At 39.7% G+C, this 144,179-nt stretch overlaps 2 protein-coding genes and 1 pseudogene across 2 annotated transcripts; 2 read left to right on the top strand and 1 right to left on the bottom strand.

Moving 5' to 3' along the window:
• The first annotated feature begins 16,500 nt into the window (after positions 1-16,500).
• Positions 16,501-19,674, top strand: LOC150040338 (heat shock transcription factor, Y-linked-like). The gene is made up of 2 exons (XM_090327299.1): positions 16,501-17,094; positions 18,923-19,674. The coding sequence occupies exons 1-2, from the start codon at positions 16,585-16,587 to the stop codon at positions 19,589-19,591; spliced, it is 1,179 nt and encodes a 392-aa protein (XP_090183425.1). The 5' UTR covers positions 16,501-16,584; the 3' UTR covers positions 19,592-19,674.
• A 60,616-nt stretch (positions 19,675-80,290) lies between these two features.
• Positions 80,291-81,876, top strand: LOC150040337 (mesoderm induction early response protein 2 pseudogene; annotated as a pseudogene).
• Positions 81,877-88,370: 6,494 nt separating this feature from the next.
• LOC150040336 (transcription factor Sox-1b-like) lies at positions 88,371-132,462 on the bottom strand. Its single transcript, XM_090327352.1, is given in 5 exon segments — positions 88,371-88,661; positions 93,276-93,488; positions 94,341-94,461; positions 128,188-128,267; positions 131,443-132,462. Coding segments are annotated over 5 exon segments (1,725 nt in total).
• Between the last annotated feature and the right edge of the window lie 11,717 nt (positions 132,463-144,179).

The raw sequence follows: 144,179 nt of genomic DNA, 5'->3' as shown, positions 1-144,179 counted from the left end.
TTTTTTATATTCTACCCCTTTTCATTTGCATTTTTCTTTTTTTCATGAAAGTGTATTACTATTTTAACAAAAAGCAAAATAAGATAAAAGCTTGCAGATTTATTTAATGCAAGTTTCAAGTGGCATGGGAATTAAGACCTGGAATTAAACCTGAGCAATTTTTATAGTACATTTGCTGGAGGATTAAGAGTTCTGGAGAAAGGTGACAGGATAAAGGTAAAAAAGCAAGGTCTGTTTGTTTGTATGTCTCTTTGTGTTCTCTCATCTTCAGAAATAAAGATACTGCTTTCTAGAAATGAAGGGAAGGCTGGAGTGTCTTTTGGCTCATCTAAAGAAGAGGCCAAGGAATAATTCCTGAGATTTGAACTACTTGAGCCTGGAGGGGTTAAGAAAGGATGGACAGATTTTACTTATGTTATTTTCTCAAGTCCTTTCGGCTCAATATTTTTAGATGCAAGCTGCAGTATTTGGGAATTACATTTTCTACATTCTAGTAGTACAAAGCAAGTCTATCACTAAATAGTATTGTAGCTTTCATTTTTGATAATAATAAGCAACTTGTATTTAGCTTCAACTTTAACCAACCAACATTTCATAGAGTTCACAGTGATAATCTATGAAAGATTTCCCTTTGATGCAGTTTTATTCAACCAATGTACTCCTCCTGATGTTAGTCTTCCCCATCAGGCTGTATTTCTAGGCAAGGCATAACACAAGCATCAGTTCAATGCCCTGTCCTGTATAGTATTCAATATGTCTTCCATTTGTATTAGTTCCCCAAAATTGTTATAACAAGTTATCACTGGTTTGGTGGTTGAAACAGAAACTTACTTTAATTATTATACTATTTATATATTCATTTTGTATAATGATCTTATGTGTTATATTAAAATTCATCCTATTTCATATGCCATGCATATTCCTCATGAACAAAGTATGATTTTTTGCTTGATGTCATATCATGTAATTATGAAATTCTTCTGAATGAAATTTAATTTTCCTCTTTTTTTGTAAAAAATACGTCATGAGAACAGAAAAGTACCATTTTTGTACTGAAACTCTAGTTAATGTAGGTATATACCTAAACCCCAGCACATTCATTTCAAATGGTTTTCTATGTCTGTGCCATTGAACTGGTATTTCAACTTGAAAGAGGAAAATCTCTATCCTGTTGGTCTTCACAGTAGCTCCACTTTTACCTGTAAAATTCTCATTGCTTTTTTTTCTATATTAACGTTGATTTTTACATCACATTTTAAATGACAGGCTTACAAATGAGTGTTCAAGAAGGGAATCTCTATTTACAATCACTGAGACCTAGTATGTAGAACTTAATCAAAATTAGGCTAAGAGTTTGTATGTCATAGATATTAATTTTAGGAAATAAAACATTGTCTATAGAGTCATAGGTTTTTATATCTTTATAGTTATGATTATATTTCCATTACCATGTCCATAGCATTGGGTATGCAGATATTGAGTCCTCACTCTTGTACTCTTTGGGTTTAATAGCCACATATAAAGGATACCATGCACCTTTTGTTCCTTAGGTCTAGACTTGTCTCACTCAACATGATTCACTCTAGATACATTCACTTCCCAGCAAATGCCATTATTTTATCTTGTCTGTTGGCTATGTAGAATTCCATTGTGTGTGTGTGTGTGTGTGTGTGTGTGTGTGTGTGTATATATATATATATATATATATATATATATATCACATTTTCTGTATCCATTCATCTGCAATAGGGCATCTGGATTGTTTCCATTGCCTGGCTATTGTGAATAGTGCAGAGATGAACACTGCTTTCCAGTGTGGCTAAATTGGTTTGCATTCCCACAAGCAGTGTAGTAGGGTTTCTTTTTCTCCACAACCCAACCAGCAACTGTCATTGTCTGAATTCAAAATCTTGGCCATTCTTGTTGGGTTAAGGTGGTATCTTAGGGTTGTTTTTATTTCCATTTCCTTTATGAGCATAGATGATGAACATTTCTTCATATGCTTTTCTGCCATCTTAATCTCTTCTTCTGATAAGTCTCGCTTTAGTTCCCTTACCCATTTAGTGAATGGTTTATTGGGATTGGGGGGAATTAATTTCTTCAGTTCCCTGTAGATATTGCATATTAAGCATTTGTCAGATGTCTTATTGGTGAGTATCTTTTCCCAGTTGGTTGGCTGTCTCTACTTTTGGGACTATGTTTTTATCTGTACAGAAACTTTTTTATTTTTAGGTAGTCCTATTTATCGAGCCTCTCTCCTATCTGTTGTGACCCTGGGATTCTGTTCAGGAATCTTTTGCCTGTGCCTATGAGTTCCAGTGTCTCTCCTACTTTATCATGTAGCAGTTTCATGGTTTCCGGTCTGACGTTGAGGTCTTTCATCCACTTTGAATTAATGCTTGTGCAGGGCGAAAGGCTATGGTCAATTTTTAGTTTATTGCATGTGGCTCCCCAGTTTTGCCAGCACCAATACTTGAATAGACTGTATTTGCTCCACTGTATATCTTTGGCTCCTTTGTCAAATACAAGTTGCCTATTGGTATGGGGTTCTATTTCTGGGTCTTCTATTCTGTTCCACTGATCTTCTGGTCTGTTTTTCTGACAATACCATGTGTTTTTTATTATGGCTCTATAGTAGAGTTTGAAGTCTGGTATTGTAATACCACCAGCATTGCTCTTTTTACCTAGAATTGTTTTGGCTATTCTAGGTCTTTTCTTGTTCCATATGTATCCTTGGATTATATCTTCAATTTCCATAAAGAATGTCTTTGGGATTTTGATGGGGATTGCATTGAATTTGTATATCAATTTTGACAGTATAGCCATTTTTACTATGTTGGTTCTTCCTAGCCATAAGCATGGAATGTCTTCCATTTCCTAGTGTCCTCTTTGATTTCTTTCGTTAGGCTTTTGTGGTTTTCATTGAATAATTCCTTTACATCTTTGGTTAGGTATATTCCTAAGTATTTTATTTTTGGGGGGACTATTGCGAATGGGATCATTTTCTTTATTTGGCCTTCTGTTTGTGTATTGTTGGTGTACAAGAAGGCTACTGACTTCTGAAGTTTAATTTTGTATCCTGCTACTTTGCTAAAGTAGTTAATTAATTCTAGAAGTTTGGAAGTAGAGTTTGTTGAGGCACACAAGTAGAGGATCATGTCATCTGCGAATATGGATAGTTTAATTTCTTCTTTTCCTATGTGGATCCCTTTGATGTCCTTTTCTTGCCTTATTGCTCTGGGTCAGAGTTCCAGCACTATATTAAAGATAAGTGGAGAGAGTGGGCATCCATGTCTAGTTCCTGATTTTAAGGTGAATGGTTCCAGTCTTTCACCCTTTAATAAAATACTGGCTGTAGGTTTTTCATATATGGCTTTAACTCTTTTGAGGAATTTACCTCTTATTCCTATTTTTTCTAGTGCTTTCAGCATGAATGGATGTTGTATTTTGTCAAATGCCTTCTCCGCATCCAGATAAATTATCATATAATTTTTATCCTGAGCTCTATTGATGTGATGTATTACATTGATTGATTTGCAAATGTTAAACCAGCCTTGCATCTGTGGGATGAAACCTATTGATTGTAGTGTATGATTTTTAAAATTTCTTTCTGGATTCTGTTGGCTAATATTTTATTGAGGAGTTTTGCATCTGTGTTCATTAGAGAGATAGGTCTGTAGTTTTCTTTTTTTGTTGGGTCTTTCCCTGGTTTGGGGATGAGAGTAATATTAGCTTCATAAAATGGGTTTGGTATTGCTCCTTCTGTTTCTATTTCTCGGAAGAGTTTCAAGAGTATAGGTGTTACTTCATCTTTAAACGTCTTGTAGAATTCTATAGTGAAACCGTCTGGACCTGGACTCGTTTTGGTTGACATTTCCCTGATTGCTTCCACAATTTCCTTGTAAGAGTTTGGTTCATTCAATTTGTTAACCTCATCGTTGTTCAGCATGGGGAGCCTATATTTATTTAAGAAATCATCCATTTCTACTAGATTTTCTTGTTTCTTTGAATATAGGCCCTAGTAGTACTTACTCATTATGGACTGAATTTCTTGGGAATCAGTTGTGATTGTTCCCGTGTGGGTCTCTAATCTTGTTTATTAGAGTCTCCCCTCTCTTTTTTTGATTAATCTTGCCAGGGGTTGTCTATTTTGTTGACTCTTTCAAAGAACCAACTTCTTGATTTATCAATTTTTTGTATACTAGAACTTATTTCAATCTCTGATATTTCTGATTCTATTTTCCTTATTTCTGTCCTTCTAGTTTTAAAATTCAGTTTTTCTTGCTCCTCTAGATGTTTCCGGTTTTTTAAGGTTATTTACATGCTCTTCTTATGTCTTTTTAATATGCACTCCTAGTGCGATAAATTTGCCTCTTAGAATTTACCTTCGTTGTGTCCCATAAGTTCCTTTGTGATGTTTCTTGATTGTCATTACATTCAAGGAAGTTTTTAATTTCTTTTCTGATTTGATCTGTTACCCAGGAGTTATTCAGAAGTGTGTTGTTCATTTTCCAAGTGATTGAATGTTTTTTGACTTTGACTGCATTGTTCAGAATTAGTCTGACTCCATTGTAGTCTGATAGAATGCATGGGATTATATCAGTCCTTTTGTATCTGGTTAAGTTTTCTGTATGAACTATTATATGATCAATTTTGGAGTGTGTTCCATGTGCTGCTGAGAAAAATGTAAAAAGTTTCACAGTTGGATGAAAGACTCTGTGTATATCTGGTAAGCCCAGATGGGCTATTGTGTCATTTAAGTTGATGGTGTCTTTGCTTAACTTTTGTTGAGTTGACCTGTCATTTGTTGAGAGTGTATTGAGGTCTCCCACTATGATTGCGTTTGAGTCTATCTTGTTCTGTAATTCTAAGAGAGTTTGTTTGATGAATTTGGATGCTCCCATGTTGGGGGAGTAAATGTTTATAACTGTAATATTATGGGCATGGATTGTACCCTTTACTAATATGTAATGGCTGTCTCTATCTTTATGTACTGATTATACTGAGAAATTTTGTCGGAGATTAAGAATGCTACTCCTGGCTTTTTGCATGGTGCATTGGAGTGGAAAATTTGTTTCCATCCTTTCACTTTGAATTTGTTTCTGTCTTTTGTGGTGAGGTGAGTCTCTTGGAGGCAACATATGGATGGATGGTGTTTCTTAATCCAGTATGCTGCTCTGTGTCTTTTGATTGGATTATGGAGAAGTGTCCATTGTCATTAATTATTTTTACTTCTAAGTTTCTTTCTCTTTCTTTTCCCCCCTTCTGTGTTTAGTGAATTATAGATATTTGCTTCTTGGTGGGGGTTCTTGATGTTCTACAATTTGTTCTCGATTAATTAATATGTTTTGTAATGCTTGCTTAGTGTGCATGTGTTCATAAAGCTTCTCTTTGGATTGAAATATTCTTGTTTCTCCCTCAAATGTAAATGCTAGTTTTGCTGGATATATCAGTCTGGTTTGGCAGTTGTTAGTCTTCAGGACATCAATGATATTTTTCCAAGCTTTTCTTACATTTAGGGTTTGCATGGAGAGATCTGCTGTGATTTGAATTTTTTCCCTTTGCAGTATAGCTCTTTCTCTGTTTTTGCAGCATTTAAGATCAATTCCTTGGTATTCGGGTCTAGTGTCTTTACTATGATATGTCTAGATGAGTTCCTTTTAGGATCTTGCCTGTTTGGAGTCCTGAAACCTTCAATAATGTGAGTATTTTCCCTGTTGAGGTTGGGGAAGTTCTCTGCTATGATTTTGGTGAATAAGGGTTGCATTCCTTTGTCCTGAAATCCAGCCCCCTCATCAATCCCTATTATATGAAGATTAGACTTCTTTGCTGCATCTGCCAGGTGCTGGAGTTCTCTCTGGGGGATTCTGACTAATCTTTCCAGGCTAATGATTCTCTGTTCCCGTTCTTGTGTTTTATCTTCCGTTCCAGATGTTCTATTCTCCATCTCAGTCAATCTGTGGCTTAATGTCTCCATTTTTGCTTGAAGTTTGGACACTGAACTGATCAGGTCTGCTGAGAGGGTATTGAACTTTTCTTCCACTTCTCTTTTGAATTCAAAGAGTTCCTTGGAAATATTTTGATTTTTTTTCAGCCTTCATTTCCAAAATCATGTCCTTGATTTGAGTCATATTTCATGTCTCTTCAGGTGTCATTTCTTGGAATGGTGACATCTCTCTCGCTCCTTCACTCTTGTTTCCCATTGGGCTTTGTGTGGGAGTTTGATTATTTATGTACGTTGTAATTCATCTTTGTGCTCCTCTAGGCATCAAGAACTATTGTAGGTTCACTCTGTGGTTGCTTGGTGGCAGTCTTTACTTGGATTGGGACCGGTCATTCTGAGAATCTCTGTATACCTGTGGTTCTCAGCCAAATTGATTTCACTGCTGACTTGATGAGAGTTGGCAGTTTTTGCAGGTGTTTGGCCTGTTCCCAGTGGCTGTGTGCTGCTGCACAACTAGCTCTCAGCCCAACCAGTGGCCTAACAGTAGACCGTGGATGGGTCTGCATGCTTCAGTCTCACCGTGCTGGGAGGTTGCTTGGTTTTCCTGTGCTGTTTCCAAGGGCAGGCACCTGGCCAAGGGTCTGGAGTTTGGGGGGTTCCAGGAGCTCTCAGCTGGATCAGCTATTCCCAGGGGTGGGGCCCAGCCAAGGACATGGGCTCCAAGGGTGGAGCCGCATCTTTCTGATTCTCAGAATGTGAGCTGGGCTACTGGTCTGCCCTTCAGTTTCTTGCTTTGTTTCCACTGCTTTGGCCAGAGTCTGTGACTGTGTGGGGTCCCTTCATGCTGTCTTTCTGGGGATTCCCAGCTGGAGGGTACCCAGCTCAAGATTTGAGTCAGATAGATGCTGGCTCCTCGACTCCCACACACCCCACTCGCTTTTGGAAGGCAGGGCCTCCGCACCCCCACTCCCCAGATCCAGTGGCCTGGGAGAAAAACCTGTTGGGTGGGTGAGCTGGGACACCTCTGCCCCCTTTGGTGGGGTGCTGGGTCTTAGCGTCAGTCTGCCTGTCAGTCTCCGATCAATCCTGGGAGGGGAACCTAATGGGCGGGTGGTAGCGGGGACACCTCTGCCCTCTTTGGTGGGGTGTTGAGTTTTGGTGCCCACCCGCCTGTCAGTCTCCAGTCAGAGGCCTGGGGGAGGAAGTTGTTGGGAGAGTGGGGGCTGGGACACCTCTAACTCCCTTGGTGGGGTGGTCATTCTTAGCGCCCGTCGCCTGTCAGTTTCCAGTCAATGGCCTGGGGGAGGGGGCTGTTGAGGGAAGGGACAGGATTCTAAATTCCTTGCCCCCCTGCACTTGCCAGTCTTTCTCAGGTGGGGTGGAGGGGTCTGAGTTAAGTTCTATAGCTTGCCACCAACTCTGCTTTCCCGATGGGTTTGGGGACCCGCTGGGCTACCCACTGGGTACTGGCTGGGCTACTCACTCCTCTGCCTTTGGCTGTGGCCTGCTCCACACTGTTAGAGAATCAGTCACTCCCCTCGGATCTGCCTGTGTTCCACGTCTGGCTTCTGCCACTTGCTGGCCCAGTCTATTCTGGTTTCTGTGGTGATCGGGGCTGCCCGGCCCAGCAACCTCTGCTGCAGCTTTCCCCACTTGAAACCAGCGGCCAGGAGTGGGGGAGGCGTCCTTGTGTTTTGAATTTTTTGAGAAAGTTGGATGTAAGCTTTATCTGGATTTCTTTTCCAGTTTGAGTCCTTCTCCATTGCTTCTTGAGTTTGTTGTTGTCAATTTCTTAAGGTAGTTGGCTCATGAGATTCCCTGGTTCTCTGTTTTTGTGGGAGAGAGCTAGGTAGTGTCCCTATTGTCTCAGCATCATCTTCCTCTTTTTCTTAATTTTTATGTGTTCTTATTTATTGCCATTTTACCTATACCTTTTTTTTTACTGTTATGATTCTTTCCTTCCTCTCCCATCCCCTCCACTTTCCTTCTGTCATTGTGGTCATTCCTAGAAACACAGTGACATCACTGGGCACAAACTGGATACAAATGGTATTTATATTGATACAAGTTACCTGCTTTTTAATCTGTTGGATCCCAACCTTAGGATTTCTTTTCTAGGAACTCACAATTGTATGGGTTCTCCCTCCACCTTTTTTCATGTTTTTCTTTTTCTGCTTTTTTGTTTATTTTTACTTTTAAAATGTTTATCATTGAACTCTCCTATAAATACCTTCCTCTTTTCTCTATATATTCTTATTACTCTTCTTAGTTTCATAAGTTTTACCTTATTTTTTTCTAAATTTTGTACTCAACTGTTTTACCTTTTTATCACCTTGGGTCAGTTATCCTTACACTATCCCTTTGCTTCATTACTATATTAATTTTACACTCCTATATTACTCTTTTTCTATCTCTGGTCCTCTGTTCATCCTCAACTTTTATAATTCATAGATCTACAGTGGATGGTTGTTGAGAAATACTGTATATCTCGGTGTTCAATTATACTGTAGGTCCAATCTAAATACCAATCTAAAATTGTGAACATCTATTGTCTGGCAAGCAAAAGAGATCTAGGTTGGTTATATCTTAAAAATTGTAATCTAGTGCAGTATAAATCTTGCCCCCATTTTCAAACGGGCAGAACAAGAAACTCAAGAAAAATGTCAAATAAAGTAATAGTATATCCCATCCAATATAAACAGACAATGGAGCAGTCAATGGCAAAACTAGAGGAGAGTCCTCTAAATGCTATACAAATGCAATTGATAAACATGATTAATGAAAAGTTTGAAAACATACAGAAAGAGATATGGGAGGCAGCCAAATCTAAATGAGATGAAACCATAAACAAGGTCTCCTTTAGGATACCATAATAAATGATTTACAAAGAAAATTAGATGATTTCATAGAATCCACAAACAAAAAGCTGCCTGAACTCTAACAAATGTCCAATGAGAGTAAAACTGCTGTGCTAACCAATCAAAGAGAAATCAAGGAATTTAAAAAGTCCATACATGATCTAAAACAAGAGAAGCAAGGCATCCAAAATGAGCAATTAGAAGGGAGGTGGATGAATAATAAAGGAGAAAGTTTTGTAGCAGATTAGACAATGCAGAAAAATTTACAGGGTTGAAGATAATTTAGTTGTTATAGAGAAAGAAGAGAAAATGAGTTGAACTAAATCTATGAAATTTGAAAGAATACTACAGAAGGATACAATTAGGAAGCATAATTTAAGGCTAATTAGTAATGAGGAGGGCCTTGAGAAAGAGGTCAAGAGAATCAAAAATATACTTCAGGGGATTTTCAAAGGAAACATCACAAATATCCAGAAGGGCATCCAATCCAGACACAAGAGGCTTTTAGAACCCCAAAAAGACCTGACCAGAAAAGAACATCCCACCGTCACATTATAATCCATACAAGATCAATAGAGACCAAAGAAAAGATCCTAAAAGCAGCCAGTGAGAAGAGAACAATCACCTACAAAGAAAAAACAATCACAATAATCACAGATTTCTCAGCAGAGACCATGCAAGCAAGAAGAGCTTGGAAGGATATATGTCATACTCTTAAGACAAATAAGTTTCAACCAAGAATATTATACCCAGCTAAGCTCTCACTGATGACTGAGGGAACAATAGAAACTTTCAATCCCAAGGACAAGTTACAACATTATGTAGGAACCAAACCAGCATTACAAAAAAATTCTCAAAGATGTTCTACACATTGAAAATCAACACAAATGTGATGACAAAGAAATGACACCTAAAAAAATCAAGACGGGTGGGGGATGTGGGGGGGAGGGTACTGGATACCAAGACATGTGAAAGGGTATCAATGTATGTGAATTAATGCACCTTCTATCTGGCAAATATCATGTAACCCTTTTACTAATTGCAATAAAAAAATAAATTAAAAAAAAAGAAATGACACCTAAAAATAATACCAGCTAAGTATCTCAAGAACTATCAAGCAACAGGTCTTAATGACAAGACCTAGTAAATAGTTTTCAATCTTAACTCACAATATCATTGGACTTAACTCTCCAATTAAATGGCATGGACAGTCTAGTTGGATCAAAAACCAAGATCCATCATTCTGCTTTCTTCAAGAGATACATCTTGGCCAAAAAAACCCAAACTTTTTTTGGAAACTGAGAGGTTAGAATAAAAGTTTATCAAGCTATGAACCCCATAAAGGCTGGAGTTGCCATCCACATATCAGATGAAATAGACTTCAAACTAAAATTAGTGAGAAAAGACAAAGATAGTTATTACATACTAATACAGGGATCTCTCCTCCAGGAGGACATAACCATCCTAAATATCTACACACCGAATTCCAGTGAATTTCATTAAGCAAACTTTCTTTCACTAAAACCACACATGGATTGAAACACAGTGATTTTTGGTGGCTTTAACACACCCTCTCACCTATAGACAGATCAACCAGGCAAAAACTCAACAAACAAACCTCAGAATTAAACTACTATATAGACCAACTAGATCTAACACACATCTGCAAATTATTTCAACCAGCAACATCACAATATATGGTTTTTTCAGCAGCACATAGAACATTTTTGAAAATAGACCAGATTTTATGGCATAAAACAAACCTGGGAACATTCAGAAACACTGAAATTATTGTGGTCTACATTCCTTCAGACCACAAGGGCATCAAATTGGAACTGAACACCAATCTCCATGGATGAAAACCCTGTAACTCATGGAGATTTAACAACACATTGTTGAATCACCAATGGGTCATTGAGGAGATCAGAACAGATATTTAATAGTTTATGAAATTTAACAAAAAGGAGCACACAAAATACCAGCTCCTTTAGAACACAGCAAAGGCAGTACTCAGAGGAAAATTTATAGCTTCAAGTGCCTACATTAACAAATTGGAAAAATTGCAAACAAACAATTTAAGGTCATACCTTAAGATCCAGGAAAAAGAGCAACAAACCAACCCTAATCCCAGTACAAGGAAGCAAATTATTAAAATCAATCAGAAGTAAATGAATTGGAGTCCAATAAAAACTATAGAAAGAATCAACAAAACAAGGAGTTGATTCTTGGAAAAGAGTAACAAAATTGAAAAAATGAAGCAAATCTTACCAAAAAAAAACAGGGGAGCACACCCAAATAAACAAAATCAGGGATGAGATTGGTAATGTGCTGACAGAAATTACCAAGATCCAGAGCATCATGAGGGAATGCTTTTCAAACCTTTATGCCAACAAATTTGAGAATCTAGAATAAATGGATGAATTTCTAACCATTATTAACATACCCACATTGAACCAAGAAGACCTATTCGAAATAAACATCTATTACAAGCACTGAAATAGAAATGGCAATAAGAGACCTTCCATCCAAGAAAAGCCCAGGGCCAGATGGATTCACAGCTGAATTCTATAAGGTTTTTCAAAGCAAAGCTCACAGAAACACTCCTCAGACTCTTCAACAAATTTGAAAACAAAGGCCCTTTGCCAAACTCATGTTATAAAGCCACTATACCCTTATCCCCAAACCAGACAGATTCATCAAAGAAAGAGAACTATAGACCCATTTTTTGATGAATATTGATGCAAAACTTCTCAACAAATTACTAGTTAACCATCTTCAACAGTTCATCAAAAAATTATACATTATGATCAAACAGGATTCATCACAGGGATGCAAAGCTGGTTCAACATACACAAGCAAATTAATATAATTCAACACATCAACAGGAGCAAGGACAATTGCATGATTGTCTCAATAGATACAGAAAAGGCATTTGACAAGATCAAACACCCCTTTATGCTAAAAGCTCTGGAGAAACTAGGAATCCATGGAACATTCCTCAGTATAATAAAGACTGTGTATCTCAAACCCACAGCTAGCTTTATACTTAATAGCAAAAGGCTAATGTCATTTTCTCTAAAAGCAGGAACAAGACAAGGATGCCCACCCTCTCCACTCCTTTTTAACATAGTATTAGAAGTCCCAGACAGAGCAATAAGGCAAGAAGTAAGCATAAAGGGATTCCAAATAGAGAAAGAGAAAGTGAAACTTTCCCTCTTTGCAGATGATATGATTCTGTATTTAAAGAAGCCCATAGACTTCACTCCTAAGCTCCTTGAGCTGATTCAAAACTTTGGAAAGGTATCTAGGTATAAAATTAGCCCTCAAAAATCAAGTGCCTTCCTCCATGCCAACACTGAGAGGAATGAGGCAACAATCCGGAAAGCAACTCCTTTTGCAATAGCGTCAAAGAAAATAAAGTACCTAGGAATTATCTCAACTAAGAATGAATGTAAAAGACCTTTTTGATGAAAACTTTAAAACTCTGAAAAAGTAAACTGAAGTAGAACTGAGGAAATGGCAAAACCTCCCATGCTCCTGGATTGGAAGAATCAACATCATGAAATGACAATCTTGCCAAGGACTATCTACAAATTCAATGCAATACCCATCAATATCCCAATATCATTATTTAAGGAAATAAAAGAGGCAATCCAAAATTACATATGGAATAATAAAAGACCACACATAGCAAAAATGATTTTTAGCAGAAAGAACAGCTCAGGAAGAATTTGAATACAAAACTTTAGACTCTATTACAGAGCTATAATTATCAAAACAGCTTGGTACTGGCACAAGAACAGGCCTGAAGACCAATGGAATAGAACTGAGGACCCAGATATTAAACCACAGACCTATGACCACCTAATCTTTGATAAGGGAGCCACAAAAATAGAATGGAAGAAAGACAGTCTCTTCAGCAAGTGGTGCTGGCAAGTGGTGCTGGATAAGCACCTGCAGAAAACTAAAGTTGGATCCTTCTTTGTCACCCTGTACCAGAATTAACTCCAAATGGATCAAAGACCTCAAGGTAAAAGCTGACACACTGAAAACTTTACAAAAAGGAATAGGAGATACACTAGGCCTCCTTGGCACAGGTCGAAACTTTCTCAATAAGAACCAAGAAAAACAACAATCAGAGAAAGGCTGGATAAGTGGAACTGCATTCGACTGCAGAGCTTCTGTATGGCAAAGGATATAGCTAGTAAATTAATTAGGAACCTGTAGAATGGGAGATGATTTTCACTAACCGTACAATGTAAAAAGGACTCATATCTAAAATATATCAACAGCTCCAAAAATTGAATCACTCCAAAACTAATCTCCAAAGTAACAACCATCCCATTAAAAGATGGGCCAAAGACTTAAAGAGAGTCTTCTCTGAAGAAGACACATATAGACACATGAAGAAATGCTTGACATCACTGGCCATAAAAGAAATGAAAATCAAAACAACTTTAAGATTCCATGTCACTCCAGTTAGAATGGCCATGATCAAGAAATCTAGTAACAACAGATGCTGGAGGGGATACGGCCAGGAGCAAAACTCATTGAACCACTATGGAAATCAGTATGGCAGTTCCTCAAAAGATTAAACATAGAGCTCCCCTATGACCCAGAAATCCCACTACTTGGCGTTTACCCAACCATCCAGAAACAAGGCCATTCTAAATCCACTAGCACAATGATGTTCATTACAGAACTATTTACTGTAGCAAAGATATGGAACCAACCCAGATGTCCTCAGTTGGTAAATGGATCAAGAAGATGTAGAATTTATACACAATGGAATTCTATGCTGCTGTCAAAAAGAATGACCCCATTCATAAGGAAATGGAAAGACTTAGAAAAAATCATATTAAGTGAAGTAAACCAGACTCAAAGGAACATAGGTTCAATGGTTTCCCTCATTTGTCATAAACAATAGAAACCTTGTGCTTTTCCTAGCCGAGATTTACAAAGGACAAAACCTAGATTCTAAGGCCATAAAGAATGACGCTAAATGAAATGACCAAAAGCCATATAGTGAGTGATTGTTGTCCTTAATGTAATATGTTATCTCTCATTTCTTTTGCTGTCCCTTGGTTATCTCATATTGTTACAGTATTTCACCTGGTTATCTGATATATTTTATATATGCATATTTGTTTATTTGTAGTCAGATAGTAATGGGAGGAAAACAAGATGAGGGGTGGGATGGTGGGGAGGGAAATGGGGATCAAGACATGGGAAAGGGTATCAATGTATGTGAAGTTATGTACCTTCTATCTAGTGAATATAATGTAACCCTTCTATAAATTACAATAAAAACATATGAGAAAAAAAATTTGGCAACCCTACCACACATACATACACACACACTCCCACATACATACAAGTACTCACAAACACACACACAGATATGCTGTCACAGTGGCTCAAACTTGTAACCTAGCTACTCAGGTGGCTGAACTCCCAGGACCAAGGTTCACAGGCAGACCAGGCACTAAAGGACCTGAGACTCGTATTGCCAATCTAGATAACAGGAAGTGGGGCTTAGCTCAAGGGTAGTCTTGAGCTGAAGATCACAGGGACAGTGCACAGGCCCAATTCAAGCCTTATGACCCACCAAAAAAACTGTTACTATGATCCACAGTAGCAAAAATACACATTGGTAAGAATGGCAGTACATCCTGGGTTGTTAGGTTCTTTTTATTACCTCATATCTGCTGGTGGTTTACACAAAGAGGAAACTTTCCACTCTTTGGAAAAGACAAGCTCTATTCAAGGTCTTGTCAGAAAATATTAGTGACAAGAAGGTGGTCAATACCTTAAATATACTGTTCCCAAAATCTATGAAGGAGAATTTTGGAAAATGTGATTCTTCCTATTGAACCACAAATGGAGGTAGGATCTTTTCAATGTAATCCTGAGAAAGAAAACCATGAGACTCCTAACAAATTGTTTGAGGAGCTTCTGAGTCCTCTTCAAAACAAACATTACAGGTGCACCAAAGACATAGGATTAAGAAATCTAAAAATATTTTGTAGTTTGATTTGGCAGTTAGAGGAACCAAAATGGTAAAGTATGTATTTGTGGGTTTTTATATGCTTACGATTTGTGCTGTGTAGGGGTGGGAGAGGGAATGGAACTCTGTTCTTAGGACTGTCATGTTGCAATTTGCTTTCAGCTCAATCGTTTGATACTCAAATCTCAGAATTCTTTCTAGAATTATATTCATTAGCAACAACCACTACTCAGCCCCTACCATATTAGATCAACTTGTCTAATAGAGTAATACATTATTTTTCAGAGCAAGTACCATTTAGGTGAAAATATATTTGCATGGTTGCACTTCATTTGGACACTGGCATGCATTGTATATTGGTCATTATTGCATAGAGTTCATGAATCTTTCTGTTAATAGGTGGAAAAGAAAGGGGAATTAAACACAATTACCCCAATGGTCTCATTTTGAAATGTTTTAATTCTTCATATCTAAGGATTAATACAAAAATGGCTGAAGATGTAATGCCCAGATTAAGGTATCCCCAGGGGCCACTAGGAGACTACCACTGATGCAAAGAGCATCTTTATTACAAGGAAATAAAGGGTCTTTATTGCAGGGCAAGCTCAAGGCTGGACTCACCAACACATCCCAAATTAGTGAAGCCAGCTGAGAGTGTGTCCTGAATGACATGGATAGGATTGTTTTTATTAGCAAGGCTAGAGAGTTCAGTGGAGGACCCATTACAGTATACCTTGGTTGGACAGAACTTGAACAAAGCAATCAGTCATGCCTTGATTGAGTCTGAAGTCTTCTGATACCATTGTTTTATACCCATATTCTCTGTATTCCTGTGGTCATTGCTAGGTGACCTAATATTATGGGATGGCAGAGGATTTTCAGGAAACTGCAATTCATTGGCAGGAAAGCAAAATTTAGGGTTAGGCCTTGTTCTTTGTTTGCAAATTTACAGGCTGTCATGGCAACATGACAACTATGTTGCTTTACAGGAAAGCTAGATGAATTTAAATAGGCCATCCTGGTCTCTCAGAGATAACTTTTACAATAAAATAATGTTTGGAAAGAATCATATTCTTTTTTAATATCTACCTAATTTATACTTACAAATATTGCTTGTAATCACGAGTTTGTTTGTGAAAATACCTGTAGATTTCATCCATGGAGAAAAGTTTTTCACAGATGTCTCGTTTGACTGGAGTTGGTCTTTCTCTGAGGTCATCCAAGAGAGTAAGGATTATATATCATAAATTTAGGCACCTGATTTCATTTTTCAGGTGGTTTTCCATAACCTGATTTCTAGGCTGGATTTAGGCAGTACTCCTCTCATCTACAGCTCCTCAGTAGCAATGATTACAGAGTGCAGAACCTGAGAACAGAACCCCTGAGTAATTGTTTCACATTATGAAAGTCTAATTATCCAATCTTTAGCTCTGGGCATGAATATAGGATTTCTGTAGGTAAAAAAAGAAATACCCTTTCTTATGGATGTTAAAGAGACTAGAAGATTTATTCACTTACTGACTTGAACAATTCTGTGTGAATAAGAATTTCAAATTTTCACCATGGATGAGGCATTCACTCTACATTTTAGTATAACTGGTATGGACATGTTTTGAGTGACTTACATAACAGCTGCTAGGATACGAAAGTCCTCCTGTGATGTCATAGAATGCTTATTATGGTCTAGGTTTGTCTATCTGTGGAGAAGTCTCCTTAAGCTGCGGTGTTTCAAACTCTGCTGTTAGGATGAGTAACTGAGGAAGAAAGATATTGAGATGGAGGAATTATTTTCAAATACACCAGGTACTTCCAACTATGGCTCCTCACATTCAGAGACCTATACCGTACCTTCCTTTTGTGATTGTTCTCTTACTGAGGAAGATGAATTGAGGTCTAAGATTGAGGAAATTGCTTTTCAAGTTTTATCTCAGGAATCCTTTGTTAAAAGACTACTTTCCAGATTTTGTGTCACTGAACAAGATGAACATGATGATTTTATCTCTTTGACTTTTCCCAAAAAACTTTGGAAAATAGTAGAAAGTGACAAATTTAAGTCTGTTTGGTGGAGTGAGGATGGAACTTCTATTTTGATAAATGATGAACTTTTTAAGGAAGAAATATTGGGAAGAAATTATCCTTTCAAAATATTTGAAACTAATAGTATGAAAAGTATAGTTCGACAACTGAATCTTTATGGGTTCAGTAAAATTCAACACCGATTACAACGATCTGCTTCTTTGGTTGACTTTCTTGCTGAAGAAAAAGAAGCATCTACTTTAAACCAGGTAACTAATTACACATTTTCACTTTAGACCTGTTTCCCCTGTCACTACAGTAGAACAAACCAAATTAAAAATAACCCGAAAAATCTAATTGAATAAAATAGTTCAATCTCTTATGAACCAGTCTTAATACTTACAATTAAAAATGCTATTAACTTGTAATCTTGCCTATAAATTCTGAATAATGAAATTTAGATGTTCATTGTTGCTACCAAGACAGAACATGATCTGGCTTGAAGACAATAACATTCTTTTGTTTTCATCTAAATTCACTTTAAGTAATTAAAACTTGTGTATTATCAAACTTTTTTTAATTTAATTTTATTGAAGGGGTGATGGGGGAGGGGTTACAGTTACATACATATGTAAAGTACTGACTACATTTTTTCCTGAATGTTTTCTTTATTTTCCCCTTCCACATTTTCTCCTACTTTCCTTCTCAAACTACTCAGTTTGCAAAGTTTCATTTCCAACACATTATATAGATATCAATGCCGTTTCATTGGTTCATACTTTGTCCTTTTTCTCATCATTTTCGTGTTCCTTTTCTCCTCCCTGATTCAGATATGTGTATATTTATTCATATATAGACACACATACATATGATTTGCAAATCAAAACTAAAGAATTTATCTCACCCCAGTTAGAATAGCCAAGTAAATCTCAAAAAAAGAAAGAAAAAACAAAGATCATTCTAAAAGTGGGAGGACAATGATGTTCATTGAAGTTTAATTTGCCATAGGTAAGATATGGAGCCAAGATATGAATAAGATGCTCCTTAGCAGATCAGTGGAGCAAGAAAATTTGTTATACACAATGAAATTCTATGACATCACCATATTCATAAAGAAATAGAAAAAATAAAAAAAATAAAGTGAACTAAGCCCAACCCATATGACCTTAGAAGATGATGCTAAATGAAATGAACTCCCACATATGGAAACAAGGAGTTTTTCTTTGTAGTTGTTGTTTTTAATGAAGTATGTGAAGTTATTTCTTTTTTCTTTCATATTCTCCCATATGGTTTATCTCATCACTGTATGTGATTTTTGTACCTGGTGTATTATATCTAAGTTTATTGAAATAGGGAAGGAAAGGAGAACAACAAAATGGTGAAACAAAGAACAAAGTGTGAACCAGTGCAACAGTGATACAGAAAATAAGTTGAAAATGAACTTGACAACCTGGATGGGGAAAAAGGAGAGTTGTAGGAAATCATTTCAAGAAGAAATATACTCACTACGTTATAAATGTAACTAACACCTGTACATCAGCTTGACAATAAAATTAATTTAAAAACATGCAAACATTGAAAAGTTTCAAATGTTTATAGACAAATTTATTCTTCATATTTAGAATTTACAGAATATTTGCTTGTAATTGAGAATATTAACAATGATATTAATTATTAATTATTAATAATGTCAATGAAGATGATCATTGTTGCCATCAAGAAGGCATGGGGTTTTTTTTGCCAGTTTTGGGCTTGAGATCAGAGCCTGAGCACTGTCCTTGGGCTTTCACAAGGCCAGTGCTCTACCACTTGAGCCTCAGGAGAACTTCAGGCTTTTTTCTATATATGTAGTACTGAGAAATCAAACCTGGGTCTTCACGCATGCTTGTCAAGCACTCAATCACTAGGCCAAACTCCTGGCCAAGAAGGCATGTTTTGACAAGACACCAATACTGAATTGTTTGTTTTTCAGTAAGTGGATTATATGTAATCAAGGCATTATCTGCCTTCTTTATTAATGAAGTAAACTAGTAATCTCTCATTTCAACTAGGTTTCTTATTTAAATATTTCTAAGTAATTTTTTCTTTTGATTTTAGTTGCTGTGCTACCATAATCCCAATTTTAAACAAGGATGTCCACATCTGTTAGCAAGAATAAAAAGAAGAGTCAGAATGAAAAATGTTACTCCAGCAGCTGCTTTGTTGTTTTCACATCTGGAGAACCAACAGTACCTTGGAGCAGAGGGTAATGTGAATAACCCTAATTCTCAGTTAGTTGCTGAAACCCATGGAGAAAGTTTCCTTTCAAGTTCAAGAAATTTGAATGCATCTTCCAAAAAGCAGCCTTCTATTAGGCACATGATTGCGAGCTCAGCAGACTTAGCAAGAAATGATATTTCTCTTATATCATCATCAGTTAAACCATCAGAACAAATTACCACACCTCAACATGACAATGTACATCATTTGGCCACTTTTCATATGTTATCAAACAACAGCTATACCCAGGCTAATGGCCACATTTTGAATTTTGTTACAACTTCTACTTGCCAATATTGGGTCATCCCTCCCTTACAAGATAATAATTTTGGAATGATGATGGGACCTGCTGCTATCCAAAGTCGGTATCATCCTGATTCACATCAGCTATTGGCAGCACAAAACCAATGGTTCTCCATTCCTACCATTCCCAATACATTTGCTGCATCAATTTCAAACTCAATTCATCAAACATCATCATATCACCATCATCCATATAATAATTAATCTACCAAGAAATAAGGACATTCGGGAAGAAAAAATTTAAAAGTATGGTCAAATACTTCCAACTATCTTCTGTAAGCAATAAACTGGCATACTAACATAGTGTTTATTTTCCTTATTTAGGAAAAGCACCTATGTATAAATATTGGTTTATTTCAGCAACAGTCTGAAATATGGTCTTCTGCATTCATGTAGTAGAAAATATATCATTGCCCTTCTAAAGAAAGTACACATTTAATTACTTTTAGGCAGAAAAAATGTTAGTAAAGAAAAATTAAAGCAGAAAGTACATGGTAGCCTAAAAATATCAAAGGAAGATTTAAATCAGAAAAGTTAAAAAGGGAATTTAAAATAAAAATGGGGAAAATATATTTTTTTTCTGAATTACGTTTTCTTAGTAAGTTAGCATTTTTGACAATAAATGCATACAAACAGGTTTGTAGTAATGTTTAACAGTCAGAGAACACACTGCATGTTTTTGAAAGTGCAATTCAGCAAATGCCATGTTTATAAGAAAATATATAACATTTTGCTAATTGGGGTGATTTCTTCCAAATGTAGCTTTTGCCCTATGAATAGTGTTATTATTCTTAAGGCACACATAATATTCTATATATGTACCACATTTTGTTGATTTTGTTTTTTGTTTTTCTCTAATTTTGTTTCAGTACATGTAGTAATTTTCATATTTTGGCTACATTCAATTATGATTTAAAGAACAGGGATGTAAGGAAATGCTCAAAAGAGCTATCACTGGATAACAGTATTTCAGTTGTTTGATTAATCTCCATCTCATACTTATAAATATATTTGAATTGCCTTTCTCTTTCATCTTCACCAGCATTTGTTGCTCTCAGAGTCAAATTGGCAACACTTACTATACTGAGACTGAGTCTCAATTCGTTTTGACAAGTGTTTCTCTTATAGTCAGTGAAGTTAGCATTTCTTACTGCCATTAGTAAGTATATCTTCCTTGGCAAAGTAACTTTTTGAGTCATTATCCATGTAACACTGTAATTACTGATTCAATTCTTATATAAATATACATTGAGGAATATGCTATTATGTATACTTTAAATTAAAGTACAGTGTATGTAAGAATGGAACTCCAGGGAGTTAGGGGAAGACATAGGTGCTGCCTCAGGTAAACTCATATGGAATATCTCACCAAACAGAGAATTAGGAACCAAAGACACACTTTACTTCAAGAGACTCATCCTTTAATCTCTAAATAGATAAATAAATCCTAGAACAGTGTTGTCTCATTGGAAATGAAGGAAACAGTGAAAAAGAGTGTGGATCCCTGCTGTGTTGCTACAGCCCCAAAGCTGCAGCTCCATATCTTTCCTTACAAATGGGCCGATGTCATTCTGACAGCAGCAAAGAATTCCATTGTGTGTGGAATTCTACATCTTGTCGATTCACTCATCAACTGAGGGGCATCTGGGTTGGTTCCATATCTTCGCTATGGTAAATAGTGCTGCAATGAACATCATTGTGCTAGTGGATTTAGTATGTCCTTGTTTCTGGATGATTGGGTAAATGCCAAGTAGTGGGATTTCTGGGTCATAAGGGAGCTCTATGTTTAGTCTTTTGAGGCACTGCCATACTGCTTTCCATAGTGGTTGAATGAGTTTGCACTCCCACCAACAGTGTAGTAGTGATCCCTCCTGGCCACATCCCCTCCAGCATCTGTTCTTATTAGATTTCTTGATCATGACCATTCTAACTGAGTGATGTGGAATCTTAAAGTTGTTTTGATTTGCATTTCTTTTATGGCCAGAGAGATGTTAAGCAGTGCTCTCTCTGGCTCACTTTTATGGGCAGCAGTATGAGCAGCACCCTGGCATTCCTGAGGACCTAGAAAGTGGAGTTGCTGTCCTTGGTATACAAATACCTCCCTCAAAGTCTCAGGTCATGTGCAACACCTTAAATACTTTCTGACCTATATATCTGGCCAGTTACCTCTTCTGAGTAAACACCATATTTTTCCCTCAGCCAAGAAGTTCTGCTATGCAAAATCAAGGCCTGCCTAGAGAACAGTTTTTCTGAAGCTATTTCTTAGAATGATACCTGTGCAGATTTTAGAACACAAGAAAAGTATACCTGGGGTTTTCTGACCAGCAGCATCACCAGCTAGGCCCAGCCATTACCATCATGTCTGGGGTTTCCCACCTAATGCATGCCTGGAGTTTCACAGCCAACTGATTCACTTCTAGGCACTTCCTCACTGTCAGCACCTTAGTCATTTCTTCTTGGCTGCCCATTGAGACATGATAACCTGGTGTTCTATACTATTATATGAAGCACTGGCATATGGGCATTCAGAACATGCATTGTCAGTGAATGCTTTGGGGAACCAACTCCTTTCAATCATTGCATGAAAACATGCTTAAAATGAATCTCTGAGGAGAAAATGCCACAGCCCTTTCTCAAGGATACCTTGCTGATGGTGTTCAGCTTATTCAACAAGGGCAAAAAAAGAGTGATGGCCCTGTTTTGGTCTATGCTATTAGACTCTAAGGAGTAAGAGATGCAACATCTGTTCTTGGCTGACATGCTCTTATCTTGAAAGATAGGTAGCCTTATGATTGTTCCCTCTCTTGGAAACTCCTGGCAATATTCACAAATTAAGTGTGCTAAGGAATGATGTCCACTAAGAACATGGGAATTTGCTTGCTCTCAGTATCTACTTAGGACATTCAGTTGTCAAAAAAAACTCTGTGTCTTTCTCTAGGACAATCAGTAGGAGAAAGAAGTAAGTGAGCCTCAGACTCCCAACCTGCTGCATTCCTCCTATCACACCATGAACAATTTTGAAATAGGTCTGCACTGGATGTCAAAATAATCATCTGTAGAACCAGTTGCAGATGAAGCTCTACCTGACAAATCCTATTCCTCCCCATTTCTCTATAACAATGAGAAGCAAATTGGCATTGGAAAATTCCAGCTTGCTGATCATCTTAGATCTTTGCAAGCATGTACACTACATGTCAACATTCCTGATTTCTGCTTTTACACCATTTAAGTAAAGGAATCACCAGGGGAGTTCTTTGACTTCAATGAACAGATATGCTGCCATCCAGCCTTCCCTTCTTCATCGTATTGTTCTAAATGTAAAGAAATTCTGATATCAAATCCTGTCTTGCATTTTCCACAATAGTCCTGTATTTTGTTGAACCAGAGTTGCAAGTACATGTGTGGACGTCCCACCCCCAACTCTTAATTTCTTTTGCTATGTAGTTGTTATCTATATATTAATGGTTTGCTTCTATCAACTTCTAGCCTGGAACCACCAATCCATAGCTCCCTTACTGAAAGAGTTTACATGAAAGAAAACAATTGAACACCTCAAATTTCTTCATTGCATTTGCTACAAAGTGTCTGTTTTCTCAAATGAAGAAAATATGCAATTTCCTTTGTTATAGGTTGATCTTTTTCTTTATTGTTTCTTTTTAAGCTTTCTAATTTTTAAAATTTTATTGCCACTGAGATGTATAGAGAAGATACAATTACATTCATAAGGTAGTAAATGCATTCTTTGAGCAATATTGCCCCCTTCCTATGTTTTTTTTCCCAATTTCTCTACCCCTACCCTCTCCTAAGTTGGAAATTCCATTTCCAATATATTGTCTTGTGGATATTGCTGTTAAATTGGTTAACTGTTTCTTTGTCTCATCATCTTGTTGTTACCTGACCCCCTCCCTAATGCAAATAAACAAATAAATGCATACAAATACCAGGTAGCTAAGTCAGATACAGTAACAACAGGGGATAAACCATAAGGGGGACAAAAGAAAACAATAAAAAATACTAGAAAAAAAAGACTTCAAATAATACATTAGAAAAAACAATCTTTGCTCCTCCACTCCTTCCTCCTTTCCTTCCTTCCTTTCTGAAGACTCTTCATCTTCCCATGCTGCTGGGAAGTACCAAATTTTTTAATATATTTTATTGAATTAATAGAAAAATTACATTATATTCACCAGATTGAAGGTGCATTACTTTACATACATTGATACCCTTTCTTAAGTCTTGGTACCCATATCCCTCCCCACCAACCCTATCCCTCATCTTGTTTTCCTCCCATCCCTATCCAACTACAAACAGCCAGATATGCATATATACAATACATCAGACAACCAGGTAAAATACTGTAACAATATGAGATAACCAAGGGACAGTAAAAGAAATGAGAGGTAACAAAATACATTAAGGACAACAATCACTCATTATATGGCTTTTGATTTTCTATCCTGGAGGTCATTTCATTTAGCATCATTCTATATGGCCTTAGTATCTAGGTTTTGTTCTATTGTAAATCTCTACTAGGAGAGCTCAAGAGACAAATGAGGGAAACCATTGAGCCTATGCTCCTTTGAGTCTGGCTTACTTCACTTAATATGATTTTTTTCTAAGTCTTTCCATTTCATTATAAATGGGGTGATGTCATCTTTCTGACAACAGCATAGAATTCCATTGTGTATAAATGCCACATCTTGTTGATCCACTCATCAACTGGAGGGAATTTGGGTTGGTTCCATATCTTTGCTACAGTAAATAGTGTTGCAATGAACATCATTGTGCTAGTGGATTTAGAATGTCCTTGTTTCTGGATGATTGGGTAAATGCCAAGTAGTGGGATTTCTGGGTCATAGGGGAGCTCTATGTTTAGTCTTTTGAGGAACTGCCATACTGCTTTCCATAATGGTTTAACGAGTTTGCACTCCCACCAACAGTGTAGTAGTGATCCTTCCTGGCCATATCCCCTCCAGCATCTGTTGTTATTAGATTTCTTGATCATGGCCATTCTAACTAGAGTGAGGTGTAATCTTAAAGTTGTTTTGATTTGCATTTCTTTTATGGCCAGAGTTGCTGAGCATTTCTTCATGTATCTATAGGCCATTCTTATTTCTTCTTCGGAGAAGACTCTCTTTAAATCTTTGGCCCATCTTTCAATGGGATGGTTGTTACTTTGGAGATTAGTTTTGGAGTGATTCAATTTTTGGAGCTGTTGATATATTTTAGATATGAGGCCTTTGTCCATTGTATGGTTAGTGAAGACCTTCTCTCACTTCGTAGGCTTTCTAGTTAATTTTCTATGTACTTTGTCATACAGAAGCTCTGCAGTTTAATGTCCCACTTATCCAGCCTTTCTCTGATTTGTTGTGTTTCTTGGGTGGGAGTGGGGGGAGGGAAATGAGGACTAAGGCATGAGAAAGGGTATTAATGTATGTGAATTAATGCACCTTCTATCTGGCAAATATATTGTAACCCTTCTATTAATTACAATAAAAATATAAAAATATATTAAAAAATAGAAAGTTTTGACCTGTGTCAAGGTATCTCCTATTCCTTGTTCTAAAGTTTTCAGTATATGTGCTTTTACCTCGAGATATTTTATTCATTTGGAGTTAATCCTAGTGCAGAATGACAAAGAAGGATCCAACTTTAATTTTCTGGAGGTGCTTAACCAGTTCTGCCAGCACCACTTGTTGAAAAGGCTGTCTTTCTTCCATTCTATTTTTTGTTTTTTGGGGTTTTTTTTTGCTTAGGGAAAAAAGTTTTTACTGCGAAAGAGTAAAAGGGAAAATTCTACAGAAATTTTTGCATTTCTAAATGGCATTTCCAAAGACACAAAACTACAACAGAAAGTAAAATAAATCTGTCATTATAATTTAAGGACTCCCTCAGTCCTCAATGTATATTGAGAAGAGAAAATTGTAGAGTGGAAAGTTAACAGAGGACCAAGAACTCTCTTTTAAAAAAAAGACAGCATTTTAGAGGCCATCCAAACTATTGGGTCTGGTGAGTCAATACCAAGTCATCTATAATTATACAGAGATATTCACCATAATTCCAGACACACGCTTCTAATTCATAAAGCTGCACATGTGACCTTTGTGAACCAAAATTTTCATGTATAATCTGTGTTTACTTGTAACTCTTTGGTTAAATCTTTCTTAAATTTGTGGATTCAAGTTACTGAAATTAATACCAATTTAAAAAAAAAGTATCTAGGTGGGCCAGGAGCTTGGCCTAGAGATAGAGTGCTTTCCTAGCAGGCATGAATATCTAGGTTGAATTCCTCTGTACCACATACATAGGAAGGAACACAAAAGTCAGTTTGAGTGGTAGAGCTCTAGCCTTGAGAAAGTCCATCAACAGTGCTCAGAGAGAGAATATGTCATAAAAGCTAAGCGAACTTCCAAACTGAACTAAAAAGATAATCTCAATTTTGAATTCCAACCAGCTAGAAAATACAGGATTCCATAATTAATATGTCAAATTATAGAATTATTTTTGTCACCTCCAAAGGCCAGAGGCTGCACAGGATAGAGTTGTCCCATATTTTACAGTTCTGAGACAGACCAGATTTAGTTTAAAATTCACATCCTTCATTTTGCAAGGCATCTTGGTAAATTTAGACTTTATTTCCTGGAATACTAGGCATCTAGAACAATTTTGGAGGAATGCTTTGCAGCACCATCTGAGTAAACAGTTTTTTTCTTCTTTTTTGCAAGACCTGCTGAGCAAATAATAGCTCTGAGTCAGGGAACATTTTTCTTGTGAGACAAAATAGTGTTATTTTAATATGGCTTCACAGTTAAGGACTTTATCTCCACCCACACTTGCTTTTGTACATGAATTAAATCAGTGGTTTATTGTCCCATCTATATTTTGGGGAAAATTTATTGGTATGTCTGATTAAAAGGAGTTTGATAGAGCTAATATTTATTGGATAGTTCCAACAATTCAAGTTATTATGTTTAGGGAGACTAAACAAATTTGTGAACAAGCCTGTTCATTGACATTTCTTCTTCCTTTGTAGAACAAGATTTGTTCTCATCAGAGGCAGACTATTCATTATGATCTCTGAATTGTTCATAAAACTATTTTTATGCAGTTACAAATAGACCCACTTGTTGAAGAAAGAGGATATCTATGACTTCTGTTTCTGCAGGACAATTTTAAGTAGAAAATATACTTGACTTTCTAGGCTGTCCTATTTACTAGTGCTTCTGTTCCAATAGCAGTTGTCTTCACAGCTCACAATTTCACTAGTAAGTGCACCCGGATTAGAGCTTTCTTCAACCATAATCACAAAGTAAGGGGTTTTCTCTGTTCCCATTATACAAAGACACTTGGGGAAGAATATACACATACTGGAAGTCATAAGGTGTTTTATATTAAACATAAAAGATGAAGCACACGTTGGTCACCCAATTAATAAAGGTAGACCATGTGTAGTTAAATGTTTAATAGAAGACTTTAAAACTGTCATTTACTATGATTGCATTGTTGCAAATTGAAGTAGCAAGTGCTAGTGGGGATGATCTAGTGACAGTAGGCAACTCCCAGCTGACTCTTCCATATTCCATATTGGGTCTAAACTCTATTGGGTTGTAAACACCCAGCATACAGGAGGAGGGGGAAGAGGATGGGGAGTACGAGGAGAAGAAAGAGGTGGAGGAGGAGGAGATGGAGGAAGTGGTTGGTTGTGGAAACTTGGATTGATGGCTCCATTCTTGTTGTTCTCTCAATTATGAAGATAGTTTTACATCCCCAGCTCTGGCAGAAAAATTAACCTGAAACATGTATGACTGATTGCCTTTTTATACATTAACAATTTGTAATCTCATTTTATGTTTTAATTTTTTAAAATATATAACATATTGTAATCACAAGTACATTTTATGCATTTCCCCCTAGATGGATCTTTGTTGTAGCTTTTCCAGGACCTGTCTATATAATATTCTTGAAGGGGGAGCATGAAGAGTTTGAGGAATATAGGTGTGAGCTCTGCTTTGAAAGCTTTATAGGATTCAGCTGTGAATCCATGAGGTCATGGGCTTTTCTAGAATAGGAGGTCTCATTGCCATTTCTATTTTATTACTTGGGGTTTGTTCAGTTGATTTAGGTCTTCTTGGTTTAGTTTGGTAAAAATATTGCTAAAAACATGTCCATTTCTTCCAGATTCTAAAATTTGTTGGCATAAAGGTTTGAAAGTATTCATTTCTGATGCTCTGTATCTTGGTAATTTCTGTCACAATATTTCCATTCTTGTCCATGATTTTGTGTATTTGGGTGTGTTCCCTTCTTACCAATTTGGTAAGATTTGCTAAGGGTCTGTCCATTTGTTAAGTTTTTTCAAAGAACCAACTTGATTTGCTGATTCCTTATATTTTTGGACTGCAATTAATTTAATTATGATTTAATTTTAATAATTTTTCTTTCATTGGATTTGTGTTTTGTTTGTTTCTCTTTTCTCCAGGAACTATAGATGCATCCTTAAATTGTTGGTTTACAATTTCTCCAATTTCTACCTTTACTGTGATCTAAATGAGCTTGTATTTTGTGTGATACCATAAACTCTTGAATTTCTGTTCTGATCTCTTCAATCATCTGCAGATCTATGAACTATGGAAATCAAAAAAGAGGGGGGCAATGGACCAGAAGTAGAGAAGTTTAATGAAAGGGAATAGAAAAAAGTAAAAGAAGATTAATGTAGAAAGGAAAGGAATAGAGTGAAGATAACAAAGCCAAAGGAACAGGAATGAATGTAAAATAAAAACTACAAACATACAAAGTACAAAATAAAAACATTAAAAAGAATTAAAAACTACGTATAGAAAATAGACCAGGGCCAGGAGTTTGGCCTACTGGTAGAGTGCTTGCCTAGCACACATAAAGACCAGGGTTCAATTCCTTGGTATCACATTACATAGAAAAAAGCCAGAAGTGGTGCTATTGCTGAAGTAATAGAGTTCTAGTCTCGAGAAAACCCAAGGACAGTGTTCAGGTCCTGGCAAAAAAGAGATCAATAGTTTAAAAAACTTAAAGATTTGTGTAAATTTAAAGAAGTAATACTAAAATAAAAACACTGATATTGAAAAATAGGGAGTTGGGAATCAAAATATAATCTGAATTATGTATGTACACAATGAAGAAGAAAATTGCTGCTGTTTCTAGAAGGAATGGAATCAAAATGCAGTACAAAGGGGGAACAACAAAAACAAAAAAGATGGAGAAAGAATGGACAAAAATAGAAAAATAAAAACAATGAAAAAAGTGGTATGATTTAGAAAACTATAAAAATCATTTTCAGTTTCCTTGGAGAAACGTCTCTATTTTGTGTTAGGATCCAGTGTCTTTATGTAATGTTCTACAAACAAGTACTGAAGAAAAAAATCTCTATCTGCAATCACTGGCACATAAATTTAAAAACATAATTTAAATTAAGCTGTCTTTGTCATAGGTATACATGGAAAGCCATTGATTTTTGAAGGTTAATTTTATACTATGCTACTTTGCCAAAGTTTTAAATAGCTCAAGTAACTTGGGAGTGGAGTTTATAGGGTTCCTTAAACACACAATCATATCATCTACAAAAGGAGAATGTTTTATTTCATCTTTCCCTATTTGGAACCCCTTTATGTTTGCTTTCTTTTTTGCTTGTACTGAACTGAGATAGAATCCAAAGCAGTTTCAGACAGATATAACAGTATCTTCAACAGACATATACATATTTTTGTACTCCAGTTTTTTAAACTTAGCTCAAATTTTTAACATTGGAGGAATATTCATACTTAGTCATGAAAAGATTTACATTTTGCTGACATCCTCTAGTTCTTTTTTAATTTTTTTAATGGGTCATGAGGCTTGAACTCTGGACCTGGGCGCTGTCCAGAGTTCAGTAAGATCATAACTGTTTTCTGTTTCTTAGAATATTTCCAAGCAATCTTTTGTCTGGGAGGTACTGTGAGGTACTGGGAACCATTGAGATTAGTGGTTTTTCAAAGAAGAGCTTGCTCCTGGCAAAGTAAATGTTGTTCTTAAGCATGTAGGCTGACACAAAACACCATGTTGTCCTCAAAGGAGAAGGAGCCATTACCTCAGAAATATTGTTTTCTCATTAGGTGTAATAATAAACTGATTTTACAGCAGCTTTTTAAAAAATTCCTCAAACATACTAGACACCCAGTATTCTAGATATAGGCAGATACAGTCAGCTATGCTTTTATATAAAGCTTTTAAAATTAAGGAAAAGTTGTGATTTGTGTTTTTTGAAGACTTACTCTTAGTTCACAATTTGGAAAAACTGCACCATACTATGCAGCTGCTGGGCTTTGGAGGCTATAGTAAAGTATTAATTGTGATGTTCTTTGTTTTTCGCTGAGTGAAATATGATGTTCTTGAAGACCCCAGCAAAATTGTATTTGCCAGCACTTGGAAGATTCTTCTTAGGTTGGATGCCTCTCTTCCAGTTTCAGCCTCAACAGAGCCTATAAATGAAGTGCATCTGATACTTGGGACCTTGGGAACTTAATGTCTCAGAGACAACAGCACACTCTGTCAGCATTCCAGGAGTCTGTATAACTTTATGGAGATGAATCATATCCATTCTTTTGTCTTGATAACTGTGTTTATCAGTAAACTACAGGCATCTAGACATGACCTGCACTCTCAATTATCAGCTGACACAAGACTTTTCTAGGTGGTGTTGGAGTGGAACCAATTGGAATTTGTGGGGTCTTTCTGTTTCTGACGTAGATTTGAGTGGTTTATCTCTACTTCATAATGTTGATTGGTTTGCTGTTATCCTTATTCTTTCTCTAGAATTTTTTTTTGTGATTTGACATTGTTCTCATACTGCAGACTCGGGACTATAGAGAGTTCTGGGTATGGCTAAACTGTAGGATCTGGTGATTTTGGAGAGGTTCAACTGGTTTTTGTTACATTTACTGTCTTAATCTGTTTTCTGTATCTTGTTAATCTGGTTATCTCTATAGGGTGTTAAAATTTGAGATTCAGGCTTTAGCCACAGAATACTTAGCCCCTGCAGTTGGAGGTTGAAATGGAAGCAAGAGGTTGTCTTTACATTGTAATTTATGCAATTACTTTTTCCTTTTCTCACAATGTCCCATTTTTTGTTCATTGTTGCCATTTTTTAATTTGTTACCTTTGTCTTTTATGTAAGTTTCAATGATTTAGGGAAGGGAAGAATAAACACAGAAACAGTAGGAGAGAATGAACCCATTTGACAGTCATACATTTCCAATGGGGAGGAAATGAACTTTTCAACTACAAGGACCTAGTAGAAGATGGGTGCACTGCCACAGGTAATCCCACTGATGTCTCTGACCAATTAGAGATTTAGGATAACAGGACACACTTCACCTCAAGGAACCACAACATTTCCACTGTAAATAGATACCTATTCTACTACAGAATATTTATTTTCCTCAAAAGGAAAAGAAGCAGACAGTGAAATGTTAAGAGGAACTCTGCTGTGCAGCTGCAGCCTCAGGCCTGTAGCTCTGCCACCCGAGGCCATGGTGCCTTAGTGCAGAGAGACCTAAAAAAAAACACACCTGCCATCAATTGAACTTTAGAGGAACACTAAAATCTGAAGAAAATAAGCACTGCTGGGCCCACAGAAACCCAGTAGGGTAATAAATAAAAAGATCTCATTGCTGGCAAGTGAATCCCATGCCTAGTCTGAGAGCTATTTCTGTAACTATAGCCACTGTAGAATGATGCTGGAAATCATAGGTATGCCACAGAGTGCCAATTGGCTTGGAAGGTTTTGCTCTTCTATTATTTCTGCAGTCAGAACCATCACAACAATTTGTACCACCCAAAAAGCATGCCAAAATTCCTGCTACTGAAGTTATTTCTGTCCTGAAATACTCATGGTAATAAAGAAACTCACATCTGAGACAAACACTGGACTAGATGGATTCTAGAAGGCCTTCACAGGAGAACTCACCCCAACACTTTTGAAACTTTTCAATGTAATCTAAAATACACTACCAAATTTATTCTAGGAAGCCAGCATAACCTTCATCCCCAAACCAAGAAGGAACTCCTCAAAAATTGAAGTATAAATTCATTTCTTTGATGAATAGCAACACAAGCAATACAATATAATTCATTTCTTTGATGAATATTAATACAATTTAATATAATTCTCAATGTCATTCTGGTCATGTGAATTCAACAACTTATCAGAATATTATACACTATTTTCAATAGGATTCATTTCAGAATGCAAAGTCAGTTCAATATTCACTAGTTATTGTTATTTAACACATCAGTAGGAATAAGGACAGAAACCCTGTGGTCATCTCCACAGAGTCAAAAAGTGCATTACATGAAAGATCTGGAGAAATCAGAAATTCATGCTACATTCCTTAATACAGTAAAGGACACAAAGGAGAAGCTTGGAGCCAGTATAATATTTAATTGTCAAAAGTTAAAGCCATTTCCACTAAAATCAGGAATGAGACAAGGATGTCCTCTCTGTTCATTCCTCTTCAATTTAGTACTAAAATCTCTTGCTAAAGTAATAAAAAGCAGATATAAAGGAGATTCAAATAAGTGAGGAAGTAAAACTTTTCCTTTTAGCAGATAACATGATCCTTTATATAGAAATACCCAGGAACTTTACTCCTGAGTTACTTCAACTGGTCTAATAATTTGGCAAAGTAGTAGGATATAAAATCAATAGTTTTGTCTGGTTCCGCTGGCTCACACGTATAATCCTAGTTATTCAGAAAAGTTAGATCTAAGGGTCACAGTTCAAAGCCAACCCAGGCACGAAAATGTGTATGACTTTTGTTGTAAATTAACCACCAGAAAACTGGAAATGCTGCTGTGGCACAATATGTTATAGCTTTAACCTTGAGCTGAACATATCAGGGTCAGGGTCCAGGGCCAGAGTTCAAAGCCGAAGATTAAGAAAAAATATCAATAGCTTTACTTATATGCCAACAATGAAAAGTGCAATGATAAAATCAGGGAAACAACTCTTGTAATATCACCAAAAATTAACTAGATATTAACTTGACCAAGGAGATACACTAGGCCTCCTGGGCACAGGTCGAAATTTTCTTAATAAGGACCAAGAATCACAACAAATCAGAGAAAGCCTGGATAAGTGGGAGTGCATTAAACTGCAGAGCTTTTGCATGGCAAAGGACATAGCTAGTAAATTAATTAGAAAGCCTACAGAGTGGGAGAAGATCTTCACCAACCAAACAACGGACAAAGGCCTTATATCTAAAATATATCAACAACTCAAAAAATTGAATCACTCCAAAACTAATCTCCAAAGTAACAACCATCCCATTAAAAAATGGGCCAAGACTTAAAGTCTCTCTTTCTCTGAAGAAGAAACCAAAATGGCCTATAGACACATGAAGAAATGCTCATCATCTCTGGTCATAAAAGAAATGCAAATCAAAACAACTCTAAGATTCCACCTCACTCCAGTTAGAATGTCCAGGATCAGGAAAACAAATGACAACAGATGCTGGAGGGGATGTGGCCAGGAGGGATCACTAACTACACTGTGGGTGGGAGTGCAAACTTGTTCAACCCCTATGGAGAGCAGTGTGGCAGTGCCTCAAAAGGCTAAACATAGAACTCCCCTATGACCCAGCAATTCCACTACTTGGAATTTACCCAACTATCCAGAAACAAGGGCATACCAAATCCACTAGCACAACAATGTTCATTGCAGCACTCTTTCCCCTAGCAAAGATATGGAACCAACCTAGATGTCCCTCAGTTGATGAGTGGATCAACAAGATGTGGTATTTGTACACAATGGAATTCTATGCTGCTGTCAGAAAGAACGACATTGCCCCATTTGTTAGGAAATGGAAAGACTTAGAAAAAATCATATTAAGTGAAGTAAGCCAGACTCAAAGGAACTTAGGCTCAATGGTTTCCCTCATTTGTCATAATCAGTAGAAACCTTGGGCTCTACTAGCAGAGATTTGCAATAGAGCCAACCTTGATACATAAGGCCATATAGTATGAAGCTAATTGAAAGGACCTCCAGGATATTGAAACAAAAGCCATATAACGAATGATTGTTGTCCTTAATGTACTATGTTACCTCTCATCTCCTTTGCTGTCCCTTGGGTATCTCATATTGTTACAGTATCTCACTTTGTTATCTGATATATTGAATTATTTGTATTTGGTTATTTGAAATTTGATAGGGAAGGGGGGAAAACCTAGAGGAGGGGGCTCTGGGGGGAGGGTAAAGGATACCAAGACATGTGAAAGGGTATCAATGTATGTGAATTAATGCACCTTCTATCTGGCAAATAGCATGTAACCCTTTTATTAATTACAATAAAAAATTTAAAAAATAAAAAACAAGAAAATCACAAGTGGTACTGTGACTCATGGGATTAGGTCAGTAACTTTGAACTGAAGAGCTCAGTTACAATGGGGTAGGTTGTTAGCCTTAGTATGGTAGAGTTCAGGGACAATGAGTGCTTATGGACCCAGAGATAGGGTGGTAGCCTTGAGCTAAAGAGCCCAGGCCCAGAGTTCAAGCCCCATGACCAATAAAAAAAGGAAGTTCAATAGTGCCCTTCAATGACTCCACATACTAAATCTTGATTATATCAATGTCTTCATATGGCAAATGAACTAACCATAGTTTGTATAGTAGGTCCCAAACTAGTCTTTACACATGGGTTACACATATGATCACAGACTAAATAGTAGGCCATATGATTACAGGAATAGAGGAGAAAGTGGTAAGGTTTGAAATGGAAAAAGGAGCTAACTAAGAGGTACACTATATGATGCAAAGAATCAGGAAAGGGTTAGGTATTTCAGTTCCATTTTTTTCAGTGGTTGTAACCTGGCACTGATAATTAGCAAATAATACTTATTAGTAGTTCACAGATCTCAAGTTTGGGAAAGCCAGGATCAGCGTGTTTGAATGTGGCAATGACTTCTTAACACAATGACAGAACCTTATAGAGGGATGGGATGAAAGAAGCATCATTGTTTCATATTGCTGAAGACCAGTAATTAAGCAAAACCACTATTCTTGCAATATCTTTACTTTTTAATTTTCAAATATCAACCCTTTGGAACTATTGACCCTTCAATCTAGTTTGGAAGTTTGAGTCACTCTTCATTCCTAATTTTATGGAAAATTTACATTATTATTTTGAGAAAAATTCTTATCAATGGTAAAGTGAGGTCTCAATGCCAGCACAGGAGGAAAACCTGCCCACTTTGTTGGCTTACTTTGCTCAAGGTCAACTCTGTAAAATAGCACACACACACACTCAACTTTTGGTTGTATTTTGCTGGTTTTCCTAAGAATCTCAAGAAGTTTCCTGCCTGACTTTGTTTTGAACCGGAACCATCATACCTCAGTTTCCTGGATAGTTATAATTACAGGCATAAATCAGAATCCCTTGGAGTTCTATAGTAAAAAAGTGGTATGAGAAGGGTTTATTCTCAACTGGTCTCCTTATCGGCCTTTGGGGGCAGTATATCCAATGTGTTGGCCATCTTCTTGTTACTAATATTTCCTCACAGCCTTTGAATGTGATTTATCTTCTCAAAAGGGTAGACATGAGGTAATAAACAGCTTTTATATTGCTATAACCAATAATGTGTAATGTGTATCTGCAAATTGTGTGTCTGTGTACGTGTGTTCCTGTGTCTTATTTAGGGTACACCTGTGAGTGATTGTGGGGTGTGTGTGTGTGTGTTTGTGTGTGTGTGTGTGTGTGTGTGTGTGTGTGAATTTCTGTTAATCCTGGGGCCTAGGCATAAGGCCTGGGAGCTATTCCTTATTTTATTGCTCTAAGCTAGACTTCTTCTACTTAAGCTGTATCTCCAATTCTGTCATTTTAGTAGTTAAGTAGAGATATAAGACACCTGATATTTCCTACATGGGATAGGTTCTACTGTCAAAACTAATATTTCATCTTTCCTGAGTAGCAAAGCTTATCAGTGTGATTCACCAACTGTACTATTGTCTTTAATTTTATACAAATTAATTACATTGATTTTGTATAGTTGTTTTCCATTATTAAACATGCCTAAACCTTATTCCTGTTCATTGATGTAAACTGGTTATTAGACTGTTAGGTTGCTGAAAGGTTTAATTTTGCCATTTATCTTCCTCTTCCTACCCTTCCTCATTTCCCTCTGAATTTTCTTCCTCATTTTCTTCATCACTCTTTTATTGGTCCTGTTCTTTTTTTGTTCTTGTTTTGGGTATCCTTGTTCTTTTTGTTGACTTTGTTCATTTTCTCTTCTACTCCTCCTCTTCCCACTCTTCCTTTGCCTCTTCATCTTTTTCTTCTTATACTGGTTCTTCCTCTAGTTCTTCTTGTTCATATTCTTCTACTTCATGTTTTTTTGTTTTTCTTGTTGTTGATAATGTTATTGGTGTTATTGTGCTCCTTATCTTCCTTCTTCACAGTCTCTTACTTCTTCTTTGCTATTTCTTGTTCTTTTTCTAGTTCTTCCTGTGATTGTTTTTGTTTTTTTCCAGTTCTTTTTTATTGTTATTGTTCGAATTGTTCTTTTTGTTGTTTTTGTTATTGTTCTTTTTGTTCTTGATTTTGTTTTTAATTGATTATACTTATTCCAATACTTACTATTTTAGTGTTCCATTCATAGGGATTAAACTACAGACTTGAGCATTATCCTTGAGCTTTATTTTTCAAGGCTGGCATTCTTTCATTACAGCCACAGCTACACTTTAAGATTGTGTGTTGAGAGATCCCAGGTCAGAACCATAGTGCTGTCATCTTAAAGTTTAACTCATGCTTTTTGCTAACTGAGGAACTGTGGCCAGTTGGCCATAGATTAAGGGAGCCAGCAAGAAAATTGTCCACTCACACCTCAAAGCAGTGATGCTGTGAGGTGCTGGGGAGAGGCTGACAGTCAGAGTTTACACAGACCTTTCAAAGGCAAATGTCACAGATTCACACCCACCAGGTGGTCGGAAGAGATGAGATGGGGAAGGGGAGCTTCCCAGGCTGGTGGAAACCAACGGGAAGTTCTCACGACTCTGGGTCCCATTCAACTGTCAGAGAGTAGTTTTATGGTTTGGGAAATAGATGTTATACGATGCTACACGTACCGTCTAATTTTGACACCAAATAGGCTAGTTCCTGGAGCTTACGGACACCTGTGTAAACGATGGTTGACTAGGGCTCAGAAGTTCCTGTTTGTGCCACCACTGGGTCCTTGAAAATTTTTTATTATTCTGCTTACTGATGGGGAATAATTTGGGTCTAGGGGTAGTTATTTTTCATCTCTATACCCTGGGCAGCTTAATGGACAACAAGACGGTTGCTGCTTCAGAATGGGGGCACTTTTTAATAGTTTGTAAGCACGCCTTACTAATGCCCGTACCCCTCATAATTGGGCAGGGACTTGTGTAAAACCCGACCCTGCCCCTTCCCCATGGTAGTAGTTCTTACAAACTTAGCTCACGTCCTGCTTGTTCTGTTATCTGTAACGTCCCGTTTGCTCTGCTATCTGTAATCAACAACTAGCCGGCAGTAGCGCCATCCAGGCCTTGAAAGGAGCTAATTCTATAACAAGACAAAAGTCATTTTCCCCAAGACCTCGGGCCCATTGGAATGTGTTATCCAGCACAAAGACCCTGCTAGTCCATATTGTTAAGGAGCAGACTTCTGTGCCTGACCAAGCTGTTTCTGGCCTCTGCACAAATTGTTTAAACCCCGCCATGTAACACTTTCCCTGGGAGGTTGCTTGGAAGACCCCCTCCTCCTCCTCGAGGCCTGGGATTAGGGCAAAGGGCAACTGCCCATGGCCTATTATCTAAATCCTGCAGCTAACTAACATCCTGGGCCACCTTGGAAAGAATAAACAACTAAACAAAATGTGTTAACTAAATTAGGGCTGTTTTCCCATACCAGGGACCGGAGATGTGTAACTTAGCACCTACACTCTATTGTACTCTATCTGAATGATAATTGGTCAAAATGTATAATTTGTTTCACAAGGATTGGCTGCCTGCGTGCAGACCTGGTTATAATACTTTAAACTTATTGGCTGTAAAAGCGTGAACTTTGTTGTAACGGACTGCAGGACTGTATAAAAAGTCACTCCTGAGACAGATCGGGGCTCTCAGCCACTGACCCGAACCTCACGGATCTCGAGGTCACGTGTACCTGAGAAGCCCTAGCCCAGACACTGACCCGAACCTTGCGGATCTCGTGGTCAAGTGGACTTGGGAGCCCGAGCATATGCCCGAATAAAACCCTCTTGCCTATTGCATCTGGTGGTTCGTGTGTGCGTCCTTGGGTGCGGGTCTCCGCGGGTCTTTCATGTGTGTGTGTGTGTGTGTGTGTGTTTAATTGATGATATTAATTTACCAGATTCCTAGTTAGGAAGTCTGAAAATTTCAATCAGATCTTAGAATCTGAGTAGCTAAGAATTTGTGTGAGACAAAGTTACCTTTTGGAAAAATAATTGTTAGGAGAACCAACATGGAGAACCAGGAGTTTCTCTTGATTTGGAATGTGTCCTTCATATTGAAGTTAATATTGTTTTGTCATGTTTGTGTCTATTTTGGGTATGTTTGTGTCTCTATGTCTTGCCACTGGAATTCAAGCTAGTATGCATACTAGGCAAGTGTTCTATTGAGGAGATATAGTCATATCTTACCCCAATCACTAGGTTTTCCCTTAATTACTAAATCGAATTGGTACTTCAGTTGACAGGCAAAAGGATTTTGACTTTCCTTGTGATAATTTCTGCTGGCTGCTTGAAGACTTTCATATTCATCTTGAGCCCACTGCCTATGTAGCATACAGAATAATACAGAGCACTGTGAAACAACAAAAGTCTCCACAAGTTACAGAAAGGACACTACAGTGAAGGGCAAGGAGGAAGAGCACAAAGTGCTTTCATGTAGAAAGTCACTGAAGCCTCCCAAACACTATCCCCCAAATTTATCCTTATTTCATATAAAACTTGTAATAATTTTTGTGTTTTCCCTCAAATGCTTCAATGAAAAGAACAATATATAAAATATAAATCTATGGTTCACTCTTGCAGTAGTACAAAATGACAGATACCTTTCAGGACATACTTTAGGGGTTCTGTAAATCTTTCATATTCTACATATTACCTACTTTTGTGACTTCAGCAAGCACATAACAAAAACATTGTTTTATCTCTTCAAATTAAAATGACATATTTAATACTGACTGTTTCAGTTAGATAATAAACACTGTGATACATATGCATTACACTTACAGAAACCAGCATGGTAGAACAGCTGGTGAGTATATTTTCAAACAATAGTTTGGGGATGTTCACTATGTACTTAATAATTTTAAAAATCCTAAAAAGCAGTAAAAGTGCTCCTTACATCATATTTTCTATTTGTGAGGAAGTAATCTATAGCTAACATCAGCAAGTTTTCATGAATTCTTTTCAACATATACCTGGACCTGGTCATATATTTTGACTATCTAGATAAAAGAAAAAGAAGCAGAAATATCTAGAACTTGGTGTGGTATACACAGGGAAGAAATAGAGAGTCAGACACAGAAATAAACAAATAAAATATCACTGGAAGTAGATTTCAGCTCATGCCCCCTAAGAACCAAGTCCAATACCAACCAAAGGACAGAATATATTAAAAATTGACATTTAGTATAACAATTTTTGAGACAAGGAGCATTCTCAGTATTCTGATATACACCAGCCTTTAAATATTGTATAATTTCAAAAAATTGTAAAATGAAAGAAAGAGGACTAAAAGGAAATAAAATGCAATCAAATTAGTCCACGGGTTTGAAATCAAATCCCACAATCACTCAAAACCCAACAACCTAAACTAAATAATTTTAATAGTATTAGGCTGCTAAATGTACATCATACCACATCCTCCTCCAAATGCTGAATTATCTTCCATAGAATCTTCCTACCTCCTCCTCAAATCAAGTGCTGATGCTGATCCCCTTACTGGTGAGTCCCCAAAATGCTGTTTCTTGTGTGCATTCTCTGTCTCCCTCACTGGTATCCACCCTCAGTCATTCTCTCTCTGCACAGCCTTCCTTAAATATCCCTACCTCTGAAGTTCCTTTCTGTGACTCTGTCTCGTAAACTACTCCAAGAAACCACTTGGAGTTTGGCTTTCATTAGTAGAAAGGTACTGAAATCAATCTTCCTTGGACTTTCCCTAGGAAAGTCACACACAAAAAAGATGAAGGAGGAAGTGGAGGATGAAGAGGAAGAGTGGAAATAGAAGGAAGAGTTGGGGGGGAAGGAGGAGGAGGAAGAGAAAGAGGGGATGGAGGTGGAGGAAGAGGAAAAGGAGAAGAAATGAAAGGATTTCTTAGCAGAGATCATGCAATCACAAAGAGCTTGGAAGGATGTATGTCATGCCCTCAGGACAAATAACTACCAACCAAGAAGACTGTATCCAGCTAAGCTCTTATTCATAACTGAAGGAACAATAAAAATCTTCCATTCCAGGGAAAAGTTAACTTACCAACATTACAAAAATTCAAAAAATGTTATTTTCTTTATAGTGACAGCTTTTATTAAGGGCTGGGTTTATACTAGCTTGTAAAAGAAACAAATTATTAACATATAAAATGGCAAGAAATATAGAGGAAAGAAATTGTTACTGGAGGTGGGAAGGCCAATGTTCTTACAAGTCTGGCTCATGGATAATGCAGTGATTTTGTGGAAGATCCAAGGCAAGGATTTTATACAAGCAATTACTCTATAACTTTGAATAAGGGGATGAGGAGGGGAAGCCTGGCTGGTGCCAGAGTGCCAGGGCCAGCCGGCAGCGAACCGAGATTCCTGCAATAGTGACCAGGGAATTGGAAAAGAAATAGAAAGATAAGCAGTTGGGGTTCTGGAGGACTACAGCCCAAGTCAGCAGCCCAAGAAGGCTGTGAGCTTAAGACTGTAGCACTGTTTATTTCTAAATCCAGTCTTATGTACTTTCTTGAAACCAGGAGACTGCCAGGGGTTCCATTCTTACATTCAGATCAGTTAAGCAGAACAAGGCCATAAAACAATAAAACAATAAATTGATAAGGTTGAGGAGCTTATAATACAGACAATGTAGCTCAAAAGTTCCTAGGCATGGCCCCCTACATGACAACTCATATCTTTGTGTGGTTATTTTACTGAGTTATGCAGATTCATGGGTCAGTCTGACTCCAAATTCTGGCTCCCAACATCTCCCCCATCTTTTCTTTTAAAAGAAGCGAACCCGCCTGTCTTAGGTTGGGTGGATTGCTAACTCTTCCTTACCCATCATGGGAAACTTCTTCAGATCAAGCTGATGACCCTGTCTTAGGCTGTGATTCCTCTCATGAGGAAACTCATTCATTTGATTTTGTGGGGTTGACCTGCAAGGGTTAGCAATGAATTTTACAAGATCTTTACCACACAAGACAGGCAAATAATAATCATTATAAGCAACATTCCATGATCAACAAAGGTCATCAGTAAACCTTTTAAGTTGTTCAAGGAGGGAACATAGTGTTGAGACTGCTCAAACAACTCCTTGGTGGTCTGTGTTATCTCAGCATCAAGTGATGGCACCTGCTCAAGCCCAATGATTTCTCTATGAAGCTGAAACAAACCTAGACATAAGTTTGTGTGATATCGAAGTCCATTTCTCTGGGGATCTGAAAGTCCAAAGTCCTCACATACTGTCTCCATCTAGGAATGATGAATCCAGTAGCTCTTTACTGGAAACCAGCTGATGAACACATCCCAAAAACAATTTGTAAGACCTGTAAGGACACCCAAGGTTTAGTTCGAGTCCTCTCAAGAAGCATCTTCCAGGTGGGGGAATCAGGCAGGACAGAATGTGTAGCAGCAGCCTCATCTCTCATCAGCTCCAATGGAATATCACAACTCCTGCTGGGTTACCTGCAAATTTCTGCACAGACGGGTTAAAGAATCTTAACCTAGGGCCTGATTTTGGTGAATTCTGCCAATGCTTTCCTGGTTGCTTTACCTAAGCACACTCGTTTTTTCAGGCTGGCACTCAATTTTTGTGTGTGTGTTTTTTACGAAAGAATTTATTAACATTGATTTTTTACATCATATTTAAAATGACAAGTTTAATACACCAGTGTTCAAGAAGGGACTCTCTATATACAATCAATGGCACTTAGTTTTTAGAACTTAATCCAAATTAGGCTAAGGGTTTGTATGTCATAGAAACATATTAATTTATGAAATAAAACATTAAGTCTATAGAGTCATAGGGTTTTATGTCTATATAATTATGTTTATATTCCTATTACCATGTTCATAGCATTGGGTATGCAAATATTGTGTCCTTGCTCTTGAATTCTTTGGATCTAATAGCCACATAGTAAGGATACCATGTGCCTTTTTCTTCCTTTGGTCTTGACTTGTCTCACTCAACATGATTCATTCTAGATTCATCCACTTCCCTGCGAATGCCATTATTTTATCTTGTCTGTTGGCTATGTAGAATTCCAATATATATATATATATATATATCTATATATATATCACATTTTCTGTATCCATTCATCTGCAGTAGGGCATCAAGATTGTTTCCATCACCTGGCTATTGTGAATAGTGCACAGATGAACATAGCTGAGAAAATGTCCTTATCATATCTTTGGTTATGATGTTCAGGGTAGATGCCCAGAAGTGGTATGGCGGGATCATAGGGAAGGTCAATTTTGAGTTCTTTAAGAAACCTCCACATTGCTTTCTGGAGTGGCTGAACTAGTTTACAATCCCACCAGCAGTTTTTAATTTTTTTTCTGATCTGATCTGTAACCTGGAATTATTAAGAAGTGTGTTGTTCAGCTTCCAAGTTATTGAATTTTTTTTTACTTTGACTGCATTGTTCAGAATTAGTCTGACTCCACTGTGGTCTGATAGAATGCATGGGATTATATCAATCCTCTTGTATCTACTTAAGTTTTCTGTTTGAACTATTATATGATCTATTTGGAGTGTGTTCCATGGGCTGCTGAGAAAAATGTAAAAAGTTTCACTGTTGGGTGAAAGACTCTGTGTATATCTGGTAAGCCCAGATGGGCTATGGTGTCATTCAAGTCAATGGTGTTTTTGCTTAATTTTTGTTGAGTTGACCTGTCATTTGTTGAGAGTGGTGTATTGAGGTCTCCTGTCATTTGTTGAGAGTGGTGTATTGAGGTCTCCCACTATGATTGTGTTTGAGTCTATCTTGTTCTGTAATTCTAAGAGAGTTTGTTTGATGAATTTGGGTGCTCCCATGTTGGGGGATTAAATGTTTATAACTATAATATTATGGGCATGGATTGTACCCTTTACTAATATGTAAGGGCCATCTCTATCTTTATGTGCTGATTTTATTGAGAAGTTAATTTTGTCAGAGATTAAGATTGCTACTCCTGCTTTTTTGCATGGTGCATTGGAGTGGAAAATTCATTTCCACCCTTTCACCTGGAGCTTGTTTCTGTCTTTGGCAGTGAAGTGGGTCTCTTGGAGGCAACATATGGATGGGTGGTGTTTCTTAATCCAGTCTGCTGCTCTGTGTCTTTGATTGGATTGTTCAGCCCATTCACATTTAGGGAAATTATGGAGAAGTGGTCAGTGTCCATTGTCATTATTTATTTTTACTTCTAAGTTTCTTTCTCTCACTTTTTCTCCTGGCCAACTGCCAGGGCCAGCCAGCAGGGAACCAGGATTCCTGAAATAGCGGGACAGGCACTTGGAAAAGAAATAGAAAAGAGACAACCAGATGGGGTTTGGGAAGACTACAGCCCAAGTCAGCAGCCCAAGAATCAAGTCTTATATACTTTCTTAAAACCAGGTGGCTGCCAGCGGTTACATTCTTACAAAGCGGTACATCTCAGATCAGTTAAGCAGGAGGAGGCCATAAAACAATAAAGCAATAAATAGATAGGGTCAAGGAGCTTACAGTACAATGTAACTCAGATGTTCCTAGGCATGGCACCCTACATGACAACTCATATCTTTGTGTGGTTATCTTACTGAGTTATGCAGATTCATAGGTCAGTCTGACTCCACACTCCTCTCTCTTGAAGTGGGAGGAAGGCATATATTGGCTTACTGTGTTCTTTGTTATAAAATCAGAAATAATGAATGTTGACATGAGAGTTCTCAGGGAAGAACCTGACTGAGGCCAGCATAATCAACAAGCTGCCATTTTGCATGGAAAATTATCTTCTACATGTTACAGGAAGCAGGAGTATCCAGACATCTTAGGCAGTTTGTTCTCCAGATTCTGCTTTGGCAGCTATTTAAGAGATTTTTCTCCATTTTTCTGATGATGCAGTGTCTAGCAGGACTTCAGGGTGGCAATCTGAGGCACACTTGCTTCTTCTTCTGATTATCCCAATGATAGACACAGAAGGCTTGTCTTTTCACAGCATTGTGTTCTGAGTCATTGACTGGATAATTGGAGTGCTAGGCATTTTTCATGTTCTCACTGATTATCAGACCTTAGCCTGCAAATCCTCTCATGAGTTCCCAAAGAAAGGACACAAATGACATAGCACCTCTATTCCCAGATAAGAGCTTGGAGGCAAAGAACATGGTTCCATCTTCCTCTCCTAGGAATCTAACCATGGTCCATACATCTTTTTGCCCTCATTTAGTTTGGCTGGGCACTTTCAGCAGTTCCCTTGAAAAAGTGTCCTGGAATCTTTTCTATGGGAGCACCTTTGAGTATCTGTGACGGAATTCACGAGGACATAGTTGGTTTTCCACAGCATTCTGGTGCTAATGCATATTCTGAGAGACCAACTGCCTGTACCTCATGTAGTGGTTCAGAATACCAGGATACCAGATTCCAAGGAACATCCAGGGTATCAGTGACTGAAGAGGGTGTTGACACTTAGGCAATAGATTAGAAAAGTGAAAGTAAACCAGATGACCACAGAATTTAGGGCAGAATTTTTCCCAGAGGGCATTAAATGGGAAAACGCCAGACAAGAGAATGGTGGCTGGCTTCAGTAGATGGCGTTGCTGGTCAGCGGGCCCCAGCTGAATCTTCCTTGAGTCCCCAAAACTGCTCAGGTAATGGATCACAAAATTGTCACAGAAAAACCATTCTCCAGTCTGTCCTAGGCTGAGTATAACAACACAGCTTTGTCAAGGGCCCAAGCATAGTGTTTACTCAACCCAGGTATCTGACCAGGGTTGTGATTCAGTAGTTTCCCATGACATCAAGCGACTGTGAAGATGGCATTTGTATACACAGGGCAGAAGGTCTGCATTCCAAGTGCTCAGAAACATCCAGGTTTCTGCTCATGACGCTGTTGATGGGAAAGAGTTCTGTAAAAGGCAATCCTGAATCTTTGGCTTCAGGATCCCAGATTTACATCCAGGAAATCTTTGCTGATGTGAACCAATGACTGATAGAGAAAGCACAAATGACAGGAGTAATTGTTTCTCTCCAGGATGCCAGAAAAACTCCTGACATATGAAACACACCTGGGGATGGAGGCATAGGGATTCTCTGTTTTGAGGCTCTTCTGTTTTGTGTGCTGTCTGTCTGGCCCATTCCTTCTGGACAGATAGAAAATAGCAGAGGGCACACAGGAAACCATAGAATGAAATGCTATGCACAGAATGTGAACCAGAATGCCCTGATAAGAAAGCACACATCCAATATATACAAAAAAATAAATAAAATATCAGGTGCATACCCAAACTTACTTTCATAAAGTTGTTTGGGCATGACAGAATGTAAGTTTGCAGCAGGTAGTCCATGTGTACAATGAGGCTATTAAGCACTTGTGCAAATTGCCCTCATGCACCAGAAAATATGCTTGCACAAGAGGTACATACTTTAAAAAAAAGTTCACATGCACCACAAGGTCTTTGCACTGTAGAAGGCATCTATACATTAGCAGTCTCTCTTGCACCATCAGTCTATAGTGCACTAGGATGGGCATCAACAGGTGGATTAGGATCTAGAAGACTATTCACACATGTGTAAGATCGCTGATATATACCAATAGACATAGGAATTCAGGAAAAGCAGAAGCAACAGCTGGCTCATGGACTAGAGATAGCAGAAGCATAGCTGGAAATTTATGTGGTCCAGCAGTTGAATACACATAGGAAATACACACTCATCATCAGAGTAAAAGAATCAAGTGTGCAAATACAATAGGTGCATCATACCCACAGAATTCCAAGGCTTAAGTGCACAAACAGGTCCACATACACCAAGAATTCCACCACTGATATCCAGGGAATGCATTAATGAAATCCACATGTATCCAACTGTGAATGCACTTGCATTTCTGAACTACCAGCAGAGAATCATGTGTATGCAAAAACACATGCACCTCTATACATATACACATTAGCTGAACTACAGAAAATATGGCTCATGTATAATTGCTAACAATAAAAATATTTAGGTTTTGTAGATTAATATTTGTAATGAAAATTTCATGGGACACTCTGCTGTGTAGTGCATGGATCACCCAGCATCCACACTCAAGGTATGGAGACAGCATGGCTTTAGGCATGATCACACAAAATCCAGCATAAAATTAATCTTAACTGTCCCAATAACACACACCCCACACACAAATAAAACTGGTAAAAAAAAAATATCAGATGCAATACCCAATGCTATGGATGTGGTATTGGAAATATAAACATAACTACATAGACATAAAAATCTATGACTCTATAAGACATAATGTTTGATTTCATAAATTAATATGTATCTATGATATACAAACGCTTAGCCTTATGTTCTAAAAACTAAGTGCCAGTGATTGTATATAGAGATTCCCTTCTTGAACACTTGTTTGTTAAACATGTCATTTGAAATATGATGTAAAAATCAGTGTTAATAAATTCTTTAATAAAAAAATATCAGATGAATGTCCACTGGCAACAAAAAGTATTTCAGAGTGGCTGGCAAGAATGTGTAATGCAGCAGGTCTGCAAGCATCATCATTATAACATGAACCCATGCCAAGAAGCGCACAAATAAGTATACCAATCATGCATATGAACCAGGAAGAATGCATTTTTTATCCATCACATTCAATATTTTTTTCTCCTCAGCCTAATTTTAATAATGTTCTAAAATCTAAGTGCCAGTGATTGTATATAGAGATTCACTTCTTGAATACTTGTTTGTTAAATACATCATTTGAAACATGATGTAAAAATCAATGTCAATAAATTCTTTAAAATTATTCTTATTTTGGGGATAATGTATAGAGGGGTTACATTTAGATTCGCCAGATAGTAGGTACATTACTTCTCACACACTGATAACCCTTCTCATGTTTTTGTCCCCAATTCCTTTGCCCCACCATATCCCAATGATCTTGTTTTCCCCCTCTGTTTCCTATTTCAAATAAACAAATAAATGTATACAATAAACAAGGTAACAAAGTCAGATACAGTAACAATATGAGATTAACCAAAAAAAGCCTGCATTTTTAAGCATTTTTTGATACTTTTTATTGTAATTAATAAAAGGGTTACATGATATTTATCAGATAGAAGGTGCATTAATTCACATACATTGATACCCTTTCACATGCCTTGGTCCCTATTACCCTCCCTCACCACCCCCCCATCTTGTTTTCCCCCCTCCCCTATACAATTTCAATAACCAAATACAAATATATCCGATATATCAGATAGCAAAGTGAGATACTATAACAATATGAGATAACCAAGAGACAGCAAAAGAGATGAGAGATAACATAGTACCTTAAGGACAACAATCATTCATTATATAGAAGCCTGCATTTTCACCATAAGTATACACAGTGCAACATGTACTAGTAGGCAAACAATGCACAAGAATACAAAAGAAGACACATATTGACAAGAACCCACACAAGATTTCATTATAGGCACCAAGAATCCCAAATGCAATACATGGTGATTGCACATCAGGAGTCCAAAGCTAACCATCAGGATCATGGGCAGTCAATAGCTGGTGTGGATTAGTAAGTGCAACATCTTTAACAAGCACTTTCACAATAGTGTAACCAACGACCCCAGCAGGAAAATAGGCACCTGACTTCCTGTGCATCAGTTGTACAAATTACCATGCACATCAGAAAATACCCACATACCTAGAGATTCATGTATCAAAGATTTCTCACACACATGCAAGCCTCATGCATCAGTACATGTATATGCACCAGCAAGACAATATAGACAATGGCCCAGGAACAATTACAAAGAGAGTACAATTTACTAGAGGACACACCAGTGTGGAGTGGGAAGTCCAGTAAACTCTGACCTATAGGTCTTGAGAAAGCTGGCCTCCACCCTAGAAATACATATGAATGGAATGGGGGAAGTATTCTGCACAACATAAACACAAGTGCAAAATGAACACACGAAACACATACACACATACAAATGATAAGTAGCTAAAAATAAATATGAAATGCAAGTCCACTTCACAAGCATGTTTTTACGCACAAAGAGTCCTATAAACATAAGCAAGCATATGTGTGTGCATTGTGGAAGTCCCACACACATCAAAAGACCACCATATAATCAACAATACACAAGTGGGAGCATATGAATCAATATGGTCATTCTCACAATCATGGCTATCAAAAGGAGCATGCACACAACACATGGAACTGGAGGACCAGGTGCACGACCTTGCACACTAATAAGGTCATGTACATGAGGAGACCTATGTGTCTGCCCATGACCCTGAGTCCTAAGGACAAAAGAAAAGCAACAGGCATACAAGAACCAGGAGTCTCAGGCACATGACCAGGCACATGGTTTTCATGGGATGCATATACAGCAGGAGGACCTGTTGAAGCAGTTGAAGAAAAAGGCCAAAATATAAGAAACACACACACACACACACACACACACACATACACACACACCACCAACAACAACAACTACCTCCTAGGATATACAGGCATTGTGTGAGGTAGTGTTCATCTACAGCTACATACACAGAAGGAAACCTATAAATAAAACCAGCCCCATGGGGCTGAAATGACAGGAACAGCATTATGTAATCTGGCCTCAGTGGTCCACTTCCACAATGACATGGGATATTCTGAAGACCAAATATGAACTTATGTAAGCCACTAAGCTACCTACATAAACATCAATGTTGAGATAAAAAAAGAACAAGAGACAAAACACAAGACCATTTTCTTACTATCCCAGTGGGGCTCAATTGTGACTCAACCATGGACCAGGCGGGGATTCAGCACTAGGGTTACAGCAGAAATCCTGTACCTGTGTCATCTTACCTAACTGACAACTTCCCATACTAGATTAAAATATTTCCTAGTTGAGATCAGAGAGTTTCTACAAAATTCAAAATATCCTTAACTGTTGGGGACCGACTGTGGGGTCAATGACCTTGGACCTGACCTTGGACCTACACAACTGTATACACAAGGAAGTAACTCTTATCAGGATGACTTTAAGCAATGTCAATCAGTTCTTATCAGGATGACTTTAAGCAATGTCAATCAGTTCTTATCAGGATGACTTTAAGCAATGTCAATCAGTTCTTATCATGATGACTTTAAGCAATGTTAATCCTTTCTCATTTATCCTATATGTGATTTGTTTACTATTTTGTATGAATGTAGCCTCTGGCAGTTCCCTAGTTTTAAGAAGAGTATTTAAGGTCAGAACTTAAAATAAACAGCAGTCTTAGGCGGCAGTCTGGAGCTCACAGACTTCTTGGACTGCTGACTTGGGCTGTAGTCCTCCCGAACTCCATCTGTTTGTCTCTCTTCTATTTTTTCCTAGTCCTTGCCCCTATTTCAGGAATCCCAATCCGCGAACCCTGGTTTGCTGCCGGCTGGCCCCGGCACTTAACAAGATATTACAAGTAATTGTATAACCATTGTTTTCAAACATTTTAGGCTACTCACACACTGAATGTGTATTTAATTGTCAATAGCTATACTGAAAACATAAGACAATTTGTAAATACTAATTGACTTATTGTTTTCCCAAGAAATAGAAATTAATTATATAAAATATATTGTAAAGGTGTCGATTAAAAGTGCTATTTTTCCAAAGAAATGTTGCTCATCTCCTATATACTACTAAAGGGATCTTTCCTTCAGGAGGACATAACGATCCTAAATATCTACACACCTAATTCTGGAGCTCTGAACTTCATCAAGCAAACTTTACTTTCGCTGAAACCATACATAGATTGACTATACATACATAGTGGTAACTATAATACACCACTCTCACCTATGAACAGATCAACAAGGCATAAACTCAACAGAGAAACCTTAGAATTGAACAAGTGTATTGACCAACTAGATCTAACAGACATCTGCAGATTATTCCACCCAGCAAGTACACAATATATATATTTTTCAGCAGCGCATGGAACATTTTCCAAAATAGACCACATTTGAGGCCATAAAACAAACCAGGTCACATTCAGAAACACTAAAATTATTCCCTGCATTCTCTCAGACCACAAGGGCATTAAATTGGAACTAACACCCATCTTCACCAACGAAAACCCAATTTCAATACCAAACTTCAGACTCTATTACAAAGCAATAATTATCAAAACAGCTTGGTACTGGCACAAGAACAGGCCTGAAGATCAATGGAATAGAACTGAGGACCCAGATATTAAACCACAGACCTATGGCCACCTAATCTTTGACAAGGGAGACAAAAAAACAGAATGGAAGAAAGACTGCCTCTTCAACAAGTGGTGCTGGCAGTACTGGTTAAGCACCTGCAGAAAACTAAAGTTGGATCTTCCTTTTCACCCTGCACTAGAATTAACTCCAAATGGATCAAAGCCCTTCGGGTAAAAGCTGACACACTGAAAATTTTACAAGAAGGAATAGAAGATACACTAGGCCTCTTTGGCACAGGTTGAAACTTTCTTAATAAAGACCAAGAAATCATAACAAATCAGAGAAAGGCTGGATAAGTGGGACTGCATTAAACTGCAGAGCTTTTGTATGGCAAAGGAAATAGCTAGTAAATTAACTAGTCAGCCTACAGAGTGGGAGAAGATCTTCAACAACCATACAATGGACAAAGGCCTCATATCTAAAATATATCAACAACTCAAAAAATTGAATCACTCCCAAACTAATCTCCAAAGTAACAACCATCCCATTAAAAGATGGGCCAAAGATTTAAAGAGAGTCTTCTCTGAAGAAGAAAAAAAATGGCCTATACACACATGAAGAAATGCTCAACATCTCTGGTCATAAAAGAAATGCAGATCAAAAGAACTCTAAGATTACACCTCACTCCAGTTAGAATGACCAGGATCAGGAAAACTAATAACAACAGATGCTGGAGGGGATGTGGCCAGGAGGGATCACTACTACACTGTTGGTGGGAATGCAAACTCATTCAACCACTATGGAAAGCAGTATGGCAGTTCCTCAAAAGACTAAGCATAGAGCTCCCCTATGACCCAGCAATTCCACTACTTGGCATTTACCCAACCGTCTAGAAACAAGGGCATACTAAATCCACTAGCACAACAATGTTCATTGCAGCACTATTCACCATAGCAAAGATACGGAACCAACCCAGATGTCCCTCAGTTGGTGAGTGGATCAACAAGATGTGGTGTTTATACACAGTGGAATTCTATGCTGCTCTCAGAAAGAATGACATTGCCCCATTTGTTAGGAAATAGAAAGACTTAGAAAAAGTCATATTAAGTGAAGTAAGCCAGACTCAAAGGAACTTAGGCTCAATGGTTTTCCTCATTTGTCATAATCAGTAGAAACTTTGGGCTCTCCTAGCAGAGATTTTCAGTAGAACAAAACCTTGATACATAAGGCCATATATTATGATGCTAAATGAAAGGACCTCTAAGATAGAGAAACAAAAGCCATATAATGAGTGATTGTTATCCTTAATGTACTATGTTATCTCTCATCATTTTTGCTGTCCCTTGGTTATCTCATATTGTTACAGTATCCCACTTTGTTACCTGATATATTGGATATATTTGTATTAGGTTATTTGAAATTGGATAGGGAAGGGGGGAATACAAGATGAGGGGTGGGGGAGGGAGAGGAAATTGGGTATCAAGACATGTGGAAGGGTATCAATGTATGTGAATTAATGCACCTCCTATCTGGCAAATATCATGTAACCCTTCTATTAATTACAATAAAAATATATGAAAAAAATTAAAGTAAATACAATATACCAGGTAGTAAATTCAGAAAAAGTGACAAGTGATAAATCATAGAGAAAAGAACAAAAACTGAAGATTAAAAACAACAAAAAAATTTAAAAAAAAACCATACTTATGTATCTTTGAGTTCATTTCACTTAATATCATCTTAGAGGGATATACATATGTAGCTATTATGCTATTGTAATCCTCTGCTAGTACTATTCTACTAGTTATTACAAATGAGGGAAACAATGCAGTCCATGTTTCTTTGGGGCTGGCTTACTTCACTTAATAAGGCTTTCTCAAGGCCTTTCATTTCCTTAGAACTTTAGTGTTATTCTTTCTGATGGCATCTTAGTATATATATCCCACATATTCTTGATCTATTCATCTACTGGGTTAGTTCCATATCTTAGCTATATGGTGAATAACATGATTGTGTTGAGAAATGTTGTGTGGCCATGTTTGTAGACATTTGGATAAATCACAAAAATGGGATTGCTGAGTCATAAGGAAGCTCTATGTTTTCTTTTTTGAGAAACCTACATATTCCAGAGTGGCTGAACACATTTATACTCCCAACAACAGTCTACTAGCATTCACTTCTGGTCACAGTCCCATGACAATATGTTGTTATTAGATTTCTTGATAATGGCCATTTTAATTGGAGTGATGTGTACCTCAAAGTTGTGTGGATTTGTATTTCTTTTGTAGCCAGAGATTTTGAGCATTTAATCATGTGTCTACTGACCATTTTTATTTCTTCTTCAGATAAATCTTTTTTTAATTGTTGGGTAATGTATAGAGGGATTCCAGTTACATTTTTAAGGCAATGAGTAAATTTCTGTTCAAACATTGTTTTTCTCTCCTATTTACTCCCCCAACCCAATCCCAAGTTGTAAATTTCATTTCCAACATCTTCTGAATATCTTCGTCTTGTGAATATCTCTGATACATACATTTGCTCTTTGCCTCAGGTTGTTCCCTTCACCTCCTTTATTCAAATAAAAAGTAAAAATGTATATATCATACACAATGTAACATAGAGTAAACTATAAGGGGAGTAAAGAAGAAGTAAATAACTTCAAATAGTACACTAAAACAACAAGCATAAAGATAAACTGGTTTCCATAAACAAGAGTTCATTTTTCTTAGCAAAAAATCCTATAATATGCACAAAGCTATTCCATTATTGTGATCAACTGCTAGGACTATCCTAGACAGATACTAATTATTAGAAATGAGGGAAATCATGGAGCCTATGGATAGTTGTCATTTCTTTGGGTAGGTTTGTTATTCACAGATTTAATTTCTCAAGTGCTAATTATATTTTAGATATGAGGGCCTTGTCTGTTGTATGGCTAGCCAAGATCTCCTCCCAATATGTTGGCTTTCTATTTATCTTAGTAGCTAAGTACTTTGACATGCAGAAGCTCTGCTGTTGGCGCACTCCCATTTCTCCAAACTTTCTTGGCTTTGTGGTGTGTCTAGACCTTTATGAACAAACTTTCTACCTGTGGCAAGGAGCCCTATTGTTTTCCCATATCTTTCTGTAATATTTTCAAAGTATCTGCTTTTACCTCAAGGTCTTTGATCCATTTGGATCCATTGATTCTGCTGTCTGGTGATACATAAGCATCTAATTTGAATTTTCTACAGGGGCTTAAACAATTCTGCCAGCAAGATTTGTTGAAGGGGCTATCATTCTTCTATCTTGATTTTTGGTTTCCATTGTCCTCTGAAAAGCACACTGTCATGTAGTTCTACATTTACTTGGTTCCTAGAAATGTATCACCAAATAAAATTAAAACTAAGGGGCCGGGAGTTTGGCCTACTGGTTAAAGTGCTTGCCTAGTATGCATGAAGACCCGGGTTCGATTCCTCGGTACCACATACATAGAAAAAAGCCGGAAGTGGTGCTGAGGCTTAAGTGGTAGAGCTCTAGCCTTGAGAAAGTCCAAGAACAGTGCTCAGGCCCTGAGCTCAAGCCCAGGACTGGCAAAAAAAAAAATTAAAACTAAGATAACAAGACATATAGAAAGAAATTAATGCTTAACATATAACTATATAGTTCCTTATATCAATTACATTATCCTATGAACAATAAAATGTCACCCATAGAAAATCAAAAAGAAATTTATTTTGAATACTTTAAAGCCTCACTTGAGTGGAATGAGGAATTGAGGAGAAGATTAAAAGATCTAGGACAGGGCCGGGAGTTTGGCCTTGTGGTTAAAGTGCTTGCCTAGCATGCACAAAGACCCAGGTTCGATTCCTTGGTACCACATACATAGACAAAGCCAGAAATGGTGCTGAGGCTCAAGTGGTAGAGTGTTAGCCTTGAGAAAGTCCAAGGACAGGGCCAGGCCCTGGGCTCAAGCCCAGGACTGGCAAAAAAAAAAAAAAAAGATCTAGGACATCCTACCAAATATAGTGAGATGCCTTTTTTTCCTAAAATGATCCCCCAAACAACAAAAGAAAACCACCACACAAATAACAGCAAAAAAATTGCGGATTTCTGTCACCTTTGGCATTACTAAGTTGAGATGTGCAGGCATAGTTCCCTGCCTGGACACTGTGGGAAATGAGCTCTTAGTTGTTACCCTGTAGTTAGGAAAGGAAGAACATCACAAAACCTTCATTGTGTTTTGCTTTCCCCATTTTTCATATGGGAACCCCACATGGCTGTGTGCCTTTGGCTCATGGCTGTAATCCAACTACTTAGGATGCTGAGCTCTAAGGCTCTTGATTTGAAGACATCCCCATTAAAAAATAAAGTAGCTGAGAGCTTGAAATCCAAATACCCACCCACAACATTTATATGGAAGTATGAACTAAATGGCAGAAGTTGACCTCAGATTCAGAGTCTAGGCATTCCACCCTACAACTGACTCCAAAAAGGAAAGAAACAAAGGAATACAAAGAAAAAAGATTCCCCAAATCTTAAATCCAAAACATGTGCTTTCAGTGAATCTCTGGGTCACCCATTGGAATTCTGTGTACATAATTTTGTCCCAGCAGTTCTAACTCAGATCTCTAGTGACACTATGTGGATGAGAGAAGAATTACTTCCTAGAACTATTCTACAAGCTGGCTCTCTCTGTCCCCCCAACTCTCCTAAAACCATCCATTTGTGCAGTGGTTGGGTCCTGAAATTAGGGCCTGAGTGTGTTAATGAGAATTGGGCTTGAGCCAGACTTCCACATCTGGGTTACTGAAGTTAACTGGAAACAAACTTTATCTGGACATAATTGTCTGTGATAGGCACAAACCTTCAAAATCTCAGCTTCCTGAACTATAGCAATAGCTAAGCTATAACTTAGAGCTATAAGCTTGAATTGGACATTTTTCTTTTACCTTGCTATCTATCTTTTCCTTTTATATATTAAAAGCAGGAGACGCCAAATCCTAGTTTGAACATTGTGTTATTTTGTATAGAAGATGTACATAAACATGTCAATTCAGTTTATCTGAGTTCCTAGCAGTGTCTCACAATGCAAATAAAAGTAAAAAACATACATACTTTAATGTTTAAATATATGAAGTTACATTATTTCAGTTAACATAAAGAATCTAATAGAGGAGCTAAGACTTTGCATAGTGGTACATTGCTGCCTAGCATGAACAAAGACCTGGGTTCAATTCCTCGGTACAACCACATAGAAAAAAAAGCCTAAAGTGGTGCTGAAGCTCAAGTGGTAGAGCTCTAGCCTTGAGAAAGTCCAAGGAGAGTGCTTAGGCCCTGAGCTCAAGCCCAGGACTGGCAAAAATATTTTAAAAAAAGAATCTAATAAAAAATAAATATACATTGTTCTAAAGATTAGGGTAATCACATTTGAATACATTTGGCTTTACCTGCAACACTTAAAAAGTTAAAGATGGACAATGAGGCTACCCTGAGATGCACTTTCATATAACAACAATAATAATGATTAAACAACAAAATAGCAAACAATAATAACATCAAAAGTTTTGGCTAATTTCAATAGACTGAGAACTCAATCCAGAGAAGCTATGGGGCAAGCTTCCTAGTGTCACCCTGGTATTGTGAGAAGTAAACTCTGGTCACATTGTGGACATGAAATTAAGGCATTCAATTGCCTTTCCATACTTCATATTGTTACCTTTCCACACTTTAAAATGTCTTTTTAAATTTTTTCATCCTTCTCTGGGATCAAAGTGTTAAAGTTTAGGAGATCCAAATCATCTTCAATAATTTGGAGAATACTTCATAAAACTCACATCATCATGTTGTTTTAAAATAACTGGGCTCCCATATAGCAACACCACTTCTTAGCAGAAAGAACAGTTGCAAAAGGAATTTCAATAGCAAACTTTAGACTCCAATACAGAGCTATAGTGACCAAAACTTGGTACTGGCGCAAGAACAGACATGAAGACCAATGGAATAGAACTGAAGACACAGAACTCTGGCCAAGTAATCTTTGATAAAGAAGCCCCCCCCCAAAAAAAAAGAGTAGAATGGAAGAAAGACAGCTTGTTCAACAAGTGATGCTGGCAGAACTGGTTAAACACCTGCAGAAAAGTAAAGTTGGATCCTTCTTTGTCACCATGCACTAGAATTAACTCCAAATGGATCAAAGACCTTCAGGTAAAAGCTGACACCCTGAAAACTTTACTAGAAGAAATAGGAGATACATTAGGTCTCCTTGGACAGGTCAAAACTTTCTCAGTAAGGACCAAGAATCACAAATAATCAGAGAAAGGTTGGATAAGTGGAACTGCATTAAACTGCAGAGCTTTTGTATGGCAAAGGACATATCTAGTAAATTAACTAGGAAGCCTACAGAGTGGGAGAAGATCTTCAACAACCATACAACAGACAAAGGCCTTACATCTAAAATATATCAACAGCTCAAAAAATTGAATCACTCCCAAACTAATCTCCAAAGTAACAACCATCCCATTAAAAATGGGCCAAAGACTTAAAGAGAGTCTTCTCTGAACAAGAAATAAAAATGGCCTATACACACATGAAGAAATGCTCAACATCTCTGGCCAAAAGAGAAATGCAAATCAAAACTACTCTAAGATTCCACCTCACTCCAGTTAGAATGACCAAGATCAGGAAAACTAATAACAACAGATGCTGGAAGGGGATGTGGCCAGGAGGGATCACTACTACACTGTTGGTGGGAGTGCAAACTCATTCAACCACTATGGAAAGCAGTATGGCAGTTCCTCAAAAGACTAAGCATAGAGCTCCCCTATGACCCAGCAATTCCACTACTTGGCATTTACCCAACCGTCTAGAAACAAGGGCATACTAAATCCACTAGCACAACAATGTTCATTGCAGCACTCTACCCTAGCAAAGATATGGAACCAACCCAGATGTCCCTTAGTTGATGAGTGGATCAACAAGATGTGGTATTTTTCACAATGGAATTCTATGCTGCTTTCAGAAAAAACAATATTGCCTCTTTTGTAAGGAAATGAAACACTTAGAAAAAATCATATTAAGTGAAGTAAGCCAGACTCAGAGGAACATTGGCTCAATGGTTTCTCTCACTTGTCATAAGCAGTAGAAACCTTGGGTTTTCCTACCAGAGATTTACAATAGAACAAAACCTACATACATAAGGCCATATAGTATGATGCTAAATGAAAGGACCTCCAGGATATAGAACCAAAAGCCATATAATGAATGATTGCTGTCCTTCATGTACTATGTTATCTCTCATCTCTTTTGCTGCCCCTTGGTTGTCTCATATTGTTACTGTATTTCACCTTGTTATCTGATATATTAAATATATGCGGATTTGGTTATTTGAAACTGGATAAAGAAGAGGGGAAAACAAGATGAGGGGTAGTTTTTGGGGGGAGGGAAATGAAGACCAAGACATGAGAAAGGGTATCAATATATTTGGAGTAATGCACCCTCTATCTGGTGCATGTAATTTAACCCGTCTATTAATTATAATAAAAATATGTGGAAGAGAAAAAAATCTAAAACAGAAAAAGGATGTACAAAAGAAAAAGAGAAGATATATACAAAAGAGATCAATGATTAAAAAAAGACACTTCACAATTATGAGTTGTTAAAAAGAAATAGTAAGATTAAAAAACCAAAAGATTAAAAAACAGATACCTGAGTCAGTAAAAATATAATTTGAAACAAATCTGTACACATTGAAAGAAGACTACTACTAATTGTTCTCACTGTTTCTAGGAATGACCACAATGACAGGAGTGAAAATGAAAGGGGAAAAAGGGATGGAGGAAAAAATAGTTAAGAAAAAGAACAAGTAAAAATGAAAATGAAAAATGTAATAACATTTTAAAAATTATAATTAGAAAAAAAGATTCTACAGTTTTTTTTTCAGGGAAACTTGTTTCTCCACAAACTTCAGGATCCATTCTCTCTATGAACTTTCTTGTCTTCTGCGTTTTTGCTTAGTTGGTTCTTCCAATTAGTTTGCATGACTTGGTAGAAAAAGTTCTGCCTCACAGATTTTTGTGACACCTACCCAGGTTAGTTTACTGGCAGGTTTTGACCTTTATGTTTCCTGCAAGAGGAAGCTGGGTGTAGTGGTAGTTTGAATGTGAATGGAGTTCCAGTCAGATTCTTTGTCCTTTTGAGAAATGGTGCTGCTCCAGTTAACAGCTAGTTGGTCTGGCCAGTGTAGCGCTGCTATCAGCTGCTGTCCCCAAAGCCGTTCTTTAAGCAGGAGTGAGGTACTCACACTTCCCCTTCTCTGTGTTTGTCTGTGGCTGACAGAATGAAAAATTTTGCTTATGTTCAGGGGAGCAAAGACTGGCACCATCTTGAATACACTAAGAGGTCCTACCCCTTTGTGGAAGGCCAACAATAGTACAGCAGCAAAACCTTTTTGCCCTTCTAGGGAAGTTGCAACATTAATGCCACCACCCCATGAGGCAGGATGTCCTCATGGATTGGGGGAACCTGCTTTGTGTGGAGATTAGCCAAATTCATATGCCAATTCCAATTAAAGTGATAGGTTAATTCAAACACCAGGCTGTTAACCCTATTGTCTACCCATGTGTGGCTGGAGCTAACTATACGATCCCTCTGTATATGTCACAATCCCATTGGCTGCCTCTGTGTGGCCAAGTTCGACCCACGGATATTGCTCTTAAAAACTCAGTGTGGATTCCTGAAGATGGCGCCGAGACAATAGGAATGCTGCCTAGCTCTCTCTCACCAAAAGAGAGAACCAGGGAGTCCCATGAGCCAATTAAGAAATCAACAACAAACTCAAAAAGCAACGGAGAAGGACTCAAACTGGAAAAGAAATCCAGATAAAGCTAACATCCAACTTTCTCAAAGAATTCAGAATTTGAGGATCCCTCCCCTCCCCTCACCGCCGGCCCCGAGAAAAGCGGTGGCGGAAGGTGCCGGGCAGGGCAGCCCCGACCCGCAGAAACCAGCAGAGGACCGGGCCAGCAAGCCACAGAAGCAGCAGAATGCAGACGCGGAACCAGAAAAGCAAGCAGCAGAACCCAGACACGGAACACAGGCAGCGGAGGAGACCTGAGGGGAGTGAAAGACTTCCCACCACCATGGAACACCCACAGACGGAACACAGAGGGGTGAATATCACAGCGTGTCCCCAAACACATAGGGAAAGCAGAGCGGTGCCAAGCAATAGAACTTAACTCAGACTCTTCCACCCTGCCTGAGAAAGACTGGTAGGAGCAGGAAGGGGCAAGAAATTTAGAATCCTGTCCCTTCCCTCAACAGCCCCCTCCCTCAAGCCATTGACTGGAGATTGACAGGCAGGCTACCTAAGACCCAGCACCCCACCAAGGGAGGCAGAGCTGTCCCAACTCCCACCCACCCAACAGGTTCAACTCCCAGCCCTCTGACTGGAGACTGACAGGCGGGTGGACCCTAAGACTCAGCACCCCACCAGGGGAGGCGGAGTTATCCCAGCTCCCAAGCTCCCACCAGGCTCCTCTCCCAGGCCACTGGATCTGCAGAGTGAAGGGCACTGGGACCCTGCCTTAAAACAGCAGGTAGAGAATGTGGGAAAATAGGAGCCAGCATCTGCCCCCCTCAATTCTTGAGTGGGGTATCCTCCAGCTGGGAATCCTGAGCAAGACAGCACCAAGGGGCCCCCACAGTCACAGACTCTCTGACAGAGCAGTGGAAACACAGCAGGGTTCTGAAGGGCCTACCAGCAGCCAAGCTTGCCTTCTGAGAATCAAAAAGGCATGGCTCCACCCTTGGAGCCCAGGTCCTCAGCTGGGCCCCGCCCCTGGGAACAGAGTGGTCTCCTGCTGGTCCTGCTGAGAGCCCCTGGAAACTCTCAATCCCCAGACCCTTGGCTGGGGGCCGCCACTGGAAGCAGCTCAGAAAAATGTCTGCCCAGCATGCTCAGAATGAAGCTTGCAGATCCATCCCATTGTCCACTGTGAGGCCACTGGTTGGGCTAAGAGCTAGTCATGCAGCAACACATAAGTTTTAGTCTAATACTTTCCAAACTTTGTACTCAAATACGCTACCTACTTACCAACTTAAGGTCAGTTATCCTTATGCTATACCTTTTCTTCATTACTACAATATTCTTACACTCCTACATTAATCGTCTTGTACCTCCCCTGACCTCTCTCATTCTATTTTTCTATCTCTGGTCCTCTGCTCATCTTTCAACCCTTATAATGCATGGATCTACACTTGATGGCTGTTGAGCAGTACTGTATATCTAGGTGTTTAATTATTCTCTAGGCTCAGAGGGACTAAAAGACAATAGAGATTGGATTGAGAGGCTTATTGTTTTGGGTATAAATCGATTATCAGTGGTTGTATTAGACTGGTCTGTAAGTGCACAAAAAGAAAGAGTGATAACACCAATCAAAAATTGTGAACATCCAGTGTCTGCCAGCTACAGAGGTCTAGGTTGGTTATATCTGAAAAACTGTAATCGTGTTTAGTATTAATCTTGCTCCCATTTTCAAATGGGCAGAACAAGAAACTCAAGAAAAATATCAAATCAAGAAACAACATCCCCACCCAATGTAAACAGAAAATGGAACAGTCACTGGCAAACCTAGAGGAGAGTCTTCCAAATGCTATACAAATGCAATTGACAAACATCATTAATGAAAAGTGTGAAAACATAAAGAAAGAGATAAGGGAGGAACCCATAGCTAAACAAGAGGAAACCATAACAAGGTGATAAGTGAAAAAGAAGAAGCCATAAAGGAGGCCATAATAAAGGATTTTCAAAGAAAGATGGATGAATTCATAGAATCCACAAATAAAAAGGTGACCAAACTCCAGCAAATGTCGAAAGAAAATAAAGCTACTGAGCTAACCACTCAAATGGAAATCAAGGAGCTAAAGAAATCCATACATGATCTAAAAGAATTGATGCAAGGCATCCAGAATGAGCAATTAAAAGCAAGGGAGATGAAAAATAAAGTAGATAGCTTTGATAGCAGGTTAGACAATGCAGAAGAGAGAATTTCTGGGGCTGAAGATAATTTAGTTATTATAGAGAAAGAAAAGAAAATGAGTCAATCCAAATCTAGGAAATATGAGAGAGCGCTTCAGGAGATACAAGCTACCATTAGGAAGCCTAATTTAAGGCTAATTGGTATTGAGGAGGGTCTGGAGAAAGAGGTCAATGGTATTGGAAATATACTTCAGGGAATCATCTCAGAGAATTTCCCAAATATCCAGAAGGGCAGGCCCATCCAGATACAAGAAGCTTTTAGAACCCCAGACAGACCTGACCAGAAAAGCACATCCCACCGCCACATTGTAATCTGAACTGGATCAATAGAAACCAAAGAAAGGATCCTAAAGGCAGCCAGGGAAAGGGATCAGTAACCTATAAAGGAAAACCAATCAGAATAACCCCAGATTTCTCAGCAGAGACCATGCAAGCAAGAAGTGACTGGAAGCGTATATGTCATGCCCTGAAGTCAAATAACTACCAACCAAGAATATTGTACCCAGCTAAACTCTCATTCATAACTGAGGGAACAATAAAAACATTCCATGGAAGGGAAAAGCTGCAACAATATGTCACAACAAAACCATCACCACAGAGAATTCTCAAAGATGTTCTATACATAGAAAACCAAAATAAATGCAATATAGGGAAAGAAATGGCACCTAAACAGCATACCATCTAAGGACCACAAGAACTGTCAAGACACAGGCCCTAATAAAAGCTTTTAAAAATGGTAGGAACTAATAAATATCTCTCAATCCTAACTCTCAATATCAATGGACTAAACTCTCCAATTAAATGGCATAGACTGTCTAGTTGGATCAAAAAGCCTTCAAGACACACATCTTACCCAAAAAAACAATCATCTTTTGAAAGTGGCATTCTTTAAAGAAATAGAAGAGGCAATTCAAAATTTCATATGGAATAATAAAAGACCCAGTATAGCAAAAACACTTCTTAGCAGAAAGAGTGCCATTTTGATATTGATGGATATTGCGTTGAATTTGGAGATAGCCCTTGGCAAGATTGTCATTTTCACAATGTTGATTCTTCCAATCCAGGAGCATGGGAGGTTTTTCCATTTCCTTACTTCTGCTTTAATTTCCTTTTTTAGGGTTTTAAAGTTTTCATCAAAAAGGTCCTTTACATTCTTAGTTAAGCTAATTCCTAGGTACTTTATTTTCTTTGAGGCTGTTGTGAAAGGAGTTGCTTTCCTGATTATTGCCTCGTTCCTCTCACTGTTGGCATAAAGGAAGGCAGTGGAGAGAGTGGGCATCCTTGTCTCGTTCCTGATTTTAGAGGGAATGGCTTTAGATTTTCACCATTAAGTGTCATACTAGCAGTGGGTTTGTCATACACAGCCTTTATTATATTGAGGAATGTTCCATGGATTCCTAGTTTCTTCAGAGCTTTTAACATAAAGGGGTGTTGGATCTTGTCAAATGCCTTTTCCGCATCTATTGAGACAATCATGATTTTTGTCCTTGCTCCTGTTGATGTGTTGCATTATATTAATTGATTTGCATATGTTGAACCAGCTTTGCCTCCCCGTGATGAATCCAGTTTGATCATACTGTGTAATTTTTTTGATGAGGTGTTGTAGACGGTTGGCCAGTATTTTGTTGAGAAGTTTTGCATCGATGTTCATCAAAGAAATAGGTCTATAGTTCTCTTTCTTTGATGAATCTCTGTCTGGTTTGGGGATGAGGGTTATACTGGCTTCATAGAATGAGTTTGGTAAAGAACCTTCATTTTCAATTTCATTGAAGAGCTTGAGGAGTATTGGTGTGAGCTCTGCTTTGAAGACCTTATAGAAATCAGCTGTGAATCCATTTGGTCCTGGCCTTTTCTTAGGTGGAAGTTCTCTAATTGCCATTTCTGTTTCAGAGCTTGAAATAGGCCTGTTGAGTTGGCTTAGTTCTTCTTGGTTCAGTGTGGGTATGTTAATATTGGCTAGGAATTCATCCATTTCATCTAGATTCTCAAATTTTTTGAAGTAAAGGTTTGAGAAGTATTCCCTCATGATATTCTGGATCTTGGTAATTTCTGTCATGATATTACCATTTTCATCTGTAATTTAGTTTATTTCTATATGCTCTCTTCTTTTTTTGGTAAGATTTGCTAAGGGTTTGTCAATTTTGTTAATTCTTTCAAAGAACCAACTCCTTGTTTTGTTGATTCTTTCTATAGTTTTTTTGGATTCCAAATCATTTAATTCCGCTTTGATTTTAATAATTTGCTTTCTTCTACTGGGATTAGAGTTGGTTTGTTGCTCTTTTTCCAGGAGCTTAAGGTGAGACATTAACTTGTTGGTTTGCGATTTTTCCAACTTGTTGTTGTAGGCACTCAGCGCTATAAATTTTCCTCTGAGTACAGCCTTTGCTGTGTCCCAAAGGAGTTGGTATTTTGTGTGCTCCTTATTGTTAAATTTCATAAACTGTTGGATTTCTGTTCTGATCTCTTCAATGACCCATTGGTGATTCAACAATGTGTTGTTCAGTCTCTATGAGTTACACGATTTTAGTTGGTGGAGATGTGTGTTCAGTTCCAATTTGATGCCTTTGTGTCCTGAGAGTGTGCATGGAATAATTTCAGTGTTTCTGAATCTGTCCAGGTTTGTTTTATGGCCTAACATGTGGTCTATTTTGGAAAATGTTCCATGTGAGAAAAACATATATTGTGTTATTGCTGGGTGGAATATTCTGCAGATGTCTGTTAGATCTAGTTGGTCTATATAGTTGTTCAGTTCTAAGATTTCTCTGTTGAGTTTTTGCCTTGTTTTTTTGCATTTTTTATTGTAATTAGTAAAAGGGTTACATGATATTTGCCAGATAGAAGGTGCATTAATTCACGTACATTGATACCCTTTCACATGTCTTGGTACCCATTTCCCTCTCCCCCCACACCCCCCACCCATCTTGGTTTTCCCCCCTTCCCTATTAAATTTCAAATAACCAAATACAAATAAATTCAATATATCAGATAACAAAGTGAGATACTATGACAATATGAGATAACCAAGGGAAAGGGAAAATGATGAGAGATAACATAGTACCTTAAGGACAACAATCATTCATTATATGCTTTTGTTTCAATATCCTGGAGGTCCTTTCAATTAGCTTCACATTATATGGCCTTATGTATCAAGATTTTGCTCTATTGCAAATCTCTGCTAGTAGAGCCCAAGGTTTCTACTGATTATGACCAAGTTCCTTTGAGTCTGGCTTACTTAATATGATTTTTTCTAAGTCTTTCCATTTCCCAACAAATGGGGCGATGTCATTCTTTCTGACAGCAGCATAGAATTCCATTGTGTACAAATACCACAACTTGTTGATCCACTCATCAACTGAGGGACATCTAGGTTGGTTCCATATCTTTGCTATGGTGAATAGTGCTGCAATGAACATTGTTGTGCTAGTGGATTTAGTATGCCCTTGTTTCTGGATGGTTGGGTAAATGCCAAGTAGTGGAATTGCTGGGTCATAGGGGAGCTCTATGTTTAGCCTTTTGAGGCACTGCCACACTTTTCCATAGTGGTTGAACAAGTTTGAACTCCCACCAACAGTGTAGTAGTGATCACTCCTGGCCACATTCCCTCCAGCATCTATTATTATTCATTTTCCTGATGCTGGCCATTCTAACTGGAGTGAGGTGGAATCTTAGAGTTGTTTTGATTTGCATTTCTTTTATGACCAGAGATGTTGAGCATTTCTTCATGTCTCTACAGGCCATTTTTGTTTCTTCTTCAGAGAAGATTCTCTTTAAGTCTTTAGCCCATTTTTGATCTGTCCATAGGTGAGAGTGGTGTGTTAAAGTCACCGACAATCACTGTATTTCGATCTATGTATGGTTTCAGTGTAAGTAAAGTTTGCTTGATGAAGTTCGGAGCTCTGGGATTGGGTGTGTAAATATTTAGGATCGTTATGTCTTCCTGGAGGAAAGATCCCTTTAGTAGTATGTGGTAACCTTTTTGTCTTTTCTTACTAATTTTAGTTTGAAGTCTATTTTATCTGATATGAGGATGGCAACTCCAGCCTGTTTATGGGGGCCATTAGCTTGAAAGAGTTTTTTTGGGTAAGATGTGTGTCTTTTAAATTTCCATTTCCATTCCTTCATTGAACTTGCTGGCAATTCAACAGTATATTGTTCTGTTTTTGAGAGTTAGAGAATTATCTGTGATGGCTCATGGACAGAACAATATACTGAAGTTAGATACCTTTATTTCACCTTGTACCCAGCGTCAAGTCCAAATAGATCAAAGACCTCAATATAAGACCAGATACCATGAAGGTATTACAGGAAGGGAGAGGGAAAACAGCAAGGCTCCTTGGCACAAGTCAAAACTTACTACATAAAGATCCAGAAATGCAACAAATCTAAGAAAGTCTAGATAAATGGGATTGACTCAGACTGAAGAGTTTCTGCATGGCAAGGGACACAGATAGCAAGAAAAATAGCAAGTCCATGGAATGAAAGAAGATTTTTAATAGCTATGTATCAGACTAAGGCCTCACATCTAAACTATACTTATAACCTGAAAATCTAGACCCTTCAAAATCAAATCCTCAAAAACAACAACCCAATTAACAAAGGGCTACAGTCTCAAACAAATACTTCTCCAAAATGGCCAATAGATATATGAATAGATATAAAACCGATTTAGATACCTATCAATGGATATATGGATCAAGAATATGTGATACATACACAATGTAATTGTATGTAGCCATGAGAAAGAATGACTTTGCCCTATTGTAGAAAAGTAGAAAGAGTTGGAGAAAATTACATAAAGTGAAGTAAGCCAGACCCAAAGAAACTTAGACTGCATGATTTTCCTCACTTTTATTAGTTAGAATGTGCCGATAATCTACATGTGAGCCCAGTGGATAGTGAAAGCCAAGATATTATACTTGGACATGAGTAATTTAACAGGACATCAAAGGATGATATTCTTAGACGATCACAAGGCTCAATAGCTCTGTGCATATGATCAAATAAATGATGCTTATCAAAATGAGCTCTAAGAAATGGAAATATTTTTGTTTGTTTTTTATTGCAATGTTTGTGGGGCTCTTTATTTTTCTTTTATTTTCTTTTCTGTCATTCTTTTGATTTCTGTATTATATGTAAGTTTATCTGATGTGGGTAGTAATAGAGGGAGCACAGAAACTGTAGGATAAAGGATGACCTAAATCAACAGTGATACTCACTGTTTGGAAAGAACCATAAAATTTGTGAGGGAGCCTGGAGTTTGGCCTAGTGGTAGAGGGCTTGCCTTGCATGCCCAAAGACCCGGGTTCAATTCCTCGGTACCACATACATAGAAAAAAAGCTGGAAGTGGTGCTGAGGCTCAAGTGGTAGAACTCTAGTCTTGAGAAAGTCCAAGGACAGTGCTCAGGTCCTGAGCTGAAGCCCAGGACTGGCAAAAAAAAAATTGTGAGGGAGACAGATTTGGGGGGATAAAAATTGTGAGGCAATGAAGGGAGGGTGACACTTCAAAAAGAAATGTATTTATGTAACTGTAACCCCTCTGTATATCACTTTGACAATACAAATTTAACTTAGAAAGAGGAAGAAAGGAAGGAAGAAAAGAAAGAAGACACAGCCAGAAAAGGAATCTCAAACCTAGGGAAGGAAAAGGTCAATTATAATGAACCTGGAAAATACTATTTGAACAAAGATATATGACAGTGAGCAGGATTTCTAAATAGCTGTATAGAGAAGTGTTTGACTTCCTGGTCACTGATGTACATCAAGAAACCTGAGCAGCTGCTTGCTTGACTACAGACAGATGAAGCAATCACCAAGACAAGAACTCCCAGTAAGCAATCATGTAACAGATAGCCAATCTGTATCCAAATGAGCTTCCCTATACTTGAAAGGATGTGGTTAAATAGCTTCATTGAAGACTTCCCTGGAATACAATGAAATTGTCAGTCATAATTATGTGCTCTAAAAATCAAATGCATTTTAAGCTGTGGCAGCACACAGCCATTCAGAATTATCTTTAGGTTCTAACAAACACACCATATGCTCTCCTTAGAAGTGGCATTAGATTTAGCTTTCATTGATCCTTTAATGAATAAAAAGCTACCTATGACACTAAATGGTGATTTGAATTCAATTCTACCAGTAATAAATTCATTTCTTTTGCCTCCAGCAATTGCTGTCATCCCCACAACCACCACCACTGCTATTGATTTTCCTGCCTGTCTCAAATCCTCCAACTCCAGAAGGCCAAGGGATTAAAGATCTGCCTGTAGACAATTTACTCAAAGCAGTAACATCTATGAGGACCATTATATATTCTTTGAGGTCTTCTCTAGAAATGTTATATCTCTGGAACAAAACTATTTAATGCTTCATAAAATGAGGAAAAATAAATCTTTAAAAAGAATTTAATACAAAAGCACAACACAAACTTTTGAAGGAAAGAGGAAAGATCTTCACAGACAAACAAGTGACAAGCTAAATAACTTAAATCCAGATTCTAACAGCCTCATCAGGCCTTCCACAACAACTAATCACAGAGATTATATGATAAAAATTTATTGTTACTGACTCCTATGAAAATTCTGGAAATACAAGGGAAACCTCAATCGTAAATACCAGGCTTTTCACGACAGGATAGGGACCATGACTAGATTTGTAAAATTGTCCACACCACAAAAAATGCTTTCTCTGGGCTCAAAAGAATATCAGAAGCCAGGTACCAGTGGTTAAAATCTCAGCTACTCGGGAGGCTGAAAGATGAAGATTGTAATCCAAAGCCAGCTAGGCAGGAAAGTCTGTGGATCCTTATCTCCAGCTCACCACTGAAAACCCAGAATCAAGTCATGGCTCCATTCTGCGGCTTCATTCACTGCTGGCTGTCTACAAGCAGTGAATGAAAAAGCTGAGGGGGCAGTGCCCAGGCCATGAGTGCAAGCCAGTACCAGTGCTCACATGTGCATGCATACACACACACACACACACACACACACACACACATATGTATCTGAATAGTCATGAAGTCTTACCAAAGCATCAGAAAATCAAGCAGATTACCATGAAGAAAAATAAGGTACAAGTATCATTGTAACAGGCTGGTTCATATCAAGACTAAAAGGGGAATTTCAGCAACAGTAAGCAGAGTTCAGTCAATAACTTTGGACCAGAAGATGTGTAAGCTTATTCACTTAAAATTCCAAAGATTCTTAAAAAGACTTTGCCTACTTATTAGGTACAAGGGGCTCATGCCTAATCTGAACTATTCAGGAGCCTGAGATCTAGGAGCTACAAAGGAGCTTGAGCAAACAAATCCATCTTATTTTCAGGAAACTGGCAAAAACAGACAAGATAAAATAATGGTATTTGCTGGAAGTGAATGTAACTAGAGCAGATCATATTGAGGAAGAAAAGCCAAGACCAAAGGAATAAAAGGTACATGGTCCTTGATATGTGGATATTGGATCCAAAAAGTACAAGAGTGATGACTCAATATTTGGGTGCTCAAGGTCATTGACATGAATCTAGAGATAAAAATATGTCTATATAGATATAGAGGCCTATGATAGGATATATATTCTATAGACATATATTGATACATAGATCAATATATATCTGTGATACACAAAGGCTCCGCTTAATTTTATTTTCTTTATATGCCAGTGATTACATATAGAGATTTTGTTATTGAATACTTGTTTGCAGAAAATGAAATTTGAAATATGATGTAAAAATTCAGTGTTAATAAAGCTATTAATAAAAAAAGACAGTGGCAAAAAAAATGAGGATGTAGCTCAAGTGACATACACACAGACTTGAGGAAAAGGACAAAATAAAAGAGAATGCCAAATGCAGAGTTCAAGCCCATTATAGATAAGGAAAAAAAGGTCACACACAAAACAGTTTCAGTGTTATTCCTTTCCTTTTATACTTCCTTGTATCCAGAACTGCTTTTTTTTTCCTGATCCTTTCCTTGACCCCTTTGTTCATAGAAATGCAAGTTTGTTAGTTTTTTTTTCTTTTTTAGTTAGTAAATATCTAGTGAGTGTCTATAAAAAATTAATATATGAAGCCAGGGGCTCGGTGGCTCACCCCTATGATCCTAGCTACTCAGGAGGCTGAAATCTGAGGATCAAGGTTCAAATCCAGCTTGGGCTGGCTGGGTTATCTCCATCTAACCGCCAGCAAAACAGGAAGTGGGGCTTGGCTCAAGGGTAGGGTAGTAGCCTTGAGCTGAAGAGCTCAGGGACAGTGCCCAGGCCAAGTTCAAGCAGCATGACCCACAATAAAAAAATGAATAAATAAATGAACAAAGCTGTTTTTAAAATTAGGAAGTTGTGCAAGTATGTGGGTAGATTTTTATACAGTACAAGGTTGACATGTCTAGAATATTCAATCTGCCATGCAAGCTAAACTTTATTGCAATGGTTGCTTAAGTTATTTGCCAGATATGTATGTAGTATGGTTGATCATTGCTACACAATGAGCACTGAGAACCACACTGTCTCCTACCAGTCTCTGAAAGCATGTATGCAACATGAACATATACAGAGCTGATTGCATGTGAGCACACAAGAAGGAAAACTGTTACTATTCTCAAGATGCTCAGGTTAAACTACTGATGAGTGTTATAGGAGGGCAGTTTTTAAACAATTCTGTTTTATACTATTTTGTTTTTCTGGTATATTTTTGTCATGGAAGATAAGACCACTTCTTTTATTTAAAAACTAATTTTATATGTCTTTTTTTTGCTGTTTTTGTTATTTTTTATTGTAATTAGTAAAAGGGTTACATATTTGCCAGATAGAAGGTGCATTAATTCACATACATTTTATATGTCTTGTAAAGGTGATATAAAGAGGGACTACAGTTACCTAAGTCAGGTAAAGAGTAAATTTCTTTATGAACAATGTTCTCCCCTCTCTCACTTCCTCCTACTTTCCCCCTCATTTGCCCACCCCCACTTGTACATTGCATTTTCTTTCTTTCTTTTTTAAATTTAATTTTGTTGTCAAGGTAATATACAGAGGGGTTAGTTAAGGAAATGAGTATATTTGTTGTTAAATATTGGTGCCACTTTCTTCATTTTCTTCCCTCTTTCTCTCCCTCCAATCCTTCTCTGAAGTTGTCAAATTACTTTCCAACATGGTGTCCTGTGAGCATGCTATTGCATTGGTTTGCTCTTAGTCCTTTGTCCATCATTTTGTTGTTCTCTTTCTCTTTCCCAGTTCACATAAACGTATACACAAGACATTGGGTATGAAAAGCAAATACATGGGGGAATAAACCAAAGGAAAAAAATAAAAAAATAAATAACATATAGTACAATATAAGCATCAACAAAGAAAAATCAACATCAGTCACATTTACTCAGTGGGGAAAAACAGAAACAAAAAAAAAGATGATATTTATTTATTTATTTATTTTGCCAGTCCTGGGCTTGGGCTCAGGATCTGAACACTAGGTCTAGAGCTCTACCACTTGAGCAGCACCACTTCTGGATTTTTCTATGTATGTGGTACTGAGGAATCAAACCCGGGTCTGTGTGCATGCTAGGCAAACACTCTACCTCTATGCCAAAATCTAGCCCCAGTGTGTTATTTTTAAAAAGTGAAAGAAACTGAGCTCAGTGGATCACACGCTTCTACTCAGGAGGCTGAAATCTGAGGATCATGGTTCAAAACCATGTCAGGCACTAAAGCAACAGAAGTGGTGCTGTGGCTCAAGGAGTAGGGCTAGCCTTGAGCTAAAAAGCACAGGTACAATGCCCAGGCCCAGAGTTCAAACCCCATGACCCACAAAAAAATAAGATTAAAAATCTGTAGTTTGGAGACAAATTATAAATTTAAGCATGTTCTTTGTTAGGGTCCGTGATCAAAGGAACGAGTCTGACACAAAAGTGGAATTTAGAAGTTAAACAGAGTTTTATTCCGCGCCTAGCATCAAGAATCATACTGACCGGTCAGGGACACCTCTAAGATGTGAGTGAGAGAGCGACCCCCCTGATCTTACAGGCTACTTTTATAGGCCCCAGCCATGTGATTGGGCTGGCCATATACAGGTGGCCAATGGAATTCAGCATGGTTGATTTATGGCTGGGGCAACCACTGACACCTTTGCTGTTTGAACTGACCTATCATCTCTGTGGGCTTCAGGCACACTGCTCTGATGACAAAGGAAGGGGAGGGAATTCCCTGGCAGGCCAAGGGGGGTGGGGTGGGGAGGAATTGTGGTAACTCCACCTGGTTTAGCTGCTCTTGTAATCTGAGCTGTTATCAGAGATTCTGCAGCCCCTGCCTCAGCTCAAGTCCTTTGTCATAAAGATGGGAAATGCCTAGAGTGGATGGATTTTGGGAAGTCAAGAAAGGGATCCCTTCATTCTTAACCTATTTGTATTGTTAGGAAGTATTTGTTGGAGAGATGTAAAGATGCTATTAATGACATAAAGTCTATTTGAGAAGCAGGGAGGTATTTTTCCTTCTTAGATGCCGAGAATATAAGAAAGAAGCTCGGTTCTAGTGGCTCTTCTCTCCAATTAACCATCAAAAAACCAGAAGTTTCATTGTGGCTCAAGTGGTAGAGTGCTAGCTTTGAGCTAAAAAGCTCAGAGACAACACACAGGTCCAGAGTTCAAGCCCCACATCTGATCCCCCAAAAATAGATTTATTTAAACCATGGCATAGGGTAAGTCTGTTGATAGTGCTTTAAACTATCTCGTTTTTATGTGGTGAATACTGTATGTCATATGGACAAAATATTTACCAAAATTGTATTAATATCTTTACTAAATATTAAAAGATGAAGAAAAAGCAGGGAGGGAGTAATATAAGGTATAAGTAACTCCTGGGGGACCCATCCCCTAGTTTCAACCTCCTTTAAGTCACTGCCAACACTGGATCTCTTTTGAAATAAATGTACTATATCAAATCATTTGAAACTTGCCTAGATGTGATACTCTGTCTAGGCTTCTTAAGTCTCTCCCAATCATTTTTTTTAAACATCAGGTGCCAGTAGCAGGAGGCCTGAGATCCAAGGGTCACAGTTTGAAGTCAGTCCCACCAAAAAAGTCCTTGAGATTTGTTTTATCTCCAAGCAATCACCAAAAAGATTCAAGTGGTGTTGTAATTCCAGTGGCAGAGCACTAGTGTTTATGTACAAAGTTCAGAGACAGCCCCTAGCCCCTGAGTTCAAGGACAAGAACTACCACACAGAAAAATATTTTTAAAAAAAAGTTGGGGGGAGGAGGAAGAAGGGTCAAGGGGTTTGAATTTGTCCTTGGCACTGTCCCTGAGCTCTTCAGCTCAAGGCTACTGTCCTACTCTTAAGCCAAGCCCCACTTCCCATTCTCTGGAGGTTAATAGGATATAAGAGTCTCAGGTCCTTTGGTGCCTGGGCTGGCTTTGAAACTTGATCCTCAGATCTCAGTCTCCTGAGTAACTCGAATTACAGGTATGCGCCACTTTGCCCAGCTAACAGACTGAGGTTTCTTAATGGGGGAGCAGGTAAAATGCTGGGGCCCACTCTGGTATGAGAGAGCTCTCGCTTCAAACAGGAATAATTAAGCTGGATACAATGGCTCACACACTGTAATCCTAGCTACTCAGCAGGCTGAGATATGAGGATGGCAGTTCCGAGGATGGCAGTTCCAAGCCAGTCTGAGCACTAAAGACCTAAAGATGGGGTCAGACCAGAGACTCTTATCTCCAATTAACCACCAGAAAACAGGAAGTGGTGCCTGAAGTGGGATAGCCTTGGGCTAAAGAGCTCAAAGACAATGCCCAGGCCCAGAGTTCAAGCTCCACAACAGCAAAAAGAGGAATAACTAAATCATATATCTAAGAGGACGCTTCTTCGAAGATAAACCAATGAAAATGGCTTGGCAGAACAGTGAATGGAAGCTGATATTTTCTCTGCTACCACAGAAACAATACTGCAATGAACTAGTTTTGAGCAAATTTAGTATGACCCAACAAACTAGGAAGTTAGTAATGCACATATGGACATAGATGGAAGTGGCCACACAACCACCACTTATCAAGGTTAATTCTGGATTTCACTGGCATGGTGGGCATGTTTGCACACACTGTAAACTTGTGAAAGGCTGGCTCCTATGCAGCCAAAGGTTTATGAACACTATTTGATACACAAAGCTCTTGTTTGACTCTGCCATACAGGAATTTCTTCTGACTCAGCAGTTACAGGTACCACTAGCTCACATTTTTGCCATTAAAATACAAAACTGGATAAAGAAATACAAGACTAATGGAATATGGTACAAAATTACCAGAGAATATCACTCAGTCATAAGGAAAACTAGAATTCTTTAAAAAAAATCCAGACAGAACTGATGGTCTTCATGTTCAACAAGATGAGTAAGCTCAAAGGGCCACATTTTTTTCATATTTCCATTCAATTATGGGATCTACACTTAAACTGTATACATATAGATAGACATATGTCATATACCTACAATATAAATGTCAGTGTGAGTCATTGTGGGCAAAGGGGATGGTAAAGAGGGTCAAAATGATGAACAGCAAATATTAAAATATATAGTGCCTATAAGCAAAGCAAGAGGGAGAGAAGGGATACAACTGATAGGAATACATATAAACAAGTAGAGATGTATTCTCTTTCTCTCCATGACTAATGTAAGCCAATGAAGCAGGAGGAGATAGAATAGGAAGAGGAGGAGGAAGATGTGGAAGATGAGGAAGAGGAGGAAAATAGGAGAAGCAAGGAGAAAATGGTGCTGTGGCTTAAGTGGCAGAGTGATAGCCTTGAGCTGAAGAGTTCAGGCACAGCACCCAAGACCAGAATTCAAACCCCACAACTGGCAAAAAAAAGGGGGGGGGGAGAAGCGAGGAGCCTGGGAGAGAAAAGAAAGAAAGAAGGGGAAAAAAGAAAAGAAGTAAAGAGGAAAGAAAAGGAAGAAGAAAGCAGGGATCTGAACAAAATGGATAAGAAAACAGAGAAAGGAACAGAGAGGTTTCATTATAATACATTTATGGGGAGACACTTTTGTACATTAATAAAAGCTTTAAGAATGGGAGGAAAATCTCAGAAAAGTGACTGAGAGTTACATTCCTGTGTGAGGGAGAAGATGCAACTGAGTAGATGAGGAAGGTGAATATAGTCAAAATATTTTTGCACAATTATGAAAATAGGACAATAAACCTGTTTAAGTGTTTAAACAAGGGGGATGGAAAGGACATGAGCTTGATAAGGCACATTGTAAGTATATATGTATGTAATTGTCACAACGCACACACTATACATACAATACAATGTAATTGTTTTTTAAAATCTTCAAAAAGAAAAAAGGAAGGTCCTTCAAACACTTTCCAGTCATGAAAATTGAGGATGGCCATTAAAGCTGCCTAGCTCCCTGGTCACATGTGCCTCCTGGACACTGACCAAGTTAATGCGGGGGAAAAAAAAATCCAATACCCACACTGACACTTAAGAGGAGACAGAATCCACAATAACGAAAGAAGTCACCCAGCAAGGTGTGAATGGAAGAAACATCTGTGGTATTTTGTTTTTAATCTAGTTTATTATATTGGTGCTGCCATCACGGTAAAGACAAAATTACTTTTTAACCGACTTCTCCAATATATCCAGAAATCAGTATCTGATATACATGGCTGCATACTTTTAGAGTGCAACTCATGTCTATAATACAGAATTGGGGGGAAGGGGCTAAGACAATGGTTGGCTCTTATAGTTTCATTATTTATGCAATACAAAGTGCTCATATTATCACTCAATTGGTATGCTCCAAACTTAGAGATCTTGTCATAAAACGGGAACAATCTTATGAACTGGAGAACTTCCTTTTCTTTTTTTTGAGGAGGGAATGCTCTTTGGGTTTTGTACTGGAGATACTAAAGAACACTGTAATCTTTTTCCTCTTGTACTACAGTCTTTCCCATAACACCTCTCATCCAGCACATTCTTCAAACAGTGTGAGCCTACCATATTCTGGAAAGAAGTCTCAGTTTGCTGTCTCCTTATAAGGTAGTGCTATGGGAGAGTAGCTCACTAGTGCCAGGAACAGAATATGAAGGAAACCTCCATACAGTTGGTATAAGCTCAACAAACATGCACACACACACACACACACACACACACACACACACATACACACATACACACACATGCATATTGTGTGTGTGTATGTGCCAATCCTAGAGATTGAACTCAGGGCCTAGGTGCTGTTCCTCAGCAGTTTTGCTCAAGGGTAATTAATCCTCTACCATTTAAGCCACAGCTTTTTTTGTTGCTTTTTGGTGGTTAATTAGAGATAAGAATATCCTGGACTTTTTCTGTCTGAACTGGATTCAAACCACAATTCTCAATAGCCAAGGATCATAGGCATAAGCTACCTACACCCAGATAATGAAACTCTTTTAAACCAAGTCAAATGTACCAAGTAAAGTAGAACACATCCTTCTTTCCCAGATCCCTGTTGGTTATGAAGTCTACTTCCAAATTAACAAAGAAGTACTATCTGGAGCATTCATTTGGACCAGATATGTAAGACCAGGTAAGGAAAAAAAGACAGATATACAGTCAAATGCAACTAATAGAATCTTATTCTGGGCCAGAAAATACTTAAAATGTGTTAAAATGCCATTGCATGTGCTGACAAAGGTGCTTCCTGTGTGGCCACGTGTTGTCCCAGACGTTGTTTGAAGGATGGGATCATACTTCATCTGCCAAGGAAGGAGAAGTACACAGAATGACCAAGTTTTCAAAGAGGTTGAGCCTTTTAGATGAGGTTCACCAGATGGCCACAGCAGACATGACTAAGAAGACAAATGGCCCACCACCTGCAGAGACAAGTTTACTCCCTAACCAAAGTCAGAATATCACATTGCCCTTATTTTTAAGTGGGAAACTACCACAGCACACGCTACACCAGTGCCAGGAATGCAGCCTTACTCACATCTAGAGTAGAGAAGGCCTCAGGATCTTGGAAAAGGGGGTAGACCAAAAAGTGTCCTGAACTGATTTCCTCTTTTACTTATGTGAGGCAGACATCTTTTCTCATCTTGAATGATTTAAAGAGTCACTCTATTACCACATACATATATACCAAACACACACACACACACACACACACACACACACACACACACACACCAGATTGTAATGGGAAAAATGTATTGTTATGGGATTGTAGAAATTAGGGAGTGCGGTTTGGAGCCCTCCCCTTCCTCCTGCTTCCCTGAATCACTGTTTACCTAAACTTAACACCCTTTTCCTTGTCCTTCATTTACCCACAAGATTGTATCTTGAGACATCTTCACACCCAGAGGCATCTTGACTATAGATAAGAAGGAGATTAGTGTGTGAACCCCCACCATGTTTGCTGGCCTTCTTTAAAAACTGTCTTGGGATGGGAGTTTGGCCTAGTGGTAGAGTGCTTGCCTAGCATGCACAAAGACACCAGTTTGATTCCTCAGTACCACATTCATAGAAAAAGCCAGAAGTGGTGCTGAGGCTCAAGTGGTAGAGCTCTAGCCTACTGTCAAAGGACAGTGCTCAGACCCTGAGCTCAAGCTCAGGATTGGCAAAAATAACAACAACAAAAAAAACCCTACTTCTGTGTTGACTACCTTATTGCTTTTAATTGGAGTAATGTGGCTTTTTAAAGGACTCATTGATCTGAAAACTTCAGTTCTGAGTCAGCCCTGGCAGAGCAAAGTCACTGTGAGATTGTGATCTCTAACCTGCCAGCAAAGCTGGTGAGGCAGAGTTACTTTAGAGCTCAAAGTGGCAGAGTACTAGCCTTGAGCTGAAGATCTGAGGATCAGCACCCAGGCCCTGAGTTCAAGTCCAGCAACCAACCAAGTGAAATGCCAATAGGACATTTATTCCTGTTTGAAAAGACACTCCTGGGACAAAAGCAATGAAGCATCTAGATGCAGTAAGCTACTACTTGGATAACAGAGATGGTGTCAGATTCCTGAAGTCTCTTGTATTTGTTTGGCCGTTAAAAATCAATCAGAGCCAAGAAATCATAAAAAATAGTTTGTAAGCATGTCTTTAGAATACCCATATCTGTCTACCTCATAATTGGTCAGGAAGTTACACACTTGTTGGTCATTTGTGATAGTGAGTAAAAGCTAAGGTTGTCAAATAGGATACATAAGTTAAAATCCTAGTCCCCCTGTATCTGCTCAGAGCAGTGAATTTTGAGCTGACACATATATTCAGGAAAGGAAGTATGTGGACCTAAGATCATGTTCCTATTGAGATCTGTCTAAAAGGGCTGTAGGGATACCTTAGGTTGTTAGGGTCTCACAGATCAAGTTCCCCAGACAATCAAGAGAAGGTCTTTGCAAACAAGTGCAAAGCAAGCTATACCATTGTAGCCAAAGGGAAGGATATTATATATTATCTCATTTGGAGTACAATAGTGTTCCTCATATCTAATCCTGGCAACTCCTTGGTAAAATAAGCTAAGCTTTTAGAGCCCCTGGCTAAGTGTAGAATCAACATCCCTGAATCAGCTTGAAGAATTACAGAAGATGGATCTATGCCCATAAACCACTTAAGATCAAGGGACCAAAGTCATCTTTAGAAAATGAAGCAGGATAAATTAGAGGCATGGTAACAAGTGTCTACCTAGGAAGTCCTAGCCTTATTTGAAAGAAATCTAGTTACTAAAAGTTGTCATCCTGGTAAATTACTTTGTTTAAAAACAACTGGAAATCCTGAGAGACCAGGATGCTACATATCCTGTCTTGCCTGAGTCGACCATCCTGCACTGCTTCCTTTGACTCTACTGGAACTAAAACCTTGGTAGTGGGACATACTTTCTGTGCAAAGTTCAAAGTCTCCTGGCTACATGGATACTAGACACATGGAGCCAACTTTAACTTCTTGAGACACCTTAAGCCACAAGAGAGAAAAGTTCAGGCAAAAGTTCAGCTCTCTTACAGAGAAATCAGTAGTATGATTTCATGTAAGGGGGGGAATAAAGTACAGAAACTGCACCTAAGTAGCTTTTTGCAATTATCCTGGTGCCTCTGGCTGGGTGAAAGGAATTTGCCACCAAATGCTTTAGCAGCAGTCTTGTCTTTCAGCAGTTCCAATGGAATGTCACACCTCCTGCTGGTTTGCCTGCAAATCTCTGCACAGACTGGTTAAAGAAGCTTAACCCAAGGCCTGACTTTGGTGAAGTCTCCTATTGATCTCCTGGCTTTCCCTGAGCATACTTGTTTTTTTTTTTTTTTTTTTTTTTTTTGCCAGTCCTGGGCTTAAGCTCAGGGCCTGAGCACTGTCCTTGGACTTTCTCAAGGCTAGAGCTCTACCACTTGAGCCTCAGCACCACTTCCGGCTTTTTTCTATGTATGTGGTACCAAGGAATCGAACCCGGGTCTTCATGCATGCTAGGCAAGCACTTTAACCACTAGGCCAAACTGCCGGCCCCTGAGCATACTTGTTTTGCAGGCTGGCACCCCATTGGTTTTTTGACTATATAGGGCTGAGATCTCAAAATAATACCAGTATGACAACTTTAACCAGATTTGTTTTTAGTGAGACTAGGATTTTCTAGGTAGGCATAAAAGACTTGAACCTGCAATCATTCTCCACAAGTGCAGTCCCCATTCTTGTACATTTCTAACTATGCCTCTAATTTATCCTGCCTCATTTTCCAAAAATGATTCTTGTCCCTTCATCTTAAGGGGCTTGATGGGTGACGATTTATCTTCTGTAAATTCTTCAAGCTGACATAGAGGCATTGTCTCTATTTTTAGCCAGGGACCCTAAAAACTTATTTTAACTTTTACCAAGGGGTTGCCAGGATTAGATATCAGGAGCCATATTCTACTCCCAACTGGAGATCATATAAAACATTTAACAACTGCACAAACATTTTCTTTGACTACAACAGTATAGCTTACCTAGTACTTGTTTGCAAAGGCATTTTCTTGATTGGGGAACTTAATCTCTTCCACCTTAACAATGCCTAAGTTACCTATGTAGGCCTATATATAGATCAGTAGGGACACAGCCCTAGGTCCACAAACTTCTTTCCTAAATTTATGGCTGGTGTCAACCCAAAATTTGTTCAGTTACAGCTTTGAGCAAATACAGGGAGGTTAGGATTGTAAACTACCCACTATTACTTGTTAATCAACAAGTCCCTGACCAGTTACAGAGTAAATAGATATGAGAATTAGTAAAGCATGCTTGCAAACTATTCTATGGCCTCCTGGCTCTAATTAACTTTGAAAGGCCAAGCACAAGTGACTCTAGGATCTGACCCAAATGCTGCCATCCAAACAGGCTTATTGCCTCTGGATGCTTTATCATTTTTGTCCCATGAGCATTCTGTCCACATAGGGATAAATGTCCTATTGCACCAAAAGTCCAAACTTAGTTTCTTTTCTTTTCTAAAATACATCCTTGCCAGAGCCAGCCGGCAGTGAACCGGAATTCCTCATTTAAGGGGTGAAGACTTGGAAAAGAAATACACAAGAAACAAACAGATGGGGTCAGGAGCCCAAGTCAGCAGCCCAAGAAGGCTGTGAGCTTAAGACTGTAGCACCATTTATTTCTAAATCCAGTCTTATAGATTTTCTTGAAACCAGGAAACTGTCAGGGGTTACAGTTGCACCAAATGGTAATCAGATCTCTGATCCATTAATCAGAAGGTCATAAAGCAATAACACATTTGTATCAAATGGTAATCAAGTCTCAACGGAAAGATAAAGCATAAATCAATACAGTCAGGAAGTTCAAAATACCAACAGTATAGCTCAAAGTTTATAGGCATGGCATCATGACAGCTCATTTCTTTGTCTGGTTATCTTACTCAGTGATACAGATTCATGGGACAGTCTGACTTCACACTCTAGCTCCCAACACATCCTATTGCAAAGTAGCATAAAAACAAATCATGAGGAGCATTCCTTTAAACCCATTCCCCAATTTAATACATTTTAGAGGGCAGTTTAAGAAAGAGTAATCACATCACCCACATTTTACCTTCAGATTTCCAGTGTCAGTCTGTGAGGGGAAAAAGACAGGATAAATATGGTCCACTCAGTCAATCTGACTAGGTTTAGATGAATGACCTTTGTGCCAGCTTATCTTCTTTCACCAAGTGTAGAACCTCCCTAGGGCCTGTCCCACCATGGGAACCCAGAGCTGCACCTTTGGCAGTTCACCTCTCACCCCCAAATATAGGCACACAGGCCTCTACTAAGTTTTCCCTGACCTTTCTCTTGGCATTTGATTATTTGAGCTGTTTTTAAAAGACAGACAAGCATACATGGCCATGGCAGAGGCCTCCTCACTAGAAAGGCAGAGTCCTCGTGTAGCCTCCTGTCTTACTCACAGCCTGTGCCCAAGGGAGCCCAGCTTGCAGACTGTAGCAGTGGTGTCCATGGGCTCTGCAGACCATCAGCCTTGCAGAGATCCTGATGCAGAACTACAACCTCTGGGAGTGCTATGCATAGGCCTCCAGGTGCCTGACAAGCTGTACAAAGACTTCATCTGCCAGAGCAGTGACATACTCCTTTATGAGCTGATTACCCTCTATGGCTATGAAAGTCAAAGCCCATATGGGAGCAGGAGAGTGAGGGCAGCGATTCGGCCCCCTTTCTCCTGGACATGACCCTGGACAAGAACCAAATTGCAAAGAATTTGCTTTCAGGAGAAGAGGATGAGACAAAGTCTTTGGCTGATGTCCTCACTCCATCTGTCACCTCCAGGAGGCCTCCAACCTCATCCCTAACCAGCTTCCTGGCTAACAAAGACAAAGAGCCCCACTCCTTTCCCTCCTCTGACACGAAAGAAGACTCTTCCTGCCAACAAGTGTAAGAAGGAGATCATGGTAGGGCCTCAGTTCCAAGCCAACCTTGGCAGCCTGCATCTGAACCAACATAGCAAGAAGATCTATGAGAACGAAGACCAGCTACTCTATCCTTCCAGATATGGAGGTGGAGAAGTTCTTGTACAGAGCCATGAAGTGGAGGTGGCACGAGATGGCTGGCAGTCAGATCACAGAAGGTGAGCCTGTAAAAGACAATGAGCAAGCACTGTATAAGCTAGTGAAGATGGGAGTGAGGAGGATCGCTGGAACTTTGAGCACAGCTTCTGTGTCCATGGAATGAACTTCCACATGATCCAGGCCAACAAGGTGTACATATGGTCAGTAGGAGAGGGTGTGGAGTACCACTACCTGTGAAAGAAGTCTGAACACTTTGACTACTTTGTCCAGCAGTCACAGCTAGGCTGGAGGAAGCTTGTTTCAACCAGAACTACAGATGCTGACCAGGACCTGGATAACGTTGACTTGGACCCTGGCAGGGGCACACACAAAGCCACTAAGTGTGGACAGCACGACCCATAGTCTTGAGCAGCCTTGAGCAGCCTAGTCTGGGCTGTGATATCCTCTCCACCTCAGAACCAGGGCCCTACCCACTACAGCAGATGGAGGAGCCCTCCACTGAGCTCCCTGCACTGGCTGGCCCAACGGAGTTCCCATTAGCTGCAGCTATTCCCCAGCCAGGTGCCAGCCTGAGACTGGCTGTGGACTTTACCCTGCCGAGGAGCCACCATTTATGTTCAGTCACTGTGAGTCTGAGTAGGGACCCAGAAGAGCCTGAGTTTGGACTCATCAGCATTGGGGATATGACTCCCTTCCTGGCTGGGCACCCAGTGAGCTTGGCTCCTGCGCTGCATTGCATCACACTGCAATGTGATGACCTTTTGATCACTGGCAGCAGACAGGTGCATGTGGCCCGAACTGCATGTGGGCCAAGCTTGCCTATTTGTCTTCCTGATCCTCCCCAACTCGGGCCTCAGGGACACCTTCTCTCCTTGACACAGTGGAACCCAGTGAGATGGCTGGACCACTGACCTCGGTCTCTCACACAGACTGGACCAGGGCCACGACAACCCCAGGCCCCAGCACCAGGCACCACCACCCATCTCACTAGGCTGCCGCCACACCATGGGACCAATCGGGCAGCCAAGTGCAGAGAAGGCCGGTCCCTCAGGATGTAGGGCAGAGCTGGCCACCTTGCCCCTACCAGCTGGCCAAGGTGAGGGTAAGCAGCACTGCCCAGGGGGACAGGCAGGACACTACCCTGCACCAGCAGCCACAGACTGGGCTCCTCAGCATGGCTGGCAGGGCTGTGCTCTGAGGTTCCATGCTGGACCTGTGGGCCAGAGAGCCATATACCTCACTGCCTGCCCTCTGCTTCCCACCCATCCTCACTTCAGAAAAAGCTGCACTTTACTCCCACATCTGCTGCCTCCTGCCTCCCTCATCCTGCCCTGGCCCACTGGCCAGCAGTGAGACAGATGGGGCCCTCAGCAGCCTGATGTCGGGGAGAAGATGGTGGTGGTCACTCACCCCTTCCTGCCTCTCCCTTGGCCCAAGAGACTTCTGGTCTGAAAGCACTGGCCACTGAACTCCAGCCGCCAGCCACCCTTGATCCTGTTGGTCTTATTTCTGTTGGAGATGTCCCAGAAAAAAAGGTCTAGGGAGGCCTCATCCTTTTTTTTTGGCCTTCCCCATTTTATTTATGTTGGAGTGGGGTCGTAGGGGCAGGCAACTCCTGCCCCAGGAGGGCAGAGCCTTGTTGTTCTCAAGCCTCTGCAGCTGTACTTGACTCCCTCCCCACTGAGGGCGGCATTGTGAAATGCATCTGCCTTTGAACCCTTTGCTGTTTCATTCATTAAACTTGATTTGAAGCCAAAAAAAGAAAAAGAAAAAAGACAAACAAAGTTTCTAACAATGATAAACAAAATTTTACTAATACTTATTCCCAAATTTTAACTTGGGGAAATAAATTCCAAATTCTCTGATACCTTTTTGCTAAACTGGATACAATGTTCACAATGTAAATAGCTCTATGCATTATAATACCAGATTGTTAAAGTGCCAATTTCAGAATCTTTAGGAAAAAAAATTAACCAGTTCCTCTTTAAAACAATGTAATGATCTTTTGAGACATTTGAAATACCCAAACTTAATCATTTTTCTTGCAGTTTAGATTTAAATTTACACAATTATCCTTTTGGATAATTGGATGAGTATAAATTCATCCATTGTTTTACACAGCATGCTGACAATTTAATCTTGAACATGTTTGCTCACATACACAATTACACACATACTCACAAGTATGTACACAATTATTATCAGCTGTGTATTTTCTGGAATTTTTAGTGTCAAGAGATTTTTGCCAATCTTACTCTTACAGGTGACAACCAATTTTTAAAACAAAACTTTTAACAAGGCAACTTAGCTGAAATTTATTTTTCCAGAGCTTGTTTCTGATGTCACACACATTACCATAAAACATTCTGCAGACGAAAACTAGGCAAGAGTCTTGTCACTGAATTTAGCCCACCCAAAGATGACTCTAGTCCTTTCCCCAATTTTGACGAGACCAACTCACATGCTAGTTGATGCCAGGGCCAGATATCCTGGTGGGCCCACTGTAGGGCCAGCTTCATCAGGGGGTCCTCCTGCAGTGTGCAAGGGAAGGACATTTGAATTGGCCAGCTCTGGAGGAGCTGCCCTGTTAGTTCTCCCTCAGGTCCTCGCAACCAGTCCTTCCACAGTTGACATCACCACCCTCCTCATCTGGCAATACTGGTGGCTCAGCCATGGCATTCTTAGGCATTACAGTTGGCTGTTCAGAAAGAGGAAAAAAATCAAGTCTTCCTCAATACCACCTTTTAATACAAGGTAGAGAGGCTACGAGGTTTTAATTTCACTCTTTAATTTCAGTTTTAGTGGGGCGGTCTCTGTTGTACCCTAAGTTCGTGATCCCCCCGAAAGACCACCAGAGACCATGACCAATGCAAGCCACAAAGAGCCGTATATTGCAAGCTCGAGCGTGGTCCTCCGAGCCCATGAAATCAGAGACACTTGGAGGCCCCGAGCACAGAGTCAGCACAGTTTTTATAGTACAGAACAAACAAGTTTGGTGAATTTCCATTTTCACAATATTATAGTTAATTAACCCTTACATTGATGGACTCCTTAACCCCTTATCTGCTTTATTAACTGTAAACAGTTGTGAAGCACAGCTGCTGATTCAGGGACGAATTCCCCATGTCTCCACTAAGTCTCTGAATGAATAGCTTAGGCATTTTGTAATCGTTCTGAGAAGGAATTAGTGGAAATAATCACCAGCTGTCTGCAAGATGGAGGCAGTTTTTACAAGATGGATTCTGACTAGTTACAGTTTCTCAGCTTCAGCTCTTCGGTCTCGACAGCCAGAATTCTTCTCAGCAATTGTTCCTGAGGGGGTTAAAAAGAGTTTTAACCAAGAAGGAGGGTTTTCGACTAGATCTTGCCAGACTAGAAAGTATGGAATTTGGTCTCAGCACCCACCTGGCCCTTCCACATTCTTTACTTTAGGTGGTGGCAAGATGGAAAGTTCCTTCAGGTGGCCATCCAGTTGTGAAGGAGGGCCATTCTGTAATACAAAGAGTAATTAGTTGTCCTTTACTGATTTCTCACATTCAAATATTCAGCCCTTCCCTCATGTCCCTAAAGTTGCCAGTCAGAAAGGAGAGGAGTAGTCTGAGTTGGTCCCATTTCATCCATCACAGAGTAGAATATACACACACCGCAGCCACATAGCCACATACAGCACAGAGAATAAACAAAAATAAGAACACAAAGGACAGTATATGACATGTCAGTGCCAGCGCAAGTGTAACAAGAGGGGATTCCTTATCCCTCAAAACAGAATGGGAGGCAGGACTGTCTTCCAGAACCTCCCAGTTGGTGACTCCCCACACATCCACTTGAGCCTTCTGCCAACCTTTGCAAATCTGACTCCCCCTGCTTATGGTGGGAATCAACCTAGAGGCCCAAATCCACTGGTAGGACTTGAAGCCATGGGTCATACAAATGTTGGGCCCAGAGACAAAGAAACAAAACAAAAGAAAGAAGACAAAGAGACTCACCAATCATCAGTAGACTCTTCAGTTCAGGGATCCTGGGGTCTGGGGGAATCCCGGAGGGCCCCAGATGTTGTGTCCAGAATTGGGGGTCCCCAAAGACCACCAAGGAGCTGAATCCAATGTAAGCACATGAGAGTCCTTTATTGCAAGCTCAAGCTTGGTCCTCTGTGCACTTGGATGCCCAGTGATGCTAAGAGGCCCTGAGCTCAGTTTTACAGAAGTTTTTATAATACTAGGTAAATAAGTCTAGGGGAATTCAAGCTTAACATACACATACCTGGCTGACATTTAGGTTTTGAACCTAACAGCATACATTGTGATTTGCTCACAATTCAAGTTTCAAAATTATACTGTGAAAGCTTCCTTCTTGGTGGGTTAGTCAAGGGTGTTAGTAAAGGGGCTGATGCCTTTTCGTGACTTTTCCAGGAAGGTTCCAGACATCTGGAGGTTTAGATGACTGCTTGTTTCTAAGATAGAGTCACTTTGGCTCTATGGTTCTAAAGGCCAAAGTCTCCCAGGCTCCTCTTTAGGCAGGAGGGTGGGGAGATGGCAGCTGAACAAATTTTGCCTACCTGGTATAACTGTGGCAATTTAAAATTTGAAAGATAAAAAAAAAGCCATAATGGGGAAACTAAATACTATGCTTGACCAGCTCACAGCAGATCCTTCTGCTAGGCTGCCAGAGAGTGAAACTATCTCTCAGAGAGTTGACAATGACCCCCACATCTCACTCACTGGATCCCAAAATCAGATCTATAAGGTTCCAGGTACCTGTAACCCAGTTATTATTACCCTAAAACACTGGGATGCCTTTATCATATCCGGAATATGGGACATTGGAAAAACATGGAGGCCACCAGTCAGGACCCTGGAATGGCGTTTACCATTGAAAAATGTCTCCTTCAGCCCTTTCCTAGCCGAGTGGGCCCACATTGGGGTATTCTCTTACATAAGGCTTCCCCATTCTGCTTGTTGGAGCCTACTACTTCTTCCTCAATGCTTCCTACACTGACTTCCCCTAAACTTATTTTAAATGAGCCTTGGATCTTTGACATGTCCCCCAGAATAGAAAGGGGTTGGAACTCCTATTTCTCAAAGAGGGAGGCCACAGTATGGCTCTGGAAGAGACCTTTTGTTTTTATGCCAATCAATCTGGCATTATCAGAGATACAGAGAAGATCTAAAGGATCATAAAACTCCAGCCACAGTCCTTATCCAATAGTTTCAGGATATGTTTAGCTGGTCCCCCTGGGTAACCACCCTTCTTCTGTTTGGCTGGACCCCTTGAATGGCTTCTTATTGGCATTACTGTCAGGCCTGGTATTCTAGTATTTTACCAATTACATAAAGGGGTGAATTAATTCTGTCAAACTAAGGTCTTACAGTCTCAATATATGTACCTTCCAGAGGATGTACAAGCGTCAGTTTGACTCAATACAAACACAGAGAGGGGAATGTAATGTGGAAAATGGGGGAAATGTATTGTTATGGAATTGTGGAAATTAGGGACTGAAGTTTAGAGCCTTTCCCTTTTCCCCCTTCCCTCTGCCATTGTTTACCCAGACTTAACACTCTTCCCCATGCTTCCCTCAGTCACCCTTTCCCCTGCCTTCAGTTACCCAGAATACAACTGTATCTTGAGACATCTTGGCACCCACAACTTGATGCATCTTGACTATAGATAAAGAAGAAGGAGATTTATGCTGTGAACTGTCCTCTCCCCCACCATGTTTGCTGGCCTCCTTTAAAACCTGCCTGCTTTTGAAGATCAGGGCTGCACTCTGAGATCCCGACCTTGGGCTATAGCCCTATCATGTCAGCTCCTTCCCCGCTCAATAGACTTTAACATTTCAATTGTGTTTGGAGTGGTCTCATAGTTGTCCACCTCTGCACCCCATTGAGGCAGAAAACAATAGAAGTCACTTACACACTTATTTCTCTCCAAAATCTCTTTGATTTTGTATCTCAAATATACATATTTCAACTACTTATAATTCAAACAGTGCCTAGAAGAAGCCAAATAATCCATCAAGCTAATTATTAAGAATCTAGTCTATTCGTTGGTGGGATATGGTGTCTCACAGATGCTTCATCTTTACTGCATGCTCAAAAATACCCAAGGGGCTCCCCTGTTTTGTTTTTTCCTCACAGTACTGGGACCTAAACTCAAGGCCACCAGATGCTAGGCTACACCATTTATGTGACTTGAGTCACACACACCCTTTCTTGCTTGTTGGAAACAAACCTGTTCCTGTGGTCAATTCCAAAGAAATTCTGACCACAAGAGGCAAGAAAACAGGTACCCTAAGAAGCATGGAGCAGTAGCTGGTCATGACTAAGAAGTTCTGAAGCCTCCAGGAGGGCCATTAACCTTAATTGGGCTGGCCACACCCAGACACTGCAGCAATCTATGGTTCTCCCTTCCAGAGCATCATTTTTCCTTCCACTCCCTATATTCTCTCCTCCAGATTCAAGAGTGCATAATATTTCTATCTGCATCATTAGACATAAGGATATTAGTAATGGTCAGAAAGGCCTCATATAGAAGCAAATTTCAAAAACTTCTTTTGTATATACTGCACACATGTCTCTCTGACCAGTTTGGGATCAGATGTGGAGAAACACTGTTTTCTCTTTGGCAATAATAATAGTTTCTCTTTGCTTCCCCACTTCATTTGCCAGGTGCTCACCAGAGCTTCTAAGCATGAGAATGCTTTGTTTGCTTTTTGCCCTGAGCTCTAAGATGGTAGGCTGGCATTCCTAAGAAGATGCTGTCTGAGTAATGTGGGAAGCACATATATTCAACATCTCCCTGTGTAACATCTATGATAATGCTTTTCTGCTTTAAATGCTGATATGAAAGTTAGTAGAATAGAAGGCAATAGGGGAATCAAATGTATGGAACTTGAAGATAGCACAATAAGCTAAAAATGAAATGGTGGAGGGGAAAGGGAGGAATAAGCACTACCAAAGAATGTGATCTGTTAATTATGTTATTGAGGAGTGTAGAAAAATATATATCTATATTTTTGATGAACCTGTGCTAGCCATTTGCATTTTTGAATTTGTACTGAATTTGTATTTTCTTTAACTCACCTTTCTGCTTCTGTATACTTGCTTGCCATAACCTTGAGGAAGGTAACAGCAGTTCTCCTGACTAATCTACAACCACTTACTCGTCCTTGGGCCCCAGACGCTCCCGGATCTGGAGCATGAGTTACCCTCTGGAAGGGAGTGCACACATTCCAGACCCTCCACCTAGGCCTGGAGCTAGAGATAGTGGCCATCTGGCACCTGCAAGGTCGGACTTGCGGGGGGCCAGCAAACTAGGGCAAATATCAATCAATCGCAAGCCCGTTACCATGGAGATAAAACTATCCTCCTGAATCACCATAGGGGCTCCGTCCAATCAGTTCAAAGTACTACAGCCCGATAGCCCGACCAATGATTAGCCTAGGCCGCTTTCCCTCCTTTGTGTTGCGCCAATCATTGCTAGAAGTTTGGTATGAATTTTCCCACGTGGTGTATCGATTCATTACTAATGTTTGCTGGGGCCTTCCCCCTACCAAAGAATGTATAAAAGGATCGGTAATTTGGGGCTCAGGGCCTCTGGTCTGCACTTTACTATCAGTGCGCAGAGACCTGTGCTCGAGCTCGTTGCAGTTTGCGTTGATCTTTGGCCTCTGGCGATCCTTCCGGAGGGCTTCCAGTTTCTGGGCATTATATTATGTGGAAGTATGTTATCTGTTATCTGTTAATTAATGACAAAAGGAATGAAGAAATAAGGACAGATAATTAACTCTGGTGCAACAACCTTATAGGAAATAGAAAGAGCTCTAGTTCGTCCCATTTAACTCAAGACCAAGAAGGCCCAAAGTGTCTTCTTATGGCCTGTCTATACCACGTGCTCCCTTTCAAACCTGCTATATTTCTTTCCTAATGAATGTTCTTGTCACCATTGCTATGTTCTCATCTTGCTGGGTTACTCTTCTTTCAGGCTCAAAGACACAAGTCAATTTAGGTACTCTAAATTTCTGGTAGCATAGTTATATCAGTATGTTGGCCAGGAAGTTAGGGATTAAATACTTCTAACTTGGAATCACTGGAAGTTAATATCTTTTCATGCTGTGACTTGGATAGAACTAATTCATATCCAGATATCTTCTTGTGTGTGCCTCTACGTCTTGGCTCCAATCTGTCTCTTCTGATAGGCAGACTGTAAAAACCTTTTGCATCTGGTTTCTAGCCTACTGGTTTGGGATGTTGAGTAATAGGAGGGGCCAGGGTCCTGACTAATTTATTCTTTCATTACTATTCCACTTGTATGAACAGGACTGTTGCTGTCTTACAGATCCTCACCTTAGACAAAACCTTTGAAGCATACCTTTAGGATGGAGGGAACTCCTGCCACCTTAAGAGACTCAGGTTGTGTTCTTGACACACAGTAGATCTGGTACTTTACTGTCTTCTAGTGCAATTATTGGCCTTCAGGTAATCTTCAGCTAAGCAGGGAAAAACACACACATTATGAATCACACTTCATGTATTCCTGGTGCAAGAGAGCAGGCAACCCAGCCTGAGGCTGACTTTGACTTCTTTGTGGAAAAAAGATCATAGGTGAATGTTACATGTCATAATGGGGGAGGGGAAAGTGGCAAGGGTAAAAGGGTACCTCTCTAGCGACTATCATCTCCCACCATAGCTAGTAATATTAAAGATGTAAGCTATTTACAATCTAGTGGGAAGCACAGGGGCCTATGCAGAATAGAATTTGATGTGACTAAGTCAGGCAGCATCAGGTAAATACTGGTGCACAATGGAACATGGAGGGCAGAGCAACAAAGATAGGATGGAACATTCATAAAATATTTGTGTGTGATTAGGTTGGCTATTATTTAAAAGCTTTTAGTTTAAATCAAATAGGCTTTTAATTTAAATTAAAAGCTTATCTGAACTTTTCTCTAAGGTCAAGATTAATACATTGATGTAAACCAAGCATGTAATTCTTTATGTCCTATAATAATGTAGCTGCCTTAAGGATATTGTGCTGGACATAACATCTGCATAAAAGCAACTGGCTTAAGTGAAATATGACTTATCAAAGTAGTTGCAAATGTATCATGATCTTCTCAAGCTCTCAACTACTTAGGAAACTAAGTCAAAGTCCATTTGAATGTCTAGTCATGTCAAGGTCTTTTAAAAAGCAACCTTATAACTAAGTACATAAACCTGTAATGCTAAATATTGCTGCCTACCAAACACTTTTGTGCCTGAGCAGGCTTTGAGCCATGATCTTCAGCTCTCAGTCTTCTGAATAGCTAAGCTTACTGGCACTAAGAGGGAAATGGCTCTTAACTATCACTGCCCAGTAACCATCCTGTATAACTTCCAATTGTACAAGAACTTATTCTTCCCTTCTTTTCCCTGTTATTCCAATAGAGCCTCCATAACTTTGTTTAAATACTACTTAAAAGCTGGTCACCTTGATGCTATTTGTCCAATAGGCCCTAAGATGAGACTGTACTCTCTCAGGCTAATGCTCAGTCTAGGAATACAATACAATATGCAAACTACAATGGATGCATTCAACTTGTCTTTAAAAATGCTAAAGGCACCCAGGCATGGTGGATCATTCAGGAGGGTGAGATCTGAGAATCAAGGTTCAAAGCCAGCCCACGCACTACAAAACCAGAGATTCTTATCTCCAATTAATCACTAGAAAACAGGAAGTGGAGCTGTTGCTCTTGGGTGGGACAGTAGCTTTGAGCTGAAGAGCTCAAGGAAAACACCCAGGCCCAGAGTTCAAGCCCCATGAACACCCCCTCCAAAAAAATGCTAAAGGCACCCATGATTAGATGGCTAATCCTTTATATTTAACCTTCCCTTCTGCTCTTCTGCAAACTAACTCTGTTTACAGACACCTGCCAGCCAGCTGGACTGGCATCTGCTCTTTATCTTACTTGTTTTCTCCATCTCAGTTTTCTTAGGTGACCAAGTCTTTGATGTTCACTGAAAGGCCCCTGTTTTGTCCTCAGCACAAGATTTAAAAAAAAAAGGCAGTCAAACCTTCTTACTCTTGGCTACAGCAGCAAGATAAAAAAAAGAAAGGCAATCAAAACCTCCCACTCATGGCTATAGTCAAAGTTGTGAGGAAGGAAACTAGGCTTAGGACTTGGCATTACTACCTCTCAAACTGTCAAACTCTTTCAACCACCTTTCAGACATCAGTAGTTAAGATGTTCCTTCTTTTTCCCCTTTCCAGTAAGTAGAAAGAAGAAAAGGGCCAGCCCAGCGGCTCATGTCAGTAATTGTAGCTACTTAGGAGGCTGAGCTGCTCTGAGGATCAAAGCTAGTCTGGGCACAAAAGAACCTGAGACTAATCTCCAGTTAACCTCTAGAAAATAGGAAGTGGGGCTCAAGGGTAGGGTGGTAGCCTTGAGCTAAAGAGCTCAGCAATAGAGCCCAGGTGGAGTTCAAACCTCATGACCCATAGAAGAAGAGGAAGAAGAGGAAGAAGAAGGAGAAGAAGAAGAAGAAGAAGAAGAAGAAGAAGAAGAAGAAGAAGAAGAAGAAGAAGGGGAAGAGGAGGAGGAGGAGGAGGAGGAAGAGGAGGAGGAGGAGAAGAAGAAGAGGAGGGGTAGATGGGAGAGGAGAGGGAAGAAGAGGAAGGGGGGAGGAGAAGGAAGAAATGTTAGCTCCAAGTAGCCAGGTATCCTTATGTTGAGGCTCCAGACCAATGTTCTGATTTATGAGAACCTTGCCCTTTCCCCTTGTCTGGCTGTATCCCATAGGGTAGATGCCAAACAAGTCTTTAGATTAATGAACACCACACCTGCCATCTATTCCCACCTCCATCCCAGTGCACATGTGCCCCTTCCCTTGCCCATTGGTGACTCATTAGGCATGTTATTTATATCTCTCTATTAGCTGCTTTCTTATCAATCCCTGCCAGACCACACTAGCATTTTCCTTGGACCCACTACAAATGCCCAAAGCCTGTAAGTGGGAATGAATCTACCATTGGCTGGAAGTTGCCAATAAACTTGTGTTCATGTTGAGCTATCTGTCTATCCTCTACAGCTTGTTGTGAGTCCAACCATAAATCAGTAACTTAAATAAATAACTTTTCTCCTTCAGGAACAAGTTAAAAAGCAAGCTAAATCCAGAGCTGTCAGAGGGGAAGAACAAGAAACAATGGAGCAAGGGCAAACGAAACAATCAAAGCTCACAAAACATGAAGAAACTACAAAAGAAGGCAATTTAAATGAAAAGACACTAATAACATATTCAATGTCTCCCACAAAACATTAGAAGAGATAGCTCCACTGGTTGCAGGAAATGATTTTGAGAATAGGAACTTCCCTAGTGTTCTTTATGTTACTCTATCCAGTCCTTGAATTTAGTGATTACAACAGTTGTATAAGGAAAACAATATTAGAATCTCCATTTCACAGATGAGAGACTAAGGTATTCATAACTTGAGCCATTCAATAACATGCCCACTAGGGGAAACAGTCAGTACTGAAGGAAAGAATCTTGCTCTAGAAGAGGTAGAACTATACAGTTCCTTTTATGCCCTCATTTTCCACAAGAGAATATTGAATGGCTTCTGGAATCATTTGTGAAGAGTAGTAAAAAAATAATAATAGGAGGCTTGAGATGCCATCACAGAATGTGCAAGAAATACAGATGCCCTTATGACCCTAGAGAAACTGTTATTAAATCATAGAGATAGGGGTGTTGCCAAGATATCTGTGGAAGCTAAATTCTCCACAGGAATTCCCTAGGAGAATGCAACAGGGATCTACTCCAGATAACACATTCATCAACAGCTTAGATTTAATTGAACTCATTGGGTACAGCTGATGCTGTGCAATCGAAGGGAGAGCCTTCAATGATGGCAGAACTCATGTTCATATTGAGGAGCTAAAAAAAGAGCCCCCCATTCTGTGGCAGTAACCATCTTGCTGTTTATATAAATTATGAGTGACCCAAAAGCACACATAAATTAAAGAAACAGAATTGCAATGCCATTAAGTCCCAGACACTGACCTATGTTAAAATTAACCAAAACTCAGGTAAATTCAAGGGAGGGCATTTGTTTCCTAAGCCATAAAACTACTCTCTGACAGTTGAATGGGCCATTAGCCTAGGGAGTTCCCTATACCACCTTATCTCACCGTTCCCCGCCCCATGGCTGTAAATCTGTGATTTTTGCCTTTAAGAAGACTGTGTAGACCCTGATTAACAACTCCATCCCAGCCTTATAGATGAGTTCCCTGCCTGGCTTGTACCTGCAATAAACCTTGCTTTTGCATTTCAGATGCCTCAATCTTTGTGGTTTTCTTTGGGGACCCTGTCTCAGGGCACAACATTTTGGCGCCCAACATGTGGCCCATGCGAGTTCCCCTAGGAACTCCACGGAGACCCTCTGGAGCCCGGAAGATTTGTTGCTCAGTAACTGGTAAGAGCACTTGCTGTTTGTCTGTGTCTGTGTTGTTGCCTTCTCTACTTTCATTCTGTGGTGATCGCATCTGTATCTGGAACAGACATGTCCAGACAATGATCCTAGAGGGAAAGGGAGATGTCACTCTCCCTGCCTGGGCAAAGGGTCTCTGGACCCTAAGCCATCTGGGGGCACTGGAAGGGTGTCTGTCTGTTTTACACTCCCCAGGGAGGGAGGGGAAGATTCCTCCCTGCACCAGGTGGAGTGTGTCTGGGTAGCTCCCAAGTGAGAGTAAGGGAGTGCAGTCTGATAATCAGTCCCAGAAACTTTCTGTTGTCTTTTTTAATTTGTTGCTTGTTATCTGTCATCTGTTTGTTTTTAGTCTACCAGTCTTCCTATTTTATTCTTTTAACATGGGAGGCAGCGCCTCTACTCCTTTAGATCTGACCCTTGCACATTGGCAGGATGTGCAGGAGACTGCCAGTAACAACAGTGTAATCATTAAAAAGAAAAGGGGTCATTCTCTGATCTTCTGAGTGGCCCACAATTTTGCGTGGCCCACCAGTGGAACGTTTGACCTGGCTACCATCCAGAGGGTACAAGAAATCACCTTCCATCTGTGTACAGGACACCCCAACCAAATTCCCTATGTAATTACATGGAGAGGATTAATTGAAAAGGAAATGGGGGCTGTACCCTTGGGTTAAATCTTTCTTGCCTCCACAGGTACCTAATTCAACTATCCTGGCCACCAGGACCAAAAGATCCCACACTCGCCTCCCCCCCCCCCCATTTCAGACCTTACTAATCTCCAAGAAACTGTTCTCTTTACCAACCAGCCAAACTGGGAGGACTGCCAGAAGCTCCTGGGAGTTTTGTTCACCACTGAAGAATGGAACAGGAAACTGATCCCAAGCCCCACGGGAAATCCCATCACAGACCCTACCCAACCAGAGCCTTCCCTTCTGAACACCCCAACTGGGACTACAATGAAGCAGGAGGTAATGAGCAGCTCTGGATCTATGGCCAGGCTCTGTTGGCAGGTCTCAAAGCTGTAGCCTGCAAGCCTAAGTTTATGATGTTTAAGCAGGGTGCTACTGTGAAAGTCCAGCAGCTTAATTAGAGAGACTCATGGCAGCCTTCAAGCAGTACACCCCTTATGAGTTAGAAGAGAGTAGACAAGCAGTTATTTTAGCCTTTATCAACCAGGCCGCACCAGACATCAGGAAGAAATTGCAGTCCTTGGAAAGATTAGGCAAGAATGGATTAAGAGAGCTAGTAGCTGTGGCAGAAAAAGTATATAATAAAAGAGAAACTGATGAACAATGAGAAGAAAGGAAAGATATGAGAGATAGAAGGCAGGAGAGGCAAATAAAAAGGATTTTGGATGGACTGCAAAGGCAAATGGAGCAGGTGCTCCTAGCCACCATTGGTAAGCCAGAGGATAAAAATAAAAGACTAAAATTAGGGAAAAACCAATGTGCTTATTGCAAGAAAGAAGGGCATTGGGCCAAAGAATGCCCCAAGAATAGAGGGAAGGACTTTCAACCTTTGTCTCAAATGTAAGACAGGGAATAGCCTCTGGACTGGGGACAGATTGCAAAATTGCATTTTGCTTACCTACCCCAAGAGTTCAGGACAGGTAGAAAAAATGAATCGGACCCTAAAAGAGACTTTAACCAAATTGGCCTTAGAGACTGGCATGGACTGAATGTCACTTCTTCCTTTTGCTCTATTACGGTAAGGAATTCTCCCTTTCTCCCTATCACCCATTGTTCCTAGTCTCCAGACTGATCTATTAACTGACCTGGATGATGTTGAATTTTTGCATAAGTTTGACTATCTACAGTTCGAGCACAAGAGTGTGTGGCCCCAATCAAAGTCCTTTACAATTCTGCCTCTGTCCCTACCCTTATGTAATTAAGTTGTCTTGAAAAAGTTTTGTTTTGAACCTGGTTCTCAACTACAAGAATAAGATTGGCAAAACTCTTATGATACTAAAACTTCCGGAAAATGAACGGCCGATATTAATTTTGCGCCCTTTAAGATCTTTTGGGTATGATTGTGTGTGTGAATGGGTGTGAGTGAACATGTTCAAGGTTAAATTGTCAGCATGTTATATAAAACAATGGATGAATTTATACATGAAACACAAAGGCAATTGGGTAAATCAAAGTTTAAGCTTCAAGAAAAGTATTAGGTTTGAATGTTTTACAGTGTTTCAGAGGATTGTTGCATTATTTTAAAGAGGAACTGGTTAATAGGATTTTTCTAAAGATTCTGACATCTGCATTAAAAAAAATCTGGTATTGTAATACACAGAGCTGTATACATTGTAAACATTGTATCCTGTTTAGCCCAGAAGCATTAGGGAATTTGGAATTTATTTCCTTAAGTTAAAGTTTGGAGACCTGTATTAGAGATTTAAATGTGAACTTGTTTAAACTGCCCCCTAAAATGCATTAAATTGGGAAAAAGGGTTTTCAAAGAAATGTTTAAAGGCTTATCTCTTTATGATTTGGTTTCATGATACTGGATTACAATTGAATGCATTTTAGAAGAAGAAGGAAACTAAGTTTGAACTTTTGATGCACTGATGATGTTTATAGTTCTTGCATTAAGGAAAAACTCATTTGAGTTTAAACTATTGTTGGAGTTTTAGGCAGTGACCTAAACTGCAGAAGAAAAAAAGTAATGCCTCTTTTTAAAAGGAGACCTGGAGGCAAAGGTTTTTTAAATGCAAATAAAGGCTAATGTGTTCATTGTTTAAGCAAATATCAGTAAAAGTTTTAAAGAACATTAGAAATGGATTTCTGAACAAAATTTGAAAGTGAAGTTGTCCTAAATGTTTGTTTCAAAGAAAAAGAAAAAAGGAAAATTAGGACTACCAAAATGATTGCTTAATTGCTATTTCAGCTTGCTCTTGTAAGTTACTTTATAGCAATTTCCCACAGGCCCATGGAGAAGGACAGCAATCCTTATTCAGATGTAACTTTGGCTATACCCAAGTTCCAGGTAAGATCATGATTAGAGACTATTTCTGAGTTGACCACCTTGTTGCTTCTAATTGGAGTAAAGTGGCCTTTTGTAGGACTCATTGATCTGAAAGCTGTAGTTTTGAGCCAGCCTGGCAAAGCAAAGTCCTTGAGAGACTGTGGCATCTAATCTGGCAGGAGAGTACTAGTAAGACAGAGTTGCTTTGGAGCTCATAGTGGCAGAATGCTAGCCTTGAGCTGGAGACATTCCTGGGACAAAAACAACAAAGCATCCAGATGCAGAAAGCCTTTGCTTGGACAGCAGAGATGGTGTCAGATCCTAAAGTCGCTCATTTTTGGCCATTCAAAATTAATCAGAGCCAGGAGATCATAGAATAGTTTGTAGGCATGCCTTACTAATGCCTGTGCCTTTCATAACTGGGCAGGAGCTTGTCAATCATCTGTGATAGTGGGTAATTTAAAGCCTGAGTGAATTTCAATTTGACACCAGCCACAAATTCAGGAAAGTTTGTGGATCTGAGGCTTGTATCCCTATTGATCTGTTTAGATCTGACTACTGAAGATGAGTTAGAGTCACAGACATTAAGTTCCCCAGACAATCAAGACAATGCCTTTGCAAATGGGTGCTATGCAAGCTACACTATTGTAGCCAAAGAAAAGTTTTGTGCAGTTGTTAAATGTTAAATATGATATCTAATTGGGAGTAAAATATTGCTCCTGATATGTAATCTTGGCAATCCCTTGGTAAAATGAGCTAAGCTTTTAGGGTCCCTGGCTAAGTGTAGAAACAATGTCCCTGAGTGAGCTTGAAGAAGTTACAGAAGTCTTTACCCATCAACCTGCCTTAAGTTAAGGGATCAGAGTCATTTTTGGAAAATAAGACAGGATGAATTAGAGGCATGGGAAAGAGTAGTAATAGATATACAAGAGTAGAGACTGCACTTGTGGGAAATGGCTACAGGTTCAAGTCCTCTGTGCTTGTCTAAGGAATCCTAGCCTTGTTTAAAGAAAATCTGGTTACTAAAAGTTGTCACCCTGCTATGACTTTGGAATCTCAACCCTATATTGTCCTAAAAAAACAATGGGGTGCCAACCTGCAAAAAAATGAGTATGCTCAGATAAAGCAACCAGGAAATCATTGGAAATTTCAGGCGACCCAGCAGGAAGTGTGACATTCCATTGGAGCTGCTGAAAGATGAGGCTGCTCTACATATTCTGTCCTGCCTGATTCCACCACCAACCCACAGCTGCTTCCTGAGAGGACTGGAACTAAACTCTTGGTGATGGGACATTCTATCTGTGCTAAGTTCAAAGTCCCCTAGGTTTTGCAGCCATTATGGTGACTCTGGATGGGTGAAGAGAAATTTCCACCCACCCAGTGCTGAACAGCCTAGATGTGAGAGGTGCTAAATGTGAATGAGGGCTATAGTCAGGTAAAGAAGAGAGAAAAAGGTTAGTAAAGAAAACCTTTGGAAAAGAATTGAGGAAACAGAAGAATAGTTTATGGATAAGGGAGGATCTGGAAAGAATTATCTTATGTTTGTTCTACAAAAAGGGAAAGAGACAAATCCTAGAGAGTTGCTGTAATCTTAACATGTCTTGAGAATAGAGCTTACAAGTAAAATTGGCATGTAATTGAGCTAGCCACAATACAAACAGGTTTAGGATTGGTATACTGATGTGGAACTAGTCTTTGTGCCCATCTGAGGAGTTGCTATGCTTAGATGTATATTTCCTAATTGTAAGGACCTTTTTGGGTGCAGAACTGGGAGGGCATGCTGCATGCCCCTCTAAACCAAAGAATGCTGTCTGCCTGAGTCTGGTAACAATTGTTGACACTTCCCCCCAGGCCATGTGTTATCTCTGGTATCCAGAGGCAGCCCCATTTTATAGTGCTAACCCTGATTCAATTCAGCCCTTACAGGCCTCACAAGTCAGTTTTAGGACATGTTCATAAGCTCATTTCCAGTAAAGAGCTACCGGACTCATCACACCCAGGTGAAGACAGCTTGTGAGGATCCTGGACTTTCAGACTCTCAGAGAGATGAACTTTGACATTCTTGGGTCCCAAACAGATGCTAACCTAAGATGTATGCATAAGTCAATCAACAAGCTCACTGACTCACTGAGGTCCCTAGCTAAAGTTGTCCTCCAGAACAGAAGAGGACTAGATATATTGTTCCTAGAGGTTTGAGTGCTGCTCTGGGAGAAGAATGTTGCTTTTGAGTGAACTGGAGTAATAAAAGATAGCCTGGAAGCTGTAAAGAGGAGACTAGATGAGCAAGAAAGGGAGAGACAGGGGTCTCAAGGATGATATGACAGGTTGTAAAACTAATCCCCCCGGGCAACTTCCCTAATCCTCAATCACTATTGGCACTCTGGTGATTATTTTAATGTTACTGTCACTGTTGACTGGCCCATGTGTAATTAATGCAATGATGTTCTTAGTAAAACAAAGAGGATCAGAGTTATAAAACTGATGATCCTACATACCTGGTATAACCCCATTTGTACGGAGATAAATAGTCAAGGATTTGACTAGGCTAAAAAAAAAAAAGTGGGGAATGAGGAGCTAAAAACAGCACCCCCATTCCCAGGTAATAACCATCTTGCTGTTTATATAAATTGTGAGTGACCCAAAAGCACACATAAATTAAAGAAACAGAATTGCAGTGCCATTAAGTCCCAGAAACTGACCTGTCTATGTTAAAATTAACCAAAACTCAGGTAAATTCAAGGGAGGGCATTTATTTTCTAAGCCATAAAACTACTCTCTGACAGTTGAATGGGCCATTAGCCCAGGGAGTTCACTAATCCCTACCTTATCTCACCGACCCCCCATTCCATGGGTGTAAATCTGCCTTTAAAAAGACTGTGTAGACCCTGATTAACTACTCCATCCCAGCCTTACAGACGAGTTCTCTGCCTGGCTTGTACCTGCAATAAACCTTGCTTTTGCATTTCAGAAGCCTCAATCTCGGTGGTTTTCTTTGGGGACCGTCTTAAGGCACAACACATATCTTTCCATACGATTCAATTAAAGTCATCCAAATGAAACAGAACTTGGAAAATACAGCCCAGGGAGGACATAGGAGAAGAGATTCCAACATTACGAGCTACAAATGAGTTGCAAGTTAGAAGGCAGCAGCTAACATTCTAGTTCTGTCTTCCTGTTTTAGTTTCCTAAGGTAACATTTTATTTGATCTTATTTTATATTTTGTTTCAGTATTAGGGCTTGAACTCTGGACTTGAAGTCTTGCTTGACTTTTTCACTCAAGGCTGGTACCCTACCACTTATGCTACATCTCCATTTCTGGATTTTTGCTGGTTAATTGCAGAAAAGAGTCTTGCAAACTTTTCTATCTGGTCTGGCATTGAACCACAATGTTAGATCTCAGTCTCCTGAGTAGCTGGATTACAGGCAGGAGCCACTAATGTCTGGCCAAGATAAACGTTTTAGATAAGTAACTTTTGCCCCTTTTTTTTTGCTAATCCATTCATTTAATATTACAAATTTCCCTACAAAATGTCTGCATTTAGTTCCAAATATTTTAAATTTTCTGTCAAGAACTCATCTTTGGGTCTACAGATTATTTAGAATTATGTCATTGAGAATTTCCCCAATATTTTCCTATTAATGATTTCGCATTTTAACTTCATTGGGGTGATAGAAAAAAAGTGAAGAAAATAAACAAAATTTCAGCCATACTGACTAAGAGAGATAACTCAAATTACTAATATTCAAAAGAAAGGATTACCAAGTGTAGGTGTTTCGTATCTCTGATCATAGCTTCCCAGAAGCTGAGAGTTGAAAATCCAGGCTGAGCTCTAGCTGGACAAAAAAGACTGAAAGACTGTTATCTGATAGGAAATCTGATGAAGCACAGTGGGAGAGGCAGATTTCAATGTATCTCATCCATCTCCTCTCTCCTTTATAATACCCTTCCCCCAAGCAATTACAACAGTTTTTATGGTTCTGATTTCATCTAAGCAAACAATCTTCTTGGACTATACTTATCCACTGTCAGTCATGCTTGCTGACACTAGGACCTATCCTCCCAAACAATATATACTTTTGGAGTACTGGCACCTGGGGTGGCTTTGAATCATGACTTTCTCTCAGATATCAGGCTCTTGAGTAGCTAGGATTATAGGTGTGAGATACAAGCCCCTAATCTGCACCATGTCTTCAAGACAGGATCTCAAGTTTTTTCAGTGATAAGATTATACGCTTGTTCCACCACTGCAGGTTATATAATGCTTAAGAGTAAAGAAAAAGGGCCAGGGAGTGTAGCCTAACAATAGACTGCTAGCCTAGCAACCAGAAAGCCCTAGATTCGATTCCTTAGTACCACATACTCAGAAAAGGCCAGAAATGGTGGTGTAACTCAAGTGGCAGACACTAGCCTTGAGCAAAAGTGTCCAAGGACAGAGACCAAGACCTAAATTCAAGCCCCAGGCCTGGAAAAAAAAAGTAAAGTAATAACGTGGGTGTTGATGGTTCTGGCTTGTAATCTCAGGAGGCTGAGATGTGAGGCTGTTTGGAAACCAGCTGGGCAATTAAGTCTTGCTAGACTTTTATTGCCAATGAAACCTTCTCCCTCCATACCCCCAATACTTAAGTAAATAAATAAAGATGGGTGTAGAGCTGTGGTTCAAGTGGTAGGATGCTAGTTATGACACAAAGGTTCAGGGACAGAGCCTACACTCTGAGTTTAAGCTCCATGACTGGCATAAAAAAAAACAGAAGAAAATAAAATGAGACTAGTTTTGTACATCACCTTTATAATAGTTTTAAATAATTAAACTGGTTGGGACCAGGAATCTGGCCTATTGGTAAGAGTGTTTGCCTAGCATGCACGAAGACTCACATTTGATTCCTCAGCACCATGTACATAGAAAAGGCCAAAAATGGTGCTGTGGCTCAAGTGGTAGAGCTCTAGCCTTGAGAAATGCCAAGGACAGTGCTCAGGCCCTTATCTCAAGCCCCAAGACTGACAAAAAAAATTAAACTAGTTATTAGGCACTGGAGTCCCATGACTGCAGCACTAGCTACTCTGCCAGCTGAAGCCTGTGTTTCCTCCCCAGAACCTGAAAGAAAATATGCCTTTAACTACTTTTTCTAAAATGTGTTTATTTTATTCTTGTTAAAAAGATGATGTACAGAGGGGTAACAGTTACATAATGTGGGTAACAAGTATGATTGGAACAATAACACCCCTTCACTTGCTCTCTCCTAGATTTTCCTCCCCATCCCTACCTATAAGTTGTAGAGTTCATTTTCCACATGCCACTGCTGCATTTGTTCACCCCTTGGGTCTCCATTTCTATGCCCCTCCTTAGCCTCCCAAAGACAGATAAAAGAATACAACAAGACAAAACAAAAGAAAAACAATAACAAAGAAAAGACCCCTCTTGTTTTTTCCAGTACTAAGGATACAATTTATGGCACTTCCTCTGAGTTCTTCCTACAGAGCACTCCCAATTCAAGCCTAAGAAAACTGAGATGTTCAGGATTCAGGCTCAAGGCTAGCACAGGTAGAAAAGACAGACTGAGTCAAAAATTCAACAGCACATTATTGGACTTGAAGCCAGTTGTGAGCAAGAAAATGAAGAGTTCAAGGGCTTGAATTGAAGCACTAGTAACTAAAGAGTCAAAGAGAGGGTACAGGGGATGGGAGAGAGATGAAGTGATTTTGATTGGGGTACACGGTTGGTGTGTATGGAAATAAATGCTCTTGTAAAATTAACAGTAATGACAATCCATTGTTTAAATTAAAAAAACAACAACAACAACAAAGTAGGCTGGGTGCTATTGGGTCTTACCTATAAGCCTAGCTACTCAGGAGACTGATATCTAAGGATTACAGTTCAATGATAGCCAGGACACCCAAGCAAGCTGGAAGCAAAGCAATAATTCAAGGACTGGCTTTGAGAGAAATAGTTCAGTGAGAGTACCCAGGCCTTAAGTTCAAGGGCAAGGACACACACACATACACACACGCAAATATGCATGCACCCCCACACGTACACACACACAGTTAGTTATAATTTAAAGAAGAAGAATCAAAAACAAAAAAACCACTGGAGTGAGGTACTCATATTTCCCCCTGGCTTCAGTTACTTTTGTGATCTCCATCTGTCTGTTGCCAGAAGGATGAAGATTTCCACTTATAGTCACCTGGTCTGTGCTGCAGTTCTTTGACCCATGGCTATGTAAAGCTGCTTTAGTTTATCCAGAACATCATTATAAGGAAGGATTTGATAGATCCAATGCGCAGAAAAAAAAACAGAAAAATATATATTTTTTATGTATTTTATTTTTTTTATTTATTTTTAATTTTTTAATATATTTTTATTGTAATTAGTAAAAGGGTTACATGATATTTGCCAGATAGAAGGTGCATTAATTCACATACATTGATACCCTTTCACATGTCTTGGTACCCCAGAAAAATATTTTAAGAATAAGAATTCAGTCTTGAATCATCTTTTATGGAGGGATGATATTTGTTGTACAGAAAATTATGACAATAGTTATAGCCTTACCAGGTTCCTACATGTTCTCTGTGGACTTATGGTAACCTCTTTGTCAGCTTGTATTATTATGATGACAAAATATCTTCTTCAAAATCATTAAGGGGAGCAAAGACTGGCACCATCTTGAATGCTCTGAGCTCCCTCCCCTATTGTGGAAGGCCAACAATGGTAAAATAGCCCAGCCATCTCTACCCTTCTAGGGAGAGGCAACCTTATCCCCAAATCCCAGGAAGCCGGATATCCACTTGGTTGGTGTGGGCCTGCTTTGTGTGGATATCAGCCAAATTTGTGTGTCAGCTCCAACAAAGGGGATAGGTAAATTCAAACACTAAGCTGTAACCCTATTGGCTACCTGTGTGTGACTGGAGCTGGCTATATTGTCCCTTTGTGTATGTAACAATCCCATTGGCCACCTGTGTGCAGCCAGATTCCACCCATGGGTTTTGCCATTAAAAACCCAGCATGAGAACCATTTGGGGTCACAGTATCTGCTCCCAAGTCTGCACTGTGTCCCTGGCTGGTCACTTCACCGTCTACTTCCCCAATAAATTCACAGAGACTGTCTCTGTGGGTAGACTCTGGTGGGAAGTGGAATCCCCACCTGGAGGGGTGTGGAATCCCCTCCCCCGATCCCATAACAGAGTAAAGCAGTTATTGCTTGAGTTTCAGATACAGTATTTGGCCAGGAATCTTTTTTTGGCTCTGAGAGGTAATTTTACCTACTGTATAATGATTATCACGGTTTAATTCAAATACAGCAGATTCCTCAGTTTAATAATTTGATTTGTGATGAATCTGATGATTCAGCTTTTATATTAGAAAGGAAGTTATTGGTCCTGGAGTTTGGCCTAGTGGTAGAGTGCTTGCCTAGCATGCACGAAGACCTGGGTTTGATTCCACAGTCCCACATACATAGAAAAAGCCAGAAGTGGTGCTGAGGCTCAAGTGGTAGAGCGTTATAGTTCAAGGACAGTGCTCAGGCCCTGAGATGAAGCTAAAAAACAAACAAAAAGGAAGCTATTCACCATTGAGCATTTGCATTTGTCTCCATATTTGTCAGACACAGTGAACCGCTCAAGCACACAGAACCTGATAGAATCCACCAATCTGCTGGGCCCAGGTTGTGGCACGATGGCTGGACGCAAAAAAAACACATGGACTGCTAGAGATTCCTCTTTAGTATTGCATGGAGAATTATATGACACTCTAATTATAACTGTTAACAACTTGTGTTGACAGTTAATAAAGTGACCTTCCAACCTTCATTTTTTTTGACAGTCCTGGGCCTTGACCTCAGGGGTCTGGGTACCGTCCTTGGGCTTTCTCAAGGTCAGAGCTATACCACTGGAGCCACAGCAACCTTTTCAGCCACAGAATCGATCCCAAGGAATTGAACCTGGGTCTTCGTGCATGCTGGCAAGCACCTTACCACTAGGCCAAACTCCTTGCTCCGTCATCTTCATTTTTTTAAATCAACTTTTAATACCTTGAAATTTTGTCTTTCCTATGTGGAGAGCAAATAAGAAATTTGCCTAAAAATGTCAAAAAAAAGGAAAAGAAAAAGAAAATGCATAAAGTAGAGATATTGGCAGAGATTAGTCATAATAAGTAACCTAGAACACTATAGAATATAAGAATGGCAGATATTTCAGAGGGTCAGGGATGATGACTCATACCTACATTTCCAGTATTTAAGAAATCAGATGTCTTCACACTTTGAGGCTAGCCCATGGTGTTGTGAGGCCTAATTTTAAAGTCCCAAAAGTTATTGTTAAGCAGTCTCCATTTTGTAAAGTTCTGAGAAATCCCCTAACTGCCTCTTCTCAGGAGAACTGTAAGATGCTCCATCAGTTGTTTACTCAGACAACTAGCAAGGACATTCAAAGGTCATGTCTAGGACAGAAGCTGTGTCCCACAACTAGCAAGGACACCTAAGACTAAACTTCTATGGGAAACCATAACATAAGAAATTGTAAAATGTCTCTATGTAAAGGTTAACTAAAACATGAAGCTGTGAGAATGAAAACTAAAACTTATTCCTTCTGTACTATAAAAGCTGTGCTAAGTCTGTATTCTACTATAATTCTGTATTTGAGGCATCTAAGCATCTCTGGTTTCTAAGGCATGGAGGACCAAGCTCCAGCTTGCTAATAAAGGGCTCTTTTTTGCTTGCATTGGTCATGGTCTCTGGTGGTCTTTCAGGGAAATTGTGAACTTTGGCACAACAGTGCAAATAGTCTCTTATCTCAACTAACAACTGTCTCAAGAACTTTCAAACAAATCATATTAAATTCACTACATTTCCACAACTACAGCTCTAAAGTCTTCCATAAAACTTCACTATGCATTTTTAAATTTTCTTCCTTTTTTTCTTTCTTGCTTGCTTGCTTTGTTCCCTTCTTTCCTCCATTTTTTCTTCTCTCTCTCTCTCTTTCCTTCTTTCCTGTTTTGTTATTGCTGTGCTCTGCCTGGTTTTTTTTTTTTTTTACTGGTTAGTTGAATGTGAAAGTCTTACAGATTTGTCTATCACAGATTATTTCAAACCTCAATCCTCAGCCTCACCCAAGTAACTAGGGTTATATATTTTATTCCACCACTATGTGTCTAATGACATTCTTTTTTATTAAAAATTCTATTAACACTGACTTTTTTACATCATATTTCAAATGTCAAGCTTAACAAATAAGTATTCCAGAATCGGATCTCTATATACAATCACTGGCACATAAATTTAAGAACAAAATTAAAATTAATCTGAGACTTTGTATGTCAAAGATACATATTGATCTATATATCATTATGTCTATAGAGTATATATCCCATCATAGATTTTTATTACTAGGAATGTATATGTATATCTCCAAAATCATGTCAATGACCTTGAGTACCTGAATATTGCATTTGATGACATTCTTAGTGCATGTCTTTAATGGGAGTGAGTATGTACATGAGTGGTATCTTACAATCCAGGGGCTTGAACTCAGGTCCGGGTGAGGGGGGGGAACAAAAAAAAAAACAAGGAAAAAAGAAAAAGAAAAAAATGGATCCTTCTTTGTCACCCTGCACTAGGATCAACTCCAAATGGATCAAAGACCTTGAGGTAAAAGCTGATACACTGAAAACTTTACAAGAAGGACTGGGAGATATACTAAGTTGCCTTGGCACAGGTTGAAACTTTCTTAATAAGGAACTGAATCACAACAAATCAGAGAAAGGCTGGATAGTGGGACTGCATTAACCTGCAGAGCTTCTGTATAGCAAAGGGCATAGATAGCAAATTAACTAGAAAGCCTACAGAGTGGGAGAAAATCTTCATTAACTATACAACGGACAAAGGCCTCATATCTAAAATATGTCAACAGCTCAAAAAATTGAATCACTCCCAAACTCATCCCCCCAAAAACAACCATCCCATTAAAAGATGGGCCAAAGACTTAAAGAGAGTCTTCTCTGAAGAAGAAACAAAAATGGCCTATAGACACATGAAGAAATGCAAAAGAAAACAACCCTAAGATTCCACCTCACTCCAGCTGGAATGGCCAGGATCAATAAAACTAATAACAACAGATCCTGGAGGGGATGTGGCCAGGAGGGATCACTACTACATTGTTGGTGGGAGTGCAAGCTCCTTAAACCACTATGGAAAGCAGTATGGCAGTTCCTCAAAAGACTAAACATAGAGCTCCCATATGACCCAGCAATTCCACTACTTGGCATTTACCTAATCCTCTAGAAACAAGGACATACTAAATGCACTAGCACAACAATGTTCATTACAACACTATTTACCGTAGCAAAGTATGGAACCAACCCAGATGTCCCTCAGTTGATGAGTGGATCAACAAGATGTGGTATTTATACACAATGGAATTCTATGCTGCTGTCAGAAAGAATGACATCACCCCATTTGTTAGGAAATAGACTTAGAAAAAATCATATTAAGTGAAGTAAGCCAGACTCAAAGGAACATAGGCTCAATGGTTTCCCTCATTTGTCATAATCAGTAGAAAACCTTGGGCTCTTCTAGCAGAGATTTACAATTGAGCAAAACCTAGATACATAAGGCCATATGGAATGACACTAAATGAAAGGACCTCCAGGATATAGAAACAAAAGCCATATAATGAATGATTGTTGTCCTTAATGTACTATGTTGTCTCTCATCTCCTTTGCTGTCCCTTGGCTATCTCATATTGTTACAGTATCTCACTTTGTTATCTGATATATTGAATTTATTTGTATTTGGATATTTGAAATTTGATAGGGAAGGGGGGAAAACCAAGATGGGTGGGGGATTTGGGGGGGGGAGGGAAATGGGTACCAAGACATGTGAAAGGGTATCAATGTATGTGAATTAATGCACCTTCTATCTGGCAAATATCATGTAACCCTTTTACTAATTACAATAAAAAAAAGAAACAAAAGCCATCTAATGAGTGATTGTTGTCCTTAATGTACTATGGTATCTCTCATCTCTTTTGCTGTCCCTTGGTTATCTCATATTATTACAATATTTCACCTTGTTATCTGGTATATTTTATATATGCTTAATTGGTGATTTGAAATTGGATAGGGAGGGGGAAAATCAAGATGAGCAGGGCGGGATGGAAATGGAGACCACAACATGAAAAAGGGTATCAATATTTGTGAAGCAATACACTTTCTGTCTGGTGAATATAATGTAACCCTTCTATTATTTACAATAAAAATATATGAAAATAAACAAAAAGGGTAAAAAAACTGATATATTTGAAAAGTTTACATTAACTACCCTCAATCCCCAGCCTCCTGACTTGTCTAACTAAGGAGATATGGTGGGGAGGGAGAGTTAAGGAAGTAAAATTAAGCTAAAACTAAGCTTAGGGGAGGGAGTAAAAGAATTAATTCTTTTAAGATGATACTTTATAGTCATGGAAATTGTTTGACAATAAAAACTAATGCAATAAAATGAATAAAGATTATGGAGAGGACATTACTTCTATGTATTTTAGAAACTGTTTCTTAAGATAGGCTTTGGTTAAACAGCTGCAGATTCTCTAGCAGAAGGAGGAGTAATAGTTGACCTTGCACAAGTGGAAATACTAGGGAGACTTTAGGAAAGATCTTTGATCTTTCGGGAAAGATCAAAGCAACCTTTATCTTATAGAAAAAAGCAAGCTAAAATAGGTAGTACCTGAATTGATTAGGAAACTAAAAACAACAGCTCACAATGTGGGCTAATCATTTCAGAGAAGAAATGAAAAGAGTAAACTTACCTGTTTGTTTAAGAACAGAAAAAAATATTGTATGTGAAATCAGCTTTGTGTTTATGAATCTCAGGACTGAACTAGTAGATTTAAATGTTATAGTTATGGAAATGCCAAAAATTCTTCCTCAGATTGAAGTCTTGATTTAGAGGAAAGAAAGCCATACTCCTCTCTCGGGTAGCTATCCTTCTTCCTCCCCTCCCTCCCCATTAATTAGATAATCCCTGGGTGATGACTTGGAAGTAGTTATGTGTATGTGTGAATCATATTATGCATATGTATTTGATTAAGGTCTTAGAATTGTACAATTAAGCAACAGAATAACTGATCCTGAATTTGCATAAGATACTTTAGAAGACTTTCTTATCTGAGTTCTTTTACTTAGCCTTGAGTAAAAGGCTAAAGGTGAGTACGTGGGCCCTGAGTTCAAGCCCCAGTACTGGCACTAATGAACAAAAAAAGCAAGAGACCAGGCAGAAATCAGCTGCTCTGAACATCAAGTTCTATCAGCAAATCCAACAAAGCACCCTGGGCCTCAGTGACTCTGTCCCAATAGGAAACATAAAACTAACCTAAAAGCAGAATGATTGGGGCATGGTTCAAGTGCTTGGCAGAGGCCCCGAGTTCAATCTCCAGTACCAATGTCATGCAAAATAAACAATAAGATTTGTCTTCTAGAAAATTAAGCACTATAAGTCATCATTAGTGTTTGGCTATTGACAGAGGATCTGAGAACTTGGAGACCCTAGCTCAACTATAGTTCTTCAGGTTTCTTTTCCTTCCTTCCTTCCTTCTTTCATTCCTCCCTTTCTTCCTACTTTCTTTCCTTTACTTTCTTCTTAGGTCAGGGACTCAACAAGAGCTTTGTGCCCTCTCATAAACATAGCCACTCTCCAATCCCTCTTCACATTTCTGTTACATTTCCATTTCCTGGTTAAGGGAGTAAATTAATTTTATATAGTTGATATTAACTGATTGGTGCAATAAGATGCTCTTATTGATGCTTTAATACTTTTGGAGCTTGTGTGCGCTGTGGTAGACATGTTTCATCTTGTTTACTCTGTTTAGAAGACATAGTTCACCCCTATTCTTGAATCGCTGCCCTGCTCATTTCTCTTGTGCACTTGGTGCTCCCCAACCAAAGTGTTCACATATGTATCCCCAGAACTTTTGGCTATCTTTCTGCCATACCCTTTCTTGTCCTCTCCCCCCACACCTCACTTTGAATATTTCCTCTTGCCAATGATCACCATGGCTACTTGTTATCCCTGATGGTCAGGCATCTATAGGTATAGGATAGGAGTAACTTCTGTGAGATATGCACAAAAGAGCTGCTGCCTGTCAGCCTCTATATGTACCAATGTACACATTACATTCATCCCTGCCCAGGCCATCCCATCATTTCAGAACAGCTGTCCATACTTTGCCCACACAAGTGGGAAGCAGCTCATCAACTATGCTCAATTTGGTCAGTGTCTTCAGAATTCTCCCTCCCCTTTCCTAACCTCAGCAGGGGAGGGGGACAGCTGTACAAATGTATTGCCTACTCAGCATCACTTTGAGTTTCTCCCATTTCATGTTGTCTTCATGTTAAACTATTAGGTTAGGCAGCCTAATGTTCTAGGGCAATTGAAACAAATAAGGTTTCAGGAATAAAGAAGGTTTTGTATTTGGTTTTTGTAGTAAGCCAGAAAGCCTATTTTAAAAAAGAGCCCTAGGAAAAGCAAAAACCATTAAAAACAACAACAACAGAACAGCTATTTATGTCAGGAGAGACTGCTTTACACTAGAGATGGTGATTTTCACAATCAGCCACTCCACCAAAGACTGAGCCTGTTACTGAACAGTTAGCCTGACCAAACACTATTGCAGCTCTCCTGAGTAACATACACAGTGACCTGAGCCACACCACAAACATCTCTGGTAGAAATCTTTCCACTGGGCCAACAGGCAAAAGATCCTGTAGCATCCAAGCTGTGAATCACAGAGGCATGTAGCACCATGCCCACACTGAAGTCTCAGTGGGACTGTCTTGGAAATGATTCAATTGTATAGACTCAAATCCAAGGGATGGGCATTCTGGAGACAGGACAAGACAAAGGTTAGATGAGCCTCAAATTAGTTGGCTTGGATGTCTAGTCTAGCCTAGAGGCTGGTGAGCAAGGATAAGTCAATTCTCCTATATGAAAGATATTACATAAAGCTGTTTGAAAAGCTATAATTCTTGGCCAGGATTGGGTATAACTGCCTTACAATGATTTGTATTTTTATAAAACATAGAAAATAAGTGCTGAATTGGATAAGAAGGGAGGGAAAGTTATAACCAAGGAAGACATATTTAAAGCAAAATAATCTTTTTAGATAAAAAAAAATCCAGCAAATGCAGCTGATTGTCTGGGTTTTTAGTCCTGGGTCCCTCCCAACCCGCAGGAGGGATAAAGAGAACACTCCCCAACCAGGATGAGCCGGCAAAGGAGAGGGCCAACTGACCGCCATCACCCAGTCCTCCCTCACCGGAGGACAATCAGACGTGTCAGACAGACCAGTCAAGGCAGGAACTTATTTAATGAGGAAGTCCATTCAGCTAATATAGGATGCAGGAGCCTATCAGCACAAAGGTGGGCAGGGTGGGGGGAGGGAAGTACTCTCACTGAGGAAGTAGAATACATGTGCTGTCCCAGAGAGTGGAAGGGTTCGATCCCAGATGTGGCCTCACAAACCACAGCCATGCCTTCCAGACAAGGCAGGCACCATCTCAGCCAGGTGCAGTCCCAAGACCAGGGAATGAGCACTGGGCCAGGAGCTGGCCCTCCTCTTACAGTATTTCATTTCCCTGATGTGACGTACCCCACAGCTGATAAGAAACACTGCTGACTTCAAGAGGCTTCCATAGACAATTCATTCTGAGGATACCACACCTAGCATTGGGTGCTCAGTGAGTGGCAACAGTCATGGTGCCTATGGGTGAGTCAGGAAGACTTAAGACGAGGGTGGTCCTTGAGGCAAAGCTAGTATTCAATAATACAGATTGAGTTCATGATAGACAAGCTGATGTTTGGGTGATTGAGAGAAAAAATAAAACTGAAATGGAGAAAAATAAAAGTGGGACTTGGCTCAGGGTAGGATGATAGCCTTGAGACTTTTTTTTGTGGGTCATGGGTCTTGAACTCTGGGCCTGGGCACTTTTCCTCAGCTCTTCAACTCAAGGATAGCACCCTACCCCTTGAGTCACAGCCCCACTTCCTACTTTCTAGTGGTTAATTGGAGATAACAGTTTCAGGAGGCTGGGCTCAGTTGGTTCACACCTGTAATCATAGCTACTCAGGAGGCTGAGATGTGAGGATGGTGGTTGAAAACCACCTAGACACAAAAGGACCTTAGACTCTTACTTCCAATTAATCCTCTAGAAAATGGGAAGTTGGGCTTTGCTTGAAGGTAGAGTGGTAGCCTTGAGCTGAAGAGCTCAGAGACAGTGCCCACCCATGATGTGAAGCCTGAACAAAACATAACCATTTCAGGCTTAGGTCTCATCCTGCTGAGACACAATGACTGGAAATGTATCAACAACACCTTCCCCTAAAACCTATATAGGCATCTCCTGTTCCCATGATGAAGACAATCTAGTATGTGACTTATGAAAGATTAATCTAATGTTACCTAAAAACTAACACAGGCCCTTTAGAAACTCAATTAACTCAGAAAATTCCCAAACAAACTATGAACTATAACAGAACTCAGGGGAAAAAAGGCAAGGAACTAGGTGGAGGTACCCAATCAGGAAGAGGCATATGGGCAGCAACCCCCCCTACTTCCTGCCACAGTTGCTAATCCCTCTGTTTGCCCACCAAGACTGTGCACCAAGGTCAGATAGAAAATGATAGGATAGCTCAAATGTCTCCCCAGAAACAGGTTATGATTTGAGTGATCATTTACTGTTACATAACAAGATTGTGCAGGCCTACTGGCCCCTGTATATGGTCAACTAGTGCCATATGGTCAATAAGTTATAAAATCCCTAGAAACAAATGAGTCAGAGCTCTCAATTCTGATCCACTGCATTGGCAATGCTTATGAGTCCAGGCTTGAGCTTGCAATAAAAGACTCCCAAGCATTTACATTGGATTTGACTCCTTGGTGGTCTTTGGGGACCTCAAATCTGGACATTACAATGCCCTCCCCAAAAAAGAGTCTCACAGTCTCTAGTGCTAGGGCTGGCTTTGAACTGAGATCTTCAGATCTCAGCCTCCTGTGTAACTAGGATTACAGGGGCAAGCCACAGGCCAGCTAAAATGGGAGACTCTTATCTTCAATTAATCACTAGGAAATGAGAAGTAGGACTGTGGCTCAAGGGGGTACGGTGGTAGCCTTGAGCTGAAAAGCTCAGGGACAGTGCCCAGGGGTAGAGGGGTTATTTAGGCCCAGAGTTCAAGCCCCATGACTCACAAGATTTTTAAAAAGGATCTGAAAAGTAAGGAGAACCTTAAAATGTTGGATCTGGAGTGGAAAAAGGAAGAAAATTCCCAGAAAGTTCAAGTATGTAGCCAATGGTATCTCTTAAGAATAGAGCTTACAAGTAAAGATGGTATGCAATTGAGTTAGCTATAATACAAACAGGATGTGGATGAGTACACTTATGTATGTCCATCTGAAGTGTTGTACTTTGGTGCATATTTCTCAATTGTGAGAGGCTTATTGCTTGCAGAACTGGAAGAATACTTTATGCCCTTCCAAACCAAAGAATTCTGTCCTCCCAGGTCTGATGCCAATTGTCGATACCCTAGGCTAAGTGTTGGCCCTGCTGTATAGTAACAGCTCCAAAAGGAGTTGTTTCAAGGAGACCTTAGCTATTGGTTTGAGGTCTCCCTACTGAAGACCTCCCCTTAAAACTCAGGGAAGCTGAACTAGCCGATAGTGCTAACACATGATTTAAACTAGTCCTTTCAGGCCTTACAAATTGATTTTGCACATGTTCATTATCTGGTTCCCAGTACCCTGACACCCAAATGTGTACTCACTGTCACCAGAGCCCCACACTTGAGCCCTAGTGACCAGGCTCTACATTGTGATTCTCAGCACTCCAACCACTATGAAGGCACCAGGAAAGAGCTACTGGATTCATTCCCGTGTAAAGGCAGCATATAAAGATTCTGGTCTTTCAGAATCACAGAAAAATAGATATCTCAAGCAGCCAATAAAGATATTATTGTGTAATGTGCTTGGGGTTGTGGGAAATCTGGGAATACTATTGAAACAGCTTGGGCCCCTTCTGAGGTGAATCAGTGTTCTCAAACAATGTCAATGGTCATGTATTAATCAAACTTACCCCCCCCCCGAATTAAATCTTGGGGAAACATTAGTTCACTCAATTAACTCTTTATACCAAAGGAGAAATTCTTCAGTGATTATCTCTTAATCAAGAGAGAAGCTTTCATTCCCATAATAGGGGTGAGCCTAGCTACTTCTTGTAGGAGGAGCAGCTTGCTGGATGCTCTGCGACATAGTTTAAAAGTAGCTCAGGCATTGAAATACAGACTGGATGAGGCTACTAGAGACTCTTCAGTGTGTCTGACATCTTTACAAAGACAGCTAGACTCTAGCCTGGGTGGTTTTGTGCCAGGGCCAACCGGCAGCAAACCAGGGTTTGCAGATTGGGGTTCCTGAAATCGGGGGCAAGGACTAGGAAGAAATAGAAGAGAGACAGACACACTGGGTCCGGGATGTCCGCAGTTATTTTCCACTCCCCCTTCTTCCCTCCTCCAGACCCAGGGAACCTCCAGGTGTTACATTCATATGGTAAATCTCAGGTCATTTACATAGAATAGGGCCAGAAAACAATAAGACAATAAAGCCATCGTCTGATGCAAGTCAAGGTACAGTTTGATTCCACTCTGGCTCCCAACAGTTTTGCAGATTCATAGGACAGTAGCCCTTGTATATTCCTAAAGGAAGAACCTATTACTATGTAAATGAATCAGAGCTGATTGAAGGAAACATTAAGACCAGAAAATCTGAGCAAAGGACTCCAGCAGTGACTATCCACTAACCTAGATCTAGGATGGTTCCAAAGTCCTCTGGCCCAGTGGCTGGTACACATAGCCTAATTAGGTTGTTACTTTTACTAGTTACTGTTGGTGTCTGTGTTGTTAATGCTTAGTTAGCATTTATAGAAAAAGTTTGGAACTGTTAAACTAATGGTCCTTTGGGCCAGTACAGCTCTTTGTTCCAGGAAGAAAAGTCAAGGATATGACTCAGATACAAAAAGAGGAGCTGGTGGGCGTGGTGGGGGGAAGAATGTGAGTGTCCCTTAGAATAATAAGTCCCTAGACCAAGTTGGGAAGCTGAGTCAGGAATATGACCCCTTACTGGAACCACAGTGTTTCTTTAACTCAACTCCAGACCCTGTTTTCAGAAGAGGGTCATCTGACCTCCTGTGGAGTAATGTGTAACTACCATTGTAAACATCCCCTGGACTTCCTGGCCCAGTAATGTGTAAAGTTCTTTGTTTTTCAAAATAGCCTATGTTATATTAATGGAACACTACAACTCAAACTGTTGTTTGATATCAAGCCCAACTTGAGATCCCTTTGGGGTCACAGTGGTAGCTTCGGAGTCTGCACTGTGTCCCTGGTCAGCCAGCTTGTGCAAGACCTTAATAAACTTCTTCAAATTCACATTGGTGGGCTCATTCTCCAACCTGTAACAACAGGTTGAGCTATGTGGCTCAGTCATAGAAAAGGTTGTTTTTGATTACTTTTTTTGGGGGGAGGAGGTGTTGAGGAACTTTCATATAGCCACCCAGTACTCAGACACTCCTATCAACAATGCAATAAGGTTACTTTTTCCCACAACCCCATCATCATTTGTTGTTTTGTTATGCCCAAGTCTCAGGACGACCACCAAGAGACCACCATGAGTCAGACGTTCCGAGATGCAAAAGCAAGGCTTTATTCAGGCAGGCTGTCAGCTCGGGCTTGGTCCTACACTCCCATACAGCAGGAGCCTAGGAGAAGCCCTAAACAGCTTTTCTACAGGGCTTTTAAAGGCAAAAACTACAGATTTACATCAACACAGCAATCAGCTTTTGGAGTGAGATAAGGTAGGGGTGAGGGACACTTCAGGGCAGTGGAAGCTAATGGGAGCTTCCCATGCCAGTAAAGTCCTAATTAGCTGTCTGAGGGTAGTTTTGTGGCTTTAGAAAACAAATGCCATCCCTTGAATTTACACAAGTTCTGGTTAATTTTAACACAGACAGGTCAGTTCCAGGGACTTAATGGCACCACAATTCTGTTTTTTTTTTTTTAACTTATGTGCACTTTTGGGTCACTCACAGTTTACATAAACAACAAGACAGTTGCTGCTTCAGAATGGGAGCGTTTCTTTAGCTCTTCAGTTTGAATTGGCCAACCTAACTGAGGTGAGATGGAATCTCAGAGTTTTGATTTGCATTTTCTTTCTGGCAAGGGAGGACTAGCTTTTCCTGATGTGTTGATTTGCCATTCTTACCTCTTCTGAAGCCTCTTGCTCATTTCAGTGATTGGTTTATTAGATTTGGAATGGGTTAGTTTTTTTTAATTCTTTGTATATGTTGGATATAGATTTTTATCTGATATTATTGGCTGTCTTTCTAATTTAGCTTTACAGATATGTATTTTGATGTCATTTCACATACCATGTCTCTCTCTTTTTTGGGGGGGAGGGGCCATGGGGATTGAACCCGGCCTGGGAGCTGTCCTGAACTCTTCAGCTCAAGGCTACCAACCTAGCCCTGGGCCTGGGTCTTGTCCCTGAACTCTTCAGCCCAAGGCTACCTCCCTAAACTTGAGCCAAGCCCCACTTCCCATTTTCTAGGGGATAACTGGAGCTAAAAGTCTCAGGTCCTTTTGTGCCTGGGCTGTCTTTGAACCATGAAACTCAGCTCTCAGCCTCTCAAATGGCTAGAATTACTGGTCTGAGACCATGCCTGACTTCCTATCTGATTCTTGACATTTTTGTTGTTGTTTCTGGCCTGCTTTCCAAAGAGAGGTTGATCTCAGGAGAGAACTTTGTTTTTCAGTCCCTCAGATGCTCCTGGTATCTGGCATTGAAATGTTTTTAATTGTTCAGAAAAAACAGTCTGTATTCTGAAAGGAAGTTTTTTTTTCTCTTTTAATTAGTCACTGATTGTAAAAGAAACAAAAAACAGAAGTAATAGGAATTGTTATAAAATTGAGTTATTCAAGTTTGGTTACAAGTCTGCCCTGAGGCAGGGCTGCAGGACAAACATGTAGGGGTCCATATAGCCAGTAGGTCTGAATGAGGAATAGGCCCACCTTGTTCTAGGAAGTGAAAACTATAGGGTCCAGTGGTTATGGTAGACACCTATTCCAGGAACACAATTAATGTACATAAATTCCAGTAACTGGCCTGTTTACAGGGTTTCAGTCACCAGGACCCAACAGTTAGTCACCTACACCCAAAACAATCAGAAATATACTCATGAATCAAACTAAATGTCAAACTAAATGTTATCCAATCATGAGCCTGTATAGCTGTAACTTGTTTTACATGATTATAAAAGCTGTGTAAAATCCTTGCTCGGGACCTCTTAGGGTCACTGGCAACGAGTGCATGGAGGTCCGGGTTCGAACTTGTAATAAACGACCCTTGCCCCTTTGCTTTGTCCTTGGCCTCTGGTGGTTCTTTTGGGGTCCCAGGAGTTCAGGTACAACAGGTTCTTCGTGTATATAGTATGTATACATGTGTGGTGAGAATGTACATGCATTTGAGTATGAGTTTGTATGTGAATACATATGAGAATGAGTGTGGTTATATTTGTAAATCCTGTGTGAGTGTGGTATTTATACTTGTGAGTGGTACACCCTGTTTACACACATGTCAGCCTACAGATATACACAGATATATATGTGCATGTGTCTGTGTGTTTATATGTATGTGGGAAGTGAATATCTGAAGTGTAGAAAATATCTGAATGTGGTCATACATACTATGTGATGGATATGTATGTGTATGAGCAAGTATATGGGGCATGTTGCATTGTGTAAAAGTATATGTCTTACATGTGTGTATACAAATACATTTTGGATGCGTGTGGCTTTGTGTGTACATGTTAGTTAGTACATGCACATGTATAGGTATCACTGCTATGGCATGTCATGGACTTCCTTCAAGACTAAACACACTTTCATTATGCTGTGGTATCCTGTTTGCCCAGATTGTGTGTGTGTGTGTCCTAGTACGCAATTAGCCTGTGAGCATCTCTATAGAAAGGGCAGGGCTTAACACTTACATTTGTCACCTGCAAGAAGCAGTGTTTCTACAGCGGGGAAAACAGCCCAGGAGCTAATACTGGCAGTTTGTGTGGCTGTGTTCCTGTTCAGGAGGCCAGGTGAAAGGGATGGGGAACATGTGTGGGATCATGGGAAAAATCAAGAAGAAAGGAGGGAAACAGAGAAAGTATTTCATGAGCAGTGATGAGTATTGTCTCTTCCAAGTGAACAGTCTGTCTGGGAAGTTGATGATTTGTAAATTTAGTAGCTGTCAAAAATCAGCATGAGAATGAATCCTGGTACAGTGACTCCAAACCAAGCAATCAAGATAGTGCAGCTAATTCATAAGCTCTGGATTGCACTGCACTGGCAGAATAGGCTGGATCTCCCAAGATCTGTTCCCAAAAAAGGCAGGTGGCCATCCCAGGATCTTGCTGGCCCCTACTGAGTGGCTCTCAGAAGACCTACCATCTACGTGACTATGTAGATAACTCCCAGAGCCAGACCCTAAAATAATTGCTTGGTGGGTTATTGTCTAATAGGGAAAGGACTTCCATTGGGGTAGTGGAAAATTCTGGACATGAGTAGTGGTGATACTTGTATACTGTACACTCAAAATGGTTCATATGGCAAGTTTTTTCACTTATGTATATTCTTACCATCATAAAAGGAAAGAAGAGAGAGATGGGCAGAATATTTGCTACCTAATCAAATAGAGCAGCAACTCTATGGAAGGCATCTTATCTTTCTCTAAGATCCTGACCAAGATCCTGGTAGGCCTTTGGCAGGCCCTTCTGCTGGCATCATTTACATCTGACATTACAAATGAAGTGATGGCTGAAAGAGGCATGAGGAAAATAAAAAAAAACCTCACATGTCTAGATGACATTTTCATTTTTCACTAGCTCTGAGGAGAAGCAATAACCTACTGCCCCTTCCTGAGTAGGATTGTAGAGAGAAGGAAGGAACATGGATGGCATAGCATTGACACAGAAGTAACAGCAGGGTGCCACAGTCAATAGGGGTTTTCCCACTCTTCCCCATCAACCTGCCAGCATCCTCCTCCTCCTGAAGAACACGGGTGTCCAGCTGGCACTACTCAATGAGTTTCTATTCCCCTAATATCTTCTTCCTTCAATTGCAATTGTACACTGTGATATAACTATTAACACACACACACACACAGAAGTCTGCAGAAGTTTTGATATTTCCCTATAAAAATTAGAGTAAGTTGGAAACTTAAATCAAAGTAAGTAGCCTTGAAATTTCAGAACTGCTGGGTACCTGGCACTCATGCCTATAATCCTAGCTACCAAGGAAACTCATAGTTCAAAGACCTGAGGATCACTGTTCAAAACCAGCCTGGGCAAGAAAGGCTGGCTGCTCTTATTCCTAATCAAACATCAAAACATCAAAAAACTGGTTGGGTTGTGGAGAAAAAGGAACCCTACTACACTGCTGGTGGGAAAATAAACTAGTTCAGCCATTCTGGAAAGCAGTGTGGAGGTTCCTTAAAGAACTGAAAATAGACCTTCCCTATGGTCCCACCATACCGCTTCTGGGCATCTATCCTGAACAGCATGACCCAGGATATTATAAAAACACCTGCTCAGCTATGTTCATCTCTGCACTATTCACAATAGCCAGGCGATGGAAACAATCCAGATGCCCTACTGCAGATGAATAGATACAGAAAATGTGGTGTATATACACAATGGAATTCTACATAGCCAACAGACAAGATAAAATAATGGCATTCGCAGGGAAATGGATGAATCTAGAGCAAATCATGTTGAGTGAGACAAGTCAAGACCTATGAAACAAAAGGCGCATGGCATCCTTAATATGTGGCTATTAAATCCAAAGAGTACTAAAGCAAGGACTCAATATTTGCATACCCAAGGCTATGGACATGGTAATGGAAATATAAACATAACTATATAGACATAAAAACCTATGACTCTATAGACATAATACTTTTATTTCATAAATTAATATGTTTCTATTATATACAAACCCTTAGCCTAATTTGGATTAAGTTCTAAAAACTAAGTGCCAGTGATTATATATAGAGATTCCCTTCTTGAACACTTGTTTGTTAAACTTGTCATTTGAAATATGATGTAAAAATCAATGTTAATAAATTCTTTAATAAAAAAAGATTATTGTGAAAAAAAATATGATATTTAGGGTTGGGAGTTTGGCCTAGTGGTAGCATGATTGCCTAGCATGCATGAAGCCCTGGGTTCGATTCCCAGGTACCACATACACAGAAAAAGCTGGAAGTGATGCTGTGGCTCAAGTGGCAGAGTGCTAGCCTTGAGCAAACAGTATCCAAGGACAGTGCCCAGGCCCTGAGTTCAAGCTCCAGGACTGGAAACAAAAAAAAAAAAACAACCTAAGTTTGATTCCTCAGTACCACATATATAGAAAAAGCCAAAAGTAGTGCTGTGGCTCAAATGGTAGAGTGGTAAGCCTTAAGAAAAGCCCAAGGACAGTGCTCAGGCCCTGAGTTCAAGCCCTGGGACTGACATATATATATATATATATATATATATATATATGGTATTTAAAGTGCTATCTTTGCTTCAAAGAAAGACAACAGAATGCATTTCTTCCTGAGGGATGCATATTTCACCCAACTTAGCAGCTAACTAACAGTGTATGCCTTCTGGAGAAAACTTAAGTTATCTGCCCCAAATACAGATAACATGGTACCTGCTTGTCTCAAGCTTCTGTTTTATGGCAGAATGCATTCTTACTTGGAAATTCAAAGTAATTCCATGTGTAATTAGAGCAAAGACAAAGCATCTATCTTTGTATAACACTGAAGCCAGATCCCCTTCCTTTGCCCTAGCAATACCACAGCAGCTCCAGTAGCTGTGTGCTTCTCTGTCTCTCTCCCTATGAGAATACCCCATTCCTGAAGAGTGTGCCCCTGTCCTCTGTTTGTCTGCTTTTTGTCTATTTGTAGAATTGCACATTTGTTTATTTACTCAATAAAGCTCTGCCAAATTTTCTTACTTAAAAATAAAATCAGAAAACTTAAAGTGGAGTTGTGGTTCAAGGTGAAAGGCTTGTGCAGAAAAGGTCTTGGAAATTAACTAAACAAACAAATAAATACAGACTTACTTATGAAGAAAGTCAGTGAATTATTGGGGAATATCATCAAAACCTAAGACATTTTGATCAAATTGTTTCACAAGTCATTTTCTTTACTGTTTATGAAACTTAGGAATTATGTAGTATATAGACATTGCTTATGCACAAAGGACTCATGACAGTTGACAACTCAATAATTTTGCATATAGGTACTCCAGAAACAGATGTATACTTTTTGTGAACCACTGCTCTAAAACAGTTCTGGTGACTGACTAAAGCTAGATCAGAGGCCTGGAGGACCCTGTGGGCAGATACTTACAGATGCCATTGGCCCACATCTTTAATTGAGCTGTTTAGGGAGCTGGAGTCCAAAGGATTGCACTTTGAAGACAGCCTAGATAGGAAGACCATGAGACCCTTCCATCCCAAATGACCAGCAAAAGGACTCAGTTATAGAACAAAAGTCAGGAGAGAAAAAAGAGCAAGCACAATATTCAGAATTCAGATCCGACTCTAGAAAAGTAATTAGCCTAACGATGAAACACCTAAGTCTATGGATGCAGCAAAAAAAAGTACCAAAAGAAATTTATAGCAGCAAATTCCTAGATCAATAAAACAACATCTCACATATGCCATTTTAACCTGATGCCAGAGAATAAGTGAATCCCAGAGTCAGTAGAAGAAAGGAACCAATAAAGGTCAGAATGGAAGTAAAAGAAATTGAGCCAGGCATGGTGGCTTATGCCTGTAATCCTAGCTACTCAGGAGACTGAGACCTGAGAATCAAGGTTCAAAGCCAGCCTAGGCACTAAAGAATGTGAGACTCTTATTTCCAATTTACCAGTGGAAAACCACTGCTATAGCTCTAGGGACAGAGCAGTAGCCTTGAGCCTGAAGAGCTTGGGACAGTGTCCATACCTGGAGTTCAAACCTCACAACTGACAAAAAAAAAAAGAAAGAAATTGAGAATAGAAAAAAACCCAACTAAGAATGTTATACTAGAATTATTTAACTTTATATATGAACTTCAGAATGCACTATTGTTCATTTCAAATGTATGCTATTTTTTAGTGTTTTTTTGTATCACCTTGTATCAGTGATTGTTTTCATAATGATTACCAGTATTGATAAAGACTCAGAGCAAAGGAATCTTAATACTCTTTTGAGGGGTGAGTCAACCAGTATGGCAAACACTATGCTCCACAGAAATAAAAAATAGAGCTATCTGTTTTCTAGTAATCTCACTTCTGACCATATATTGAAAGTAACTAAGTGGGATCTTGAAGAGACATACAACACCTATAACTCTGTATTTATTGCAGCACTATTCATAACAGACAAGAAATGGGGAGAAAAAGAGAAAAAACTAGATGCAACTGATGGATAAAGAAGAAAATCCCACTGCTTACAACAATATAGATGGGCCTACAGAAAAAGGTGTTCAATGGAGTAAATTGACACAGAAGGCATAGCATTCTTCTTACAATAAAGTCAGCCTAGGGTTGGAAGAGAAAAATGAAAAAAACTGAAGAGCACACAAGGTTTTGTTGCACAAAAGATACAAATTCCAATCCCAGGAGGGACTAGTAATAGGGTGCTCACCTAGCATGCACAAAGCCCTGGGTTCAATTCCTAGATAGCGCATACACAAAATAAGCCCAAAGTGGTGCTGTGGCTCAAGAGGCAGAGTGCTAGTGTTCAGGCCCTGAGTTCAAGCCCCAGGACTGGCAAAAAAAAAAGAGAGATATACAAATTCTGGAGCTGTGCTATATAGATCCATGCCTTTACCTAACAATACTTACCATATATATTTAATGTGCTGAGAGGGTAGGTGTCCTGTGATATGTCCCTACACATAATAGTAACTAGAAGAACAGGGGAAACCTTTGCAAGTTAAGGGTAGTTTGTGGGTAGACCCTGCTGATGGCCTCCAAAGGTATATATTTACTCTAAATTCATCCAGTTTCATTTATTAATTATGTACAGGCTTTATATTTCTTTAAAAAAACTAAATAATAAAAAAGAAAGCTACAGAGAAAAATTAATTTGCCATAGCATGAATCCATCCCTATAGAGGAGTTGCATGTGGGTGACACATTTCGCACTGTTTGGCCACATGTGTGTTTGTTTTACCAGATCTATTACTGCTGAGTTATTATGGCCAACACTTATTTCCCTCTTACCATTCTCCCTGGTAGGATGATCAGAATTGCTTGTTAAACATGTAGATTCTCATAATACTCAACCCTTGAATGTTCTAAGAGAACATACTAGGAAATGTACACTTTCAAAAACACTTTTGCCAGTCGTAATAAGTTGGCAAGTCTGGGAAAGACCCTCCTACTTACCAAAACAGCTCTCTGAAGAAAAAAGTTGACCTCAAGGAATAGGTTGCCTAGAGTTAGTACGCTAGGAAAGATACTGTAGCATCCATAATGGTCATGACCATCCACTATAGATGTGGGTGACATCCAATTTATATAAAATGATGTTTACTTTATACAGGTGATGTCCACTATATATATATAGTTTATGCAACTGAAGTGCTTTATTTCCTGTGGAAGGTGATTTGTGAATTGAAATCACTGTCACTTGCTCAGTAGCAAGTGCTCTGCTATGAGACCTACACTCTTAGCTTTCTTTCCCTTTTGATATAGTAGCAGTATGGACTTTGTGCATACTGCTCTGAAACTCAAGGTCTTCTGCCTTCCCCTTTATAAGTAAGTAGCTGAGATTAAAAGTATGCATCATCATTCTCAGTTGTGATGTCCACTTTAATCACTCTAATGTGATAGACACCTTGGATAGTGAGAGATAAACTTGAAATGGAATTTCCCAATCTCTGGCTATATTATACACAGCTATCCATTCATCATCTTCACTGTGGTGAACTTTCATCTGTTCTCTAAAAAGACTTCCTAAAAGTATGTCAGACAACAAGCATGTTATAACAGTAATGCCTGGGCTGGAAAGAAGGAGTGATGAGTTATAGGATGTCAAATCCATGGGCTGTTATAAACTCTGAGTCACACAGCACAGCCACAGTTTTCAGAAGAGTCATTGTGCTAAAATTAACTATAAAGGAAGAAATTGTGCCATTAGGTGTTCACTCATGAGTGCTATTGGCTTGTGCCTGTAATTCTAGCACTCAGGAGGCTGAGATCTGAGGTTCAAGGTTAAAAGCAAGCACAGGCAGAAAAAGCATAGTGTTTTTATTTCTAATTAACTGCCAAATGGGAAAGCCACAGGTTGAGCTGTGTTTCAAGTGGTAAAGGGCTAGCCTTACTAAAGTTTAGGGACAATGCTCAGGCTCCGAAATCAAGCCCTAGGCTCAAAACAAAAATATAATTTATTTCTTGCTTTGTTTTACATGCAATTATGTATACAGTCAATTGGTTTTTCTAAGACTAGGGGATTTATGAAAGTATAATAATTGCTATACATTTGTTTGATGTAGATTCATACCACCAATAGAGTAATTTTGTTAACAAGTCTACACTCTAACAACTCTCTTGAGAGGCTACTTGAAAGTATCTTCCGAGGAAGCTGAAACAATAGGAGAATGAATTAATGTATCTAGGATCATCTTTGGCATTTGTGGTACCTGCAAGTCTTCAAAAATGTTGTCCCAGGACAGATTTAAATGGTGGCGGCGAAGTATTTTCAAAAAAATATTTAGAAAGTTAGGCTCACAACAATATTTTTCCTTCTAGATCATGCAGAATGTCAAGGCTCTTTGGGACAGAGCAAGCATTGCTCATAATTACTCTTTAGGACCCATGCTCACTTCTGGGCATGAGCAACCCAGTGGATTAGTTTTATTTGTAGTTCTGTCTTGATAGCAGATATCCTTTCCAAGAGTGTTGCATATGAACTGGGATGTTAAGTGTTTTCATCTAACTGAAATTGCTCCATAAATCTCACACTTTTCTGATATGAGAATTAGAATTTATGTCTGCACACATCTTCTGGTATTCCCAAGACCTGGTGCCTTTATAGTTCTTAAGGTAGAAGCCTAAGATGAGGGTTACTGCAGATCAAGTTCCCTGCAAGGCCACAAAGGCCTTATATACTAAAATAGAACATTCTTAATTATAGATTATGAAAAAGAAAAGTACAATTGTGGGTTGAGAGGTTTGGGTTGGGAATTGAAGAAGCTTTGCTGATAACCAGAGCTAGCAAACTGCAATCCTTAAGGATGCAGGTAGAATTCTGGCACAGAAACATCTGCAGCCAATAAAGCTAATGTATGCACAGTGAATTCCTGGATTTATATTAATGTTTGACTGTCTATCTCTGGTTCTCCCTGACTGGCACAGATTTAAGTTCAGGTATATTGATGAAGAAGAGTTCATGTGAAAAGAAAGAAGGAATTATAAATAAATGCAGTATTTCTAGCAATTAGTTGCAGAGGAATAAATTTTATTTAAAACAACAGCTTAAAATTAGTGCAAGTATGTAATGGCAAAAACAGAGAAAAAGAAAAACCAAAAAACTAAGTGAACTTATGCATTGTGAGTAACTTCAGCATACTTTGGAAAATAGATTCAGTTTCCATGTAATCCTTAGTCTCCAGAATGTCTTAAAGAGTCCTAGGCCCAAATGGTTCTATTTGTTTAGTGGCTCCATCCAAACGTCTTTGTACAGATCTCTATTCCAGTAACTTAGCATTTAAAATTAATGCTCATGCTTTCAGAAGCATCATGACTGCTTAGCTTTCTTCATCAACCTGATGAATACTGTGTAGTCTGCAGCCTATGAGCTCAGCACTTCATTTCCAGTCTTCACCACTTTTCCAATTGAGCTGCTTTTAATTTGAAGACAAGTTCTGATAGTTCAGGCTGGTCTGAAACTTGATAGCCCAATATAGACACAGGGATCTGTAATCTCCTGCAGTAGTCTCCTGAAATCTGGGAATACAAAACCCAGTCACACAAATCTACCTAAAAATGACACCTACATGGCCAAAGATGCTAGGATGTCATTCAGAAGGGAGAATAAACTTCAGCAACCACCCTCATGTATCTGAGAAGTGATGATTATAGCCATGTATCTCTCAAAACTTAAATTTCTTGAGTTCATGGCTGGAAGAATTTGGCTTACAGTTTGGGAATCCAAAACAGTAGGGGACACAATGGAAATGGGTATTTTTACTGTTTGTCCCATTTTCTTCCTGGCTGACATGATCATTCTTATCACAAAATGTAAATCTCTAGTTATCCCTACCCTACAGGAATTTCAATCACACAGCAACTTACACAAACAGACAGTAGCATAAAATAGAATAATAAACCAGATTTCTGAAGATAAATCTAGCAGTGTTCACTACTTTCTTCCACATAAGGTCACTATTTTAAGGCTTATTGTCCCCACCCACTTCACAAACCCTCCTGGGTCCATGATACACTAGATGAAACCAGTCACATAGAATCCCTCTCTTGCTCACCAAGCTCAAGGACAAGGTCACAATGGTGCAGACCCAGTCTATGTAAGTATAAACCCATTTGAAAAATCAGAACTTGGTTGAACCAGCATCTGATTCTAATTGGTCCAGTCGTGAAGGTAGGCATGAATCTGTGAATCAGATTGTTTTTCTTCTCCCATACATTGTTTCCTAGACTCCCATACATTGTTTACCTAGATTGAACAACAAAATAAGAGCACTTTATACATAATAAATTTTTTGGTCAGGTTTTATTTGACATTAGTACATCCTTAGCATATTCAATTCTGTCTCCAAATATAGGTCTTCCAAGTAACCTCTGGATATGCCTCACAGACCTTTGTGATGTGCCTATAAAAGGAATCTGGTAAGCCAAGTTTGGTAGCTCACACCTATTATTCTAGTTAGTCATGAGAGTGAGAGCTGAGGATCATGGTTCAAATCCAGCCCAGGCACTAAAATTCATGAGCCTCTTACCTACAATTAACAACCAGAAATCCAGAAAGTGGTGCTGTGACTCAAGGGGTAGGGTGGTTACCTTGTGCTAAAGAGCTCAGGGACAGAGTTCAAGCCCCATAACAGGAAGAAAGGAAGAAAAGTAAAGGAATTTGTGTCTCCTCCCACAAACTGGGGTTAGAGTTTGTATTGCCTTGTTGATTCTGTATACTCCAAAAGCAAGAGGCTGCTGACAGTCCACTCTTAAGCAATCACAAAGCTGTGATGTGTTCAGATTTTTATTGTAATCATCACCTCTCACACAGCCAATCTTCATCTGTTACAGTCCAGAGTCTGACCTGGTCCTGTAAGTAAGGGAATCCTCGTGGAAGATCTCAAAGGAAAAAGGTATAGGTGTTCCAGTCACAGGTTGCAGGTGGCTTTACATGCTCTAGGGAGTCTTTCCAACTCCCTGAAGTTGGCCACTCAATTTAGCATCTGGCCTATGTGTCTATACCCCTCAACATTAATCTGCCTATGTGACAGTGAGTCTTATCCCAGTTACCATGTTCTGGGTACTTGATAAGGAACTGGTTATAAGCTATGCTCATTGGAAAAGCTAGGTCCACAGAAGCTAACAGATTAGGAGCAAGTGTGATAGTTTTTCAATGACTAAAAAGAATATCCTGATCATCTGGATGAATAGAAGCCCCCGGTTTGTAAAATGTTCATCATCTCCCACCAATAGTGCAATTTGCACCCTGGTATTCCATTTCTTTACCTTACACACACGGGCTCTTCATGTATAAGATCATTCACAGAGAACTTCTAATTGCTGTTCTGAGGGCCTTTCGGGACACAGTGACTTTGAAACTGGTTTGGCAAGGAGCAGCACTACTGAGGAGGTAAGAGAGTAAGTGGCCCTCAACACTCTAAAGACCTTTCTTCTTCAGCTCAGTTTGTAACAAAAAGGCCTATACTGCAGTGAAACTGGAGCTCTTCTGCTTTCTATTAACATGTCGCTTACCTGCTCATCTTTGCTGGTCTCATTTTGTCACTCAGAAATAAGAAACTATCTCTGCTTTAGATTTTTTTTGTCAGTTTTGATATGGCCACTTTCCTAAATACAGGTTTTACAGATATACAGGGTACCTGTAAATTCCATGACTTTCCAAGTAAAATCCTGGGCAAGCCTTAGCTGTTTAAATCTTATTCTATAAAATTTAACTTTGTAGGACTAACACCCACAGAGACTGCTGTCACTGCAGCCTTGGGCCAAACACCATCATTTCGGTGATACTGGGGAAGAAAGCAATGTCTGGTGACTCCAGTTAGTTCTCCAATAACTAGACCAATCTTTTATTCCTCCATACTCATAATAGTTCCTCATTGGAAACATATCTGATGTTGAAATTTGTCAAAACTTCATCTGTTTGGTGAATAAGTCCTGACATTGCAAAAATCCAACAAGAGCTGGTTTCTTTTTTATTTCCTACTAATTTGACAATTTTGTAGCTTTTTATGTGATGATCCACTGTTTTTTTCCCCATAAACTTTAATGTACCCCCATGGTTGTTCTGAAGTGGTCTTTGGGTGCCATTGGCAGACATTCATATTCACAGTTATACACAATGTCCACTGTTTCTACCACAGACAGACATTCCTAGTTGGTAACACTTAGTAGGTGATTTTGAAACTCCTGATTTTGAACTCAGAGTCTAGGCAAGGCAGAGGTAGAGTAATGCCTTCCTCAGGCTCCAATACCAGTACTGGAGTATAGCACTGGGTTTGATTTCTTGACTCAACTGGGATTTTCTGGACACAAAATCTGTGATACTTAATCTCTACAGAAAAATGAAACACATGAATCTGAGTATTCATTCTTGATATTAGGCAGACAACCAGTATCTCTACAGATCAGGCATGCAGCTATCCTTTTAAAATTAATTTGCTGTAACCCTAGTTATTTAGGAATCTAAAATCTGAGGTTATTGGAATGAGGGAGAAGTCCATTAGACCATTAGACTCTTACCTTTAACTAGCAAAAGACTACAAGTAGAACTATGGATCAAGTGGTAGATCACCAATCTTGAGCTGCAAAGCTCAGGGACAGTACCCAAACCTAAATTCATATCACTAGAACACACACACACACACTTTTTTCATGGAGATATTGGTGAGTTTCTTTAAGGGAAGGTGTCAAAGTCTTAACCACAACAAGAACAATGGACCAGTCAGGTGAAAAATGGACAAAATTAGAAACAAAGGAGAGACTAGAAGAAAATGAGAGGACAAGGGAAGATGAGAAGGGGAAAGAGGAGAAGAGACAAAAAAAAATAAAGAAAGATGCAGCACTTTTTACCATAGCAAAGATATGGAACCAACCCAGATGTCCCTCAGTTGATGAGTGGATCAACAAGATGTGGTATTTATACACAATGGAATTCTATGCTGCTGTCAGAAAAAAAATGACATTACCCATTTATAAGGAAAAGGAAAGACTTAGGAAAAAATCATATTAAGTGAAGTAAGCCAGACTCAAAGGAACATAGGCTCATTAGTCTCCCTCATTTGTCATAATCAGTAGAAACTCTGGGTTCTCCTAGCAGAGACATAAGGCCAAATAATATGACACTAAAAGTAAGGACTTCCAGAATAAGAAAATGAAAGCCATATAATGAAAAAAAAAAAGAAACAAAGAAAGAAAAAGAAAGAAGGTGGAAGGAATTCAAGAATCCTGAAGCAAATAAGGAGGGGTGTTCAAATCAGTCCCCAGTACTGACAGGTTTAGAAACCACCTGGTATAAAGTTATTCAGACTTCTGGGTCTAGATAGGATTCTATTTGCATTCTTCACACATTTCAAATAGAATTGCAATAATTAGAAGAATCACCATCTTGTGATTTAAAGTCATCCTACCGCACCATATCATGTTAGTTTATGAAAACAAGCTGTTTTTTTTTTTTGTTTTGGACATCAATGAAAGTAGAAGCTGAATGTGTTCCTTGGTGACTAGTAGAATATTGCTTTGCTAATTTAGCCTGGGAAAAAAAGACCTGAGTTATCAGTCTGGAGATATAATCATATTAATTCTCATCTATTGTTTTTAAATAATCTATGTTTTCATTCTTCCTGGTAGATCTAATTAGCTGAAGGAAAAGGAAATGAAGGGCTTGACACAACTATACTGAAGGGTCAACCAACTGAGGCTGGAACCGAAGATTTCTTACCCTAGGCAAATTTGGGGGAAGGGTCCTAGTGTTCCCAGTGTCACAACTGAAGCTTTTGTAGTCTACTGCAATTACAGTGTACTAGCAAAGACTTAGACAGGCATCAAGGAAGTTACACAGAGCTAAATATATGGGTAAGTGAATATGACCACCTACAGCTCCAGGAAATACAAAAGGCTGTTGAGATTCATAGTCAGCAAAGAACTCAATGATGGCCTGAAAGTTTCTATTATCAGGGTAAATGTACGCTCATCTCATTGAGCATTAACAGAGAGCAGATCATTTTTTGGAAATCGGAACAATGTTCTGAGTAAGGGTTTTACACAAAATCATTAAACAACTCCAGAAATATAAATGATCAGATTAACACTGATCTGATACAGGATGGGTTCCATTTCTGTTTTTGTTTGTTTTGTTTTAATAAATGAATGGAATCAGTTCACTTTTTTTGCCAGTCCTGGGCTTGAGCTCAGGGCATGAACCCTATCCTTGGACTTTCTCAAGGCTGGAGCTCTACCACTTGAGCCTCATCCCTTCTGGCTTTTTTTCTATGTATGTGGTACCGAGGAATTGAACCCACGTCTTCATGCATGCTAGGCAAGCACTCTACCACTAGGCCAAACTCCCAGCCCCCGGAATCAGTTCACTTTTAAATGGGCAACTCATATTTACTCCAACATAAGAAAAGTCACACAAAAGAATGAGGAAGGACACCAAATGCTACAAAATTAATATTTGAACTTGAAGAATTTTCTTCAAAAAATTTTATTTCAACATTAATTGAAATTTTCAAAATTTATCTGCTCCAGGATAGATTTAAAATGTAATAGCTAATTGTGTCAGATGACTGGAAGTTTACATAAAACTTAAAATCTAGAAAAACTGCAATGTTCCTTTAAATGCCTAGAAAAAATACAATTAAAAATTTTTAAACATCAACAATGTCAGTGTCTTTGCATAGTTTAATCACTTGCATCTTATATTATACAGAAAGCTGGTGATTGATTTCTGTATGTACCAAAACCAGTAAAATTACTTTTCACTTTTCCAACGAGGAAGGTAAGGAGAGAAGGGATAGGGATGTGTGTGGGATGAGTGTTTGGTAAACAGGCCTTTTGGTTCAGATGCTGTTTTCTTAAATTAAATCTAGATACTTTCTGTCTGCATTCTTAATTGCAAAAGAATTAAAAAAGCCATGCACTGGAAGTGGTCTTCATCCTGTCCTTAGCTTGTTCCTCCATTGGGCATTAGAAGTCCCACAAAAGAACCAAGATATATTGAAGACAAACCAGTATGAAAGTGGAGAGCTAGCCATGGCAAGGAATGGGCAAACTGTGCTATCTGGGTAGCATTTAAAGATGTAGAGTGATCAGAGATAATTTTTAGTCATTTTTATTGCTGTTTTGTCCCCACTAACAAAGAACACTTGTAGTGCTCCCTCTGTTGGTGATAGATATTGCACAAAAATGCCCCCCCCCAAAAAAAAAAAACCAAAATCTTTAGTCTGCACACAGGGTTGTGTGAGTTCCTGTAGTCACCAGGAGCTCCTAAGTGGCTGCACAAAAGTGTTTTTTCATTTTGACAAAGTAGTGGAACCCTCTGTATAGAAAGAAGGCAAAGGCATGCTGGGCCTGGGCGCTTTTCATTGCCAGTCGCTGGCTGTCAGCAGGAGCCTGGCGTCCCAGTAGCCCTAGATATGCATCAGGGGTACTTTGCCATTCACGACAGCACACGTGTCCCTTTAGTGCAGTGACTGAGACTGCAGCTGACTCCCCACCACAGCCCTTACCGTAATCGCTGGGTTACCACCCTAACCCACGGGCAAATACATGGTAATCATCTCACTCAGATCCCCAGGGCACGGCGCCCACGAGTGAGCTGAAACAGGCAGGCTACTGTTATGTAGTGAGCCAAGTGCTGTTTGGGCATCCAACGATTCAGACCCTGAAGCTATTCCAACAGTCACCACCGAGGGCTCCTGTGCTCCTCTGGCAGCAGCAGCACCTGGGAGCTGCGCGCTCACATATTCCTGCGAATCGGAGATTGGGCTGTATTGCAGGGTGTCCGGGTCAAAACTAGGCACCGGCCGCGGATTGGGTTTATGCCCTTGTGGATAGCGCGAAGGTGAGAGCGATTGAGCCAAGGACGACATGTGCGCGTGTATGTGCTCGCATTTAGCGTCCAGGTGCTGTCTGTAGGCCAGCTGTGCCTCTTTCGTCATTGCAGCACTCCCGGCCACTGTCGCTACAGAGCTTGAGTAGGCGACATTCGCCCAGCAGTTGAAGTACTCAGTAGAGAAGCCAGAACTCTCCAAGCCCTGGGGCACAGTTGCACAAGGTACTAAGGCTGTAGCAGCGTGGTCCCTACTGGGACCACCCTCTCTAGCTGAAAGCAGTCTGCGTGCTACAGAGTACTTTTCTCTCTTAAGGAGCGTCCTGGTTTTAAGACGAGGCTGGTACTTGTAATCAGGATGCTCATTCATGTGAAGCGAGAGCAGCCGTTTTGCCTCTTCGATGAAAGGCTGCTTCTTCACTTCGGACATGACATTCCATTCTGCCCCCAGGCGCTTGCTGATCTCTGAGTTGTGCATCGTGGGGTTCTCTTGAGCCATCTTGCGCCGCTGCTCGCGAGACCACACCATGAAGGCATTCATGGGTCGCTTGACCCGGTTTTTACTAGCCTTCTCTCGATAACCTCCCTGCCAGCTACCTTGGACCATCTCCAAGCAGTTGGTAATGGTCTGGGCCTTCTTGGGGAAGTACAGTACAGAGTGGTGTCCATTATCATGCTGTAAATACTGGCGGCTCATGGATGCACCAGCACAGAAAACAGAACCTGGAGCTTAGAAGACCAGGTGGAACAAGTTGGAGTGGGGTTTGAATCTATCGCTAGTAGGGTCTCAGGATGAGAAGTGGAAGGTAGAGAGGAAAAAATGAATAGAGTCAGTCAGAGCAACAACAAAAGGAGGCAAAAACGCATGGAAGTCATCGCCACCACTTCAACTCACAGCTGGAAAGTTGTTCTTCGTGCACGAATACTTGCTAAAGGGGCCGGATAGATCTCCGCCAGATCTCCGCCGAGCAGTGCAAATTGGTATAGTCGCCGCCAAGATTGCTCCACTTTCAGGGCCGGGTGTGGAGCTCTGGACCTGCCCTGAGGTTTGCAGCCGGCTCTTCACTGGCAGCTGGAGCGAACTGCCTTCTCCCTTCTGGAGTAAAGGTATCCAACTCGAAGGATCACAACTGCTATGAGGTAGCTGCGCACCGCGCGTGTTGCAGGCATCCTAGGTACTTCCACAGAGAAGAGGAACCAAAGAACATCCCGGAGGAGGTAAACACAGCGCCGCCAAACTCCGGGTTAAGTGAAGCCTACTGAGTGAGAAGCTGCTAAGAACGCCACAGAACCAAGCCACAGTGCCCAAGTCAAGCTGTCTGCTGCCTGAACCTGACGGTCAGCTCAGAGGAAAGGCGCGCGCAGAGCCAATGACGCGCTGAGCCCAGCAATGTACACCCGGACTAGGCAATTGTTAAATGAGCGCGCATTGGTCAAATCGGAACTGACGGAGCTGAGCTGAAGGCCGTGGCGATTTGCTGGGTGCACTGAGTAAGTGACCAGAAAGGGAATGGGTACAGTAGGCTTGGGGGTAAGAGCGGGAAGAGGGGAAAACAGAGGGGCAGAAAGGGCAAGCCGGAGTGTAGGAGGGGGGGGATGGTTAAATGGACCGACAGGGCGATCACAGCCACAGTTGGTTTAAAACCTGCAGGGAAAAATTGGTCTCTGGTGGCTCACGCCTATAATCCTAGATACTCAGGAGGCTGAGGATCTGAGGATTGTGAAGCAAACCCATCCAGGGCAGAAAAAAAATCTGTGAGACACTCCAATTAACCACGAAAAGGCTGGAAGTGGAGTCATAGCTCAAGTGTACAGTCTTGAGCAGCCCAAGAGTCCAGGACCTAAATTCAAACTCCAAAAAAGCCAAAACAAAAATCTAAGAGGGAAGAGGAAAGACTTGCTTTAGAGCATAAGAGGGAGGGAGGGGAGCATACGACGAAGGGAGGGAGAGGAGAATTACAGTCCCATCCGGGTTCTGCCTTCCCTGCCTGCTATCTCTGCTGGGAAAAGGAAAGAAATCAGTATAAATCTACACCTTCTCTTCAGATCAATTGAACTGCAGAAGCAGAATGTTGTGGGGCAGACTGTCCACAGAGCATATGGGTTTAAAAAACCAGAAATTCTCCTACAGAGATCTGACAGTTCCATGTAAGTGCACACACAGCAAGCACAAGCAGGCATGCCACAAACACTCAAAGCAAACATCACTACAGGTAGAATGGACTTCTGCAATACTTGTTCTCCCTGTTTGCTCTACACAGCCCAGGAGACCAGGAGGAGGGAAGACACTTTTTTCCCTCTTGTTCTTTGGGGGTTTTATTTTTTGAGAAAGGGTATCAATGTATGTGAAGCAATGCACCTTCCATCTGGACAATGTAATGTAACTCTTCTATTAATTACAATAAAAAAATAGGCTCAAGTGATGAGGATGAACATAATAATAACAGCAGAGTAAAAATGTTTATGTTGGTGGTCCAGGAGTTTGGTTTAGTGCTTCCCTAGCATACATGAAGACCCATGTTTGATTCCTCAGTACCACATACATAGAAAAAGCTGGAAGTAGTGCTGTGGCTGAAGTGGTAGAGCTCTAGCCTTGAGAAAGTCCAATGACAGTGCTCAGGCCCTGAGCTCAAGCTGAAGACTGGCAAAAAGAAAGAAAGAAGGAAAGAAATAGCAAGAGAGAGAGCGAAAGAGAGAGAGAGAGAGGTTTATGTTGGAAATTAATGTGTGCCCTTTCTCTTATTTTCTATTTAAAAATATGAGGCTATACCTGAGTGCTTGGAATCCTAGCTACTCAGGAGGACACTATCTAAGGATCTTGGTTCAAAGCCAACCAGGAACAGTAAGTCTGTTAAGAGTCTTGTCTTCAATTACTCACCCTAAACCCAGAAGTGGCACTGTAGCTCAAAGTGGCAGAACTCCAGTCTTGAGCAAAAATGCTCAGGGACAGTGCCCAGGCCCCAAGTTCTAGCCCTCTGACAGATAACATAAATAAATAAATTTGAGGTTGTGAGTTTCCTTACTGTACAGCATGTCCAAGATACAGGAACAGTGCTTTCCCCTTTCTCCTTTTACTATGATTATTACTGTAAGATATTGTTTTAATAATTATTATTATTTTTAGAGTTACTTAGTATGCAGTATAGTAGCAGCAAATTAACTCTGCATACTAAACTTTCTAGTCACTTGTTAGCCTTTCAGATAATACACATATTAAAAGAAAACATTTCATATGAATTTTTTGCTAAATATGTAGACTAAATTTTCAAGTGCCATAATTTAGCAATCAAGGTTGTGAAATCACTCACTTTGTTTCATACACTACCTACCAATATCAGTTACATTGTGAGTGAACCACAAGGGAATAGGACCATTGCTTAGTGATGTTCTGGGTCCATTTTTTCTTAGATAATTTAGGATGCATGGGAAGGTAAGGTAAAAATAAGATGAGTGGAAGGGGTGGGGAAGGGAAAGTAGGAGAAAAACATGAGAAGGGGTAACAATGTTCAAAAAGTAATCTACTTACTACCTGATGAATATAACTGCACTCAGGGACTAGGTGCTGAGCTTTTGGGACCTATTATTTCTTGAGCTACAGATTCACTTCTGGCTTTTTGGTGATTTATTGGAGATAGGAGTCTCATGGACTTCCCTCCCTGGGCTGGCTTTGAACAGCAGTTCTCAGATCTGAACCTCTTGAGTGGCTAAGATTACAGGCAGTACTTGGTAGCAGTACCTGGCTCCATTTAATTTAGATTTAAACTACATAGCTGTAGACCCCCTGAAAATTTTTGTGAATCAGGCTTGGCACATTATTTTTGGATCTGTTTATTTTATAAACATATTGTACTCTTTTGCAGGAATATTTTGTTTTGGAGTTTGAAATATTCTAATTTCCTTTTACCATAGACTTAACATTTGTTTCCAAATATGACTATACTTTTGTTTTCCAGAGCATCTAAGTAGGAGTTAATGGTTCTGCCACTTCCTGAGATTATGCAAATGTTTTGATCATTCAGGGTGCTCTCTCATAAACCCTTTACAGTGATGTGATGCTTTTCAGGATCAGGCTGGTGCAGCCTTATGAGTGCCCAGCAACATAATTATTAAACCAAGTAGGTGTAACTTGGCAGTGGTGGCCTAAGCAAACTCGGTAACGTCACAGTACTGTATACCAGGTCTCCTAATGTCTTTTATCCCAGCATAAGGTTTGAGAAGTATTACATTGATTTCTGCCAGTGCTAGCTTCTAAAAGCTTTCATTCCTTGGGCTTTCTGTTTGTTTTCCTTTGAAAGAAACATATGGTGTGGGGTTGGGGGTAGGAGGGGATGGGTAGAGCATCCCAAACCAGTATGACAAATACCTATACTCTCTACCTATTTCTACTTCTGTCTGAGACCTCTTTCCCATTCATTATCTTCCTAAAAGCCAGGTTCTAGAGACCTTGGAGGCTGATTATAGTATTTTCAAGTAATGTCACAGGAAGTCCAAAGCCCAAGGTAGATTAGTTTCACTATTGACTGACCAAATTTGCTTTCTTGAGAACTCAGAAATCCAGGAGGTCAACATAGAAATGGGGCTAAAAATATTTCCTAGGTTTTGTTGTTGTTGTTGTTTAACCTGTGATCATAATACTCAGAGAAAGCTCAGATCTAAGTTATTAGTACAGGAAATTATGTGTACAAGTACACATGTACATGTCATATAGACTAATATATCAGTGTATGTATGTGCATTTGATATATTTAAGAGCTTTTGACTTCCAGATAATTTCAATTCTGGATTTTGACTGTGGGACAAAAGATAAATCAATTCAGGAGCAATACTCACTAGACACACTATATTGCAAATGAACTCCGCTACAACTTGAGGGGAGGTAATATGGAGGGGAAATGGGGAAAAATTAGGGAGGGTGAGCCACACTTCAAAAAGAAATGTACTGGCTGGAGTTTGGCCTAGTGGTAGAGTGCTTGCCTAGCATGCACAAAGATTCGGGTTCGATTCCTTGGTACCACATACATAGCAAAAAGCTGGAAGTGGTGCTGAGGCTCAAGTGGTAGAGCTCTAGCCTTGAGAAAGTCCAAGAACAGTGCTCAGGCCCTGAGCCCAAGCCCAGGACTGGCAAAAAAAAAAAAGAAAAGAAAAGAAAAAAAAAGAAATGTACTCATAACCTTACTTAAGTAACTTAACTCCTCTGTACATCACCTGTACAATAGAATTTAAATTTTAAAAAATAAACAAAAGAAAAATCTGAGAACAGAAGTAGTCCTTGTGGACAAAACTTGCCCTCTTAACAGTCTGTCACAACAAAGTTAGCTTTCATGTTTCTGGAGGTGGGTTTTCTGTATCATCAGTCTCAAATTCTGAGCCACGGCTATAGTGAACAGACTGGGCATTTTTGGAAACAGCACAAGAAACTATAAATTTTCTGTTGTCTATTCCTGGCTCTGGCTTGCTCTGGTGACTTTTCTAGGGAACCCATACCTAGGTTTGAAGCCTAGTTAAATCCCTAGGGTCTTTGGTGGACTGAGGTCTATTGAAGCTGAAGGGTTCAGCCTTCCTGGCTCTGCTGTCACTTTCATGGGCTGAGACCACAATTCAGAAGAGGCAAAACAAAAAGATGCCCTGTTTCTAGATCAGAATTTAATGAGAAAAGAGTAATCTTTATGAGAAGGCTTTCTTTGCAATCAAGTGTGTGGAGGCCTTGGATGTCACCTTGGCAACAAGAGGCACAGAGCAAGAGAGAGGTGGGAGTAGAGCTAAGAGAAGGTTCCAGAGGGAGCAGAGCAGGACACTTAGACTGCATTTTCTTCCCCAGTGAGAGTAGAACTGCTGGAGTTGGAGAGACATTAACCACTGGGCCTGTACAACCCCTAGGCCACTGGGTCTGTGATGGAACTAGAACAGTCAAGACAGGGGTGATGATTTCTGGCTGATGGCTGTCTCTGCATTCATTGGTGCAATATTATTCTTTTCCAATTCCAAAACCTGCCTAACGTAGTCCTATCCACCCTGATCAGAATTTCCTTTCAGCAACTTATGTGCATGCCTTTTCCCAGGAGATTTTCTCTGAGGTCCTGGTCTTTCCTGGGTCCCTGGTGCTCTTGTCTGGCCTTCTATGTCTCAGCCCATGTTAAGTTTCTCTGAATGGTGTTTCCCTAACAAAACCAAGGTAATAAAACTTTTTGTTATTGTTGGTTTGTTTTTGAAAGGATAAAATAAAACACAATAGGAAGCTAGAAAAAGAGAAAAGTGATCACCTGAATTATAGAGCTTCCAGGGACTCCTGGAGTGGGCATAGAGCTGTTATCTCAAAAGCACAAAATCCATTCCTTGGACCAACATTCCAACAGGATTAGAGGGCCACTCCCTAGCACCTGTAAGAAAAGTAATGTTTTGCCTTTACTCTAGGCATTCTTTCCTGAGATCTACGCTGATACCTTTTGGAAACAAGAAGATAGCACACTATGTGCATTATGCAGGTGGAAATGTTCCATTAGGGGCTCATCCTGTGAGCATTATTCAGGCATAAAATTCAAATTTCATAGCTCACCTGTTTTGAAAACCTCAAATCAGCTTCTAGTTGGAAAGAAAACAAAATATTGCTTCCCTACAACAGAGCTAAAGACTTAATCCCTATCAAACAGCATAGCTTTTAGGTGGCTAATACCAATATCGTATAGAAAGACATAATTCAGCACCGATCTGAAATTCTGTAACTGGATTCTCATGATGGAGCAGTTCAGACAGAATGCTAATAATGATGGCATCCATAGCCCTCAGGTTTATGAATGAAAGAGAAGACAAGGAAGGGAAGACTGGAACCTGGACGGGCAACTGTTCTCTGTCCTTAGAGCTATGGGCCACTGAAGGCAGGGAGCCAGAACACTGGGCTTCCCTGGACATTGTTTGCCCAGCCTTATCCCTAAAGGAATTCTGAGAGAAGACTACTTGTAAACCTAGCTGGTGGATCCAACCCAGCTTAAATCCACCCTGGCAAAGGGCTGCACTGACTGCACACAGTTGCCCTGTGCAGTTGTTTCTGGTGGGAAAACATCACTGCTGCCTAGCCTTCCACCTTCCTTGTGTAATGCAACAGGGCTCCCCAGGGTGTCAGCAAGAAATAGCTGCTGAGGTAGAGGGAGGGATTCTGGGCTTGTCTGGTGGCCTAGGGTTTCCAAAAAAGGTTAGTACTTACAACTGCCACTACCCTTCCTCCATCAGTTGCTAAGGATCTTGTAAAAGAACAGGAAAGAAAAATTGCATTTGGACTCAGACTAGGCTGCAGAAACCAAACTGTGCCTTATGCCAGTGAGGGGGAGTGGTCAGGGTGACTCCTGTCACTTTCCATTTCTATTCTTGCCTAGAAGGGATAGGGCTAAAATCTGTGTAAGATTCACATGCTCTCCAGGAATGCATCTCTTAAACCATTTCCTCTGCTTGGTTTACATTAGCCCAGAGATGTGGTAGGGCCAAGACCGCTTTCAACCCCTTTGGCCTCTGGATTCCTGCATAAATTGGAATCAAGTTGTGAGTCAGAAAATAGCTTGCCTCTGGAGAGTTTGTGACCCTCAGAATTTAGCAGAAAATTCAGATACCTCTGCAATCTGGTTGTAATCTTTAGAAAAGCCACATAAGCACCATCTTCCTCAAATTTTAACAGCTAGTTATGGAGGCTCATGCATGTAAACCTAGCTATTCAGGGGAGCTGAGATCTGAGGATCGAGGTTCAAAGCCAGCCTGGGCACAAAAGGACTTGAGAGTCAATCTCCAATCAATCTCTAGAAAATGGGAAGTGGGCCAGGTGTAGTGCTTTCATCTGTAATCCTAGCTACTCTGGAGGCTGAGACCTGAGGACCACAGTACAAAACCAACCCAGACAATTCAAAGCTTTGAGACTCTTATCTCCAATTAATCACTAGAAAACCAAAGTGGGGCTGTGGCTCAAAGATAGGGCTATAGCCTTTAGCTGTATATCTCAGGGACAGCCCCCAGGCCTAAAATTCAAGCCCCATGACCACCAACCCCCCAAAAGAGAAGAAAATGGGAAATATGGCTCAAGGGTGGGGTGATAGCCTTGACACAAAGAGCTCAGGGACAGCACCCAGGCCCAGGGTTCATGACCCATACACAAAAAAATTTAACATATGGTTTCAGAGTGTGATTTTAATATTGTATATTTGTGTCAATCTTCTTAAAATTTCCTCTTATCCTTTGGCTTAACCATATCAGCACGATATTCTACTTTAAAAGTAAATATAGTTCATTTAAAGGTAAATATATTCATCCTTCTTATTTTGTCAGAAATTTCTGCAAAAGTGAATGGACCACTGCTAAAGTTTTATTTTCCTGACCCAAAATAGCAATTTAAGAAACCTTTTTTTGGGGGATTGGACGTTAAGGACTGGTTCTGGGACCTGGCTACTGTTCTTGAGCATTTGTGCTCAAAGCTGGTGGTTTACCACTTGAGCCAGAGTTGGACTTCCAGTCTTTTGGTAGCCTACTAGAGCTGGCTACACAGGTCATCCTCAGATCATAGCCTCATGAGCAACTAGAAATACAGGAGTGAGCCACTCAAATACACCATTTTACATAGTGCAAAGTTTGTGATTTTCCAATGCACATTGTTTCTTACTGAGGAAAAATACTGGTGTTATACTCATCATAGGAATGCAAATTTCTCCTCTGAGCACAGGGTTGCTGTATTTCTTCCTGAGATAATGTGAAGAGTGAGTACAAAATCACACTTTTGCTCATTATTCACATTAAAATGTGCAGATTATGAACATAAAAATAGAGAACGTCTGATTGAGCTACAACCCTCCAAAGCAAATATCTGAAATAAAAAATTTGGAGAAATGCAGACATGCCTGCTGGTTAAAACTACTAGGGCTTGACATACTAGGACTTAGTAATAGTGTCAGATCTGGAAAAATCTAAATGTTTTAGGCCCATACAGTGACCCACTAAGCCTAAGTGGGTTAGCAACCAGGTCTGTGTGAAAGATTTACCCTTGTGACTGTCAGTCTCCAAACAGAAAGGTGTCACTCACAAGAGAGTCTCAAGAAATTCCTATGTAAAAAGGAATAAATTGAAGTCAGAGACATTTTTTCTTATAGGTCATCCTTGTTACTGCATTTGATCAGGCTTCAATATAAACATACAAATGAAAACTTTGCCACACCAATCTTACTATTCTAGAAAGCAGCATAGATCTTGCCCTTTAATGTACTTCTCATGTATCTCCAACTGCAGTGATGGGTATTCCCTCACAAATTAAAACAGCTAATGGCCCTGGTTATGCAGGCTGTGCAGTTTCCTTCTTTTTCCATTCTTATAATATCACTCATATTACAGGCATTCCTTATAATCCTCAGGGTCATGGAGCAAGCTAATCGATTATTAAAACATCAAATTTTTAAAATAAAGAAGGGGGAGTTGTATCCTGCTCTCCCATAAATATACTTAATCATGCTCTATTTGTTTTAAATTTTTAAAATTTGGACTCAAATAATTTATCCAGGGCTCAACGATTCTGGGGAAAAAATGAGCAATGTGCTTTTGCCCTAGTAAAGTGGAAGGATTCCCCTAACCGGTGCTTGGCATGGGCCAATCCAGTTCTGACATGGGGTTGAGGAGATGTAGGTGTTTTTTAGCAGGAGGAAAAAGACCCCGCTGGTTACCTGAGTACTGTGTTTGGATTGTGGAGAATAACTACGGTTATCCAAGCAGCAACTCACTGTGCCTACATCTGCCAACCTCCAGTGGTGCATCCTGCAACATGGGAAAGACCTGAGTTATTTGTACATGCTAACGGATCAGTGTATAGTACTGCTCCTGATCCGTTTGTCCAACATATTCAAACGGGTAAGTTCTCTGCTTCTGGGGTCACCACCTCTCCCCCACACCGCCTGTGATTCAAATTTCAGGACAATGACTCCATCCCAGGATGTGTTGAGATGTAGTCCATCAATCACTGGATATGGATACGGGTGCCAGATCCAGGGCAAGTTTACATCATAGGGATGACCACCCTGCCAATAGGAAGTCCCCTGCCTGCCAATTTAACGTCCTCTTACATGATTCCCCGATGTGTCAATACAACTCAAGTGGTAGAATCTACAGGTACCATCACTTAATGCTGAGATAACACAGACCGCCAAAGAGTTGCTTAAACAGGACTATGTTTCATGACTATGTTCCCTTCTTGAACAACTTAAATGGCTTGCTGATGGCCTTTGTTGGCCTAGGAATGTTGCTTATAATTATTATTATTTGCCTACCTTGTATAGTAAAGATCTTGCTAAATTCTTACTAAACCTTGTAGGTCAACTTCGCTCCAGATAACTGAGTTTCCCCTGAGAAGAATTGCAGCCAGAGACTGGTAAGAGGGGATGCTACTCTGATCACCCAAGACAGTGCCTTCAGCTTGATCTGAAGAAGTTCCCCATGACAGGTAAGACAGAGTCAGTGATCCACCCAACCTAAGACAAGCAGATTTGCTTCTTTAATACAAAGCCAGGGGAGATGTTGGGAGCTGAGTGTGGAGTCAGGCTGATCCTTGGATCTGCACTCCTGATTTAAGCTAAGCACACAAGGAAATGAGCTATTATCTTGATGCATGATGAACGATGCTATGCTTTCAAACTTGGAGCTCTGTAAACAGTATTGTGAACTTCCTGGCTTTGTTGCTTCTTGCTTGACTGATCTGAGACTTGTTTGTTGTTTTGTAACCCCTGGCAGCTTCCTGTTTTTAACAGAGTGTATAAGACTGGAACTAGAAATAAATGGGGCTGCAGTCTCAAGCTGTAGACCTCCCAACCCATCTGTTTCTTGTCTTTTTCTTCTCATCCTCACCCTCTAAATCAGGAATCACACCTTGTTGCTGGCTGGCTCTGGTACTCAATTAGATAAAAACATTGCTTTGCCATAATTTCAAGTTATGTAGGTTGCTAACTTCAAAGAAAAGTGAGTTCAATGAAGTCTCTAAGCCAGGATATAGGGATTTATTATCCTGCCTGAGAAGCTAAAGAAGCACCCTTTGCTCCCATCTGAATGCCATTTATCTTCTCTGAAAGAGTCAGAAACAAGCTGTTTTGCTATGGGAAGTCATATTTCCCTAGTTGAAGGAGGCCTGGCAATCACCTGCATTTAGGAATGTTTTGAGATTACAACCTTTGGGCCCAGGCACTAAACATTCTGGATGGGGGTCCTGTCAAAATGAGACAGTGTTTAGTTTCTCAGGTTAAGGATAAAGAGTACTATTTTAGATATCCTGGAATCTAATCCTAACTGAGGTGGTAATGCATTGAGTTTGCTACAAAAAAAAATGGCTAGAAGGAGATCTACACCTCTCTTCTGCTCACAAAAAAATGCTCTCTCCTTCTGGCACCATCTTTCTGTCAGGGACCAATGACTGCATAGGCAGGGTGTCTCTGAAGTGGCAGGACCCCCAAAGGACAAAGGACCCCAGCAGAAAACAGGGCACCTCATACTCCGTGCATATTTGGGTTAGGCTGAAGGCTTTGTTTATTTGTGTTTTATTGTCAAAAAGGATGTTTGGGGCTCAGAACACTGCTGATCATATTTGTTGATAACTTCCTTAGGTGCCTCTGCTGTTACAGGTCCATCAGCCTGGAGCTTCCTCCTCTCACCAGACCCACAACAGGATTCTTAGAGCCTCCAGTGCCCAGGGAAGCCAAGTGCAGCTAGGTCAACTGCTCACAGTGCCCAACAGAAGTCCTTTACCTCTATCCCTAGGATCTTTCTGTCCACTGAAGCAATTGACTTCTCTCTGCCACAGCCAGAGTTGGAGGCCATTTGAGGGCTTTCAGGTTAGCCACCTGAGACAAGCTGGTAGTTTGGGAAGGACAAAGAGGATCTCCTCTCTTCAATTGCAGTAGCAGGGAAAAGTGAGCCTGGCCTGGGGTCTCTCACATATCCCTGCTACGTAAGATTCTCCACACTAAGTGGGACAAGCACTCAGTGCAGATGCCCTCTATCTCCTGCCATTTACAAAGAAGCACCTAGGATTCCTGTCTGCTACAGATTGGGAAATATGGGCCATAAGGTAGGCTATCAGTGGGTTAACTGACTGGATACTGCTATCAGAATACATGTTTTGTGCCCGGGAAAGTCATCAGCCCAATTCCTGCTCAGTCCATTGTTGCCTGTTCCAGATCATCAATGCTCCTTCTGACCAGTGGGGAAGAAGCACCAAGTATGAAGTGCCCTGAGAATGTAACCAGTGAAAGGTGCCAGTTCATCAGAGGTGGGAGATCCACATTTAAGTGGCTGCCTCAGCAAGGCAAGGCCCTGGGATACATTAAGGCGCCTTCCATTTGTCCACATGAGAGAGATGCATGTTGCTATTTGCATAGATTTTGGACTGACATTGAGTCAGAAGGCACTCAT

The sequence above is a fragment of the Megascapheus bottae genome, chromosome Y, assembly GCF_031878675.1.
Source record: "Megascapheus bottae isolate mThoBot1 chromosome Y, mThoBot2.hap1, whole genome shotgun sequence".
Classification (NCBI taxonomy): Eukaryota; Metazoa; Chordata; class Mammalia; order Rodentia; family Geomyidae; genus Megascapheus; species Megascapheus bottae.
This window is presented reverse-complemented; position numbering and strand designations above follow the sequence as displayed.

Bases quoted from the DNA above. Each gene is read 5' to 3' on its own strand.
- LOC150040338 (XM_090327299.1), top strand. From the start codon at position 16,585: ATGGAGGAATTATTTTCAAATACACCAGGTACTTCCAACTATGGCTCC. The intron at 17,095-18,922 runs GTAACTAATTAC...TTTTGATTTTAG, and splicing joins AAGCATCTACTTTAAACCAG to TTGCTGTGCTACCATAATCC.